We start from the raw sequence: 144,179 nt of genomic DNA on the forward strand, positions 1-144,179 counted from the left end.
AAACTTGCAGAGAAATGGTTGATGGTTCAAGGATGAGGAGGTTTTGATTGGGATGGAGATGCCATTTTCTTCTTATATTGGTTGTATCTTCTTAAAAGAAAATGCAAAAAAATAAATACACAAAAACATAGGCATATACAGGTTATCCCTCCCACTGCTGTCTTAGGGTATGAGTTTCTTTTAGGAAAGAAGATAGTTTTGAGTTTACTAACAAGTAAAATGTAACAGCCCAATCACACAAAGTTATGACATTTATTTAGTGTTACATACATGCATGCCATTCATTTTTCTTACAATAACATTTAGTACTATACATATATAGAGTATGTACCAGTTCTACAAATTAATTTGTAGATAATATTACATTACAGTGTAGCCTGATTTAATGTCCACATTTATTAATATGCTAATTTTTCCTTTTACCGCCTCATTAACTAGGAGCATGAATTTCTTTAATTTGTCCACTTGCTCATCTTTCTCTTGTAAGTCCATAACAGATAAAAATGGGCACATTGTTTTAAAACATTTCAGAAATACAATTAGTTGTTTAGTAGAAGAGGGTCATACTCAATATGCTAATTAGATCTTGATTCATTTAATAAACTGAAGTGGATCTGAAGGTCCGTAGAAGTGTTTAATGTAATTATTTTCTGGTTAATTTTAATCAGCTCCTCCTTATGCATTAACTAATTAAATGAACACATACATCATGATTTAGCCTGCTGAAAGCTACGATTCTTAAGATGGATATTCATTCAATTGAAACAAGAATCCATAATTGGTCATATGAAACTGCACAATGGTAAAGACAAAAAACAATCTGATTTGATCAATTAAAAACATGTGGCAATGAAACAGTATATTTGTACTGGCAACTTCAGCTTTGCAAATGGAATGTGGAATTCTGAAGGAATGTTCATGGAATATTAAGGTAGTATTACATTCTGTGATTCACAAAAACAACATGCAACTGATTAGTCTTATTTAAATTTGTAAAAACAGTTCTCTAATTCCTAATACACTAATCCCGTATTTTCTTTTAAGTGTTGATTATTACCATAGCTGATAAAAAGCTGAATTTTATATTTAATAGTTCATTCAAAACTTGAATGCTCAAGCACATAACATATAAGTTACATTAAATGTCAGAAAAAATGTTGATTGCATTAGTATGCAAAAGTGTGAATACAATATTTGGTGGAAGTATCTTTGGCAGCAATTACACACTCAAATCTTTTTGGGTCCTACCAACTTTGTATACCTGTTTGGCGCACTTTTTACAGTTGCTTGGAGATCATTTTTTGACAGCAGTCATGTCTTTCAGATTCTCAAAAGGATTCATTATCACTAGGCCATGCAACTGCATTCATTTTCTAATTTTTAAGCCACATCTGTGTAGTTTGACCTTGTGCTTTCGATTATTGTCCTGTTGATTTTTAGTTACAGTTCTATGTCTGAAGCTGGTGTTACTTTGAGATTTGCCTTTACTTAGTGGTGTAGACTAAGTAAAGGTCTATGTTAGGCTAGCATCAGAATGCTTAACATTTAGACCAAAAAGTTCAGATTTTCTACCATCTCAGCCTCAGAACTGTAAGGTTTACACTGGCCTTACAGTGGCATCTCTAACATGTTTGTCCCTTGCCTAGCAGCTCAGTTTGGAGAGACCACCTGATCTAGTCAGCATCTGGGTGTTTTTCACTTCTTAATGGTCAACATCGCCTTGATCAAAGAGATATTAATGGTCTTTGAAATGTTTCAACACCCTCCTGCTGGTCAGTGCCTTTATAAAACCTAAAGTTACTTTGTCTTTATAGTTGAATCTTTGCTTGAAATTCATTACCTCACAGATGGTCCTTAAATACATAAAGACCACTATCATCACACACTGCCAGAGGCCACTTTACTTATTGTTTAACTCCTTAAGTCATCACGGTACTACTAAATGTATTTAGGTTTGTCATAGCAAAAGCTTCAAATACATAAGCAATCATGACTTGAATTTCATATTAGTTATCTATTTCCTTCTTTTCATTTTTACTATGAATTTATAGATTAGGTTGTTTAACAAGTATTAATCGCTACTTCAAAATGACCGCAAGCTTTAAAGAAACAAAATGCAAAAATAGTGGGTAACTGCGTCAGCATGTGTAGGCTGCAAAGGAACAAGTAACACCCGAAGAAGGCTCCACAGCCAAAACGTTGTCTTTTCTTTATTAACTTTTCAGCATGGAATAAACCTATTACTTGTTCCAAAATGTGAAAATGCTGCAAGGTTTTTTTTTTGCATATTTTGCACTGTACACTTCCAAGTTTTGATTTATGTGCTTTTGACACTGATTATTTTAAAGTCCAAAAGGTCATAATGTTTGCAGGCTGCATCTTTATTTATTAATATATTTTTCACTAGTTCATTTCACATAGTTTCTGTTGCTTTTTAGCTTGTCATGTGCCGTCATTAATTTGTTAGAAAGTACAGTAAGTGAATAATTAGAATAGATTTAATTAAATAGCAGGAACAAAACAAATGTTTTGGTTGAGCTTAGAAGTGCACTTAAAAATATAAAATAAATAGATTTTTATAGTTATCAAAACATTTTACATATTTTATATTATCAACAAAATGTTTGTCCTTTAAAATTAAGGTCTTAAGTGTATTTCAAGCAATTTATCATTTATTCATCATGCCACAAAACATACACATTCATTGTATTCATTGAGTCTTAAGATAGATGAGGCTGCCTGGTTTATTCCTTGACCTTTGCATTTTGTCCCTTTAATGAGCTGTTTGCTCAAACCCCAAATCTAATTATTAGATTGATTTTTCTCATTAGTGTCATTGAAATGAAATGATTTCCCTCCTGGAGCAACACATTCCTCAGGAGCTCTGTAACTGACCTTGTCTTTCTGGTTCCTAGACAGTTGAATTTGTCCCTAATATACAGAACATCTTTGTCTTATAGGTATCAGTCTTTTGTCAATTACAAGACCTTCATGAATCTACAGTACCACCACACAAAGACTAAGCATAAAATCATAACAAAAATGGGATCTGGGTGATAATAATATAGTGATTTCTGAACATCAGTTCTCAAGAGATACTGATAAATTTGTTAAAATGTTCAGCTGGTTAGTATTTTTTTAATTAGGTCTCTAACCCTAAGCATCTGCTGTTCCACATAATTAGCACCACCCTGCCGAAAAGATTATATGTTTCAGACTAACTGTGCAAGAGGGTTTGACAAATATATAATTGTCTCCTATCTGATTAATTAATCTGTCCATTATATTTTCATTTGAATACAAACAAAAGATCATTAATCATTTTAATTACATTTTCTCTTTATTTCACATGTAATCGCTGGGAATGTCAGTATTTATAGATAATATGAACATGGTATTAAATCTGTGGTTATTCCTGTGAAGAGGCATTCTATTTTACATTTCAATGGAGATTGTCTGAAATAATTATCTTAGATTTACACATATAAGCAAAATTACAATTGAGAGTTTATGGCACCTGCATATGTTGGAAATATGAAAAAGATGGCCAGAAATTTGAATTCTGGGTTTTTCTGTACTTACACAACAGGGATCGAAGTATATATCAAAATGTGCTAATGTGCTTCAATGTTTAATAACATCTGGAATAACATCTTCCTAAAAAATATTATGGGAGAAAAGAATGATTCATAATGACTAGAAATGCACGCTTGCCTTTTGTTTAAAACATTCACATTTAATTCAAAAATGCAATGCCATAAGAAGTGGTCCACTGTAATTAATTGTTCCAATCACCGTGATTGCTTTCTACAATTATGAAACAGCACTTTAAATAAAAACAGTGGACAGGAGTGGACCAAATTTCAACAAAACATTTGCTGTACACTGTCTCTTTTTTATATATGCAGACACAGATGAAAGCAAGTAGCATTTTAAAATAATTATTTTTGTTCAATAGAACAAAATAAAAACTTAACATAAACTCTAATAACTAATGCTTAACACATTTTTAAGATATGACCTGTATAAACAAAGGTATCATTTAGATTTTTTCAATCTGTAATGTTCAAAATAAATTGTACAGAATAATACATTTTTCAACAATATATTGAAGCATATTCTAATAATTTTAAACCACCCTTATTCACCAACTTGATTTATTGCATTTGTACAGGTTAAAATCACTCAAACACCATTTAAAGAAAAGGGCTGTCACACAGTAAAGGGGAGGATAGTTTGACAAAGAGAAAGGTTAATGAAATAACAGCTGGCACAGTATTACAGGGCGACAATATAATCAAAGGATTTGGATGATGTCATACCCCAGCACAGTGAAGTGAGAGCAGGTTTAAGGTCATCCAAACCCAGAGATGGAGTTACTGCCATGAGAATCACTGACAGGGCAGCTGCTATTGTTTATGCCATAGCTGTGGTACCATATTTCTCAGGAAAAAAAAACAGGGAAGAGGTTTCAAAGCAAGGTAAAATGGAGCCTAATTTTTCAGCAATCTGGTTAACTAAGACAGACATTTCTTAAAATCATTGTTGATTTTCAAGGAATAAAAAATGGTAAATTATAGTAATAGGACATGTTGTTTAACCCTGTAAAACACAACGTGTTAAGAAACAATTATATTTCTTTTTTTATTTTAGCACGTACAGTAGGAAGCAAAAACAACGAATGAAAAACTTTCAAGTTATTTATTGCAGTAATAATGTTTTATCATAATAATGTTGTGATATTATATTGCAATCACAAAGGTAGAATTAAATTCAATCAGTAATATGGCCGTTTATACATTTGACTATGTGTTTTAAATGTATGAATTACCAGCTTTGTTCATTATTTATAAACTTACTGTGCGAAATATTAAGCGTACAGTATATTGAATTCTTATCTTTAAGGTGGGTCGTGCAGTGACAAAAGCACCAAACAATCTAAAGAAAGATCATCTAGAACCATTGAGCTAAATCCTGGTATCTTAAAGAGCTGATTAGTTAAGTCTCTATAATGTGCGTGTTGCAGGAGCTCTAAATTAAAGCTGCTCTAAAATGCAGTAAACAGGCTTGTCAATCAAGGTGAAATCTTGAATATATTTAATCTAATTTGCTCCTATTTTGTGATCACTCCACTGCTTTGCAACATAAAGGTTGGTAATTCCATGGTTTATAATTTCAGAGGTGTTTTTTTCACTTGGCAAATATTAAATATATGTGCCTGAAATGGTCTTATGTTTTACTGATATCACAGGACACGTATTGGATTATTGATTCATTGTTATGTAGGAATATGTTACAATTTTGCCTTAAGAGGCACAACGCATTTAATGCCAATCTGAGTGGGAGGGTGCTAGGTTTGACACATCAACTGGTCCACATTTTAAGGATCTCCAGAGCCATGGAAAAATCTGATGAAAACAAAGGGACACTTCTTTTTTTCTGTCTGTCCTCTTGTACAGGTTTGAAAATTACTGCTTGTTCTTTACACTATAGCTCTATGTTTCTATCTGATATGCTTTGTTGAAGCTGTTGGGAAAGCAGGAGTTTACATTTCCCATTGTTTGGCACCAAGTTGTGATAACCATTCTAATCTAACATGACTTGCACTATATTGATAAACCACTAACTTTATATTAAGGATTAATATAAAGGAATAATGCATAGTGCATTTTTATATGATTTATACAAACTATATATTTTAGTTTTTCCAGGTTATCCCACAAGGATTCCATATGTGTACTTCATCTTACTTTTATACAATTAATGTGCATTAAGTTAGAATAGCCACAAAACCTTGATAGAGTAGCAGAGTATACCATTATATATAGTTCAGGTGGGTAGCTGCGTCAGCATGCGTAGGCTGCAAAGGAACAAGTAATAGGTTTATTCCATGCTGAAAAGAGAAGAAAGAAAGCACAACCTGAAGGCTCTTCACACCTGAAGAAGGCTCCATGGCCAAAACGTTGTGTTTTCTTTCTTCTGTTTTCTGCATGGAATAAACCTATTACTTGTTCCTTTGTATTACATATAGTTTACTGTTGTGAACGTAATGTAAATGACACTATCCATGAGCAACAGGAAGAAAATAATGGTCAGAAATTGAAATGTGCTTCTCCTCTCTTCCGTAAGGACATTTCTCTTGGAGGGCTTCCCAGTGCTTTAATCCCTACTTGGACAACTGCCCATATTTTAAAAGTAAATTTGATGAGCAATTGTTTCCTGTTAATTGCACCTTACTAGGAAATATTTTTCAGGTGTCTAGTTACTTAATGATAGAGTATTAACTTTAGTAACAGATCTAAAGTCGAGAATGGAGATCTCGTGATCATTTCCAGCACTGAATATGATACTTCCAGAAGAACTTAATTGAAATTGAAACAAACTTGCTGAATTGCAGAAAAAATATTGGAAGTTTTTTTTTTTATCATCATCTGACATAATCTGTTTAGGACACCAAAGTAATGAAGGCCAGATTAAAAGACTGGCAAAATAGTTACAGCTAAAACAAAAGTTTTAAATGACTATTTTAACATTTACTGCAGGTGTAGTATCAAGATGAACAAGAAACAAAGCTACAGTACAATCTTTTTTTCAGAGGTCTTCACAGACCACCTCTTGACAGGTGATAACTTAGAGAGACAATCTCAACTTCCTTGTGTCTTCATACAGTTTTATGGCTAATTATTTAGACACACTGCCACCATTATACTCCATCCTTATTTCTGGCTTTCCCTAATCCTACTTTTTCCCTCTTGCTGCTGATGCCTCCTGTCAGTTTGTCCCCCCTCCTAAGCCCCCTAGAATACCCTTAATCAGCGTGTAGCCGGCTGCTGTCGCAGCAGGAAAATTGATAGGATCTGCATTGCAGATGAATCACCAGAGCCAGATTAGCCGCTGATGCTGATGATGAGCTGTTCCCCCTGCACTGCTGCTCTCTGCAGTTTCTTTTGTCTGTGCTCTGTCTGTTTGTGGCAGTCAGATGGTTTCAGCTGGTGTCAGCCAGTTCCGCTGCATGAGCAGATGGCTCTTGATGCAAAGGCACCACCTAGAGGTTGTTGTCCACTATCAATGGAGCTATTCTAGTCTGGAGGATGATGAAACAGTGGCAGTATTGCAGTAACTGCAGGCACTGACCTAATGAATAAGCACACCATCATATGAAAGTCAAGTACAAAAACAAATATATGTATTTCCAACATATATCTCCTTAATGCACAATGCATAGAAATGTTTTAGAGCAAAGTCAGTGTCACAAGGAAATTATTTAAAAGTTTTTAGAAATTATCACCATTTTTATCAATAAAACGTCAAAATAAAAATAGACATATGAGAAAGGCTACACATAAGAGGAAGCCATACTGCCCATCTAACCCCCTAGTTTGCTAGAAGCTATGTGATCGGAGGATCATATCCAGCTGTTTCTTGAAAGAAGCCAGGATATTGGCTGTTCAGCAACATGTCCAGGCAGCTGGTTCCATGCTCATACAACCCTTTGTTTAAAAAAGTGTCTCCTGTTCTCAGTTCTAAATCTCTTTCCACGTACTTTCCACTTGGGTCCTCTGGAATTGTTGATTCTGAAGAAGTCCATTGGGTTGACATTGATAATGCCTTTGAAGATTTAGAATACTTGAATCAGATTCCCTCAAAGTCTTTTTTGTTAAAGACTACAAAGGCTTAATTCTTTTAGCCTGTCAGTGTAGGACATTCCTTTATGCCCAGGAATGTATCTGGGTGCACTTCTTTGGATTCCAGAGCAGCAATATATTTTTTGTAACACAGTGACCAAAATTAAACATAATAAAGGTTGTTCTAATGCAATAGACAATTTTATTTGAATTGCAGTCTTGTAACTATCCTAATAAGGTTAATCGGCTGCTGGGAAAATTGGTCTGCTGTGAGTGTGTGAGTATGTTTGGGTCTGCGTGTGCCTTGCAATGGACTGGCATTCCATCCAGGGTGTATCCTGCCTTGCTCCCATTGCTTGCTGTGTAATGCTGTCTCCCACACACCAATGTATTGGAAAAAGCTGTTAGAAAATGGATGAATGTAGTAGTAATAATAATAATAATAATTGTTTACACTTACATAGCGCTTTTCTGGACACTCCACTCAAAGCGCTTTACAGGTAATGGGAACTCCCCTCCACCACCACCAATGTGCAGCATCCACCTGGATGATGCAACGGCAGCCATAGTGCGCCAGAACGCTCACTACACATCAGCTATTAGTGGGGAGGAGAGCAGAGTAATGAAGCCAATTCATAGATGGGAATTATTAGGAGGCCATGATTGGTAAGGGCCAATGGGAAATTTGGCCAGGACGCCAGGGTTACACCCCTACTCTCTTTGAGAAGTGCCCTGGGATTTTTAATGACCACAGAGAGTCAGGACCTCGGTTTCATGTCTCATCTGAAGGACGGCGCCTGTTTACAGTAAAGTGTCCCCGTCACTATACTGGGGCATTAGGACCGACGTGGACCACAGGGTGAGCACCCCCTGCTAGCCCCACTAACACCTCTTCCAGCAGCAACCCTAGTTTTTCCCGGGAGGTCTCCCATCCAGGTGCTGACCAGGCTCACACCTGCTTAGTTTCAGTGGGCTGCCAGTTGTGAGTTGCAGGGTGATATGGCTGCTGGCAAGTAGCAGAACTAGTAGCAGAAATAGTACTAATAAAACTAGAAACTTAAGAGATAGAAGCTAATAACTTAAGGTAATTTTCATATTTCTGTTTATGGTGGTTCCTAAAGACATTTTATAATGTCTACTTATTTTTGCACTTGGGGAGCTCACATTTGCTGTACATGAACAAGCCATAGAACATCCAGTCAGATGTTATATGAATATAGTAATAATGTTTGGTGCCCAACATTGTGTAGAAGATCTAAATGATGTGTCTAAAAGCACATATTACATAAAAATGTCATAAACATCTAATCCTTTCAAAGTAGTAATCTCTACCAGCTCAATGTTTCCCACTTTATATTTGTAGTTTATGTTACCTGCATGCAATACTCATATCTACATTAAATATCAGCTGTCTGTTGTTTTCACCGTCTTGAGTTCCATCTAAATCTGAATTTATTTTGAATTTACTTTCAGCTTCTATAGTTTTTGCTAATTCACTGATTTTGCTATTCTTTTCAAACTTTACTATCTCGCTGTTTTTAGCTAAATCTATAGCCTTGATAGAAACTATGAAGAGTTGCGGTCCAAATTCAAACCCCTGTGGTTTTGAATTTCAAAGAGTTACAAAAAAACATTAATAACTTTACTCAAATTGTACAAAAAGCATTCACCCTTTATCACACATACTGTATTCTGTATCACAAGATATGTGATTCATTTCTTTTAATATATCGCACATAAATTTGAAATGTACATGTAATGAAAGTTAAGGAAGTTTTTTTTTTCTGCTGCCTCATTTACTTAGTTAAGAGTTAAATTTATTAACAGATAAATGTTAAAAAATCTTACTGTGACAAAAAGGGGCTGCTGACTGCAGGTGATTCAATGAAAGGGCCCTTGGTAGATGGTAATAAACCTATCTTTACCAATGATTACTGTCAAAGAACTATAAAAACATGGAATCATTAGAATCAGCATGACAGCCCAATGCATTAATATGTGCGGAATACTTTAGGAATGTGGGCCAGCAGCTATATCACCCTGCAGCTCTCAACTAGCAGTCCACTGAAGTTAAGCAGAGTTGAGCCTGGTCAGTACCTGAATGTGAGACCTCCTGGGAAGCTATTGCTGCTGCTGCAAGTGTTGTTAGTGGAACGAGTGGGGGGCGCCCACCCTGTGGTCTGTGTGGGTCCCACTGCCCCAGTATAGTGGCAGGGACTCTATACTGTAGTGGGCGCTGTATGAGCTGTTAAACCGAGGTCCTGACTCTCAGTGGTCATTAAGGATCCCTGGGCATTTCTCTAAGAGTACGGAGTTAACCCGGTGTCCCGGCCAAATGTCCCCCCTTGGCCTTTACCGTGGCCTCCAAATCGTCCTCATGTACGATTGGCTTGCACTTGCCATGCGATAGACTGGCACCCCATCCAGGGTGTAGCCTGCCTTGTGCTCGGTTCTTGCAGGTTCGGCTCTGGATTCCCACGGCACTGTATGGTATAAAGCAGTTTGCAAATGACATGACATGACTTTAGGAATGTGGGAGAACTTTCAGACACACGCAGAAAGGAAGTTGACTGAGAAAGAGTAAGAGATCAGATTGTGTGGTTTCTCTCTCTCATCATCTCATGAAAAGAACTCCTTTGTCAACACACATCTCATTGCATTTAAATAAATGAATTCAATGCATTAATACAGACAAACCATTCTTTTGATGTTCAGTAGTATTCTTGGTTAACTCACTATACTGTGACATTCGTAGGGTTAATTTAGAAATTTAGCATTTCCAATTTTTCAGTTTTTCGTTTAGAAGGATAGAAGGTATTAAATCTTGGCCCAGTTTGTTTAACTTTCAAGTCACAGAACAATAATATTACTGTTCTGCTCAATGATCAATGATCTCACCAGAATTTCTCTTTTTATTCAGAATCAAAGACAGATCTATGATCAACTTTGCTTAATTTGTAATTTGTGAAATTCAAATATCACTGTATGTAAGACCAAAATGAATTTCTATATGTTTAACAATCCAAAATAGGCGGTTCCAGGACAGACACACCAAGCATAGCGATAAGGTTCAGAACACCAGTGCTAAATTTACAGTGTGGGGGATTAGACAAACAGCCACAGCCAAACAAACACCAAAACAAAACCTACATTCCACTTTGAGCCCCTGACTTCACTATCATAGCCAGGCAGCTAAACTACTTACCAACTTAAAGACATTAATCACAGTCTCCCCTGAGAATCTTCTCAAAACATCCAAATGTTCAAAACTCACAGTGCAATTTCACATAAAACTCACAGAATTCTTCAGGCTTCAGTCTTTCTCCCTCTGGTGAGTAGAGCATGTGGGGTTGGGGGAGATGAGTTGGAGAGGGAGGAGGGTTCTCACATTTGTAAATCGTTAATTACTGTATCTCTTTACCTGTTTCTGTAGTTCAGAGCACCTCACTTGAAAGCACATGGGTACAATAATGTTCTTCTACGAAAACATCACAAAATGATTCCGTTATCAGACCAAGCAACTGGTATTATTATTAAAATTTAGCATGTAGCATAAGAATAAGAGCTGTGGTAGCTCAGATGGCAAGGGCGTCAAGCTCCTAACTGGAAAGTCCTGAGTTCAATCCCCAGTAGGAGCAAGCAATGTAGCTTGCTCTAATTCTTTCCAGGTCCACTCAGCCTGCTTTGTAGATGGGTACTGTGGCCATGGGCCTTTAGGCCTGAAAGGAATCTCCCAAGAATAAAGATGCATAACAAGAACATTGTGGAGTCAATTAACAGCTAATACATGTACTAATTGTATTATTATACTCATTTGCAATTAAAAGAGGCATAAACACTAATAAAAAGGAGAAAACTGAAATGAAAACAAACTAGTTATTCCTGGTATTAATACATTATTTGAAAATTTATGAGGGGACTCAAGTGCCAGAAGAAGTTCATTTGGTTGGCTTTGGTTAAATGTATTAAGATTTCAGTTAAGAATTTGCCCAGGACTCTCAGATCTACATTGCTATCATTTTGAGCTTCTTCTTTTAGTGTTTCACTACATCAGCTTTGAAACCATTATTAATTAGTCTCTACAACAAATGTTATTATTAACAAAATTGAGAGAGATTTTTTATTTTATCTATAAGGATATTTTTAGCAATTCAGTTACTGTTGTGTTTAATATAGTTTTTTCTGTATTTCATAAAATCCATTATAAGAGCTTAAAATGTTCTTTGGATTCTTCCTTACAAGCACAGCTGTTGGTCCTGGCAGTGCGGCCCTCGATGACAGCTTAGTGTTTGAGAAACACAGAAACTCTATATCTGGATACAGTGGGGGTTCTGGCACATTGTAGTTCCCAGGCCAGTAATCCATAGGCTGCATGAGGTTGTGCTATCAGCAGCTGTGGCAGGGAAGCCACTGTCACATCGTATCAGATCAGATCTTTCGGTCAAGTTCAGAGAGCCTGTCTAGCCTGTTACAAAACCATTTTGAAACATAAAGGCTATTGCTTGATCCACTTACTGCCTAACAGTAATGTGGGGGTGTCCAGTCCTGGTCCAGGGGAGCTTGTGTGTGCAGGTTTTCATTCCAAAAGGCTTTTAAGTAACTAAATCATCTTATTAGTGGCTTGACCAGGTGTTCTTGCTTTAAAGAGACCTAGAAAACCTGCAGACACCCTGGCTCTTCAGGACCAGGATTGCACTGCCCTGCTTTAACACTTCTGCTGATGTTATCCTCCGGACTCAGTTATAAACTGATTGCCGATGTGCAGTGAAGCAGAAGCTCACTGGTGCACGTGTCATATTGAATGAGGGGACCCTTCTGAATATATGACATTGAACTTTTCTGATCCATTTATGTTTTATGATCCTGAATATTTGTGATTTACAATGGTAGGAGTGCTTAGAAGACAGGGGTGGTGTATTTTTAAGTCTTCGCAGTACAAATTTTCATGCTCCACAATACACATTCTTTCTACTCTGTATAATAACAATAATAATAATAATACATACGTAAGAGATAAATGCTAATAACCTAAGTTAATTTTTATATTTCTATTTGTAGTGGTTCCTGAATATGGCCTTATGTTACCATCTGCGATAACATTTGTTATCATTTATGGCTGTTGTACCAAATGACATAAAAGGAAAAATCAATTCAAGTATATTATGATTTATTAGGAAATTTGAAGTGAATTCTGTTTGATTGCATAACTGAAGATAGATGGCTTTAAAACGTTTTGCATTCACAGGTTTAAAAAAAGTTTAATTATAAAAGCAAATGGAGTTTTACAGTTTCTATAAAAATGTTAAATATAGCTCAATTCACAATATTGCTTTTAGAAAACAAAAACTTCAATCTTCATTTTTACTACTCAACACGACTTGCTAACAATAAATCCAAATGTGCATTCTTTTATCATTCTGGTCAATTTCGGAAAATAGCACACTTTAAACATCTCACAGGTGAAAATGCAAACTGCTAATAAAACTGTTTTGGGGACAAGCATCCCATAGCTCTTAATGAGCTTTTCTTCAGGGACTGACTGTTATTAATGGTTGTGCTGAAATAGGATCCTTGTGCTTTTGATCCCTGGGTCACGGCTCTTCAGTAGATGTTGCTTCTGGGCAAGATAAAATTGCTCTCCAAAATAACTTTCTACCAGCAAGAACATTGTATAAATATATATCAATGAATATAGCATGACATCAGCATTACAACCTCATAGGTTTAATGACATTTTCTGTATTATATGTGAAATTGGGATTCATTTATATTTGTATGTACTGTATATGATTAATCTGCGTAAGACTGCATTTTTTACAGATTTAATTACAACAGTACACCCTGGCACAATATGCTAAACCTGTTATGACCTATAGTCTTCTCTTAAAAAACTGCAAAAAATTAGATGGAGCATTATGTTAAATTATATTCCTTTTGTCTTTCAATCCATATCATGCTCTTTAATGCTTCCTATCTGAATATACTACAGATAAGACAGTGCATATAAAGAAAGCAGTGTCTGCTTTTATGTCAATTTTGATAGATTTTATATTAGTTTAGTAAAACAAATCAATTGCCAAAGTTCTTTATGTTTGTCAGGAAAAGGAAAATTTATGTTTTCATTGTGATTTAAAGTCTGAAAAATATGGTATTACAGTACAAATAAAACATAACAAAGTAGGCTATTAAAATGTAACAATAATTGTAATGCCTGTTTAATAGTACAATGTACAAATTCTGCAAATAAAGTCTCATTATTACATTTTGGTAACCTATTTGTGATGATTTATTCACTTAAAAACACCATTTTATACAAAACATTATAAAGTATTTCTTTAAAGCTGTGACCTTGTTGCACTTATTCACTGTATTAACATGCAGCTTTCTGTTATACAATTTCTGTAATCTGCATGGGAAAAATGTAAATGAAAAAGTAATGATCCCTCACAGTTGGGCTACACAGTACATTCACATCTCTCACTGTCTAAAATGATGCTTCACGTAAATGATGGCACAGTATCCTTTCAGGCTATAAATTCAGTCAATTTGCACAGAACTGTCATAGTTACTAACATGAAGTTAAGCAATAACACTGTCGTCTGTTGCTGTTCATTCTACTGTAAAAAATATGACTAGAGCACTCAGTCTCATATTAACTGGGTCTTCATTTTTTAACCTCAAGAAATGACATCATCTTTCACATTACACTGTGACCTCAAAGTGCCTAAAGAAAGAGAACCAGCCATTCTAACTCATGCTTTACTCGAGAGAACACCAAATTAAAACCGACAGTGCTTGAACCTATTCAAAATTTACTTCCTAATATTAATTTTGTTCTATCAGTCATGTTGATATTTAATTTGTGTTTCTCCTTAGCATTGTGCTGTTATTTCTCTGTGGTATACAATAAATGTACAGTAAAAATGTGTTTATTGCAATTAGGCTAAGCATGCTCACGTTTTATCAAAAATGCACCAGCTCTGAATGTGGAAAGTATGTTGTTACAGCTTGAGGTTCCAATTAAAAATTATTTGAACATGTGTAGTTAAACCTTTCCCATGTGTTTGGTTTATTGTTTCATCTACTGTATTTATTCAGACTTTGCTGAAATAATGAGGTTGGAAGGTTAGGATTTATCTGTGTTGGTGTCTAATGCAATTGGTGATTGTTTTTTTTTCAGTTTTTCATAATACTGCCTAATTACATTTTTGGCTTTGGATGCTGAATCATACATTGAGTGATTCAGTTTGTTCAACGATCACAGCATTCTGATGTTTTGGAAGCTACTCTTTGTGTAACAGCAACCTCATAATCCTCAGCATGATTGTTACAGAAAATAACTTGACAGCACAGAAGAGAAGAGTCACTTGAAATGTCTGAAGGAAATGATCCACGAGAAAGCTTATTGGGATGAATAATTAATCATTATACACAAGAAAGAGAATGGGAAATTTATTGGTAGTGAACATCTCCTCTCGTTTTCTGCATTATTTCCTGTGAGGCTGATCTGAAAGCCTGACTGCAGCTCTCAAACCCATCGCAAAACCCCAATGGCAAAATAGTCCCAAAAATTGATAGATTAAAAAATAAAACAAACTCCAATGGCAAAATAGTCCCAAAAATTGATAGATTAAAAAATAAAACAATATTTATACTAATTAGGAAAAGGAGTAGCCAAAGTTAATATTTTTTTTACATATTGTTCAATAGTATCTAATGATCTAAATCTTGTATTTCAGATCAGTAGTCATGGCCATGGCGCTAAAGATGATTAAAATCTATTTTAACAATGAAAAACTAAGGCATCTTGTAAACGTTGTTGACATTAATCTTATCAATATCAGCAGGGCTAATAGGTTTTTATTAAATAGCTTTCTTAGAGGTTTGATTCCTAGTGCTATATTATCTGATGGCAGATTCAAAAAGCAAGGTGCACACAAAACCAAGGTTAAAAAGTTTATTTTTGAGGTGTGAAGCATTCAGATGAACGGGGATAGTTAAACCAACAAGCTGGAGCCTCATCATTTATGATGTTACACAAAACTCTGATTTGAATTTAATAAGGAATTAAAACACTATGGGAATGCTGGGGATCTTTAACAAAACATGTATAGAACTAACTTGTAAAACTATACAATTCAAATACAATAGTGGAAGAATATCAAATCACATTTTTCCAAATGTGTTAAACATGTACTGCTAAATTCCACTATTCCTAATGTCTTACAGCCATGGGTTATGATTGAACAAATTTAAGTGAGTGTTGGCAAATCTTCTTTATGGATTTCATATCTTCTGCACATCTTAGTGTTAAATTAAGAAAGATAAATGTACAAACTGAAGCAGGCCTTTGTAAGGTTTCAAACAATGTAAAAACTTCATTTGATGTGTCAGAATATAAAAATTCAGTTATTATTATACATTAGCCACAAAATACAAATGGCAAAATTATAGAATTAATACTTTGATGAAATATTAGCAAATATATTGTGAATTTAAATATTATTTTAAGAATTATTATCTATCAATGCAAAATTAATATTCACACCCTTTATTACATATAAAGTTGTAACTACCAACCATGTAGTAATCTGTGTTTGCCAATAGCATACTACTACATATTCATGTTTGGACAATAAATATTCTTAAAATGGAATAATATTACTTTGGAAGCACTATATAACTGAACATCATTAAGGTACCTTGTTTAATTTTACTGCCTGAGCTAGTATGCAGGATACAGATGGGCCTCACAGCATGACCACCTAAGAGCCTACAGGTCTTATGAAACTGTCTGCACTCCACAGGAATTTAACATTACATCAGAACATAGCCTCCTCCTTGGACTTTTAAAAGAGACCCTTATATGCGACTTGTGGGGATGTGTCCATCTGAAGGCAGTGAAGTGGTGAGTTCTGCATTTCCTTGTACGTCTATTCAGAAACCATAAACTTTTTTAAAAATATTGAAAAAATGGATCCTGTGTGCCTCTGTTCAGTGCCCTATTGATCTTTAAAACGTTTTAGAAATACTATTAGTCACAAAGTCCCTGTTTGAGAGATTGGTGTTTTTGAGATTAAAACTATTAAACAAACATTCCATTTTATAATTCAAATGACAGGTTTATTACAAGTTTCTTCAATTGCACTTAAGTAATTAAAAATAAAAATAAATGAAGGAGTATATTACAATACTTTATTAATTTTTAACACTAATTAATAAAGGTGGGTGTTCCTCTACACAGAAAGATATACTCAAACTTTGTAGATTTTAGATCCTGAGCCATCTACTACTCACAACATTGTTTTTTGCATTCTTTTTTCCTATATACAGTACATTTGAGAAGGCTAGGAGGTGTTAATGAAAATGTACCTAACAGAAGGTCATCAATAATATTGAATCCTTTAGGGGAAGCATTGCCGAACGTAATAATATTGCATGGATTGTAAAACCAGATAAAATGGCAAACCCCACATGATATTTTTTTTTTGGTCCGGTCAAAGAAGGGGTAGAATAACAGATTCCAAGGTAAGGTTACCAACTAACTTGGATTCTAAATAGGAAACCACTAGGTTTCAGGTATATTCATATAATTGATCTAAATTAACTAAGTTAACTAAATTAACCATGATGGAGTTCTAAAGCTGTTTAAACGATAATAAAAAAAATAAAATACACTAGATGACATTGAATGCTGGGCTTTGTGATGACAGTCAGATGCTGCATATTGAACTAGTTTAATCAGGTTGAGTATCTGTTCGTTTAATTTAAAAAAAGGAATGTGACCATAAGAGAGCATGCTCAAAGTCCATTGAAATATTAATGTGCCATTGATTTAAAGTGCGTTTTGTTCCCCTTTAAGTAATGTAGTACACTATAGATGTTTCAGGGTATTTCTAAATCACTACTTTAATCCCTGACCATCAACCAATATACTTTCAATATATTTTACAGAGAGGCTACTGTTTTCTATTTCAGTGTGAACATATGTTTTTGATGAGTAAATATAGATCAGTATTTCAAATAAAAATAATGAGATCCAGAGAAACTGTGGGAGGGAATTCTTACAACCTGATGTAAAAAGGAGCTGAATTAAAAATATCCATTATGCTTGGAGAAACTCCAGCACTTCACATGGGGAAAATGGGACTATTCTATCAAAAACCGACAGAATTCCTTAAGGGATGATATGTGACATTTAATTATCTTAATACTATATAGACGTAAAGAATAGTTTTATAAGAGTTACTTTAAGTAAATGCAAAAAAGTCTATCTGGATTTACAAAAGACAGTATTAACAATTGCAGTCCATTTATAGGTATTATAGAAGACATACTTAACAGTGATGATGTTTTCATGAATTCTACTGAAAAGAAGCATATAGACATAGTTTTACATTTGGAATCGGAAAGCTTTTTCTCATAAATTAATGTATTTATTATCTAGTGGGGATGTTCTGATATTATTCCTATACTCATAAAATACCTCAGTTTCACTAATAAGTATATAACTTACTAATAAGTATAGTTGTATTAGCGTACCAATCAAATATAATAATAATAATTGCTTACACCTATATAGCACTTTTACATATGAGTGTGGAATTTCAATCTAACTAATATAATAATGGAATAAAAAAAACCTTCAAATCCAAATTGCTGTAATTAAAATACGGTGCATAATTATGTTTTTGTTCAGTAAAAAATACACATACAATTCAAAAAGTGTCATTTTCAATGTCATCATTTCATCCATATTATCTATTAATGGACTGAAAATGTCTTTTACATTTTATTCTGAATTATTCATTCCCAAAAGAGTAATCAGGAGTTACATGAAGGGTAACATTAGGCTCCATTTACCTGAACGGGAGCTTTAAGTGATTAAAATAGAAATCAAAAGGTTGGTCACCATATACAGTATATGAATACATTCTGACAGACCTCTTTTGTTACAAAGAAGCAAGTGTTGCTTGAGGTAACACTGGAAAGGCTCAGTCTAGACTCTGTGGAGCCCATTTCAAGACGTTAATCTGTTTCTTCAATAGGAAATCACTAGTTTTCTTTACTATTAACTGGAGACAAACCTGAAACTTCACAAATTTAAAATCAAATCAGCTTCTTACTAGTATGTTACAATAATAAGCACTGTTCTTGATATCATCAATACTTTATATTTCAGGGTTCAGTCCATGTAGGACAGAAGATCTTTTTGATCAAACAAATGGTGTTTCAGGTTTTAATCACTAACTGAAAAGTACTTCTGTAGGAATTGTGCCCTTGGTAACTAGTGTTTACACCACTGGTGCAGCTTATGCTGGTGTAGCCTTGCACACTCATCATACTGTGCTATGGAGTAGGAATCACCTTCTTATAGTATACAATATCCCTTTAGCTTCCAATGTACAGTAAACATTGTGTTTCCTAAAAATAATGTGCTCTATGTGTTGCTTATGCAGCTTATTGGTATGAAATGTACAGAGCTGCTTATTTAGATTTGAAAATATCATGCCAATCAGAAAGAAGTTTCTTGGTTTTTGTGTTGTTTCACATGGATATTATTCTTTGATTACTTTTGTGAAAGTAGTTTTTAGTATTACAACTGTCAAAGAACAGTAATGGAAACTGTAAAGGATCTCATAAATAAGGATGAGAATTCTTTATGTGAAGAAAAGGAAAATTAAAATATGCATGTTTCACCCAGGTGTTTACCAGTGAAGTTACAAACATCTGGCTCCAGCTGAGGAACAACAAAGCCCCATTTTAAATAATATAAGTGTAACCTTATTTTCTAATTAAAAAATTGAAAAATATTGTTTCATAATTTTAAGAATGTGCATTACATCTATAGATACTTATGTTGTTTATCCCCAATATATCCTTTAACAGTGTGAGTGGTACTGGGTAGAAGAAAAAAAGATAGTTCTGTGTATTAGTGTCATGTATTTTTTTGCACTTCCACTCAGCTGAAACAATAAAAACAAATTCTAACAACGCTACCTGCCTCCAAAATCTCCTTGATCACACAGAATTTAATCCATGTAATCCCTGATGTGAGCAGTCTTGAGTGTTGCATTATCATAGCAGAGCCAGAAGTGTTACATGTACTAAAAGCACTAAGGAAAAACAAATCTACAGGCCTTGATGTACTATCAGTCTTTCAACTTAATGAAACAAGAGAAGTTACTCATTGGTTATTGACAAAACTCTTTCAGCAGTCTCTCGAGACAGGGTAATACCTACTGACTGGAAAATGTAGCTAATGTAGTGTCCGTCCATTAAAAGAATGACTAAACCAAACCTAGTAATTATATACCAATAATTCTTGCTTCTATAAGACTTAAGAAAAGTCAACATGAATTTAGAAAAAGCAATTAACTAGAGTCCTTTTTGAGCAAACAGGCAGCAGTGGATAAAATACTAATATATAACATAGCAGATGTAATTTTCAGAAGGATTTTAGTCAAGTTTCTAATAAAAGATAATGTTCAATAATTCTAATGTAAGAGGCGATTGGCATTCAAAGTGATACTTGGAATTTGTTATTGGAAACTGACAATAAAATAAGGGGTGCTACAGGGATCTGTGCTATTCTTGTGTTATATCAATAATCTAGATTCAGGTGCAGGTAACAAACTAGTTACGTTTACAGATTATATCAAAATAGAAAAATTACCAAAAACTGCAAAAGAAATTCAAAGTATCAAATTCAAACTGGGTAAACACACAGCAGATGAAATTTACTGTAACAATAGTGGGGTGTTGCAAGTAGGTACATGTAGCACAAACATAAACTTCATATAAAATGAATATAACATTACACAAAAGTTAAAGACTGCTTATGATAAAGATTCAGCTGTTTATGTAATGTGGTAAACATGCAAATAGAAGTAGCCCAGATACATTCCTCGGCTCAACACCACAGATTAAAAGAACTGAACTCTTTTAATCCTGCACAAAGGAGACTAAATGTGAAGCAGTGAAACATGAACCAGAGGACAACAGTTGAAACCATATGGAAGTGCATGTAAACCCAAGCAATACTTTTGTTATAAAAATTGATTATCAGTCTATTCAAATTTATTCAAAAAGACCTAAAGGAATGTTTTTTTTCTCCTTAACAATGAGCCGTTGACACAGAATTAGTTCTTTAACTGATTTTAAAAAGGTTTAACATCCTTTCCCCAAAATCATTCTTGCAAACTCATGAATTACCGATCTTTACTATTTTTTCACAAATATGGTTCAGAATTATTTCATACTAGTAGTTTCTACTAATTTATTACTTTTCAATTCTTTAAAACTTACTTAAAACAGGTTTTTGATGATCGTTTTTTTGCCATGATGAAGTATGTAATTTTCGAATCACTTGCAAATACAGTATTTATCAGATAAGGATAATAATTGGAAGAATAGGACTGAACCTGTCTGTAGTTTACCCTGGAAGGCATCTATGAACAGAGTAGCTGAAGTGTGCTGTGAAAGCAATGAATGAGAAACTTAATGTGGAAGTATGCCAAGGGGAAAGCAAAGCTGGAACTCAAATATTGCTTTATTTTTACTTCAAGTCATCCATGATTTTATATCCCCCACTCTGTCAAAACATGATGAGTGGCAGTGACTAAAAAGAATGTGTTTGGAGTAAAAACATTCTTTATAGATTCGTATGAGGTTGGGATGTATGAAATAAACCTGAGAGACTGTCACTTTTTTTGCTTTTAGAAAGTGCAATACTCTTTCATAAAAAACAAAATAACAGATTTTCTCAAACAGAATGCATACAATTTTGTTTTTAGGATCTGTAATAAAAATCTCAATCTTTCTGCATTCAGTAATCAATATTTCTATTTTCACATTCTTCAGTTCTTCCCACTTCCAAAGACTAGATTGATTAACACCTTAAATTGTCTGTGTGCCCGTTGATGGACTGGTATCCTGTCCAGGGTACATCCTGCCTTGTACTGCTGGTTTAAGCTCCAGCTCTCCACAGTCCATTTTGGGCCCTATAAGTGGTTATTGCATACAAGTGAATGCATAAAAAACAACAGTCTTCTTCAATAATCAATTTCCTGTGATATGCAGAACCGTAGTTAAGCAAATTACAATTTACTGACTAATCATTGTCAAACATTACATTACTAAAAACTGTCAAACATTACTAAACATTGTCAATACATTACATTATATTTTATAACTACACATCTTTTATTCTTTAATTTAATAGTCATTGGTCAATATATTTTCAGAGCAAGGTTAAAAGAAAATGCTTTAACTTTGCAGTGACCATAAAGATTAAACTAACCACGTTTAGTAAGATCTATATTTCTGAGTGCAGGTAAGGAGGTACTCTGTGTGAAAGATCCCTATATAGGGTAGCATGACTCATGGACCTTTGCAGACCTTTTACTTCAACAGATATAAAAAGTCTTTATTCCCACTATTGTAACAAGAAAAAAAAACAAACAAAAAATATTCAATCTTCCTCAAACCATTTACTGGTTACCCCTTTCGAAAAGAAACTAATATTTATTTATTTACATATCTCTGGTCTCACGATCAGTCATTTATTTTGTGGTGCCTTATACCTATGCCTTATAGCACACAAAATCAGAAAGCCAGCAGAGTCCAACAGCTCTCTGGAAGCTCAGTTTCCTGATTTTAAATGTCATCTGACCAATTGTTTTTCACTAATTGGTCAAGTGACTGAGGGATGTCAGGTCATTACCATTGCCTTCTGGGTAATGTAGTTCCAGATAAGAAGTGCTATCTTGTTTGTAACCACTGCTCTCTTGCATCTGACCTCCTAACTAGTTGTCTTACATCAAAGAAAATAGGCAATAAATTATATCATCCTACTATAAATCTGTAAAGGAATAAGACAAAAATCAAATGGGTGACCCAGCTTTCTAAAATTAATTTACTTTGATACATTTTTATGATATATTCATGAAAATATTTTGTTTCAGGCTGGAGACCATAATGTAGGTTTATGTCAGATAAAACAGCATTTTCATTCCTAAAAATCATCTACAATATAAACTATTGCAATTCATTCGGTATAATAGATTACAAATTGTACAAATGGAAGAAAGATCTAAAAGACAAAACGAAGAAAAACACTAGCTGGTACAGTAGCTTAGTGTTCAATGAGAAACATTAATACTATATAAGTAAGCCTCTTTATGTTTTTATTATGAAAGTATCAATAATTTTGAACCATTTGTGTTCAATTGCTTAACAGGACTGCATATGTGCATGTACATTGTTTTAAATCCATATTTTAATGTGCCCAAATTAAAAGATTAAGTTTACATTAATGTTCCCAGACAATCTGTTTGTCTTACATGCCCATAGAAAGTCTGAATGCTTGTCGGCAGACATGATTGATTTTAAACTACAAGGATTCAGTAGCTAAAGAAAGCAACAGAGTCACAGAGGTAAAGATATTGATCTGCAATGTGAGATGGATCCTTTTCCTCTTAATCAGCAACATTGAATACAGGTTATAGATCAGATGTCTGCCAAATGGAAGTAAACCATAACCCTGACACTGAAGCTCTTAGTCAATATGCTATTAGTCAATCTACTGAGAAGCATTTTGGAACAAAATGGATGAACTACAAAATTAACCATGATTACTTATTTTGTTTCTTTGCTTTTGCTTAATGATTAGAATGTTGGAATTGTAAGCCTTAATGTTAATTTTACAAAAAGCTTGGAGAAGTATCTTAAAGTTAATCCTCCAATTGCCATGATCAGTACACCAAGGTGTATAACAATTCCAATAAGTATATTTGAAAATTACTTATAAAACAAACTATGAAGTATAAGAACATAAAAAAGACTAAAGAAGTGCGATAGTCTTTTGTAGCCTGTCAGCATTACTTTAAACCTAGGAATTTACTGTATGTGGTCACTCTTCTCTGAACTGCTTTCAGAGCAGCTATATCTTTGCAACATGGTGACTAAAATGAATACCATATCCTTAATATTCTAACATCATGTTATCTAAATTTGTATAATTCTTATAATTCATCTTAAAATTTTCTTTCCCTTTCAATTGCTTTCTTACATTGTGCAGAAAAATGTTTTTTTGCAGCTTCTTGAAGTTCATTGTTTCCCATCCTATATTCAAGAAATATATATTATGTCATAAGTACATTAAATTAAAGTTTAATCGTCAATTAGGAAATTAGTCAACAGAATGCATTTCATTTAAACCGTCTTTGCACATTTAGTTGAATGGCACTGACCACACAGACACAAGTCCAAAATGCAATGCTGCATTTTCCTTTGCAAAGTGAAATCAATTAGGCTCTTCCGTGTTTTAGAGTATGAAACATTCTGTTAGTAATCAGGATCCTTTAAAAGACTTGACATTTGGTCCTACAGATGTTAGTTTACTAGACATGTGACTGATCCAAGAATCTTTGACCGGGAAGTCACCTTGAAGAGCAATGCTTTCTCTTATTAACATCCTGATGAAGCTGGTGGAAGTAATAAAAATGACTGTCACTAGTGTGCTTTTCTGTGAATGTGAGCATTCTATAAAGGTCCCAGAGAGGTCAAATGCACTCAACCTTTCCAACCCTCTGTTTTAACTTTAGATGATGACACAATTTAAGAGCTTGCCTATAGATCTCCAAGATTAAGAAATAACTAATCATTCTGTGGTAAAGTACTCAATACAAGAAACATTCAACAGCCTTATGAAAGAACAGTAAAATGTGTTTAAAACTATTAAACCAAACAACGCTCCTCAGAAAATGTTTTATGAAGATTTTGTTTTTCTCTATGGATCTATCTCATCTTTGCTTCTGTTGTATCCCTTTTCAATTTTCTGTGGTTTCTCTTCCCTTCCTTCTAGTTTAACTATTTTTGGATTTCTTTGTGAATTATTGTACCAAATGACTGGTGATGTCAGATATGATCTGTCACATCTGTAGATGGTCTGTGCCACAGAAAATTATCAGTAGACATAATAATTGAAGACTTCTTCTGCACACTACGTCCATCAAGAATCCTTGTGTTGTGTTGAGAGACACAACAACACTTAACAACATTATCAGTTGTTCAAAACAATAATTGGAACGTCAATATAATGTTAGAATCTTGTTTTCTACAACACTTCTGTAGAAAAGGATTCTATCCTTCTTCCCCTTCTCTATCTAGTCACACTGCACACGTTTCGAACTCCTCCACAGCATCTGCACCTCTGCTGCTCAGCCGTGCCACATATCTGGCAACTAATTGTCAGCCTCTGCTGCTCAATAAGGCTGCTTCTTACTCAGATCTTTCACAGAGCCCCAGTGTGCAGCATGGGTTCTGTTCCATGTATATTTATTGTGTTTAGATTTTTTAGACCATTCTGCTGATCTGTGAATTTCTATTTGTCCCACTACAATTTAGTAATGTTAAAAAAACTCAGTAGTATCATCCACAAAGCCCACTTAAGACAAAAGCTTACATTTATTTGTATTATACTTTTAATTTTAATTACATTTTAATTTTTCCTTGTCCTAGTAAAAATCTGTCATATTATGAAACAGGCTTAGTGTGTGTATTTAATGCAAATGTTAATGTTAATAATTATTTGTAATTTTCATTCTACTGCATTCTACTGGAAAATCATGCATGATGAAATTTAAAAAAAAGCATCCATTTATGGCAAAAGTTATTACTTCTTTGGAACCCTGTCCAAAGATAGATCAGGGTTGGAATCTATAAATGACTGGAGGTTATTCAAAGAAATTAGTCTTTGAATGAATGGAGAGGGTGTACTCCAAAACATACTTAATCTTAAGCTTCTGATGTTTTTTTGGAGTAGAAGTCCTGAAATCCCCGTAAATGTACGCTGAGAGACAGTCACACTGAACAGGCTACTGAAATCTTGGCTGGGAGACACGACTCTGTAAAACAGAGTAATTGTCTTTAATTATTTTTGGGAATAGAAAGTATGTAAGAAGGAAAGTACCAGTGTAATATGGTTCTGTGTCTGGGAATTTGTTATCAGGTTGATGTTATGAAGAGCTGATTGTGACTCTCGTGAGTACTGTCATTACAGCATGCAGGGTATCCCTGTGAATAAAAGAAAACAGTACAACAGTCACTGCATAACTGACAAAGTCAATTTTTGTAGATAGCTGTGTAAATTAGTGGGTTTGTGATACACTGAAGATGACAGAAATCGGTATTTAATGGAGAGGCTTATATCCAGACAAGCAATAGTGGTGGAGGCTACATTACAGGAAATTCAAAGATGGATGGAATTTGGTGAAATGATTCAGGAATTGCAGCCGTTGATCGCACTGACAGTCATCATTGTATTGCTTATAGAGGTCAAAGACAGTTAAAAAAAAATATTATGATACTGATGATATGATGATGCCAGATATTATGATGGTCACCATATTAATGCCCTATATCTTAAAACAGGAAAAATGTGAAACTCACTGCTATTAAACTTTTTTTTTGTTACAAAGATCAACAATCCTCAATGAATTCAATTCTTTCTTCACTTCCATTAGTGCAAAACCTATACCATACAATACAGTACTTCATTCTAAGACACTATTGTCTTTCAATATACTCTATTTCTGAGATTCAATCTTTTATATAATACTTTAAAAAGCAAAACTATACATATTAGATACATATTCCATACAGATGTTTTGTTTAAGATTGTAGAATATACCACTTTTAATTTGAATTCTTATTCTGCTGCTTGATTCTGAGCTTCAGTTAATTTTAATAATATATTAAAGCAACATTGTCTATTGTATAAGATAAAACTATGTGGGAATGTTGTATATTATTTTTAGCATAAGAACACTTTGTCACATGATAATAAATTTATGGTGACATGTATCTAAAGACCACTGCACCAAAAATTCTATGATCAATAAAAAATAATGCTTTTTTTATTTGCTCATAAACTGTTGACATACTGTAAGGCAATCAGACATTTTTTGGGGTTATACAATATAAAGACTCTTTAAATATAGCAGCTGGATGAAAAACTACTTGGAGGTCATATGAAGATTCATGTGGCAAAAAAAAACCTTAGTAATTGTACTGAGGAAACATCAATTTCTAAAAATTTCTAAAAAGTGTTTGTTGGACACTCCATTCTCTAGAACACCACAACTGAGATTTACACAGGAAACTGGGACAACAACAGCTTGTTGATGTCTTGGTGCAATAGTCATACAGTACATATCGTCCCTGTTGTTGTCTATGAGGGCACAAATGACATTGGATTTAACACATCACTTCCAGAACTTATACAAGGATCGATAAGAAATCAGTGAAAAATGGATGTCAATAGTGTCAAAACGGTAAATTCCATCCCTTTTCACTCCGCTTTTCCTGGTGAGGGTCGTGGTTGCAGCAAGCCGAGTAGATCAACCCAGACTTCCCTGTCCCCAGCAACAGATTCCAGCATCTCCTGGGGGATCCCCAGGTGCTCCCAAGCCAGCTGAGAGATAGAATCCCCCCCTATGGATCGTTACCTTGTCATGGTGGTGGGGCTTGTGTTTCTCAGGGATGCGCAGAGCTATGTCATATGGAGCCTTGTGCTCCTGGTAGGGTTTCTCTTGGCGAACAGGTCTGAGTTAACAGGTCAGACAAAGAACGGTCCAAAACTGACCCTCATGACAGTACAAACTAAGATCGAATGTAGCCTGCCTGGGACAGGGTTACCAGGACCTGCCCCTGGAGCCAGGCGGGCGCCTGGTGGCCAGGCAGACCACATAACCAGGCCAGGCTCAGCCAAAAAGACAATGTGGGGCCATCTTAAAAAAAAAAGACTAAAAATTTAAATAAAAAAAAGATCAAATTCAGAAATGGTCAAGCACCTCACAGGTAAGGTACTGCATGCAGGTAGTAAAAACAAACTGTAAAAAAAGTCACAAAGCTAAAACAGGCTACAGTAACGTCCATCTTCGAGACATGTTGAGAAGCAATTAAAAATACAATGTAAAATTTAAAATTTAAAATAAGGGATGCAATAATCATACAACACTAATAAGGTGTCATTTTGAATAGGGTGTTCATTTATGACCATCACAATATAGAAATAATATTGCTGCTTTGGAATTTGTTCAGAGAAAAAGCAGATACTTTATGGCACTTATGGGAATGTCCTTCACAGACATTCTTAAGGAAAAGAACCTTTTTAGACTTGACACACAGGACTACGAGGGGACCAGCTGCAAGTATTCAAAATCTTGAAAGGCACTGAAAGTCCACTCAGTGGATTTCCTAAATGAACAGTATAGTTCATTAAGTGTAGTTAAAGCTGACCCCCTGGCTGGATAAAAGCTCTGGATCAATTAACTACTAATAATGGGCTAGATGGGCCAAATGGCCTTTCATTTGTAATCTTCCATGTATTTCTATGTTTCTGATAATCTATCATGGCACACCATGCCTCCTCTGATTTTAAATCATTCTTCCTTCATATGAACACAGGATTCTATATTACGTATCCTCTGCAAATCTGCTTATTAAAAGTATATAGCAACACAGCATAACTGAAAGAAGCTAGAAATGAGGGATGGCCAATATCAACAATTTCAGATGGCCAATATTTCAAGTACTATTATAGTATAAACATATAAGTATAGTATAAACACTATTGGTTACAATAATTCATGTTTCATTTTAATGACACATTATATATAAAAAAAACAAAGTAACGGTAACGAAACAGGGCTTTAGGTTATGTAAAGGTACCAGTTTTATTTTCACTCCACACATCCATATAAGATACAAGGCAAAACCATTAATGAAGTTTTTGTAATCAGCTTTTCCAAACCACACAACAAATAAAACAAGTATTGTCAGTTTCAACAGCATTTTGCTAATATTTTATATAGCTGGGAATTAGCACTTTTTCACATTTTAGCATCTACTAAATATATAAGACAATACTGACACGGAAAGAACATATTTTTTTGCAACGACAATATGCAAAGAATTTCCACTACTGTTGGTATTTTTTGTATAACAACTCATTTTAAAGCAAGCTATTATATTTGCTTTTAAAAGGCTATTCACACCATAGCGTTCATTTCTTGCAGTGCTTATATGACAAAACTGAAACCTATAGAACTACCCTGTCCAATTTGATCACAAATGCAAGGAGAAACACTGTACTGTTGTGGACAAAAATGTGTTGCATTGTTAGACATAAGCAACATTTGCTTTATTCTAAACTTTAGCAGTGTAAGAAATGAGTAATGTAAGCTGGTATAGCTATAATCTGAAGAAAGTAAAAGCAAACAAAACAAAGCATATATTTCATGAAACCATGTCTTTATTAAGTTTTACAGATTAGAAAAACATTAATTTTAACTTTCAAAAATATATTTTACCTCAACCCAAAACAGTGACCATTTTCTTTTGCATTGCCATGCAGGTGGGATTAAACATTACTTCATTAAATCAATGATAAACTGTTACACAAGAATTAATTCAAAATACTACCAAAACTGCGATCAAGGTTAAGACGAAGCGCTAAAGAAACATGTTGGCAAAAGAATGAATAAACAGTGTAGTGTGAATAGCCATGAAGTACTTTCACAAACTCTGAATATTTAATAAATATACACTAAGATTTGAACAAATGTCCAAGTTTCCAAAATATCAAAAAGCAATCAAATGTGTAGTATAAAGGATGATCAAACCTTTTCTCCAGTGGTTAATACTGATGTTGTTAATGTACCGTGTCAAAAAACTCCTTGCATACAAAAGTTAAATCAGCTCACCAAGTAAATATAACTTCCATTTGATCAGCATCTATTAAGAGGAAATGTTGCTACAATACAATAAAAATGCATTAAATTACACAAGTTAACAAATTATGAAAATGTGGGAAATATTACCTTTGAAGTTAAATTTATGATTACAGCTGATAAGCTTATATTGGCAAATACTTCCACAAATGTGCTATTTCCACATGAGTATTTCCATATGAAAAACAGCAAGTGTCCCCTTCACAAATGTCCTTTGATAAAGCAAGACTTGAAATGTACTTTAAATCCTTTGTGAATCTCTAGCTTTTTCACTCTATAAAAAAAATTGAGGCAACACCACACAGAGCAACACATAACACTACCTTTTGCTAAAAACAATAAAACAGTTTCATCACTGAATTACCTGCATTACTACACTGAATTATGAACTTGAATGGAACTGGCTGTTTGGATATTTATATGAGGTACAGTATGATCAGAAACAGCGACATATGGGTATTTGTTTTCAGTATTTTGAAACCGCCATTCCTGAATCTTTGCATTTAATGGAAAAGTCAGGAGGACAGAATTCAGCTTGTTTCATTCTTGCCTGGCTGAACTCCATCTTGGCAGGATTTACTTCTACATATTTAGGTAAATTGACCCCAGACAGTTCTCTGAGGCCAAAAGAGCCCTTCCTGTGGTTCTGCAGCCAAACGGACTTGGACATACTGTATCCGCTGATCTACTGAACACAATGCTAACAATTAACCCTTAGGACCACACCCTGCAGAACTTCCAGCCAGTTTTAGTATGTGCCTTGTTTCCACATACAAAATTCAAATACAAATACAGTTTAGCATAAAAATAAAACACAGAAGATACTAAAATGTGTTCATTTTTATTTTTTAATATTTCTTATGTTTTAAAAGTCCCATTTTATGTTTCTCAATTTTAAATTAAAGCTACATCTTTTTTTAAATCAATGGACATAGCAGTTAGATACCAATCAACAACAAAGCCCCCTTCACATACAGAACTTGTTTTGAAAATGTGGTAATTTCAAAGGCAAATTGGGCCTTTCCTTTCCTGTAAACACCCATTTAAACACCAAAACACACCAAAAATATGTCTATGCATAAAACAATACATTTGCTACCTGGTATAAGCTTCCCTGAATAAAAGAGAAAATCTTTTTGCTATTCTTTTCTGTAAAATTGTCAATTATGGGAACTGGAACTCAAATAAAAAAATAAAAAGCAGTCGCATGCCAAGCAGTTTTGCATGTTTCAGTTTATAAGGCTGTAAGGTATAATTAATTTGTGCTTCAACAAACAATAGTATTGGCAATCGGTTTTAGAATAAAGGCATATTTTCTATAAGTATCATTAACTAGGATGGAATAGCTATGTAAATACACACAAGTATTAACATCAAGTCTTTTAAATTATGTAAACATATACATCTTCTGAGGTCAGAGCATAGATCCTCTTCATATAAAAATTGTTACTGAAGCATTGCTCGGATGGCTTTTGGAGTCGTCTCATCATTCAGGTGTTTTGTGGTGAACCTGCAAATAAGAAAAAATCTTCCTTTAGCAAATACACAATACATAAATATCTTGCATTAAGAAAGAAAACCATATATACACCAATTCATTGTTCTCATTTACTCTGGTAATAACTTGCATCAGAATACTGTTAACAGTTTCTTAGAATTTATGAAAAACTAACATTCTAAAAAAATAAAAGAGAAATGTGAACATAATTGCATACTTTCAAATAAAAGTGATCACCTTTCATATACTGTATACTAGAAATGCTGCTAATATTTTAATCGTGTACGAGATCTTATCAACAATAATAAAAGTTTCAATAAAGAAATGTCCACATTTAGAAAGCCTGTTTATTATAGAACTACATAAACACACAACATGTAAAAGGTAATTATAATGCTGCCTTATGCAAAGCGTTTTTGAATATTATGGTCATATGAAAGGATTGCAGTGCTGCAAAGCAAGTGTGCTGATCTTGTACACTATCTGTAGTAGTAATGTTTTGGAATTAGTCAAGCTATGAGGTGGGTAACCACCTTCCGTCATCACTGCCCACTTTGGAAAGATGACTTGTGGCACAAAACCAGCAAACCTCTGTATTAATTAATCTTGACATACTGGAAATTCATTGATGCCCTTCAAATCATTAATTTCAAAGACAGACATGGTATTACCAGGATAACATTCTGCCATATCAATTCATAAACTAGTCAACAGCAGTCAAATAAAGCTGGTCCAATGGAAGTCAAATGGAAGCTCTTTAACTAATATGTATGAATTTAAAACAAAAAGGCGTTTGTCACATGTGTGACTATTTAATTGTCTGTTTTCATCATCAAGTCTAAGACATGATGCTTTTCAATAAGCCTAAGACATGGACCTCTGACATGCAAAATATAAAGCACAGCATGGGATGGTAAAACAGTTATCCTGGACAAAGCATTTCCACTACATTTTTTAACACAAAATCTGAATAGGAAATTAATATGGTTCTTAATTTTTTCATCACCGGATACTTCATAAACATACTACAAATGAGAAAAGAATATTACAACATACTTGAGTGCATTCAAAAGACCCTCCACATTGTCTGCTGGTTGATCTTTCAGAACTTTTATGCAGCCCTTCATCTGAAAAAAAATGTTCAATACAAAGAAACCAGGATAGCATGATTTTGGAAAAGCCTTGGCTTTTTTAGCTATTTATAAATAATGAAAATGGTATAATGCTTAAAACCCTAAAGCTATGAAAAAATATTATTCCTTTATGATGGAGCAAATGCAGAGGTACAATACATTAAAGGCCTGTAGCACAGGGCTTTGCTCAGGGTATTGAGACCTGAAAATGGTTGATCACAAACTGGAAAGCAGGTGCAGCTATTGTATACACTAACACAGTGGTTCTCAAACTTTTTGGACGAAGTACCACTCCTAATCCAACCAAAGCATCCAAGTACCACCTACAAGTCATCATCTCATAGGAACCCCAGTAATTCTCAATGACCAACATGAGCGCGTGTGCACACACACTCACACATACATATAATAAATATTATAATAATAAACTTTGTTTGATATAAAAAAATGTGGCTTCTCAAAGTGTTTTACAGAAAAAAACAACAAATAAAAATAAAAAAGCACCATTTCAGTGAGGGGGTGAGCCTGTTTAGTCGAGCAAAGCAGATGTGAATTAATTTTTCGAGCCTTGATACAATTCACAACAGAGTCTAATAGATTTTAAATCATCAGGCATTTTCTTGATGGCAAAGGTCTCGCGGTGGATGTTGCAATGCATCCATTAATTTCTGGAGCAACCTCTCTAATTCGTGCAACTACACCGCTGTGTCGGCTTGTCATTGCTCTAGCACCGTCTGTACAAACTCCAACACATTTTATCCAGTCGATGCCATTCTCTTTGATAAATTCATTCAGAAGCTGAAATACGTGCTCTCCTGTAGTTCCTGTGGGTAGCGGCTTACAGAACAGAAAGTCCTCACGGGACGTACCCTCAAACTCGTATCTAACGTAAACGAGCAAATTGGCCAAATCGACTACAGACTCATCTAATTGCAGTGAAAAACATCTGCTCATCTTAACGCGCTGTCAGCGTACTTTTGATATAATCCTTCATTTCAATAATTCTATGAATGACTGTGTCTTTCAGGGGGGGCAGCAGGTCGAGCTGTTCAGCAGCTTTTTCTCCACACATAATAGTGTGGGGCTTACCTGCTTTAGCAATCCGCAAGCTTGCATTTTTCCACGTTTCCGTTTTTATTTCAGTGTTTATTTTAAGTTATTTCATGCACATGGGAGAGAAACACAGAGACGCTCGGTGTATTTTTCTCAAATTAACTTAGAACAGTTCTTAAATATTTTTCTGTTATTTTTCACGCTTTCCTGTGCTCACAAGATTACCAGCGTTCGTATCACGCATTTCTATGCATTCCTGTTTACAACGCTGGCATTGTTCAAAAATCACGCACATTCTCTTACCTCCCTATTTGCTGGAGATACAGTAGCTTTTTTTAAATACAATTGGTCACTTGCGTCCGTAGCACGCATTCCTATAGAGTGGTATAGAATTACAGAGTATCTCTTGTGTCCACTGAAGTATTAGCGTGCACTGTATCGTAGTACGTAGGCTGCGTATTCGACACGTATAAAAATACAAAATATGAAAACCCGTCCCGATTTTTCAGCGCACACAACACAGTTCGAGGGTCTTTTGGTGTACCACCTGGCGGCACGCCACGTACCACTGCAGGTACGCGTACCACAGTTTGAGAACCACTGCACTAACACAATAGGAAAATACTAAAATCTAAAATATTGTTGTTTTATGTTCATAGTTTGGAATAATAATGACAAAAGTCACTACCAGCATCCACCAAAGCTCCATTTGAAGCTTCAGTCTCACTTTTTGCACATTGTACATTATCTTGTGCTTTTTCGCTGAAAACTGTGAGTAACCTATACTGCAATAACGTAAGGCAAAAATCCAAGCAATTCTTTTCTTTATCATGCATTTTCTGTTTACTGAAGTTCAGTGTAGGTAATGAAATATACAACACTCATAAATCCGTTAGAAAATGGTTCTCAATCTCTCCCAAAGTTTAATTTACTTTACCGTACATTTTTAGTACATGGTGTATTATTAAGTGTTAAATTTTTCTAATTATAGGATTTTAAAATATTTTTCATTCACCATTTTTAATTTCTCTACCTCTATAAAGGGAATTCATGGACTGCTAGCAGCTGCTAAATTCTCTCTTTCTTGCTCCCTACCCCCCTCCCTGATTAGCACACACACCTGTTAATCATTAAAAGTCAATAAACCCTGGTACTCTTACAATTCTGCTCTCTAGTCCCTCCTGTCTCATTTACCGACAGAGGTAGGCAACATTAGGGAGGATTGCTCTAATATCTATTATATGAATGGTAATTCTCTGTGCTCAGCTCATGGCTAAGACAGGGTCTCTTATGACTAACTTTAAAACTCAGATTACAAAAAGACCTGCAGTACAGAACCCTTATGCAAGTCAGGGAGTGGGTCTATAATTAAACGACAGAGTCTATGTTTGGAAGGGCAAAATCTTATTATTGTTTAAATTTAGTGGGTGACCAATGGAACAGTTCTCAACACTAATATAATACTTTAGCATAGCATTGATAAAGATAAATAAAAAAAGTTCTTACATCAATTTTTGATGTCTTTGTAAAGGCACCAGCTGGATGAACATGATCATACAAAATGATGACGCCAACCATGACTCGCATACAAAACAGCAAGGTATCTTCACTGTTGAATCTACTTGTGTAATCCCTAAGAAAAAAAGACAATATTTTGTAAAAAATTTAAAAAAGCTTTTGCATACATATTTTGACCAAACAATCACCTCAGAAGAGCTCTTTTTAATGTTATATTAAACAATTCTATCAGGCTGCACTGGTTGAGACCAATAATACAGCACAGAATATTTAAGATGTGATGGGGATTGCTAATATTTCATCAGATTTGGGTAATAAAACAATTTGCAGAGATAAGATTGTAAGAACACATTAAAAAGAATTGTTACTCCCCATTCCTTATTTAAATATGAAGGAATTATATGCAATGAATCCGTCAAGAAGAGTTACTAGCTACAACATCATTCTGCAAGACAGCTACATTTTAATGGAGCTTTTCATCAAGAGAAGATCATAAAGTGTTTCACAATTCAACTCTGTCTTTTTCAGGATCATATTACAGTTCACAGAAAAGAAGCCTTAGCAGCCCTAAGTTTGAGGACAGCTGCATTGCTTGTTCATTACACATTTCATGTAGAAGCCCCACACCTGATATGACCAGGAGACATAAGTGATATTATATAACCAAACCATTGCATAATTACTCAAGAAGAGACACGGTTAGTGATCACTGATTAACTGATGTTTAATATCTAGATTCCAAAATTACTCACGGTGTTTCCAGCATAACTTTACATACACTGGCCATAGTACTTAAGCAGTCCGTTGTGTTCTCAAGAGGTAATGTCTTGTTCTACACACAAATAAAAAAAAACAGAAAAATAAAAAAATTATACTTAACTTTTATTTACAATTTTATTTATATTTTATATTTATTGCCAATTATAAATTTATGCCTTTACCTCAGACACAAAGTTTGTTGTGGCAGTACTAAGAGTTTTTAACATTGGAGTGGCTTCTGCATAAAAGAGTGACATTCTGTTGGCCATTTCATTGTTGACTTCATTTTCAATGTCTAACTGCACAAAACAGAAAAAAATACTTTAGCATAGAAAGACCAAGGTTAGAGCATCTGGAAAGACTAGAAATGGCTAATACAACACAGATCTATCAAAAGGATCTAAAAGCAAAACCAATTAGTTACAAACAAATCAGTCTCTGTTAAATAAGACATAGAAGCAATAAGTAGAACTAAAATATCAATTTGATAAATATTGCACAATGAAGAATATTAATGTATTTGGAAACAAACAATACATATAAAATGGTAAACACTGAATCTGTAGAAACTCATAGACTTAGGCATTAATGCGAACACCATTTTCATCTTCCATAAAATGCAGGAAATAATGTAACAATTTTAGAATATATTGCCACCAACAATTTAAATTACTTATGTTAATACTGCAGAGCTACAAAAACCCCCTACAGAATACTATATAAAATTCCTATTTACAAGACAAAACACATTGCTGCTCTGGAAATTGCTGATAGAAGATTGACCAGGTATGTTCTCAAACTCATCCTACTTGGATAGGCTAAAAGGTCTAAATCATTTTATTTGGAAACAGAGGTGGCGGATTTAAGCATTCAAAATAAGGGCATTAAATAAGTCAAGCATATGGATTTCTTCAGTATGAAGACTGAAACACAAACCGGAGACTGAATTGTAAATGCAGACTGCTGTCAAGACTAGTAAATACTCCATTGATTTTTCTTTAGTGTGACATCTTAAAAGAAACAGTTCAATAAAAAAAAATAATTCAGAAGACAATAAAATGTGAAAATATTAAGTTTAGGTTGTGTTATACTGAAACTTACGTTCATGTTATTTATCCTGTTTCTGCTTATTGTCCGTCTGTAATAACTGAAGTCATTCTGAATAGCTGGATTTCTCATCTATAAATAAGAGGAAGTAAAATTGTGATTTAAAAAGTTAGGAAGACTAATTATTCCTTAGACCCTTAGATTCCTTAACTGAATAAACTAACATTTATATCTTTTTTCAAATTCAAGAGGAACATTTTTATATAATGTTATATTCAAACAATTTAATAGAATATAATTTTTTTCTCCTGTAAATACATTTTTAAATTATTCTGATAGTGTTCAATGTACTCTTAAGTTAAATATGTTTTATCTTCATGTTCTAGTTACATGAATTTGTATTTATATAATGGAACTTACTGTCCCAAAAAGAACACTTCATAAGAGAAATTCTTATAGCCGTTTTCAATTTATTCTTTATAACACTTATCTTAAGACTGCAGTCACACCTATTACTTTCACTGATATAAGAAGAGATTTATTTTCCTTGAAAACAGGAAATGTCATCCATGAAATGTCATCCATGGAAACAAAATGACAAAATAACTACCATATTATTAGCAACAATTCTGTCTTATGTGATGGTATATAGTACGTAGGTGATGTAATAATAACAAAACACTAGAGAAAGGTTTCACTCCAATGTTTCTATACTTAAACCTAACAAACTATTATTTTTTTAAGCACAGGACCTTCAGCTCATCAAAACGAAGTGTAAAGTGAAGAATCTCAGCAAACTGCTTTGCCAGAGCTTGCTCTTTCTCCAGATGTTGTGTTGGGGTGTAGGGTGGGAATGTCAGTGACTCCAAGAGGCTCTGTAATGCTTTCTCTACAGGAAAGAAGAAAATTAATTCACATTCATGCTCTTTAAACGGGATACTGATAACAAAGAGCCAATGACACAAACATAATAAGGTACTTGAAACCCTGAGAACTGACTTCACCTTCAGACACAGACATTATGTACAAGATCTATAGTAACAGACCCACATTGCATGTTCACATTCATTACTTTGGAATATTGCAGATTCCACATCATGTTAGTTCAGGCATATGAGAAGGGAAAAAATCTGAAAAGCAACAGCAACAATAACAGCAACAGGAACTCTGCTGAACAAACTATAAAATTTGTAAAAAAAAAACAATAAAATAACTCCCCATTTCATACCAAAATGCACTTATTTTCTTGATCAAAATTACACTGGCCATCTTTGCAGAAAACATTTAAGCAAATTAAGCATGTTCATTAAATATTATAAGCAAAAAAATCCATTTAAATATTTTCTCTATTATCAATATTTAATATATTTAATGGCATCAAACAAAGTTTACCTAGTCTCAAAGAAAATTCATAGAACCTCTTGAGGCGTATGACTAATGGACAGACAGAATTCCATGCTCTCTCCTGAAGATGGATATCGTTTGGATTTTGTATTGCCTGCAGAACAAAGCAAACATTATATCCTTTCCAGATATGACTCTAAACTTCACATCACTTTAAGAGCAACTGCTAATTTATTCAAATAACATTTGGTATAGGCACAGAAACAACAATTTTAAAAGTTTAAACAATTATTCTCAAAAGACTAATTCTAATACTAAAGGTATTTCTTGGTTTAATTTTGCTTTTTTTGTTTCAGATCTGGTTTATTCCACACAAATTTCAAAGAATGTAGGAAAGAGTTGAATCTTTAGAAAACAAAATGTCGAGACAAAAAGATATTTTCTTCCCCACAACTATGATGCAGGAATTGCTGAACAATGTTCCCAGTCAGAAGGATTATATTTTCAGAGGCTTTCCATAACAAAATGCACTTCTATTTCAATTTCTTAATTTTCAGGACTATTTCTGGTGTTATCCTGTGATCATGGCACAGGAAACTGTTTAATTACTTAAAGTAATTAACTACTTAAGGATTGTGCAGTGTGGTACCCCCAGGGATATCTGATTTTTCTTTCACAAAATATCTTTTTTTTGTATCTTTTGTAATCTTTTTTTAAAGATTTTGTCATTTGTAATTCAAACACTGAGAAATAATTAGTTTTACTGTAAGTAATATGTACTTATTTCTTGTTAAGGATATTTTAGATGAGGAAAACAATACAAACTAGAAAAACTTACATGAAGTGACATTCAACAAGAATCCTGAATACCTTTTCAATAGTGTATACACATAAAATGCAACTGTCTAGTAGGATACAATACATACTGAACTTCATTGTGTGCCAGAAATTAGGCATTAATTTGAAACTGATTAAAAATATATATTTTTGAAAATGTCACATTTAATTGCTTATTAAATAGAGATTACTCCAGTTTTAAGTTCTACTCTAACAGATAAGGAATAAAATGAAATCTCTCCGATACTGTATTTATGACCTTGTGAAAACAGTGAATTGAAACCTCTATCACTATCTTTAACCCAAATTAATAATTTGAAAATATAATGAGAATGAAAATATATACAAATTACAGTTTCTCTGCACCACCTTGCACATCACGTTTAATATACTGGCAGGTAAACAGAGGTAGGCTCTTTTACCAATAAACCATCGGCAGGTTTTTCTACCATCTCTGTATATCATACAGATATTAGTATCTCCAAAATTCAAGAGCTAACTGCCCTGGCAAGGAGACTTTGCTTACAGCTTGGGGATTTGCCTGACTTAATGCATACATTATTGAGGTGTAATGATTCAGAATCCATTACAACAAAGTCAAGAGCAGGACAGCTGTTATAAAAAATAATTGATGTTAAATGAAAAGGGGAAAAGCTTACATTTTCTAACTGATAAATGTTGCTTGCCAGACAGGATGTGACAGTTTACACTATAAGCAGACGGGTAAACTAAAAACCTGTGCTAAATATACCATTTGGTCCAGTGTGATACTTTGACACCCAGCAAATCTGTTTTATAGTGTTTTGTAATGGAATACCAGTTCACTGCAGGACACACAAGCATGTGTGCACACACTAAGACTATTTCTAGAAATTTAATTAAAGCAGCATGCCTGCTGACGTTGGGATATGACCAGAGCACCTAGAGAAAACCAACTAGGAGAATACAGCAGACTCCACACTGAAGGCTCAGTCCAGAATGAAACCCCAAGAGCCAAGAAGTGGAAGGGAGCAGTATGCCACCACACCACCCCTAGGTAATATGAGACAGTGAATGAAAACCAGTTCATTGTAAATGACTGCAGATGAAAAACAATGTAAATGTGATATTGTTCATGGGATGTTCAGAATCAATTAAAGAGCTGTCAACATGGCTTTAAAATCTCAGAGATATTATGACACTGTTTTTTTGTGTTTTACATCGCATTTAGTGTTTACTTTTGTTTGACTTTCGATTAATTTCCTCCTGTGTCCCAATGGACAGATGTCTCTCCTGCATATCTCACAGTACTGTATGTTATTAATATAATGACTAAATAAGAGAAGCTTTCTTACCTGTGATTTCTCGATAGTTACACATGCCTGTCCTCCAATATTCAATGCCAAGATGCCTCAGGCAAACATGTTATTATAGATGTTTAATAAAACTGCAAAATGTACATAACTATAATCGTAGTGAACTTTTGCAAGTAGTAAAAGTCTGAATTGCAATGGGTAGCAGAACAAATGATGAAAAAAAGCCTAAATACTAACTGACACGTTGTCTTACAATATAGAGTGGGTTATTACATGATTATGAAAATACATAATTCTAAAAGAACTTGTAATATTAAAGGGAATTTTTTTATTTTGCCAGACAAGGAAAGACTAAATACACCTCTAATTTCACCAGACAGACATTAAAATATACTTAACCAACCTTTAGGCTAATACCAGCTTTAAAAGATTTCAGGCCTGTGATAACCTAACCTAGGATGAAGGGAGACCCTATGACTTTTTTTAAAGAAAATGTAACCAACTGTACCACTAATGCAAAGCAAGATTTTTGCTTTCCACAGATTACATCACTTTTTGGCAGATGTAAGAGCAAAGGGATACATTATTTCTTGGTCTGGGGTGCCCAGGAGCCTTTTGAAACAGTCCACAAAAGAAAAGGATGAAAGATGTTTTGTAAGAATAGTAGCAGCAGATGACATACTTCTCTTATCTCTTGCCCAGCTCCCTTGTATGCCTGGAGGCCAGACAGAATGCTCTCAGAGTCCTGCAGCACTGCATTGACTTGGTTCCACACTTCCTTTTCACAGTCTGTGGGCTGTGCATCTAAGAGGCAAAAAATACCAGTACTTAACAAGAACATGTATATCCCTAAATTATGCAATTTGAAAATATTACACAATTCATTAAAAGATGATTAAAAGAATGTGATATCATAACTTTTTTTTGTAGTATATTTCATTTTCCTGCTCCTGATTTCACTACCCAACACACTGCCCTAGATGCTTGAATTCTTAGGACAGATTCTATTAAAGGACAAATAGCATCATTTTCAAACTATTAAAGGAATTATATTTCTTTTTCATTCACTGTATTCTTCAATTCAACCTATTAATTTTGGTGCTGATGCAATGAAAACTGCCTCTGACCCACTCCGATCCAAAGGCAAGCCTGTCTTAGTAGCTCATTAAATCAAACCCACAGGCTAATCTGAAACCGTTAATTTATGATGTCACATGACTTCAATCAATAAAATGGTTTCTTTGTGAAGAGGGTTAGTAATCTTGCATTTCTATGTGACAAGACACTTGTGGGTTGTTGCCTTGTGTTGACCTTCAGCTGAGTCTAATAATTTGACTTTTTTCTTTGCAGTTTCAGGTTTTTCCAGTGTTAGCCCATTATAAGGCTGAGCAATCATGGCTACACTACATTCATTCAGCCACGGAATTACATCCCAGTTTTACGAATGGTATACAATATTTTATTAAAATAAACTTGAGTCATCAGAGTAGCTTACTCAGTAAAAGTATTTTAGGATACAGGTTGAGCCCATTTACCCATACTGCCACTTGGAACCAACTCTGACTGATTCTCCAACTAAAGATACACAATCAGTTGAGAGCAGCCATGGATGGGATTGAGTTGGCTAGTGTCTCTTAACCTTACAGCACAACAGCAACCCTTGCAACTTCAAAAGATCTTGTGAGCTTTTAGTGTTTTCAGGGAAAGTCACATCCCCTGTGTAATCAATGTATACATTCCTGTCAGGCAAACGTTGGTGTGTACAAAAAAAAGTAATGGCATGATCTCCCTAGCACTAATTCAACTGTCAGTGAGCTTAGCTAGTTATTCAAAAACTGGAAAGATGGGAAAAAAAACAATGATCAAAAGAAAAACTTTAGAGCCAATGGGAAGGTCATTTATAAAATGTGTATAGATTTGTCACTGGAAAAATTCTTGATATAGGTCATTTCAACTTCGACTTTTCAAGACAGTCTGAGTACTTATCTTTTTCCTCCTCTTTTCACTATAATTAAGAATGGAGATGCAGAAAACATATTAAAGGGAAGTTAGTTAAAACCAAATTTAGGACAGTAATCTCCTGGAAATTGAAATAGTTTGGAGCTTACTCAGTAAACTGAAAAACACAGTACTGAGAAAGGATAGGTGAAAAACTTCTTGCTCTCATGTAAATAAATCTAGAAAACACTGTTGAATCACTGTAAATCACCATTCAAGTTGACTTTAATTTCAACTGAATTGTTATGCATTATATAAAGTTTATGTATTGCACGAACAGGAGCTGTTGCTTTTGTTTATTCTCTTTATAATTGCTTTTAAATACAATGAGTATTTGTACAACCAACAGAATATCAAGACTGGCTTATGAAACTGGATAACACTACAACTGTAATTTGTTCTATCATACATTGATTTAAATCATTAAGTTTGAGGTACCTTGGGCCATGTAAGTTATTAATTGTATTGACAGCATACGTGATACATGCTAAGCAAAGCAGCAATTAAAACATTTTATACATCACATAGAAATGGCATCACTGTACAAAATCCATGCACCATTAAGCATTCCAATATGTACATCTACAGTACATGGGTCACACACAATAGAACTGAGAGTTGTATTGAATTTAACCCAAATTAAACATGTAACATGCATATTATCCTAAATACATCCTAGTGTTATTTGTTATTAAAACCGCAGTTTTAATTTCCATGCATGCTCAGAACACAAACTGATGATGATTCAAACCAGTGATGCATGCTTCCGGAAAACTAACTTTGTAGGATAATTGTCCTCTTAGGAGGGAAAAAAACAACCCCTACAAACTCAGATTTCAATTAAATCCTTAAATGTTGATGATCTTGCATGTAAAGTGTATAGTGGAACAAGTGTATAGTGGAACAAGTGCAACCAGTACAGGTAGTGGACAAAATAAAATGACAATATCTGGGTAAATGAAGGAAACCAAGTATATTGAAAGCAAGAGCTTCCATAGAAGAATGGCTAACCAAAGTTAACCTAATAACATCTCAGCATGTGCAGAATCATGTATAAAAATGCTGGACAGGGCTAGTTGCCTACAATTACAGCTAGGCATGGCTGCAAGCGGAGCCCTCTGACTTTTAAAGAATGGTGATTATTAGGGAGCATTTGGAAGGACATTCAATGACCAAGACATAAGCAGGTTGAGCTGTTTCATAAGTAACAGTGTCTAAGGTGATGTCAGCATGGCACAACATCATTGGCACAGGACAACAGTGGGCAAAAGCACATTCTCCAAGATTGTGATTAAGCGGAAGGCAAAACATGTGACCAATTATAGATCAATTGATTTCAAATGTAAATCTGGAGCCTGAAAAGCTAGTTTCATCAAATAATATGCTGCTAAGAACTCCACAGACAGTTTGCAGTGCACAAACTATTAATCGCACCTCGCAATGCATGTTTGCAAGTCATGGGGTAGACATAGCACAGGCAATAGACTACCAACCAATGGAAAAATGTGATGCAGTCAGATGAATCATCCTCCACCATGTTCTCAACAAATGTGTGGGAACAAAGAATTTTACAGCCCCATGTGCTTGGTTCCAACAGTGGTTTTGTAATGTTGTGGGCCACATTTTCCTGGCATGGTTTGGGTGCACTATTTTTTTTTTTTAGAGTAAGGTTGTTGCTAATCACTGAGTAATTGTACTGGGTGATCATCTTCATCCCATTTGTTTTCTCTAGCAGAGTGGGGTGTCTTCCAGGATGTCCCCGTCCAGATGGGTGGTTGCCCAATGTTTTGAATAAGCATGAGATAAGTCAACAGATCCATTCAAGCATTTATGGGATATTCTGGTACAAACACTCTGGAATTTTTATTTCCCCACTTCCATCAACCAGTCAGTTTCTTCAGAATGGAGCCACATCCCTACTGCAGAATTCCAGACATTGGTAGATTCTTTCACTGCACATACAGGCTGTACTGGCTGCATTTAGTGGCCCAATGTCCTATTAAAACAGTTTATAATGGTGTTTCCATGGATTTTGTCCACTACCTGTACCTCATTCAAGGCAACAGCAGTATTAGTGGTGGGGATTTGAACCCATGTCATCAGTCATGAGTCTAATAACTCACAAACTACACTTTCTCTGAAAAGGTGTAGAAAGAAACTAAAATAAAATTGTGATGCCAAGTTCCAGGAAGTTCTTAGCTAATTTAAGACACTTTATATTATTGATCTACACTTCAGAGCACAATTAAATGTCATTCATAACATTATACAGATACATGAACAAGACGATTATAATGCAAGGGTGTCAGGTTTTATTTTAGTTGTCTTCACTGTTGTAGGAATTTCATTTAGTTTCATGTGAGGAAAGTCATTTATAAATACACGCTTCATAAAATACATAAGATCCACAAGAATCATAGTAATTTTGAATGTGAAAAATGGCAACTAAATTAAGCCTTCACTTCATTGTATTAGGCACTTTTTATGAAAAACGATAAAATGTGGACCATGTAGATCTCTTTGGAAACACATTTGCATTACAATTCAATTAAATTTACACTGTTCTAGAGACAACAGGTATAAAACCGATCATCGAGTTTTAGTATGAAGTAGTACAGTTTGTATAGTTGAGAACATAAGACATTCCAGTATGTTAACATACATGCAAATACAGTATATAAAAAGAGGTATACAAACAGCAAAACAAAGCCACATCTTTTGTAATATTTATTAGGTTGATTTTGTTTTAATTCCAATAACCATTTAGTAGCCACCTAAATTCCAAAATAGTATTATACTTATTACCATTAATACATTTAATCAGTAGTAGCAGTACCACCACTATCTGTAAAGGTGTTGGGAAACAATTCCACTTAACAGCTACCATGAAGTTTAAATAAAACATAAGATTACAAAGCAGACTCACTAAACACTTTATTAAACTATGAAGTTGAAGTCCCCTTAAAAAGTAATCTTCTTTCTTCAGAGAACAGTGACCTAACAGGTCATTTAAATAATATGCAATATGTAGTATGTTGCAGAAAATTCTTTTTCCCACTCATATCAATAAAAACAGTCAGAGAATCAATACAGTGTTTATCCAGGTTTACTCTTAATGCCTCTAGTTCTTTTTTTATCTTCTTTCTAGTTACGATAAGAGTTAGGTAAAAGGTTCTTATGGGTGACTTTTCAGTGTTATCTGTCAGTTCAAACAATCTGTTGAAGTCTGTTAAATAATTCTTATCATGATTACTGACCCAACCAAAAATTATATTTCAATGCACTTAACATGTTGAAACTTCACCAAATAAACTCAATACCGATCTGTAACTCGCAGAAATTTTAAATAATTCTATGTAACAATTTCTAATTAAAAAAAATCTTATTCAAGTTATCTTATAATACTAAGACATTTGTAAATCTTTGTCTTCATTTTGCACGTGTTACTTTTTCTCCTATTACATGTGCACTTTCATCTCACTTACAATCTGCCTTAGATTCAGCATGTCATTTAGGTTTATATAAAATTATTTCAACATTAAAACCAACTGATATTTCCTTATTCAATGTCATTCTCTGTTCTGCAATAAATGAATCCCATCTTCCTATAAGACAAATTCTGTATGAAATTAAATTTTGGCATTATGTTAGGGTACTAATTCAAAGAGCTACAAGGCAACTTCAAACCCTATTTTGTTCATTTGGAAGACAGCTATAGGATACCAAAAACTGTCAGCACAGAAATAAAAATGGACTCCAGGAGTACTGAAAGCCACAATGTTAAATACTTATTAGATACTAAAGTCACTGGCGACTGATCTATCTTTTGGTCAGAGCTTCAGCAGCAGATAGATCGTCATGCATAACATGCACTGGGCATTTCTTGGACATCCCAGGCCAGTAACTTGATAGCATCATTATAGAATCTTCAGCAATAAGAGAGTTCTGGATACAGAACACCTCATGTGTTCTCCGAGTCACTCTAGTGAGATACTGACCAATCTGTGAATTATGAGTGCTATTACCAGTTTTGATCAATAAAAATTAACTCTTATGCTTCTGCTGCAGTCACTCAGGAGAGATGAGCTACTGCTGATGAAAAATTACTAAAAAATAATAATTTGGGTGTATGCTAACACAATGAACTACACTAACTTGTTAGAGGAACTAAATTAATCACTATCAAAATCATATTATGTTAATAAAGATGGTACCAAGATAGCGATCTCATATTTTAATGAATAAAGATTTTGGTTTCCCCCCTGCTCAAGATCATATGAACGTGGCTTTCTGAATTATGTTTACTAGACTTTGTAAAGCTGTTTGCAACCCAGTGTAACAAAGACACATGCAAGTAGTTAATAGTTAAAATACAACGATCCAAGCCAGGCAAAAGCTCTGCTCACTTTCAAAGTCAAGGAAAAAGTTTGGCCCCTGATCAAGTTCTGTACAAGTGAGAACTTTTAAGAGATTCCCCATTTGGTTTCTGAAAGAGAAAAGCAAGAAGATAGGTGTACAGTATTGTGGACAGTAAATCAAACCTTTTCCTGGGTCAGCACCGCTCTTTGAGGAGGAAGAGATGATGGCTCAATCCTAAATTGCCTTTGCTTGAATCACAGATCTAAACCATGTGATTGAAAGGAATCAAGTAATGCTTTTTACCCTCCAGTAATCTTCCTTCAAACTTACTTTCAAAGTCCAGGAAAAAATGTGGATAGTTTTCTATTTCCCTTGTTAGGACTTTAAGAAGATTACCCATTCCAGCAAACCTAATTGAAATATAACAAAAAAAAAACAAATTAAATGGAAAAAAAATCAGTCTTGGTGATACTTACAATGGCTGAGTATAAGGGTATAGGCAGCACTGCACAACAGATCACAGTTTTTTTTTTAATATACACTGCAGAAAATCATTCTCTAATTTCAGGATATTCAGATTCAACAAGATTAATGTTAACACTTTCCATATTTTTCTGAAAAAAGTGTCAATGAAGAACTGCCTCTTATTATATTTCAGTTGTGGAGTACTGTTTCAATACCCGGTTAAATAAAACATCTACACAAACATAACTATTAAAAAAATGGTACATTTATATATGATATCGAGAACAATTACATTCTTTAAGACTATGATATGTAGCTTTCATTCTTATATCACAGTTGTTTAATGGATTAAAAAGGGTAGCAATATGAAATTGTCTAAACATACTGTATTCATCTTTTTTAGAACGATTATAAATTCACTCTCACCAAGAGCTAAATAGAACAGGTTTTATTTAAAGCACAAATATGGAGCCTCTATGCATTGGCAATATATCATTAGAATCAAATGCATATTTCCTCAACTTTTGTAAACTGAGAATTTAAATAATCTCTGAACTGTTATTCCTTCTGCTTCCACTAGTCTCTACTATTGTGATCTCACAACCCCTCCCTCCCTCCTTTGGGTACCAGTCCATCACAGGGAAGACACCCCTATACAGCTGGTTGAAGAGTTATGTTATGGTTTCAACCCCCCAACTGCAGACAATCATGAGTACAAAGGCTTAACGACTACCAGCTCCATGATTCCAAGGGAAATTCAACCTATCTAGCTCCTATATTATTCCCATGTGCTAATTCAAAGCATCTGCTTATATCTCTTTTCAATCAGGTATCACCAAATGCTTTCAAACATGAAAGAATGTAAGGATTTTTAACAATATCATTTTAATTTCTTGATTCTTCGCTGACATTAAGAGTGATCATGACAACGCAATAAGTGAGATAAATTGTATTGCAATGGAATCTTTAATGAAAATCTTAAAATCGCTTCAAATCACTAAAATAAAGAGGCTTAAATTCCAAAAATAAGCAAAGGGGATTTAGACACACAAGTACTTTGAGTATAGGGTCTTCTATATTTACTGTTCAATAGGAAGACAACTCTTCAAATAAAATCCAATGATGATCCCCATTACCTGTAAAGCGCTTTGAGTGGAGTGTCCAGAAAAGCGCTATATAAGTGTAAGCAATTATTATTATTATTATAATGATGTATCATTCAGGTTTCAGAACCTACCTCTGAGTACAATGTTCAAAGACCCTTTCTAATTAGTATTTAAAATCAGGTGGAAGTGTGTAATTCACACACTAAGAAAATACATAAAAGCTTTAGAAAATGAATAGTCTAGTTATTTATAAGTACATTTCCATGAAACTGAAATCAGTATGTAAACAAGTGTATTCCTTTAATTACCCATTTGCTAATGCAAAGTACATTATTAAACCCTAATTAACATAGTACAGCCTTCTTTGTAGTAAAGATGCACTCATGAAGTGTCCATATGTTATGAATGCATACAGTTCCCATTACAAGCTTTCCAGTGAGGTCATGTGGAAATGCATCTTTTTAATCTTCCCTTCTGACGCTAACAGAACCCACTGAACCTTAGACTTCAGGAGGAATTTTTTAAAGAATTTTCACTCTATGAAAACTATTCCTCAACAACAGCCAGAAACCATAAATTCAATTAAGCATCTTGATTCAATAAAAAAAGACCTCCCAAAATAAAGCATGGGAATTTTAAAACACCAGCTTGAACTACTAAACAGATCGCAGTCACGTTGTGTTCATAAATGCACTAATTTGCAAATAGAAATACACGGTGTAAATGTCCCAGCATAATTTCTCCAAACACTAATATGCACTAGTATACACTTCACTTAGAAAAGAAATGATTCCAAGTAAAGTGAACTGCTCTTTGTGTGTGTGTGTGAGACTATTTCGATCCTCACGAAAGAAAGAGGAAACTTAATAATTTTAACCTTGGGGTCTAAGGCAGCTGTTAGTATTGTGCTGGTGCATTTTTTAAATTTACAGCAAATGTCTTGGATATGTTCATTGATATTTTTGACAATGGCCAATTAATTCCTTTTTTATACTTTGAATAAATGTATTTTTGAAAATTCAGATATCTCACAACATTAGTAACCCTGAATTTACATCAAAGGCTACATCATAGTGCTGAAAACTGCAAACTGCTCTTGAAAACAGGATAGTACAGATGCAGCCATTCAAAATGCGTGCGTTATTTTGCGGCATACCCCGGTGGGCGTGTCGCGGCATCACGCAGTGTCACGCAGTGTGACGTGGTTAATCGCGCGTCATTTGACGCTCTGCCGGAAACTATCCAGCGTCACCTTGTAAAACCGCCAGGGGGAGCTTAACCTCTCATGTACAGCATTTGAGCCTTTAATTTTGAACAGTGTATTACAGCATGTTAATCTTCAGTCATTAAAATGTTGGGTATATTTTATGAAAGCAAGATTGCTCAGTTGGACAAAAGTACACAACCTACCTTTATCAGAAATATTTATGCATCAAAGCCTTTACCGAAGATATTACTAATAGTATTAATAATGGATGACTTTGGACAAGCTGTATACTCAAAGTATAATTTCTTTAGCACATTTGTACAAGCACTTGGAATCTGTCCAAGCCATACTTTGTCAGGCATTTTGTTTTACTTCAACGGGCATAAAAACTTCCTTGCTTTTAACAGGGCGTTTCATAATTTCTAACTACGAAAATGATTTAAAATGCGACACCTATCATTCAACTAGAGCTTAAAATATCACAAGGAAAAATACACACCGGTATTCCATTTCTCCCTAAACATTGTAAGCTTCGAAGTCTTTAACTAACGTGATACCGGAGTCAACAAGCATACTTTTAGAATTTGATTAAAAGGGAATATAATATGGAATCGCGTATCTCAAGAATTTAATAACGGTATGATTATATCCGTGTACTGCGGCAGGGCTGTGTAGGGCTGTTTCGCCTGCCTGCTCATGCGAGCTGACTGTAGCCGACTGGTCTAGGTGCGTGCCTGCCAACGGGCAGGTTGTGTGCTCGAATCCAGCTGGTGCTGAACCTTCCAGTTTTATTTATTTATTTTTTAATCGCGTAACATATTACCGTATGCAAACTGTACTGTATACAGTATGTATATGTATATTTAATGTCTTAACTGTGCCCGTTTAATTGAATTTTAAAAAATTATTTAACACGAACATTAAGCTGTTTACATCTTCCGCCTGAGAACAGTCACCCGTTGCTACCCAACGCAGAATGGTGATTGGCTGACACCATCTGACACCCCTCTGATTGGAGAAAAATGACGTGCTAGTTTGCTATACATACTGTAACAGGAAGAGGATTTCTTTCTGTTCAAAACGTGTATTTTAAAAGTTTAAGAAGTAAAAACCTTACAGCGTACACAGATTTCTAAACTGATCAGGATCGTTATCTTTGTCTTATGCATAATAATATTCACCGCTCTGTGCAGCAAATTAATAATAAACTTTATTTTATATAGCGTTTTAAACGAATAAGTAATTAGATTGCTCATAAACCTAATCACTTGCTTTTTCTTTTTATTTAGGCTCAGATTTCAACTATAGATCGTATTATTAATAACCATAATAACAACCAACCAACAAAAACAACCATATAAACATAATACCAACCAAAAACATAGATAACAACCACAATACAAAATCAAATATATCAAACCATTTTACTCTCGCAAAGTCCTCCAATTATCATAATCCCGCCCCTTATGCAAAACCAAACCTTCCTCCCATCCCAGTTTATCCTGTTTATCATAAACAAAATCCACCTCAATTTTCAACATAAAGCATTACACAAAATCAATACCTCAACACTCCATACTCAACAACGATAATTCACAAACAGCCAGAACATGTAACTACACATTCCCAAACAGACCTAATTTCCATAGCCCCGCCCCTTATGCAAAACCAACATCCCTCCCCTGTTCTCTCTCTCCCCTGGCGGTTGTAATTGTTTTTATTTTCAAATAAATTTTAGCAAAGTCATGCATTTTAAAAATCTTAAGATTTTTATATTTATGTCTTTATTTAGTGGTTTCATTAGTGACAAAGGCTAAACTTTCTTGGAAAAATGTCTTTTATGTAAACCATGTTTGCTATTTATTCATTCAGGGCTAAAATATGTTCATTGTATTCTAATGAAAGAAGGGTTCCTTTCGCCGTAGTCGGGAGCCTAGCCTTTAACTAGTAAGTACTGTACTTACTGGGTTTTTGAGGGGGGGGGGAGAAAAATCGTTTTCCCAGCCTAACAGTATTGTTTTTAACCTGTAAATTTGCTGGACAGAGAGGTGAACATTATTACACAGAAGACAAAGATAGCGATTTACGTTGCATTGTGTATCGTGCTGCTTTAATACAGTTTTAAATAATTGGAAGTCTAAACAGTATCAGCTTTATTTATGGGTTTTAAATAAAGGTGATTTAAACGCGATTTAAATCAATATAAATGTTTATATTGTAACGCATAGGTGACTATTCATTGTTATTAAAATGACTTAAATTCGATCATGTTGTGATATTTAGAAATATACATTTGTTTGGTGCGAGTGAAGTTTTATTTAATCTCTGAGCCATACTGATTCTTCTGGAAGCCAGTTTCCGCCAGGGAGTAAAAAAAAACACACTATGGTATTCTCTCCAATGCAGTGCAGTTAAAAACATACCTCTGATGCTGCTCCTAAATGAATATCGTTTATGACCATCAGAAGCTTTATGCTCCTTTTCTTTTTTCCAGTGGATTGAACAGGGAGAGGCATTTCATGATGTACTTTTCACTGATGAAACAACAGTGGCTCTGGAACAGTTTTCAACCATGTCGTTTTATAAAAAGGGGAGATATGTACACGTTACTGAAGCTAAACGTTTAGCCTTTGTCACTAATGTAAACACTAAATAAAGACGTATAGAAATCCCTACGTTACAGACTGTATATGGCTGGTATTGGTAGTTTAAAGAAAAAATACACACCAGTATTCCACTTTCTCCCTAAACATTTTAAGCATCAGAGTCTTACATGTGGTTATTTATTGCATAATTTAATTTTGAAAGCCACTGAGACATCAGGTACTACTGTTGTATGGTACAAGTGTGGTACTTTTAGGGGTACCACGGTACAGAACACTAGTTATTTAAATATGATTGATAGATAAATAGGCCCACTTTATTCATCCTGAAGAAGATAGAAGACATCCTGATGTCTTAACACAGATACTACAGTGCTTAAGTACTACTCACGTATATGTTTCTAGGTTTATATTATGCATTTCATACGGTTATGCATTTCATACCAGCTTAGAGGGCTAAAGACAGCTTGTGTTTAAATTGAGTGTAAGGCAATTTATGCTTCTAAAGTCATGGTCAGCATTTTTGTACTGTGCTGTAAACTTGTTCTGTGCCAAGTCACATTATTTTATAGCGTTTTTATAGCGTTATCAAATCCGGTGGCGCGGTGTTAGTTTCCTGACTCCCATGTCACATGGTCTGTGATTGAAACCTGTAATACCGGTTTAATTCGTCACAGCCAGCACTCCGGTTGTAAAGTAGAAGCAGGCGAGATTTCCAGCGAAAAACACCTCCCCCTTCTTCAGGTGTGAGGGTCTTCTGCTCAGAATGAAACGCTAAAATGTAATGTAGGCTCTGAATGGGTTCAATTGTGATTTGGGCTTGATTAAGGTCGCTGCCTTTCATCTAAAACCCTACTTGAATCCTTCTAAACTAAAAATCAGTGTTAGTGAGTTCTAAATAAAGAGGTATCCAGGTAACAGTGAAACGGGCGGACAGTCTGGGGAGATCGCCCGTTTTCCATGTAAATAGTTCCCTGGTTCCGCACCCCTTGGTGTTTCTCTCGCTCTCTCTCGGGTCACCTGATCATTAGCTCGAAAGATTTGAGTGCTTTGTGTATATTCTAATGGTAGTGGGGGCAGGGTGTGTGGGAACAGGTTTGGTTGAAATTGCATTGGAGATCTATGTTCTTCACACCTGAAACATTTTCTCTGAAAGCATTTTCTTCGCTGTTTAACCGATCTTGTTACAGCATGTTACAGTTTACTATTATTAACCATATTAATTTTAAGTGCTTAATGTAAAATCTTGTAAAAATATATTTTCATTGTTCAAATATACATTAAGTCTGACTATCATATAATAAGTTAAATACAAAACTAAAGAAAAAATAGGGTTAAATATAATTCAAAATATTTTGCTAACAATGTTAACTGTTTATGAATAATAAAATGTATTAGCTAAGGAGTAGGATGGCACAGTTGTTAGTATGTTTTTTGTTTTGTTTCTTTTTCATAAATACAACAGTAGTACCTGATGTCTCAGTGGCTTTCAAAATTAAATTATGCATGCAAACCTGTGAACTAGAAAGATAACTAAGATATCCATCCATTTATAATGGTGGCAAAGTGGTTAGCATTGCTATCTTGCAGCACTGGGGTCCTAGGTTCAATTCCTGCCATCCTGTGTGTGTGGGGTTTACATGTTCTCTCTGGGTTACATGGTTTTTCTCCATATGTGTGATATGACTCCCTCTCGCACTCCAAAACATACTGGTAAGTTAATTAGTTTATGGGAAACCTGGCCCTGGTCTGTGTGTGTTTGTGTCTGTCTGTCCTGTGATGGACTGGCGCTATGTCCAGGGTGTATTCTGCCTTGTGTCCGTTGCTTACTGGGATAGGCTCCAAATCCTCTGTACTGGATAAAGAGATTAGAAATGGAAGTAAAGGCACTGTGTGGATGGAACTATACACAGTGTTAGAAACCCACTATGAAATGGCAGCATCTCACTGAGAATAAAATATTTTATACTGCTGGCTTAAGGAAACAGCCTTTCCACCTCTCTTGCACATCAGTATCCATACCTAGTTATTTAAACAAATTGCCTCTAATTATAAACATCTTAATATGCTGGCTCTGTGGATCCGCATCAGCTATGTTTGCCCATTCCTTCAATTCATGTGCATCCAACACACAGTTCAATGCCAGCAACTACACATAATCTAAAATACAATCCTTATTTCAGTATCTATGTAAACATATAGTCTGTTAACTTCATCATCTTCATCAAAAGTATGCCTAACCCCATTAGGAAGTGTTCTTGTTATAAGTGTATTCCTCAGCTTTCCCCAAACTATCTTCTTCTTGCCAACATCTCTAGTCTTTTATCTTGCAATAACTCAGCCAACACTTAAATCTCCAAAAGCTGCTTGTGTTAATTTCTTTAAATCACAAATATCATGTGTAAATACTGGCCATGTAATACTCTGCATTGTGGAATAATAGTTTATTTTAAAGGGAACTAGAGAAACTAAGAACTAGAGAAATCAAGAAAGGCTTTTTTTCTAGAATTAATAAATGCACATCCTGTTCACTGGGGAAATTAAATCCACACTGAGCAATCTTCAATATGTTCACAATATGACAGCAAGAATCCTATCAGGGATGCATTACACCTGTTTTCAAGTCCTTGCACTGGTTACCTATCAGATTTCGAGTCAACTTCAAAATCCTTATCCTCCTTATGTACTGTCCTACAACTGGTATTATTGATCTCCGAATTATTGTACTTGACATGACTTCATTCAGCCTTTCCTGAACGTCTATGACAGGCAGAGAGAGTGCTGTTTCTGGTGCGATCTTTTACAGCTGACATTTCACTGTTTTAAACGAACAAGAAATTAGATTGCTCATAAATCACTTATTCTATATAAACACAGCGTAATTGCCCTCCGAAAATCTTCTTTTTCTTGTTCGTTTTAGAGACCTTGATCGAAACTGATTTTAGATGTCAAAAAGGATTTATTTTCTCTGTATTTCCTACATTGCTTTGTCGAGATTTTAACTTTATATCTAGGCTCAGATTTCAACTATAAATCGTACAGTAATTAATAGCAGTAAATACTGATGTTTATACATAAAAAAGTCATGCCTTGGAGTATAGACCCCCAAAGGAATGCCATAGACTCAAACTGCAAAATAAACACATACAGAAAGAAAGTATTTGTATTGTAATTGCAAATCCTGGTACTGTATGAGTGATTGGTATGACTTTCCTCATTACAAATCTCTTATTAGAATTTAAATTTCTCTGTAACTCCAGGTCAGAACAGAGAAAATGTAACTGCCTTAAGGAGTTTACGATTATGAAAAATAGAAGGATAAGCATGATACGTATGTCTTCTGTCATTTTCTAAGTCATGTTACTGAGCACCAAATCTTATTGAGAATATGAATCCATTTAAGGTTTATACCATTAAAGTAACGGTTTATTCCATGCTGAAAATGTTTGTACCAGACTTTTTTGAGGCCTGTTTAATTGTGTCTGAAGTCTGATGTTGTAAATTTTATTGTTAAAAAGATCCATGAAAATGTCACTACTAAAGTTAGCTGGTACTGTTGGTACTGTAAGTGGCAAGTAGAGCTCATATTTTAGATTTTGTGTAGTTGCTAGCGTTGAACTGTGTGTTGGATGCACATGAATGAAGCGACGGACACAAGGCAGAATACACCCTGGACATAGCGCCAGTCCATCACAGGACAGACACAAACACACACACACCAGGGCCAGTTTAAATCTAACCTCAGAACCTTTCTTTTCAGAAGACTTAGTGTCTGTATCTGCTTCATTTTCTAATTTTGGTAGCACCTCTACCTGCTTGTCTTTCTTATATGCATTTACTTTGTAATCTGTGGTCCTTTTATCTGTTTTTACATCTACTGTATTGCTTTGAGATGCCACCTTTAATGGTGATATATCAAATAAAGTTTTTTATTATTGTTATAGGGAAACATGATCAGATTGTCCCTGGTTCAGAAAAAAAAGATCTAAAGTATACTAGTTTGTCACTCTTCTAATTCCCTTTGCTAAATGACTTTTCATACTAATCTGATCAATCTAACTGCCAGTTTTCTGTGCTTTCTCTATCCTGCTAGATTTGCAATTATTCTGAAAATTTTCATCTTGAAATAACTCATTTCTAAATACCTTTTTCACTGTTAACATCTTGCAGCAACTCTGCGACAAAATATACACTCTGACAGTTCATCCTGCTACCAACATTAAATAAAACAAATCTTAAGATTTCTATATTTATGTCTTTATTTAGTGGTTTCATTAGTGAAAAAGGCTAAACTTTCTTGGAAAAATGTCTTTTATGTGTTGCGGAAAAAACTGACTTGCTTTAACAAAATATGTTTACAAATCCTTTCACCTGGCATTTTCGTAGTTAGAAATTATGGAACGCTCTATTAAAAGCAAGGGAGTTTTTATGTCCGTTGCAGTTCTTTTGCAACATGAATATAATTATATCGTTATTAATTTCTTGAGATACGCGATTCCATATTATATTCCCTTTTAATCAAATTCTAAAAGTATGCTTGTTGACTCCGGTATCGCGGTAGTTAAAGACTTCGATGCTTAAAATGTTTAGGGAGAAATGGAATACTGGTGTGTATGTTTTCTTTAAAGTACCGATACCAGCCATATACTGTATGTTTAAGTTCCAAAATTAATATCGTTTATGGACTTCACACGCGTTGCAGTATGCTCCTATTCTTTTTATGCTCAGGCACAAAGTAAAAGGGGATGCTTCATATTGCTTGACTAATTTTAAAAAAAAAAAAGTTAGAAATGCAGACGCTCCCTCGGTGCGCTGCTCTGGTGCGCCGGCTCTTACACAGTGCCTGTCTGCCGTAAGCGTTACAATATACATACCCAACACTGCTTGTACCCATCTGTCATGCAAATAAAACACCTTGAATTGAATTGAATTGAGGGGAGAGGGGGGGAATACTAAAGCCAATACTGGCTCAATACCCTCGATGGGCTTTGACGTGCTAATGCGTTGGTTTAAGAGTCCGGGTGTGGCAGGCTTCCAATGTCAACTCGACTCGATTGGAAGACAATGAACGTATTTTGTGATATTTAGAAATATAAATTTGTTTGGTGCGAGTGAGGTTTTATTTAATCTCTGACCAAGGGAAACGTTTCATTTTTTTCAAAGAAATGTTTGTTAAAAAATAAAGTCATAGTTCTATGGGATTCAATCACAGACCATGTGACATGGGAGTCACGAAACTACTGTAACACACAGCGCCACCAGATTTAATAACGCAATAAAAACGCTATAAAATAATGTGACTAGGCACAGAAAAAGTTTACAGCACAGTACGATAATAAATGCTGACCATGACTTTAGAAGCATAAATTACCTTACACTCAATTTAAACACAAGCTGTCTTTCTGTATGAACCTCTAAGCTGGTTCATACAGAAAATGTAGAAATGCATTAGCCTGATTATGATTAAAAAACACATAATTAAACACGCGTTTGCGATTTAAATCAGAACACGATTTAAATCAATATAAATGTTTATATTGTAACGCATACTGTCCAGCCTCCATTTCTCTATAAAAATTTACTCTGTTGCACACACACACACAATAGAAGGAGGAACCGCTGTCAGAAGGGAAGATATGTTCAAAATATCGCAAATATCGATCATGTTGCGATATTTTGAAATATAAAAGTCAATTGATTGTCCATAATATCGCTATTCTATTTTTTCGAAGAAATGTTTGTTAAAAGAAAAGTCCGGTACCAGCTGGATTTGAACACACAACCTACCAGTTGCTAGGCACGCACCTAGACCAGTCGGCTAGAAGACAGCTCGCATGAACAGGCAGGCGAAACAGCCCTACACAGCCCTGTCGCAGCACACGAATACCATTATTAAATTCCTTAGATACGCGATTCCATATTATATTCCCTTTTAATCAAATTCTAAAAGTATGCTTGTTGACTCCGGTATCACGTTAGTTAAAGACTTCAAAGCTTAAAATGTTTAGGGAGAAATGGAATACTGGTGTGTATTTTTTTCTTTAAAGTACCAAGACCAGCTATATACTGTATGTTTATGTTCCAAAATTAATATCGTTTATGGCCTTCACACGCGTTACAGTATGCTCCTATTCTTTTTATGCTCAGCTACTAAGATTTCCCTTCATTGGTAAATTCAATATCTACAACGGGCACAGCAAAGACGTTTTTACTGTAAGTCTTTCTACGACAGACCAACGGACCACGAGTGCCCCTGTCGGTCAACCAATCGCTTACTGCGGTGCCACGCGTCATCTTGCGTCATACTGAGCGACGTCACCTGCGGTACGTGTCTGTGACGCACACTTTGAATGGCTGCATCTGTAAGTAAACAGTGGCAATGTAGCAATAGTTGCAGCAGGTTTTAAAATACATTGCATCATAGAATTAAGGTTTAAATCAATGCACAGTGGTAACTGTTTTCTACATTTAATTTTACATCTGTACGATTGTCATTGTCAACTTATTTTGCCCATTTGCTAAATTCTAGTTTATTTCTGTTCTTTGTACAGAGCTGCCAGTGTCTCCTCATGCTTCGTTACTGCATGTGCTTAGTATTCAGAATTTCAGTGCAAAATTAAAGAGCCCGTTCTAATATTTAGGAACCAGCATGACGCATAAAAACCTCAAATCTGGCAAACTGATGTAGACCTCTTCAATAGCTTAATTTTAAACACATGGTAACTGCCTCCTTTCTAGTCTTTCATTAGAAAACAAATTTGAACTGCGTCACTGAACTAAGACATTGGGTACCAGTAGCACTAAGAGTTTAATTTGAACCACACCAGCTCTTTCCACATGGCACATGTAGCATTTACATGGTGATTAATCATACAAGGAGCACGCTGTGTTAAACATCGGCAATCAATTTCATTATGCAAGAAGCGTCTTGCCACAGTAGACATATTGTGTAAAGAACACAGGTTATTGTTTGGCGAGAATACTGAGGCCAAATACCTACATGAAAGTGGACATTGTGCAGCTGTTTTGACAACCTTGCAATGTAACTCAGTGGATTTCCTGTGCTGCAGACATTTTACCCCTTTTGACATGGGCCTATTACAGCATACAACTACAAAGAATAGAAAGTTCAGGTTTAAAATAAAATGTGAGACTGCCCTCTGCAGTATCCTTTCTTGCACAGCGAGAACTAGCAGGAACAGCATGAAGACCAACAATGTATACCTTCAGTTACAGCCTATGCAGAGAAAAAAATAAAACAATAAACAATGCTGAACACATTTGTGTTCATGTCTATTTGTGCAGACATGGGCCATCATATGTCAATGGGGGGATGACTAAAAAGACATTTAAAACACAGGTAGCACATAGTTGTGAGCAACTAATGTTTGAAATATTTTCATGCTACACATCCTAAATTCGGATGTTTAACAAAATAAGGTGCTAAATGAACTGAACTTCAGTAAATATTGCAGTTAACAACCATGACATTTGTTTTCTTTCACATGCCTAACCTCCTTTTCATTTGATAATCTCCCAAGTTATTTTATTGCCATAGTGAAACCTACTGATTAAAAGAATTATGCTGGTAACCAAGGATTATAACATAACCTTACAGCCTATGCAATGATAAGATAATAATCACTCTTAACTTGTCAACACCAGCAAAAGCTCATAACTGAAGATGCAACAGTTGATCACTGGTGTGCTTATCATTTACTGCTGCACGCTATCAACAACAAAATCATTCTCATAGTGCCAAACTTGGCGTTTCATATATATGTGAATTTTTATGAGAATATCTACAATCTTGCATCATAGTTGTAATAAGTGCCAGAAGCTAATTTGAAAATTTGATATTTCTAGCTACCCATCTACAGTTGTCACATAATAGGCTGTGAGCAGCCTCTTGTGGCCACTGGAAATATTTAACAACAATGAGCAGTGCTGTACATTTATTGTTCAAAGCTAACAAGCAGTGCTTTTACTGCAATTATGTAACAGACAGGTACAAAAGCCTCAGTGTATAACTCTGGCACAGTCACAAATCCATCCTGCTGTAACATTCTTTCAAAAAAGTGGTAAACAGGGAATATGTAGTCAAGTTCAAGAACATGGGAAATCATAGAAATGTCTATGTTAGCATTTTCATTACAACCATTAGCCTTACATTCGGTAAGAATTTATTACCTGCTTTTACATAGCTTCACATCCTGATGAAAAAGTAAACAAACAAGTACACATCTTGCTCTTTGTAATTAAAGAGATACAGCAAGCAGTTTGTATCAACACCAACTAATTCAGTGATTTCAAGGGAACCACTCTGATTTTTTGGATTTCTTCCACTGACCACCCGCCATGCATTTTCACCACAGCTTTCTGAATATAGGTTATGTGCATAAGTACAAAGTTTGTATATTTATTCCAAGATAATAACAAATTTTCTATTTTTTTCATTTTGAAAATGAAGGCTACTATATTTTTCCTTTTGACTTTTTGTTTCATTTATACACTTATTTTTCAGTTAATCAGGCTTCCTAATCAGAAGTGGCAAGTAACTGACCTATCAATTCTAATGCACTTCCACAAGAGCACATTATTTTGGTAATCAGAATGGCTATTCCATCAGTATATTGATGAAGGTGTGGGATTACAAAATATAAAGCTAAACTCTATACCCATGCAATGAAATTAAATGCTATAGGACAATATGTATGTCATGAGAAAAGTGAAATGAATTAGTTGTGTATATTGCATATTGAAAATTCAAGAGAACAGTGTCACAGTTTATTATTCGGTCTAAGTACGGTGATTTTGTTCTCTACATGATAGTAACTGTTTTATGGAACACTAAAGAACGAAAGAATTGGCCCTCTTTCAGATTTTCTGAATTTTTGCACATTTGCACCAATTAATCTTATCAGAGCTTCATGCGGGTCTTAGTGATATACAGTGCCGTGAAAATGTATGTGCCCCCGTCCCAATTTCCTCTATTATTGGAGATCTGTGACACGGGATGTTTAGACAAAATTTAGTATTAGATAAAGGGAACCTGAGTGAACAAATAACACAGCATTCCACATATCATATTTTTAGTGGAGAAAATATGCAATTTTATTTTTATGTAGTGCTTTTAATCATAAAGGATCTCAAATACAAACAGGAGAGAGCACACCACCAATAAAATGAAAGACCCACTTGAGTGACATGCAGCAGCTGTGTTTCACAGCTTTATTAAGTGGAGATGTGAGGAAATGTCATAGCAGACTACACTGTGTAAGACTATAGAGTAGAATTTAGCCAGAGCAGCAAGGTTAAATGACCAAGTAGTCGCAGGAAGGCACAGCCTACACCTCAGTGCCCCCTTTTACCATATTGGGGAAGTGGCTTGGAAATTCTTCAGTTCCACCTATTGGGTCATCCAATACCACAAACCTTTTATTAGAAGTTTCCCCTCCCAGTACTGATCAGGCTCAGTTATGACGGTGTGGTAAAAAAACTACACCACTAAGAATTTATGGTCTAATATATTTATACATTTTTTACCTTTATCTAGTCCTCACCTCATCTGACAGATGACATACAATAATTCTATTTTGTTATTATCTGAAATATAAATAAGCCAGCATTCCATATCTCTGTATGAAAAAGCTTCACCCAGTTAAGATGGTGTGTAGAATCAGGTGTACAAAAACATGGAAATGATTAGTTACAAGAAGTGATTCTGCCTATACTGTTTATATATAACCATAAACTTTGCTAATTATAACACATCAGGACCAGATCAAAATAAATCTGTGACAGTCTTAGAGAAAGAATTATCAGTCTGGGATGGGTTACAAAGCCACTTCCAAACAACAGGAAGTCCATCATTCCACAGTAAGAAAGAATTTACAAATGGAGAAAAATCAAGAGCAGTGCCAGTCCATCCAGGAGTGACTATCCTACCTTATACTCTACAAAATGTGAGCATATGCTCCTAGAAATCCCAAAGAAAGTTACATCCAAGAATCTACACGCTTCTCTGGCGACTGTCAGAATTCAGGAGTCCAATATCGGGAATATATTGAACAAGAACGGCTTTCATGGAAGGACAGCCTGGAGGAAACCCCTGCTCTCCAAGAAGAACATGGTTGCATGTCTTACGTTTGTAAAACAGCACTTGAATGAAAAACAAGATTTCTGGAACAATGTGATCAAATGAGCCAAAAGTGGAGTTGTTTGGTCATAATGCAAAATGTCAGGTTTGGTAAAAAACAAACACCGTCTTTAACCAGAGGAACCTCAAACCAACCATCCAACATGGTGGGTAGATGGTAATCAGATAGAGATTGCTGTGGTGGGACCTAACTAGAGCTGTACATACAAGAAAGCCCTCAACCATCACACAGCTGAAGCACTTCTGTAAGGAAGACTGGGCCAGAATTCCTCCCAGGTGAGGTGAGCTGGTAAAATGGGCTGACAAGTTTCTGAATCAAAGTGCACTTTTTCACGCTAACATTTGAATGCTGACCAATTTTAATGAAATAATGAATAAGTAGATTTTTTGTGTTGTCAAATGAGATTAGTTTAATCTACTTATAAGGACAAGATGAAGGTCAAAACTTCTAAATATGTTAAACCAAAACCATGTTAAAAAAAATCCATCACCATTACTATTGTTGGCCTACAGGCAGTGCTAAAGAGGATATTTAAGGTGTTTAGGATGGGGAAAAAAAGCTCCTTGCTACCTTTTTCCTAGAGTGTACTAGCTGACAAGATTCCGAGTGATCTCTACTTGATTTAATACTCAGGATATCTATAAGCCTCCCTCGTCTTTAAATGGAATTAATTAATTTATTTCTACCAATCAGATAATCTTTTCTTTAGGAGGTCAGTTTGAAAATAACCTTAGGACCCTAGGTTATCACCAGCCATACTGAAGTTCATTAGTTCGTTTTTGTGTATGTATCAAAGGTGGATAGAATTTTTTATATTACATGGTAAGGACAATAGGTTTATATTTTTTGTCATGGTTTTGCTGTTCTCAGTATATTTGTACTGTACAAATGGCACATTATCATTGGAGCATCTTTGAACAGCAGCACTAGATCAATGGTCTTATAAAAAAAGATAATGCCACTGGGTTTAAAAAAACACCATTGTGAAGCTCAGGTTGTCATGTTTCATATGATATAAAGTTTGTGGTGGTGTGTTTTGATTTTGCTGCTAAAAAGTGATTAAATTTATATATTTTGTTGTATGAATATTAACAGTATTATTGCAAGCAGTGCTATCTCATTAATTTGTTTAATTAGAAAATACTTTCAAACTTAACAGTTGGATCAAGAGGATACTGGTGCAATACTTAAAGAGATGATTAAAACATATGCCGGAGTGCAACATAAAATGCACTGCAGATTTCCAAGGCTGCGACGGATCCGTCTATGGTTATGTATAAATATTTATGCTGGAACAGCTTAATTGAAATAGGAGTTACTCACACGCCACCTAGAAAAGAACATGTTAAGACACACTGAAATGACCAATTTAAACACCAGTATGAAGTTGTCACTTACAGTTTGCCATGCAATTTGTGATTTTTCTACCGCAACATTTTTGCTTCAACCCAAAAGCAGTGTCCTGAATCAGGCAGAGGTGCAAATCTTAGTACTGTGATGAATGAGTTTCATGTGCATTTCATTTAACTGATTTTAAATGACTTATTCAGCTTGAACATCTTAAAAATTATGCAGTACATTATCCAAATAAAGATTAAAATAAAAATAGCATATACATCCACATTCAATATTCTTAAAACTTGTAAGGTCTGATGAGAATATAAAATAAACCTCTGAGGTTCATATGTCTGTATGGTTTATCTTTACATTTTTAAAAACTTTGGCCCTGTAAAACTGCTTGTTGAACCACATTTTAACAATTCTAAGCTACTTCCCTACTAACTGAACCAAACACTGCCTACCAGACTCTGTGAATGTTATCACAGGTTCATTCCAAAGGCAGAAAATACATTTTTAAAACTGAACACAAGCTTTACATATATTATGGTCAGATCGTTTTTTGTCTATTATATTTAAAACATTCAACATACAAAATTTGAAATATTAGACAAATAAGATTCTTCATAGTTGAACCTTACAAGAGCATGTACAGACCGTGAAAAGGCAGTGTCAAAAATGGAGAAAAAAAAAATACAGTCCTTGGCATCAAAACCAGGCATCTTAGGCAGACAGTCCTCTCTTTTTTTAAGTAACACACAGAGTATTCAGATAATCAACTGAAAACCCTGCTGGCTTCCAAAAGCCAAGCTGTTTACTCTTTTTTTGCTTGGCTTTTATAGCATTAGGCTTTGGCGTCTTTCATGCTGAGCTATAGCGATCTGATTTTGTTAGTTTTAATTAAAGACGACATGCACGCAGAATGGCCACAAGGTACAGGCAGCCTTTGAATTGTTAATGCAACGATGTGAAGGCTACACAGCGTTTCATTGTTCTGACTGGAGTGATGATGCCGAGATATCTAAACAAGTCAGTTGTCAGGTTTTGGCTACAGATCATATTTTATTCTGCTGTACTGAATAATAAAAAAACTAACAAATGTTATACACAATACTACATTTGTGATTTCGTTTATTTATTAAATCTGGAATCGGATGTTTTTATTGTAACTCCACCCAATTTGAAATTGCCGATTTTTTTTTTAAAGCTTGGCTTCTCGATGGCAGATCCTCTACTCAAGGGGAAGATGTGCAACTATACCTCTCCAGCACGCCCACCAATTCATAATTTGACACACTGCAATCCCCATAGCACCTGACAACACAGGTAGCGCTGACTGGAGGAGTGGCAAATTTCTCTCCAATGTCACTGGCCAGCAGGTTTCAAAAATGGCAGTTTCGCTGAACAGTGAAAAGATGAGATGAGTAATTCTAACCCTTACTACATAGTGCTTAACCAGTTGTGCATCATTGCTTGAGGGTCACAACTGGCTTGTAATATGACCCATGTCCAAACTAGCTACATTTGGCCACTAAGATGTCCTCCTTGCTGCCTAATATTTTGAACTCATCATACAAGAAAGATAATTAATATAGCTATACATACAGTATTTCTTAAAGCACAGTTGTAACACCTTTTTAAGCATTTTTGGTAATTCCACAAAAGAAAAAAAAATGAAAATGTTCATATTAGGAAACTACTACCATGTAATGACAATAGTTTCAAAGCACCGTGTAATAGATAAAACATGTAGCAAAATCTTGGGAGTGACAAAGCTATACTTAACAGCACCAAGGTAACTGGAGAATAATTCACGTCAAATCAAAAGGGGAAGTACACACTCAACATCTCGTACCACAAGTCAAATTGAGCTCCTTTAGCAAATTAGCTGAATACCAAGGGACAGAATACTAAAAAATGGAGAGTGCATTTCAAACTGAATATAAGCTTTAAAAACACAATTACATAATTTATGTGGCAGTGCCATTTCTCACAGGAACTGCTTACTCAACTGAGGTGGCAGGTATAGTAAAGGTCAATGACAGCTGTGGAAGTAAACAGGATGTAATAGTTTGAACAAAACAGGAAAATGAATCATAGAAAGGAAGTCTCATATATACTTCCTTCAGCACAAAGCCTTGACACCTCCCTCCAATTTATTGTACCGTTGCAAATACTTAGTCTCTCTAGTTGTATTACTAGGAGTTGTAAGACTAAGATCAAGCTGGTTCTTTTATCCAAGTTTATAATTAATGACTTCTGGTACAAATACAAACCAATTTATGAATTGCTGGTTTTTAATGTTTTTTTCTCCCTTACAGATTTTCTTTGTTTTTGCCTGAAATTTTTCCCAACGAATTTTCTAACCTATATTTCAATCCTTGAGCATCAACAGGTCCACATAGCCTCTTCTAAAACTGGCATATTAAATGCTCATCCTACTGTTCTTTTTTAATCGCATTTAAATACTACAACTTACAAGAATATGCATGTAGATTTAGCAGGTGTAGTACATGGCTACTGGCTCTTAACCAACAGAGACCACGTGGCTAAAGTTAAAATGATCATGAGGAACATGTATATAACGGGTCAACAACAATTTGGCGTGAATAAATTAAAAATCAGAAAGTGAGCCATTGAAGAAGTCATTAGTCATTTTTAAAATACACTTCAAACATATTTAAATATTTCATTATGTGCTGCCAAAGAGTACTTCAGGAAGTGCAGTTAAACTGTATATGCTTGAGTAAGTACTCCTGTAAAACAAACAATGCTCACAGCACAGTTGTGATTGTAAGATTTGATCAGTTCTTAAATTTATGCGCAAATTAACACACTGCAGTAAACATTCCTTTCTCTGGTGGCTTACTGGAGGAATTGTTGTGACAATTATCCCACCACTCATTATGTTTTTTGTCAAATATCTCAGGATGATCACTACCTCCAGGAAGACATCAGTGCATTCATTTATTTCTCTGTCAAAGCGTAAACTGCATGCTAGCATTCCAGTCTTTGTTTTCCTTCACATTCTTATTACAGAGGACTTCCTTTCAACAGTACTAATCTCATCCTTTTGTTTTGTGTATTTTTGTGATTTTAAATGTCCATCTATTTTTATCTAATCAATGTGGTCCAACTGATAAATGATAAGTTTTGTAAAATAAGTTCTACCCTTCATACTGTATATGTACAATAAACTAAGTGGACAAAAGCACTCATTTACTCAAGCATTTTCATAGTTTGCATGGACAATTTGCACCATTAAGCACCACTATATTTGAATTGATATGCTGAGTAATTATATACTGCAATTTACACCAAAATAAGCAAACTATTTTTTTAAGAATAAAGACAGAAATATTATAAATTCCAATAAAATACCAGATTTAAATTGCATGCACAATGGAGTTGTTTTCACTTAACAAATTGCTAGTAGTGTGTGTAAACATAAAAATAATTTTTACAGTTATATAAAACAAAAAATCATTACTGTGCAACCTACAATCACCAACTCTCCACAAGAGGGAGCCATTGTATTGAAAACACAAAATCCGGTTTGTGTAATAGCAAAATAAAGCCTCCTTTATCAACGTTAATTAGAATTTCATTAGAAGTAACACTGAACACAAACAACAGTATTTGAGCTCCTCAGACTGAAATGAGCCCCCCCAGTTTCTGCTTTATGAAATATAAGAACATGGAGCCTCTGATCACAAAAGCAGGTGTTACACAGCCAGCCACATTAGGCAAATCATCAGCTAATATAAATTACAATTAACAGTTTTACAATGCTTGAGCTTTTATAGATTATGTTGTTCTATTGTGAAAGAAAAAATGTCACTTTAAAAAGTATGTGCAAAATTTCAAAACAATGAGCAGAAACAATCACAATAACGCATAAAAGGACCTTATCAATTTTGCATACTTAAATGCCAATTAGTCTATGCACAGTGTCTTGCTTAAGTATTCACCATCTTCCAGTAATGTCTCATTATCGCAATGCTTGAGCAGGTTTGCAAAGAATGAGTGAAAGATATACAATCCCAGTGTGCACAGTTTGTAGAGAGGTATGCAAAAAGATTCATAATTGTAGCCAAAAGGACTTCCACTAGGTATCAATTTGGGGATGAAAATACATTAAACTATCATGTTTTCTGACTTTCTTTGCCAACCTCTACTGCTCATAAAAGTGTTCATTTTTTTTTAATTCAAGTTTGGATTAAAAATATTTACTTACAAAATATACATATTTGTAATCAACAAAATGGTAAAATGGGACATCATTAGAAGGAGATGAATACTTTTGAAAGGTACTGTATGCACATATACATAATAAGAAACCCATTAGCACAAACTGAGTTATGGAGGACTCACTGCTATGTAGCTTAACTATTTCATCTAGAAGAGGATGTGAAAACAATAGCATTTTATTTTGTGTGGTTACCAGTGTTAGATGGATACTGCAGATGCATTACAGTTTCCTGTCTCTAGTGTACCGGTTAACATACACAAGGCATGAGCTGAAGCGCAAAAGGTAAAATTTTAAATGCTTTTACATTTCCTGTATAGCTTAACTGTGAATTGAATGAATCACAAAAAATGATTGCACTGGTGTACAAGAAAACAGCTCATTTCACTATGTCTTGAAAGCAATCCCATTAATAAACTGCATTTTTACTATTCTTAATAGAAAAATAGCTTGATACAACAAATCTTTGACACTTGAGTTATGTATGGTCTTTCTCCATTTTCAAAATGGTACTGCTAAGGTTGTTTTCACTGCTAACCTTGGCTTAATATGGAAAGCTATAAGCAATTTTGATCCTGCCATCATTAGAGAGTAAAGGTCAGATGTTGCTATTTATCAATCACTAATCTTACAGAAATGTCTCTCTGCTAGAGTATCAGTTATAAGTGTTTCAGTTTTATGAAGATATGCAAATAACGGATGATAATTGCACTTCCTAACATAGTGAGCCCTGCCTTTTTAAATATTCAGAAAATACGTAGTGGAGAGAATTTGCCAGGTCTGCAGCTCATAATAAAACCTTCACCAGACTCTGTGAATAATTTGTCCTTCACAGTACACTCTGTACAGTCTCATGTTCAGTATACAGAATTGCAAGAATGTGTGAAGAATTCAGACAGTTCCATTTTTAGTGCGGGTAAGCATGTGGTAGAGTGAAAGTGACAAAAGACTGCTTCTTTGTTCAACCTTTTTGTTTAATGCCCTATTTCTTCCTATTTGTGGCAGATGCGTGTGCTTCTTGCTCACACTGTGGTAAATAAAATACAGTAGGGTGTTGACATTCATGAAGGTTCAGTGCAGAGAACTGTTGTGAATAGCCAAATCTGCATATAACCAAGTCCACCTCTATAGCGTTACATAAAGTACTACAGGATATAGTAGGTAGGTTAAACAACATACGTAGCCCTCCCTTATTTGATAACTAAAGGTCTAATGCAGTGGCTTTAAGTTATTTAAAAAAAAACATTTATCAACTAAAAGAAACAACATTAATCACTAAGTTATAGTAATCTGTTAAAATAACATAAATCCCTCCATCTTTCTGCCTCTGTGATTAGTATGCCCCACTGTAATGAAATGGGCAATAAAACTGTCTGTGAGACTGCAAATCTTGTCATTCTCCACTCTGCCAAGAACTGCAAGCGTTTGTTATAACACAAAAACAAGACCACGCTGAGATGCGGATGCTGGATAGTAGGTACTTGGGCAGGGGGCAGAGAAAGCTTCACTAAATAACTAGATTCATCTCAAGATCCTAGTCTGCAGCACCACTAATTTGAAAGGTTAACCTTCTGATTGGTTTCATCCAAGCCCCTGTTGGCCAGACCGAATCAGGTAGAAGTGTATTTGCAAATGTTAAAATGCATAGATGTTGAGACTCTGCTGGATCATTAAGAGATTGTGCTTGCCTCGCAAATTATTGAAGAAATAAAAAATTGCTCAAGACTTAGGATAAGAATGCTTGTCTGACACTGTAACTGAATGTGCATGGCCATAACCAGGAATAACAATCCCATAAACATGACTATTTTTGCTGTTTTCATCTCATTCTATACATGAAATACGTAGACATGCAATTTCAGCCAGACCCAACCGTGCTGAAAATGTTAAGTGGGAAGCAACATTGTAAAGGTCTGTGCTGACCAAAACAACTGATATTCAGCTAGCTGTAATACCCGTACAAAATCTCAACCATGCTGTTGAGATACGCATGACGAAAAGTGGCAAATCAAGATTTATCACTGTGCCACATTTCTGGGTTTTAATAAGTCTAATCTGCTTAGGTACATGCACATTCAATGTATATATACACAATATATGAAAATATTACTTCAAAGAATAAAGTCACTTGTAAAATTATGTGAAAGCAACAGGTCAAAATTGCAATAACTTAATGTTGAGTATGTCTTAAAGAATGTTGCGTCTTCATCGTGCAAACATACATACAGGTAGGTGCAGTCAGCTCAATGTTTTCCCCACTCACACTCTAACCAAGCCAGGTGAGAATCTTTTTTTTTCAAAAAGAGAAAAATCACAGGTCATCAACTGCTGGTGATATTCTGTGAATTCTGTCCCATTATAGATGTCCTAGATGATTTCAAAAGATGCATTGTCTTGTAACAAGACCCTGTAACCACTATAAAAGGTGGCTTTATACTGTACCACCAATTATACCACGAGAACATTAGAGATCCCCAGTCGCCAGGCCACTGTCTTACAAGACGGCTAAACTGCATAGTGACAACATCACACTCAAGAGTGTTCCATTTATTCACAAGGTACATTGAGGGGCAGTCTCTTTCACAATACTAGAGGACATCATCTTATCATACTATCCATCATACTTTTTTGCCATGGCATTTAACAGGCACACATGGCATTTGACACCATTCATCGTTATTCATGTCGAATGAAAAACATTAACCTACTGAGTGCACCTTAAATAATGTATCAAAATGTGACTTGTTTTTTTAATTCATCAGACCAGTTTTGGGGTTAGAGAAATAAATCAACCTGACAGGAGAAAATTAACAATTTACAAAACTATACAAGAGATATCCAATTACACATATACACAACCTGTGCATTCCAGAGTCCTACTTCCAATAAGCCTAGAAGCCCAGAATTCTACGCCTATAATCCAAATACACAATTACAAAACCTTAATAAAAAGAAAGCCTTCATTCTAACAAAAATAGATATTATTCAATTAACTCCCTACTACATAGATACCCAAACGTGAGAGGGAATTAATTATCTATACATAACCATTTTAATATGTAATAAAAATTCATATTGCTCCCATTTTTTTCTGAATTTTTTTGATAAGCATTGACATTTTTCTGGAATCGTAGTATCTTTTTTTGTGAATTTACTATATAGTAAAGTACTATCATTTTCAAAATTTTACCTTTTTCCACTTACTGGAGAAGGACTTGTGTTAAGGTCTTGGTTAGTTTTATAACATGGGCTTGTCGTTTCTTTCTGTAAAAGAAAAAAAATATTAGCTTAGATATATACAACATGTCCATTTTCTATGGGTATGATGCACGTCTTGTGGCCACATTTATAAAACAGCAGGAATAAGAGTTTAATCATCTTTATTCATTCCCAGGTAAAAGCATTAGCCTACTGAAGTTGAATGAACCTTAAATGTATTAAAATGTGAGTATTTACTTACCAGCACATTTCTGTGGTTAGAGAAAAAAAATCAGTTTATAATCAACTGTATATGCTGGATATTTTATAGCACATAGAATTACTTAGGGCAATTTCTGTGTAATGTTGCTTAATGTACTCTTTTGCTTGTATCTTTCAAATTTGAAATGTACAAGAGCTGATTTGAACACTACAAAATCATTGAAGAAAGAAAATATTAACTCAGATGGTTCAATCAGTGTGCCACTGGATAATGTTAAAAAGCAGAAGACCAAAATGACTAAGAATTAGGTTAACCCAATACAGGGTAAAAAAAAAAACAACTAACAGTGTAAGTGGTACCTATACTTCACAATAATTCAGCAATATCTAGAATAATTTTGAGCAAATTAATGTATTTTAACCCTTTGTATATAAATACATTACATTTAAGTGCACACTTTGCATCTTTCTGTTCTTTTACTGAATTAAAAATGTGACTAAGTATTGCTCATTTTTTAAAGTATCCATACAAAAATTGTTTATACAGTATGAGTAACTAAAGGCAGCTCTATCTCCCAAATCTGGAATACAACATACAATTACAAATTACATGTACCAAAGTACTGAATGTAAGCATCTGAAAGTAGGATTCCTGATCAGAAACCTTTTGTGTGGTAAGCTTTGCCGGTAATAACATTAAATATCAAAATATTGAGACTATGAAGCTACCAGATGGGAAATTTGTTACGTAAGCGATGAGTTGAAGGCTTAATTGGAAAATAAATTCTCCTTACCAATTAGATACATTTATTTATACCCATGACTCCCATGAATCTCTAAGATTATGAAGGTCATTTCTTGCTTACTAACATTTCTCCATTTTTTTCTTTTTTTATTAAATTGATTACATAAAAAGTGCCAAAGGAAGAGAACAGTTTACTTTCCGTGTTCTAAATGAAAAAGATTTTTCTTAATGATAAAACTATCACTTACAGTATGTTTATTTACGCCTGTTTAAATATAAAAATCTAACACAAAGTCGTTAAGTTTCCTCCATTGTTACTAGTACAAATTCATAAATAATATGAACAAGCAAGTCAGTGTGGAGGGTAGTCTTTTTTAAGCCATACGTTATCAGTTTATATACAGTACATGCAGATGGCTGGGTGATAATGTTACAAAATACAGGAATCTAAAATGTTGATCACATACAAGAACAAATGTTGTACTTACAAGCTAGTAATCTTGCTTTAATCATTTGATATTACTTAAGGAATAGTACACAGCTCTTTCTAGTTTGCTTTGCAATTATGTATGCTGCACCTCTCTCCCAAACTAAATGAAACAGAAATAAATGACATTCTGAAATGAATAACACTGCCATTTTATAATGGGAAGTGTATTGAGCAAATTACCCTGACAACACGATTTAAGTTCAAATTGGTAAAGAATTATGGCACATTAGCAATACTATGCACTTCCTCAAATTTAATCTTTTGATCGGAAAGCTCAAAGGAATAAAAGTTATATGAAGTCTGATGGCCCAGGCTGCTTGAATTTAGCTAGAACTTCCCCACATTTAAAGGAAAAACAAGTTGTTGCTAGAAGCAGCTCTCATAACTAAGCAGGTGATGCTTGTCTGACTGGACTGTTATGACTGGGGGGCCACTGAATCATTTACAGACTAATTCATAAAGGCGTAGTACACACTGGTAAGAACTAAATTTGGTGTAAATGTCCATCAGGTTTTTCAGGAAATGCAACATTTCTAAGATTGATATTTGGAAAAATGTAACCAAAGAACAAAGTTATGGTCCTAGAGGGTGATGGGGACATTATACAAACAGCTGTAATCCAATGGGACAAATCGCATGGGTATTAGAAATAATTATAGAATCCTTAATTATTTAAAGATGAAGATCATTGTGCTGAAACAACTGTACTGTTAACGCTTCCATTCCAGTATAAAACTAATGATGGAATCTCTTCATTGGACAGGAAAACAGCAAGTGTCCTTCTTTATCAATCTTCAAGAAGGATTAACCTCAGCCTTGCCCAGGAGTTAAAAACAGGCTTAACATTACCTGGATTCAGACTGCCCAGCAATAGCCAGACTTCTACACAATTCTGTTTCACAATGACAACTGTCAGTTTTATGACCCATTCCTTTAACTGTTGTGAAACCCATGCTCTTAAGTTCAGTGAAAGGTTAGGGGAGAAAGAAGTTCAATGAACCATAAAACTGAAGCAATCCCATGATAATATGAGAGAGGAAGGAAGTAGATATAGCAAAATTTCACTTTCAGATGCAAATAAACAGTAATCTACCTTTCACCAAAAACGAAAGCCATACCAATTGCTTGGCACCATATTGTTTAAACAAATACTGCTCATTACTTGGCCTTTTTAACCACAAATCCACTGTTCCACAGTGAGGTACACCTGAAAGACTACAAAGGACACTAAGCTTTACCTAAGGCCTAAATTTAACCATTAGATAAATAACTACTAGCATAGAGATGGTATTCAGTTTTCTGCACTTACAAATACTCTCCTTCTAATACTACCAAACATTAAGCCATGAAAGTACTGAGTCAAGATCTCTGAAAAAAGCAACATAAATGTGATGAAAGCATTGTGATTGGGGCAAGACATCATTAGGCAGTAACCTTAAAATGCGAATCTGAAGAAGCAAACATTGCCCAGGAATTCATTCAGAAAATAACTTCAAAATAGTTAAATGCTGAAGTATTGCCAACACCTGTATACTGTATTATCATGATGACTGCAACTGTCAGTTTAATCCTAAGTTATGGAAAGTGTGCAGTAGGGTTGTAAAGAAAGGTACATTTTTCAGTATACATAAACAATAGTTAAAATATGCAAAATTACCTTTACAGGTTCCAAGATGCATTTCTAGCTATAAATTACATTACTGTGTCTTGCAAGTGATCCTCAATACAGTGGATTTAGTTTAGATTCTGGTTGAAATTTAAAAATGTCCAAATATGCACAGGTTACAAAGATTTGATGGTTCTTTTGATAATGATCAAACTGTACAAGCTGGTTCTTCAACTTTCCAATTATGCAACCACTTTCAAGAAATTATCCTTTATAAAAATTCTAAATGTTAAAATCCTGAAATTCTAAATAATTAAATTTTTAATGTTAGAAAATATCAGAAGTATGAACTGCAGACAAATCCCCCTTAAACATGAAAAGATTCTATGTAGAATAGCACTGATTTTACATGATATTGGACTATGGGAGAGAGGTCTTGTGAAGTTGGCCAATAGAAATTTCTCGACAGTATTAATATTGGCGGAAATATTAATCATATCGCAATACAACCCAAGTTATCAGAGAGGCCAGGCCAATCTTTAAAATAGGATCGTGCATTGATATTATCTCCAGTATACTTCAGGATTTGCTTATCTGGGCACCACTTCTTAACGTAGCATGGGAATGACCAGAAACATTGCCAATGCAACCAAAGCGAAAAGTGGGAAAATTATCCAGTAAACCCCTAGATTTAATTATAATTGAGTTTGTCTAGGAAAAAAAATGTAGTCTGAACAACTCCAGAACAGATGAGAAGTCACAGTGGATAAGCCAATGCCCTCAAAGGGATATTTAATCAAACACTGATGTTTAAACCCAAAAATATACTTTAGGTGAATGTATCTCAATTCATACAGTTAAATGAAATAATTCTGTTGAACATGTTTTTCATGTTGAACATATGGTCAAATATGCACAAGGAAGTATTCCAAAAATAAGTATTACATTTCACTTTTTCCTATTATCCTCATGATCACACATACAAATTCCTAGAATATACAGTAAAAATAAGTTTGGACTTTTGGAAGGCACTGTTTAGTTTTCCTCAGTTCTACTAGTAGTGTTTTCTAGACATCAAAACACTTTATAAGGTGATTTTTTTTTTAACAAAGCTAAAATGATGAAAAGAATAAAAGCAAATACATTTCTAACCTTCATAACATAGGCACCAAATGCTGGTAGTCTTTCCTTAAATCTTCATAACAATATTGCGTCACGTCTAACAACGAATACAGAGGTCTATATTTAATTGCATTGCCCACCCTTAGTTTCAAGAGCTACCCTGAACAGTCTGTGAGAATACTGTTGATTCCTCAGACTCCTAACATACAGCAGCCGTTTTTGAGATGTATACAACTGCAGCTTCTTTAGTACATAACTGTCACTACCTCATGCAGCTAATGATGCACATTTAGTGCATTCAACTTGCATAATATTAAATAGCCTACAGGCCTAATAGCCTATAGGCTCTTCTGAACACTTTATCCAATGCAGGGATTGTGGAGGAGTCAGAGCCTATCCTGGAAAGCAACGGGTGCAAGTCAGAATACACCCCAGATGGATGCCAGCAAAGTGCGCACACACACAGACACAAGTGGGGTAATCTTATCAGAATGTCTTACCAGAACTTAACAGATGTCTTGCTTCTATTACCAGAACTGAGGGAGAAAACCCGAACACCTCAAGGAAACCCACACAAACGCAGGGAGAACATATAAACTCCCCAAATACTATGGAATATATGAAAAAGAATATTAAATGTTTTCCTCTTTTGTGCAAACCATCATAAACTGGAAGAAATCATAGACCTTCAGCTGTAAAAAGTTCAGCAACACACAGCATACTTTAAAAACAACATACAGTATATGTATTTTAATCATCAGAATGGACAATGTTTTGCTCTATTCTTACTTTCTGTATATTACTGCACTATGAATGAAGGAAATTGCCTACATGTTTTTTTTTATTCTAGTACAAATTAAAAAGCTTTAAAAGTCATCTTATATAGTAGCAGATGAGATCTTTGCTACATAAAAATTCAAAATTATCAATGATTATGGAAATGACATTATGATTTAGCAAATGAACCACAGATTTCTTTCACTAGGTGTTATGACTTAGGGAAACTACAATTATCTAATAATGGAGACCAAGGGCAAAAAAGTGGCAATCCATTTCCAGATAAACAAAGTGATATTACAGCAGTATATTCCAAAGGCTAAATACATCAGTTGTTGGCAGAATGCTTTGCAATACCTCATGTAATTATTTCAATAATTTTCAAACATGCACAGCACAACAACATAACCCCCTAAATTGAAACAAGCTCAGCCCTGTAATAGTAAGCTTTACCTTGCATAACATACTTTGTTACACTGCACACAAACAACTGCTTTTACCTGTAAGGATTACAAGGTGGTAAATATAGAAAACTTTATTGTGCATTAAATAATAATTGCTATTATGTTATTTAGAATAATGTTAACATTCTGTAATGTTGCATGAGTTTGTGGCGAGTGCAATTCTTTATGACGTGTGAAAATTATGCAGCCAGTCCCCATTACAAATCACCCTGCTACACGTCATTTTGCACTTACGTTGTTGATGAATTGAGGAACTCGACATAAAATTTCCCCCGCTGTTGCATCATTTTTCAAGTTACCAAAAACCAGCAATTTAGGTGGTACATGGATTATTTTATTCCAGAAACGAAAAGGATTGTTCATACTGTACATTTAAAGTTAGTGCTCTTCACTATGTCTGGAAAACAAAATCTACCTTGAAGCAAATTACTTGTTGAATTGTGGTCTTGTCAAAACCAACAAAGTTTTGAGTTGGTGACACTATTTCGATGTGTCTGTTATGGGTTATAGGTATATTTAATGTATATACGTGCATCTGAGCTGTATTTTGGGACATACAGTATCTCAAGCGAATTATTCCTTATGGTTATTCATTTCCCAAAGCTACTTTGCTATGTTGCTTTAGGAATGCACCTGTATTTATAAAAGGACCCTCTGTACTGTATTTGGCTAGCTACAAGTGAAACACACACTAACTAATTAATGGAATAGTCTCTAACCCGACTCTATTCCATTAATTCTTGTGGGGAAAAAAAAATCCTTCTTTAAGGTGCATGTGCATGTTTGCTCACTTTATGGTCACATATTTACACTGTTCTTATGGGTAAAGGTTTCCCTGCAAAGGTTATGCTATATGCCATGACTTTCTGGACCCTAGCTACATCAAACAGTATATAAGGGACCTTCTAATGCATGACATCCTCATTCATCTAGCTAAGTACTTGCATTAAAAACAAAAGGGTAAAACGTATGGACGTAGATTGTAAAGTAGGAAACCTGAACACGGCAGTGTTGTCAATTTTAAATGAAGCGAGACCACTAGCTCCGCGAAGATTGCACTGAACTAAACTAATGAATATTGTGATAATGTTAAGTAAAAGTCAAACAACTTATATCAAGCACTACAATGAGTGAATCGATGTTCTGTGCAAAATATGTCGTAAAGGCTTATAAATAAGTGATCCAAGACCATGCAGTTAGTGTCTATTGCACATGCCACCTGTGAGCAAAATATAGCATCTCCTATTTGGTCAGCTAACAGGAACAGAGCAAACCCCAGAGGAACAATTTAATGCATTAACCCTAAGCTGAATGGGAAATAAATGGAAAAAGAAGTGACCAGAGAAAATTCCACTCAGAAGGTGACTCAGTCCAGAACCAAACCTAGGTCCTAAGAGCTCTGAAACAAAAGCACCAAATGTATCATAAAAATATCAATGACCAAAATATCAACTTAAATGTATACTGTACGAAATAATAAACTATTTTATACAGCACCTTTAAAAGCAGAATCTAAAAGCGCTTTACAGTAGCTGTAAAAACCGTTATAAGAACAGCAAATGACAGAATAAGCATATAAGAAACAAATGGAAAAGGGTACACCAGAAGATACACAGTCATTAGAAAATGGAACAGACAAGCTTCAGAAAAAGGTTTTTGATTTACACAAAATAACGTGGATTAAAAAACATCTGAATATCTGAAAAGGGCTTTTCAAATAATAAACAAACGATTTATTTTTTGGGAGGTAGGGAATAGAGTACAAATACTAGACTAGGGACAGACGTGGTTTGTTCTTTGATCATGGCTTAAATGTTATATCAAATGCTTTTTGCAATTCCCTATGCTTACATACATAACACATTATATATAAGGAGCACATTGGGAGGCATCAAAATAGAACAAATGAGTTTAGCATCAAATTGTACTAAAGCAGAACTATACATATATATTGAGGTATTATGCATAATTAATGGAGTACACATTATGCTGGGACACGAACGACACCACTGTTTAAACCCATTATCCACCAAGAGCATCCATTTTGATCAATGAATGTATTCTATAGCTTTTGTGTCCTCCAATTGCTTCTAGTAATGCTGGCACTCAAATGTGGCATAGTCATTACAAGTGCATTTAATTCCCTTTGGGTATTGTGGATACAAATGACAATCTCGGAGGAGCTGAACTGGGGCCGGCAGGTAAATAAAAAGCCTAGTCCAGTACACACATTGCGTCAAGTCAGCAAAGTCTGACAAATGCGTGCAACATGAACTTTATTCAAAAATATGCTGGCATACTTTTGGGTGAATTACAGTACTTTGTGTTGAACAAAACATCAGTTTTTTCTTTGCCAATTAAAGGTGTTTTTGTGTTCAGGCAATTTATGTTTTTTCTATGCCTGTGGAAGGTAGGAAATTGGTAAGTCAGTTTTGTAAATATATAGCTGTAAATGTGGTGCCATAAACATAACAATAAATTGTAAAAGCCTGCCACTTGGTTAGTACTCCATTGCAAAAATGTGCTGGAGAAATAAACATACTGTGTAATGCTCAGTATTCCCTGACTATAGTGTACAATTTTTGGAGAACTACAGGAGCCTGGACCACTGTTTCCAGTACTTAAGGAAATGTCCTACACTGACAGGCTGAAGGAACTGAACTTTTTCAGTCTTCACCACAGAAGACTATGAAAACAACCTGAAACTAGAATTCAGAATTCTCAAAGGCATTAAACTCGAACAAGCACCAAGCAGATGTCTTCATAATGAACAATGAAACACAAAACAGAGCACACAAGTGGAAACTACTCTGAAGCTAATTTAAAACCACGAACAGGAGAAACTACTTACAGTATATTGTTGAAACTGATACCTTAGTTTTTTTTTTTAGAAATGGCTGATTAGACCCTTTGATCAATTATTTACTAACAAGCAGACTAGTTGGGCTAAATTTATATATGAGCAATTTCAGATTTCACTATTAGATTAAATAAAATAAATTTAGAATTATACTAATACGCCACCAGTAATGTTCTATATGTTGAAATTGCAGGAAATGGACCAAAGCATTGGGCATTTTAAAACTCCAAACTGAGTGCAGAAGCAAATAAAAGACAAAACAAGCAATTAGATCATTTAAGGGTATACGTTAGCTATAAAGTAGTTCAGGTAGGTAGCTGCGTCAGCATGCGGAGTCTACAAAGGAACAAGTAATAGGTTTATTACATGCTGAAAAGAGCAGACAGAAAACGCAACATTCCGGCTGTGAAGCCTTCTTCAGGTGTGAGAAAGACAGGGCAGACAGCTAAGATTAAACACAGAAGAACAAAAGAGGGGAGAGGAATTAGCTATGGTGATTTAGAGCCTAGCTAGAATGAAAACCAGCAAATGTTGTCACGTACCAAAACCAGGGTTGAGAACCATTGATCAACAAAACTAAATAATTTAACTAACTATATTACATCTGATCACATACATGTAATTGTAAAGCTAGATTTTATCAATTATATAAAAATTCACTGACTCAGAATAAGGATAGCACAGAAGTGCATTTGTTCACCGGAGACCCTAGTTTAGGTCACTAGCTGAATGTGACTGGTAGGGAAGGGATTAGCCAGAGCCTTCACAGTGAATCCACAAGGTTGTAAAAACACCATGAGAGATGTCCTACTCCTCTTACTTATGCTAACTCTTAAAGTAGTGTCTTCAGTATTTAAGAACATAAATGGCTAGTCGGGGGTCCGGTCACTATGCCTCTCCAAGTGCAGTACAGATGTTGCCAAAATGTAAAGAAACAAATTCTGAGGGTGTACATAAAACACTAGCTGTTATCTATTGCAGTGTCCACAAGACTATCAATACCCAGTGACAGTACTGATGAGACTCGAGAGCCTTCATTAAGCTGCTCTTTCACTTTACTCATTTTCTTTAATGTGTTTTATTCATAGAATCACCAATTCCTTATCACTCAAACATGACTACCTACACAGGAGACAGACTGCAGATACTCTCCAAAATATGCATAGAGGCATAGTTTGGCCAAAGACAGCCAAGATTCTGTCCATCACTGTCTGAAGTTCACAGTCCAGACTAACCTCTCAATTGTCACCACCAGTTATCAAACAACTTGAGAGAACCATTTCAGAACTGTATTCATTTTTATTAGTAAAAACACAAAGGAAATATGTAATCCATTAATTGTATGAACAACATTTCGATGATAAGATTGTTACAATGAGTATATACATGTAAATAAAGCTTAATTAACTGATTCATGTAATATTTAAATATCGGCAACAAAACCAGTCCGAAAATAGTACATTTATTCAGTAATTAATAGTTGCAGAGTTACAGTATTGACTCCAACATCACGTTCATAGTACATTAACAAAATAATCACATTGGTCCTGTAAAAGTTAAGAAAAAATGTATTAAGCGATTTAGTGATGTGCATAACAGTATTACAAAACCCACGTCTGGAAGAAATACTTTCTTTTGAAAGGATGGGAGCACTATGTAATAACAGCCTGACTCATGCTTTACATTCTTTCATTCTTCAAGGTAATAATTTCCCAAAGCATTTCTCTGTGACTCAAATGCTATCATTAAACACTGATGTAAAACATGCAAGGAGTGGTAAATGTAAAGTCACCAGTTTCTTTCAAAACACATTATACATTTTCTTATGAAGACAAAGTGCCCACTGCAAACACAGAAATAGCTTACTCAACATGAAATTAGAAGTAAAAAAAAACATGACTGCTGAGTTTTTTTGTACCAAATGAAGCAACACAACTGGACACACTCTCTAGCAGTTTGAAAGGTTTATTTTTTTTCTATACTGTATATGTACTGAAAGATATTTTAAAACTCCTAAGTTTTAAGAAGTAGGCAATGTGTCCCACTACACTTTTATTTTGGTTTATTGATCACAAGCTTTCTCCCATTATTTAGTTTGCTTGCAAATGTACAGTATACTGGAATCCTAAAATAAAGATCTGCTACATCTGAGCTTAACTACAGAACATACATCAGTGGACATCAAACTTCACTCCAACTATAGCAGTGTTATGTATAATCCATGTCTTACAACATTAAGAAACTGAATGCAGAAGGCATGTGTTGCATAACCAACATTTAACAATGCTTCCCCCCCCCCACCACAAGTTCTCTCTCATTTCAACACTTTCAAATTTCCTGACAAACTTATAAAATTCTTCCCATTGCATCAAACATTTAAGATACTAAATGGTTTAAATTGCTGCCTAAGAAGTGTTAAACTACTGAACATCCATAATCGTTATTTTGTCCAGTATTTGACTCACAAATTCAGCAACATTGAGGGTTATGGTTCATCTCCTTCTATGTACCGTTTTTAAGACTGCAAGAACGCAGCTCACTCCACTAGAAATCCTTTACAAATAAGAAAACAAAGATCCAAATAAAATATGCTATTACAATGGTGGACCTAACATTATCCACCAGATAAATTTCCATTAAATAATACTCTAAACTAAGAAATTTTACTTTAATTATAACATAATGCATGAAGTACAGTACAGTAGGATAGTTGTAAAACTAGAGAGCTATATCACTCTAAAAAATTTCACTTGATAACATCTGACCATTGTATTATAAATTTTAAATATAATTTAAAATTATATCGGTCACATCTTAATTTGAAAAGCTAAAATATAAACACAAGCTCAAACTGCCACTTAAACTTAACTTATGGTACTTAAGAACTTTCATTCTGTGTAGAAACTTTAGTCAACTGATTTTCTATTCCTGAGATTATTCATCTTGTGCGTCTCACTAAATGGTCAACAATGTTATGTTCCTGTACTATAGTACAAAATGGTAGAGAGCATAGAGGGGAAAAAATTTTTCCACCACAACAAAATAAACGAAACCTACGACATGGTATTATTTTTGGAATAATCACGTGGGCATTTTGTTTGTTTTAAAAGAAATGTCTAGAGTCAGACTATCAAAGATGAGAGGACAACTGGTCATATGTACAGAGCTACTGTCGTCTCCAAGGTCAGCAGCACACAAGAGAACACCACTAAGCACTTTAAAGAAGCAACATCAGTAAGGCACAACAAATCTTAAAGATTAAAGTTAAAGGAGTTGTGTTTGTTGTTAGCAGATGCATTTTATTTAATGCAATCATCTTCTATGACATTTTAACGTTTCTTCAATACGTTGCATGTCTGTATAAGACTATTAAAATTAATATTTTCCCTCCAAAAGAATTAGTTTTAAAACACCTTAGTCTAACATGTCTTGGATGCATAGGTATGACCTATATAGTCAGTTGAGTGGTGATTCAAAGTTTCAAAATGCAAAAAGATCATCTTAGCTTGAGGTAAATGTATATCAGTTTATAAATAAATACTGCAAACCTGATCACTGCTGTAAATGCCTTAGCCATAATAACTATGCTTAATTAGCTCTATATGGTTCAACAAAATATGTCCACTCACTTTTTGGTCAGCAAGGTTTTGTTTAGCTGCTCTGCACATTACTCTCAAAATAACAGTCACCTGACATAAGACAGAAAAACGATGTCTTGAACTACAGCAGTATTGCCTGCCTAAAATAAAGGTTTTAGAAAGAGATACTCTGTAAAGCATTATTCACATGAAGCAGGTTTTAGGCTCATTAGTAGCAAACAGCAATTGGAAAACTTAAAAAGTCAAACTGTTTTTAAAGTACCTCTGAATGTTAATTTAGAGACTAAATGACTTGAGAGCTACATGTATGCTGGTGGTAATTAAAACAAGGAGCTGTAAGTGTGCTTATGTACATGAAATGGTAATTTAACAATTATGAAAATACCCAAACTAATCAGCTTAAACAGTTTTGGAAAACATTTCTGGGTGAATGTAACAATTTCAGTAACACAGGGTCCCGGGTTCAATTCCAGGCTGCATCTGTATAGGATTCTCATCGTGTTCAAGCAGGTTGTCAGCAGATGCTGTATCCCATCCAGGGTTCTGTTCTGTGTCCATGAACTTTGCCAGGAATAAGTGGCTGTCTGATAATGGATGGAGACAAGGATATTCTCTCATTTGCAGAAGTCGGGGACAAGCGCCAGTGCTCAAATTAAAGGATAAACAAACTGTAATATTTGATTTAGCTAATGATATAAAAATGTAATTGTTCTAATCAAATGTGCTATAATAACAGTAATCGGAAAAACCTTTAATATTGTGGCATCCCTCATTCAGCACAATTATGTCAAAGCGTTTGGTTTCAATTGCAAAAGAAAAATCCAAATAAAATTAACAGTATACTTTACAAATATATCACTTTGATAAAATCCAAGTACCAGCAGTGGCCAATGTAATTCCAAGTTGCAATTTTGTCTGTTTTCAAAAGCTTAGTCACTATGCAACGTCAACCTACAGCAAAATAACACCAGAAAACATCATTATTGGATTTGGCAAAAACTGGAGACAAATCACAGAACATAAAAAATAACTCACAGTAGTGGTTATATTCAAGAGAAAACATGAAAAAAAAACAATAAACTGGGAAAAGACAGCTGTCTCCACCTCAGACTTAAGTTAATGTAACCAGGAGTTCAGTTCAGCACAAAGGCGGCCGTCTTGAGTTTTTCCCTTATATGGGAAGGAAGGCCCCGACCACCACCACAATGGCTGCTTGCTTCCTTTGCCATATCGCTCAGTTCAGTCATCATTGTGCTTCTTTGGCTCCTTACTCTTCCCTCAAAATGCAAACAACTTCCACATGGGACAGTCTGCTCATTTTAAAATAAAGGAATTTGTGGAAATTCTGATTTAGTGGATCAGATTGCAGGGCTTGTTTATTTCTCTCCCTCTTTTCCCCTGGACTAAGAAGTAAACTACAATCGCATTGTGTGTTGGCACAAGCCAAAAGTACATTCATCACGTCACAAAAATGTCCTAGCATGCACATCACTGGGGGTATCTACTGTACATCCTATACATGCTGCATCTTACAGTATGTCCCCAGATAGGCACAGAGTTCCTCCCACGTACTTAACACGGCTTGAATGGCACTTCTGTTCAGTAATCCGTGCTTCACAAAGACACTGCGGTATAAAAGAACTGTGTCATAGTTAATAGCGGGAGTGGAAGTAATCTCTGCTTGGCGATTCATATCAAGATTATTCTGCTGTGTATTACTTCTTATTAGACGAATAATAATTTAGCTTTAATGTCAAACCTTTCATATTTTACATTTCCTAGCATTTGTTATGTTTCTTAGGAGTGCACTTTACCATTAATTATTTTTTATTTCCCCTTAGCATACGCAGTATCACTTCTGCATTCCTGTATAAGCACCTTGAACCGAGTAGATACTACAGAAATATAAATGACTGTTGTCTTCTTTTGAAAAATCCAGGTTGGGACTAACTTGACTGCAGCCAGTGTTTACATATATCGTGTATAACAAGTTTAAATACAAGCCAATGCCATTTCAGTTCAAATGAAAAGAAGTCGATTCAGTTCCTTTTTCACAGGCAATGAAAAGTAGTTAAAACAGCTGCAAGAGTTCAGAGAAAAAGCTATAGCAAAATAATCATCTTGGTTGCTACTGTACAAGTCCACAGACAAGATAACTCACTGACAAGAAAACCACAAAAAAGAGACTTGAAGACTCATAGGAATTAAGAAAACCTATAAGTCCATTAAATGTAAATATAAGTAAATGAGACTATACTGATCTTTTTTACAGCAGGTCCATAGTGTTCAAATAACTCCTTTATACACATACACAAATCAAGCATTTATAGCCCTTAGAAGATTCATTAGCAGCATTTTACAAAATTATATACTGCATAATTTTGAAAGGATTCTGAAATCCATAACATTCTTATGGATTATGATTATATTACCCCATTTCAGAAATTACTAAATAATTAGTAATTTCGTACTTCCATACAATTTATTTTAAAAATATGATTCTTGGGTCTGCTTGTTCACTGCTCTATTACACTTTAAGGTTAAGCATCACAACGGTTACCAAGACACCGTAAGGCATTTAAAAAGGTTTACATTGAACAATGAACAATAACCCTACACCTAAGCATTTTTCCTGCTTTCCAGCTGTATATACAACATGATGAGGGCAGAATGTTGAGGTTTTAAATTAACTAATATTTTCAGTTCAATAATGTCAGTTCTATATCTTTCATTCATTTATTTTATGAGATTCCTAGTACTTTCTTGATTTGGAAATGTTGACAAGTACTGTTAAAATCAGAATCGTCCAGAATCTCTTAAAGGGGAACTGCAATGCTATTTTCATATTTCCAAGTTACAAAGAATCAGCATTGATGAGTGCATTTCAAACCACAATAAAAGTGTACACATTAACTTGTAAAACCTCCAATTTACATTAAAAAATCTGGTATGTGGTATAAATCTGGTATACCAGATATCTGGTATCTGGTATAGGCGATGTGTACGGCCCTATGATATTGTAAACAAGCAGGCTCGTGAATACACCTCTTTTAATCCAACGGAAATATTGCTTTTGATTTCGAGAAGTTTTCCCAACAAATACTACTTACTTGTTAACTCTGCAGATCACGTCGGAACAATTCTACGGGTCTGCTGCAGAAGCTGCATTATTCATTACAGAGCACAGTGAGAAGGAAGGGCCGCCTTGCGTCGCAATCACGGGAACTCGAAAGTAAGTTGCAACTTAAGGGACTTTTACAAACCTTGCCATTTTGTGCTTAATTCAAAATTTCTATTTTTTTTCCTATAACGTCAATGAATTTATTTTGTTACCAAGATTTAATAACCAGTCTGAGAAACTGGGACTGCAGTTCCCCTTTAATAGCAACTTTGTTGTGTTCAGCAGCAAAGCATTGTGACAATGGAAGACAAAACAGAAACACTGTATATAAGATTATCTTTTGTGATGTACAGGAATCAACCTCATTACAAGTGGTTCCTTAATCTTTTTATAGAGCCTTTAAGATTTCAAAAAAACAAGGCATTACGCTGAAGACTGGGACAGAGTAACAAGACCAAATTAACTTCAGCGACTTTAGATTTTTTTTAATGAAAAAACTTTAAATACAGTACACAAAAACAAGAAACATACTGTATAGCATTATATACAGTAACAAAAGTGCAAATAGGTGCAAAACCATATGTGAAATGTTTCCAGGAGGGTAAAAATAGAGCAGCAGTAACAAAAAATCTTCACAAAATTGGATGAGTGGAAGAGAACAGAGACTTTCACAGAAACAACCCCCTGGCTCTGTATATTCAAGGTGATCTGAGTGAATTAGTGCTTGGTACTTAAGACTTACAGATTTAAAATCTAAAGATTTAGCATTAGATTATTTTTTAAATTTCCTACTTAAGGACATACAGAGATGGACACAAAGGAGCCAGATTGTAAACTGGGTAAACTTAAATCACATCCCAGACTGCTTGTGTTTTACCCATGTGCTTTTTTCCTCATAAGTAATCCCATATCAATATTTTAGCATCCTAAAAGTTATAAAAACTGTAACAGAATTACAAGTTTTTAAGTATGCGATTACTGTTGTCAAGATCTTATCTGATAAAGTAACAAATCTTTCCTTATTATTACAAGTTACTTGTAATCAGTTCCTTCAATACTGCATTTAGTGTCTTACAAATGACAACAGTGGACATTATCTTATTATAGTCTATTGACTGGAGGAAACCCATTGAAGCACAGGGATAAAATACAAACACCATGCAGAAAGCACCCCAGGAATAAAATCCAGGGGCCCAGACATTCAAGACGGCAATATTTCCCTCTTTTTAACGTAATAGGTGAACATTTCAGTGTTTGAAAACAGCAGGTTCCATGTGCACAGATCAAAAAGGTCCAAGTCCAATGAATGAAGCATTTGACACCACTGCTGTTGAAATTTAATTCTCAAGGGAATTTACTTTAAAACCTCATTTAAAATGTCTCAAAATCTCATAAATGCTCAATACAGCAGCACATGAGGACAATAAATACCTAAATAGGAATCATTCAAATCACAAAATGGCAAGAACATAGGAACACACTGTTGATTCTGGCAATCCTTCACAGCATATTACTTTCTTTGGTCAGCACATAATTCTTAATTTGTACAATGACAAACAGATGCATTGAGCGATTGCACTGGGACAAAACTTAACCAAAAAGGTCAACACCTACACTTTCGATTGTAAACGGTTCTCAAAAACGGTGTTATATTTGGCCTGTTGCAGCTTACAATTAATGAAGTGTGCAAAAGCAGCATAATTACTGGTAAATGCATGAAAACGCACATTATGACTAAAACATGAAGACGCAGAACTTAAATTTTAAAAACAGGATTGTAATCACCCTCAAGTGTCAAAAAGTGAGAAAACTCTTCAAATGAGAGAAACTAAACAGGCCTCCATGTAATATTAAATCTCCCAAAATTCATGAAATTTGTGTACTATTGTTCTTTAGTACACATTTTGTTAGTCAAATACATATAAAATGCCCATTACTGATCTTTTCATAATCTTTACAATACTTTACTATAAATTTTCCTTTTTCCTTTATTTAAATTACATCTAGTAAGTGCTTAGGGAAAACATTTTCACATATTACACTTCCTTCCACAGGAGTTTAAACTGATTCTTAATTCTGTATTAGAAAAAAAAAGCTGCACTCTGATCACAACAGGAAGCGCTTTGTGGGAGTAAGAAAGCACTGAAGTGCCTAAACCAGTATTCTTGAATACTGCAGCTACAGTGTTAACCCAACCAGCAACAAAACAAAGCCAGAGAAACCACACTTACAAATGAAGCACTATCAGCTTTGAACTGAAAGTAAAAATGTGACAAAAGGCAAGTAACATTGTTGAGGTGAAGGATTCTTAAAGATTTTTTCTATTGAAATACAAGACATACAACTTAATTTTGAAACTTTAGTCAATTATTATTTGCATTAAACTACTCATATTTTATACAATTTTCACAGCTTACTGAAACACTCATTCATCCTAGTGAGTAGCAGTAAAGATTATGGGATTGTTAATCAGTCTTTCCAACAGTAAATTTTGAAACTCTATAGAGCTCCATGAAGCAAATAAAACAGCATGTTTGAATACAGGTTAAGAATTCTCAAATTACTAAGAATGTCCCACTTTTGTGCTTAAACATTTATAAAAGCTACACAGAAGCAAATATAGGTTTACCTGCTGCCATAAGTCAGAGATCTTAAACACATGAATTATTGATATAAGAAAACAGATTTCAAAACTGAAAACAGATTGTCTAAAAATAATCACACGCTGCTGGCAGACCAAGAACATGCTTAACTCTGAAACAAGAAATAACTAAAAACTGTCCTTGTCTGAACTAATGAAGGTGTAATTAATGTTGTTAATAGCAGATTAAAACAGCAGTGCAATGATCCCGGTCATGGACAACATCTGTTTTCAGGGCTTTTGTTTTGTGAATCAGCAGTACATTTTAGAACGTGGATCTCCAGAACAAAGACAAGTATTTCATGACAAAAAAATGATTGACTCCTGACATTGTAAAGTATCAGATAAGCTTCTCTGGTAGGAAAGACATACATTTCAGTCTCCTTACACACATTCACCACTTCACACAGATATGGATGTTCTCAAAGTGATACTGGATGCTCCATCGGCCATTTCTATAACCACCACTTGGACCTCATTGTAATCACCAAATGCCAACCATGTTAAGATCAGAAAACAATCACAAACATAATGTCCGATTATCAGGAAAAGAAAGATGTATAACTACTTCAATGGCCAGTAACAAGGCTAGTAGGTGTGAGGCTTTAACAAAAGATGTTTAAAACTATTGTGTGCAAACTCCTTTGCCCAAGTTTGAAGTTTGTCATGTTGAACCCTACAATCTGTACAAGCCTTCTCAGCTTGCCTCTATTACAAGTTGTTAAACATGCGTCTTGTCAGAGGGATGCTCTCTTCCTGTTTTTTACTTCACAGTGGCTGAAAGACACAGAAGAAAAAACTTACAAATCTCTTGATGCATCACTTTTCCCTGACTACTTTTCCTTGAGTGGAGTCTTCCAAAGTTCACTAATCTCAATGAGATTTGTCAAAGTAAAAAGTTAGTGATGACTTCAATTCAGAGAGAAAGGACCAACTTCTGTAATACATGAGAAGAAACTATGTTGCAATAGCAACACTCAATCAGCTGGATCCTACAGAGACATCTAGACTGCTGCCAGACAACTGGCTTGGTGATTTAACCGTTTACTTAAAACCATGTCAAACTCAAGTTTGCCAAGACAGCTTCCTCATGAGTGATCATCTCTAAATCTAGAAGAATGGAAACCATTTTTGTATTACCTAGCTCTCAGTCATATGGAATACCTCCATTGGCATAAAATAAAGCTCATGGTCCCTTCCTCCCTCTCTGCTACTATAACTGCTTCTAGACAACAACAAATGGTGGATTGGGAGAATACAGATTTACTCCACCTCGTTGATGACCATTAGAAGCATCTTCTGCTAACGAACCTGCTAGGACTCTTTGAGAAATGTATGTGTATGCAACTTGCGAAAGTGTCTTGTACCTCAATTTTCAAGGATTTTGGAGGCAACTGGGCTTTGCCCTTGACAATCTTGTTTGCCTTCACTCATATGCCTCCTGTGAATATATTTTCAGAAGTAAAATTATAAAAAAAAGAACAAAGACACGAGACAGATTAACCATAGATACAATAAGTGGCCTGCTGCACATCTCCTAGTGAGTGAACCTCTCGTGGATGTCAGTTTCAAGTCTCTTAAAACCTTGCTGCACTACTTTACATCCTCAGACTTGCAGTGACAAAGAAATCCAACATCTGCATGACTGGCAGACAATTACACAGACAATTATAATTCATTACACTGTCAAAGACATTAAAATAGGCTAAATAGCACCAGGGTTTCCCACAGTTGTATACAGGCAGGCGGGCTGCCTGGTCAAACAAATGCTTGAATCCATCTTGAAATACTGTTTCAAAGTAAAACACCCCAAGATCATCTTCCAGCCAGCATCCATGATGGTATGCAATCGCTTAGCTCTCAAGTTTCACACCTTGGTCCAAAAATGCAGCTACATTAAATTAAGTCCAGGAATTTTTTTAAAAAGAGGGCAACTGACATCAAATATTACAGTTTATATACTATAAGATTTTTGGCAGTTCAGCAAAATTCACATAACCTCAGAAACATGCACTTTTAAATCACCAGACATTTCTATTATGTTTGAAAAGGATCACCTTATTTTCATAACCAACTACAGTTCAATTTACCTAGCACACTGAGATATCAATAGTTTTTATTCTATAGAAGCACAAGAAGTTCACATGGCACTTTAAATTATTTCAAATTACTTTCCTTTGACCATGGCAAAGTTGAAAAAGAATAACTCTAGAGATTCAAACATTAAACTTGTTTTTATTCTGTATAAATATTTTCAAATTATTGTGAAGAGACTAGGGCACACCATTAAATGTGCATTTCTTGTAAATAAAGGTTGGCAGCAGTTAGAACACTTTTAGCAAGCTACCATTACTTATAATGACTACTTATAGCGATTTCACTCAAAATTAACCTTTCACAAAATTTCGTTATAAGAAGCAATTATATCAAATACTAATACAAAAACTTTACTGCTACAGTTTGTGGGAATTTTAGCATTATTGTTGCTGAAAATTATAGGAGTTATTAACAGAAAACAAAATATGGATCACTTGTCTGAAAATCTCTTAGAGCTGTAAAAGTCCTTTGTAATGTTTCCTAGATTATGAATGTACAGCCAAAATACATCACTTTTACATCATTTTTCTGATTGGACTAACTAGTTATTTTTCCATCTCCCATCTTGTATATAAGCTTGCAATGGTGTATATTCATATTCTGATGTGCAGTATATGAAGGAACGCTGTAGCCTCACAAGAAGAACTGCTCAGCTAGATAGCACGGATGTAGTTTAAAAAAACAGTTAAGATTGTATTAGCTTCTCATTACAGTCTTCAAGGTGAGACCCTGCTATTCACACTCTTACTAACTTTCACCCAGTCAGCTCTGTGTCTGTCTTTGAAGGTGAGAGTTCTGAAGTGTTTAAAAAGAACAAAAATCAGCAAATTATCACAGATATAAATGCTACATGATAGGAGCCCTCCAAAATGAAAACTTAGGTGACACTTTTACAGCTCTATCATTCTATACAGACACTAAATAAAAGAAGCTATCTGTTGAAAGAATACAATTTTCAACTACCAGTGGCGTGCCATGACTTAACAAGGGCATGCAAGACATTACCAAAGTGTACAATAATGCTACCTGACAAGCACTATGCCATTACAAAACCCAAATACTGTGCAACTAATTATACAACAAAAAAATGTTGTCACAAAATCTGTATCAAAAGTTGTACCAAGACTGCTAGCTCATTCTCTGATGTAGCTTATCACAAAAATAACTCCATGCTTACTGGGAAAAAATATGTTTCATTGTGTTGTTTACAGCAATTGTCTGCTGCACCTTTTGTGATTAAAGCGTGGTTTCCAGACGTTTAGGTAAATCTGTAGTTAAATTACAAAAGGGTGCATATACATTTTTTTAAATTAATATTTTACTCAGATGCTCAAACTGAAGAATACTTTGGCAGCAATCACAGCTACAAATCTTTTTGGGTACGTCTCTACCAACTTGCACTCCTGCCTGGTGCAACTGGGTGTAAAAAAAAAAAACATCTTGGCAAAAAATTGCCCTTCCATGTTTCTTCTGGATGTCTTATAGACAGCTGTTTTCAAGTACTTCCACACATTCGCAATAGGATTCAAGTCTCTGACTGGGCCACTTAAGGGAATTCACTTTCATATTTTTAAACAATTCCAATGTAGCTTTGGCCTTATGTTTTTCCACCACTGAAAGGTGAATTTCCCCCCTAGTTTTAAGTCTTTGTCAGACTAGAACAGGTTTTCCTCTAGGTGTTGCCTGTATCTGTTTCTACCACCATGCTTGACAGCTGTGGTGGCAGTAACTAGGAAATATGGCGTACTGGGCTTGCACCAAAAGTAACACTTGGGATTTAGACCAAACGTCATAATTTTATCTTGTCTGACCACAGCATTTTTTACTACATTTATGCAGGACCTCGCAGAGGCTTTGTCGCAAATTCCACACAGGATACGAGATTGAGATTTCATACAGACCTCTTTACAGAGTGACCAGAATTTTGTTGACTGATGCACATTTTCTCCAATCTCAGCTATTGAAATATGCTATTTCAAAATTGAGAGTGCCCTCGCTGTGGCATCCCTCAACAGTTTCCTCCTTGGCCAGCTGTTCTATTTTGAGGGACTGGTCTAGGCTGTGTTTGGGTGGTATAAAGCACTTTCCATTTCTTGATGGTCAAGTGAGGATTTTCAATGACTTTATGCCTGACTTGCTTTGAAAGATTCAATCACGAAGTCCAAGAAACTTTGCTTGAAATTCACTACCTGACTGAGGGACCTTGCAGAGATTGCAATTTACATGATTCCAGAAGGCTATTACTGCTCATAGAGGCCACCCAACTAATTGTGTGGCTTGTTGAGGTGCACTGAATTTAATTTATGTTCACCACAGCAAAGCATTATCATGACTTATTCATTATTCTTTCATATCATGCCTTCACTTTTTTCTTTTTGTTTTTTTTTTACTTTGAATGTGTGGAGGAGTTTGTGTACAGTATCTCACAAAAATTATTCGCTACTTCAAAATGCCATGACTGCACGATTTAAAGCAACAAAATGAGATCACTGGACAAGGGTCTGAATAATTTTGCAAGGCACTATACAAAAAGGCTGGGGAGGAAAATACACCAGGGACTTTTAACCATCTGCTCTACCTTTTTTTTACATGACTTTTGTAGAATGACAACTCGGCAATTTCTGGAAAACATCAGGGCTTACTGGTGCATTAGATGGTTCAAGAAGCACGGGTTCACTACTTGCCCAGTACCTATCGCACACCTATTCAGCACTGCAGAGCCAACTTTACATTTTCTAGGCTATAAGATGTTTCTTCTTCATCACATGCCTTGGCAGACAGGGACTTGGTAGTCATGATGGTATTTCTTAAAATTATATCAAACTGTAGACATTGTTATTAATGTCATTTATATTCAAATGCAACTTCCCAAAATGTTTAAAGATGCTACCATTAGACTTTCCTTTCCAACTCTGAATTCCAAAACTCTGCAAAACAGCAAAACTACACAACTGGCACCTACACTTAGTTGATTTACCAGATGGCAGCTAACATGTTGGCATTTTTATACATCTTTCATAAACATATGTTACTCTGGGTTGCCAATATACGCAAGAGATACTTTCTTCATTAATCTCGGTTTTAAAGGCAAGTCAACACTCAAAGGTGCAAACATACCTGGAGAACAAAAAACAATATTGCCCCCACCTCTACTGTACATCCTTCATTACAACTATATCAAATATCACAACTATTTCCTGGAGTGTACAGTTTAATGTGCTTTTTAGACTTTTACTCAAATTCAATACAAGTTTGCAAATATGAATACTATAATGTGTAACACTATATCACTTATAATGTACATGTTACAGCTGTAAGTCAATGTACTGCAAGACACTGCTCTCAGGCGCAGTCTGCATCTTTCAAAAGCATCACCCCACCTCTCCCTTGACAAATTGGGAGAAATCTGTTACATTTTTTGTAATCACTAAACTAAACAAAAAAAAAATCCCCAGGGTAATAGCAGTACTGTTAAAAGCAAGGTATCCCATGACAGTCTATTCTCATGATAATTCGTCAGAAGGATTGCACACCTGAGCACAAATCAAATTCTCAAACCTCATCTCAGTTACACAATGCTAATTCTGAAAGGCTAAACCATTTTTAGTTTGGGTAGCAAGGTCTATAATGTCCACCACACTGCTGCTACAGAACAGGCTACACAAAATATTTCCTAAAGCCCCCTTACAAGTAATTATGCCTAAACTCACCATATTGAGCCATACTGTCATTTTATTGACATTTTATGGGTACAATTGTTCCTTGTACTTAAGATACTTAGAATTTTGTATGTATAGTAAGACACCCTGGAAATGTCATCAGCTAACCCAATAAAAATAATCCTCTAAATTCTAAAACACTTTCAGAGTAGACTGCTCAATTAATCTAGGGTATATCCTGTTATCCAATACAGGTGTATAAAATTGTACAAGAGGCCTCAAAGGATTAACAAAAGACTCTACACGCTTATACTCTGCCAGCTGGATGACCAGCACAGCCCCTTGGACAGCACACAATGCATTTACAGGCTGCCAACAGCTTCACAGTCACTACAGCTTTTTGCTCTCTTTCTGCCTTTTCACACAGTCTATAAAGACATTTACATCTCTGCAGGATTTCAAGCGTCAAGGAATTCCAGACAAAAGCAAAACAGCATATTACAGCTGTAAATGACTGCAACCATTATTTAAACACTATAGCCTAGTGACAAGACAAAGAACAGTACATGATGGAGGACGTTCAAATCCTAATAGGTAACCTATTGTTATTAGTTACGTTTAACATATTGTGCATATTTAAGTATTTGTTTTCAGATCGTTCTAAAGGTTGAAGATTTTAAAAGAGGCACCTTCCTGCCAAGTGTCAGTGAGTGGGCCACTGTTTTGGAAGCACTTCAATTGAATTGCAACAATCTTATTGTACTATATTTGCACAAAATACGAAATGGAACTTACTGAAAGCCAGAAAATTATGAAAATCCCGAATATGCTGCAAAGGTCTATGTCTAAATCAAAGTGAGATAATGACCATTCTTATTTTTGCGGACTTGCTGGAACTATATACGTGAAGCTTTGGTGTCAGAATGGAGGTTTATGGCTCAGTGCATAATTTTCTACTTCCGATGTATACAATTACAGACCAGAGTGAATGTGCATTATCTGGATATTTTTATTTACCACTAATTATATTTACCAAGCAGTATTAGCCACTGATAACCTGTCTCTTCATGAAGCTGCCAAGTCTCTGCATTTGCTTTAAAAAAAAAGTAAAAGAAAAAATGTGAAACTCAAATTAAGATGTAACGAAATATGAGTAATGCATTCATACACTTATATCACACAGCATTACTACACAAGTTTTGTACCTAAGCCACATGAGTTACTTTAGATTATCATATTGCTTCCACGATGACAGACATAAAGGGAGGAACTCCTATGAATTGCAAGATATTTGCACTTAGTTTGATTTAGATTTGTAAAACAGTAGCAAATAATTCTACTTAATATATCGATAAACAGACTACAATAAAAAAAATGACTGCAGGTACGAAATCTACAACTATTTATTATGTTATATATTAATTAATGAAAATTAACTGAGCATCACATCAAGAAGTATAAAGCAAGAACATTGCTTCTTCAAAAAATTCAAGTTCTTTAAAAATAAAAACAGGTTGTGCAAATTAAAATTAAAAAGAATGGACAAACCACTGGCAGGAGAGTTATTATTTGATACAGAAGAGTGCTGGAAAAATGAAAATACAAGGTGGTAAACGGTCAGCTTAAAGTACCTATGAAAAACACTTGAGTGATTAAGTTAAAGCATTTTCATCTTCTACACCAGTGGTTCTGAAACTGTGGTACGCGTACCTGCAGTGGTACATGGCGTGCCGCCAGGTGGTACGCCAAATGACCCTGGAACTGTGTTGTGTGCGCTGAAAAATCGGGACGGGTTTTCATATTTTGTATTTTTATACGTGTCGAATACGCAGCCTACGTACTACGATACAGTGCGCGCTAATACTTCAGTGGACACAAGAGATACTCTGTAATTCTATACCACTCTATAGGAATGCGTGCTACCGACGCAAGTGACCAATTGTATTTAAAAAAACCTACTGTATCTCCAGCAAATAGGGAGGTAGGAGAATGTGCGTGATTTTGGAACAATGCCAACGTTGTAAACACAGGAATGCATAGAAATGCGTGCTACGAACGCTGGTAATCTTGTGAGCACAGGAAAGCGTGAAAAATAACAGAAAAATATTTAAGAACTGTTCTAAGTTAATTTGAGAAAAATACACCAAGCGTCTCTGTGTTTCTCTCCCATGCGCATGAAATAAAAACTTAAAATAAACACTGAAATAAAAACGGAAACGTGGAAAAATGCAAGCTTGCGGATTGCTAAAGCAGGTAAGCCCCACACTATTATGTGTGGAGAAAAAGCTGCTGAACAGCTCGACCTGCTGCCCCCCCTGAAAGACACAGTCATTCATAGAATTATTGAAATGAAGGATTATATCAAAAGTACGCCGACAGAGCGCGTTAAGATGAGCAGATGTTTTTCACTGCAATTAGATGAGTCTGTAGTTGATTTGGCCAATTTGCTCGTTTACGTTAGATACGAGTTTGAGGGTACGTCACATGAGGACTTTCTGTTCTGTAAGCCGCTACCAACGGGAACTACAGGAGAGCACGTATTTCAGCTTCTGAATGAATTTAATCGAAGAAAATGGCATCGACTGGATAAAATGTGTCGGAGTTTGTACAGACGGTGCTAGAGCAATGACAAGCCAACACAGTGGTGTAGTTGCATGAATTAGAGGTTGCTCCAGAAATTAATGGATGCATTGCAACATCCACCACGAGACCTTTGCCGTCAAGAAAATGCCTGACGATTTAAAATCTGTTAGACTGTTGTGAATTGTATCAAGGCTCGAAAAATTAATTCACATCTGCTTTGCTCGACTAAACAGGCTCACCCCTCTCACTGAAATGGTGCTTTTTTATTTTTATTTGTTGTTGTTGTTGTTGTTTTCTGTAAAACACTTTGAGAAGCCACATTTTTTTATATCAAACAAAGTTTATTATTATAATATTTATTATATGTATGTGTGAGTGTGTGTGCACACGCACTCATGTTGGTCATTGAGAATCTCTGGGGTTCCTATGAGATGATGACTTGTAGGTGGTACTTGGATGCTTTGGTTGGATTAGGGGTGGTACTTGGTCCAAAAAGTTTGAGAACCACTGTTCTAGACAATATGGATAAGCAACTATGAAGGTAATGCATGTAAGAGCATTGAATTAAGTTAAATATGTAGAATTTACAGGGATGTTATGATAAAAGTGCACAAATCACAAGCAACACCTCATTTAGAATACTATGTGCATTTCTGGTTACTCAATTATAAAAAAAGTTATTACCACTTTGGAAGCAGTTGATACTGGGAAGAGTAACCACATACATTCCTGGTCTTAAAGGCTATATCATGACCGATAATAAGAATGATCTTTTCAGTCTCGAACAGAGGAGACTATGAGGGCACAAAACTCAAGTTTTACTTCAAAGTAAACCTTCGAAGACATTGGTAGAGACAGCCCAATGGATTTAATAAGAATCTACAATGAAAAACAAAGCAGAAAACAAATGGAAACTACAGAGATGTACTTTTAAAACAGAACAGTAGGCACCTTTCTATACAAAGGGGTCTAAAACATGCAACAAAGCCATGCCGACACCCTCACTCCTTTTAAAAAAGAACTGGATTATATGTATCGCAGGTATTAGCTAACTGATCCATTGACACAATCAACCAAACTAGATTAGCCAAATGGCTTCCTCTCATTTTTACCTCACATGTACAATCTAATAGAAGTGTGCAGGAGAGCTACAATAAAAAATATATATTCTGACTGAAAAAATAAAGTGTTTAAAAGCTACAAAAAAACAATTTCCAGAATACTTCATTGCACAAGCAATCCACAAGTCCTGTATATCAAAACCACATAGCAGAGAACGTATCCTTACACAGACTGTCGTCTCACTTACGCCTACAACAGTAGTCTTGGCGTTGGATCTTCCTGATAACATTTAGGCTCACAGGGATGTTCCGATCACTTTCCCAGGAATGGTACAGTAATTCTTTGGCAGCTGAAATCAGGAGAGAAGCAGCTGCTCCCCTTTTGGCAGCAACCACACCGAACTGAAATCTTTACCAAACAGACTCGCAGGATGAAGAGCATCGACATCAAGAAAGTTCTCTTCAGCTGCCTTGATATTTCTTCTACACATTGCATATTATCGAATTAGCAAAGAAAGCCATTTATATATCAAAAAGGAAAACTTATAACACTTCACTTGCGTTTCTCAACTATCATTTTGAAGCTAGGGAACTTTTAAAGAAAAACAGCTCTTAAGAAGGACCCCACATTAAACCTTAGGCCAAAATCAAGTTTAGTTTCCAATTACCAACACGTATTAATTTTAAAACAGAAACTGTAAATTTAGTTTTATATTGAAATAAAAGAACTGGGGATTAACAGACACAATGCAATGTTATTACACTGTAAGGAGTCATTATATTTTACAAACAAGAACTGCGGACTTGTACTACAAGTTTCCTTTTGTTTCACTGAGGATGTCTGGGAAGACAGAAAATAGCCAAGAGCTTAGTGTAACCTAAAACAATTCTGTAGATTTATTCTGTACTGTAATGAGTCAGGTAATGTAGTTTATGAATTTGTGACAGGGCTGAAATCTGAAAACAAAAACATTAGACGAGTGTATTCAATATTTCTTTAAAAAACGAATCGTTATTTAAATACACTATCCTTTTATTGTATCCACTGCTTATAATGTTAGTTACACCAACTAACACTGAAGTCCTATCACACAAAAACGAAAATAAGCAATCATTTATCAGCAGAAATGTAGCTAAGAGAAAACAGGAAACGGAAAGTAATTCACTTGCTAGGTTTGCATGAGTAAGGATGTTGTACAGCGCAGTTGATAAGCTGGACAATTCTTTGCTTCAACCAGCACAATCACAATGCAAAACGCAAACAATTAAAAATTCAACAGATCAGACAATACCACACTGCATGGCAGGTTCCAGTAGTTTCAGCGATTAGTGTTTTACTGTTGAACTGTAGGCCAAGGCGAGGTTAAATACCCAACAATACAGAGAAAACATAAAGGCACTGCGGTTTACTAGTTACCCTGTCAAGTTTATACGGATTGCGCCCATTTTTCGAGAACAAAATACCTTTTGTGTAAGTAACGTTAAATGAAGGCGCCAACTCAGTAGTCACAATTCGTTAAGAAATAACACTGAAAATAAACAATCGGCACATAGTAATCCCGATTCATTGTTGGCAATGGACAAGCATCCCACTTCCTGCAGCATCCATGTGAAAGAGCTTGTCACTGTACCGCCACACGCGCACAGCATTTAGTAAGCAGTTGTTTACGTCCGAGACCTGAACACAAGATGTTTTAAAGAGACGGGCCTTACCGAAGCCTACTTGAAATACGGAATGCTTCTTTGAGAGACTAGGCAAATTCCAAAAGTTTGAAAAACTCCTCTTCTCAGAACTAAAGAGTTTCTCCTTTTTCCCTCCTCCCTCCTTCTTCGTCCTCTTTTTCAGTTCAGTGATACAACTGCAACTAAACCTTTCTCCGCACCCCTCCCTGGTAGCGAAGCAGCACCGCCACAGGCAGCCGCACACAGCAGCTAGAAGCTCACTCGCTACCACGCCCTGGTGTCACAGCAATTGGGCAGAGCAGACGGCAGTCAGGCCTGGCCTGCCAATAACAATCAAAACCAATTTCCAAAACAGATTGCCGGTTTGTCCAATCCTTAAACTGAATTCGAGTTGGAGGTGGGATGTGCACGTGTCCGATGTATTTTTAAGACAATTTTTCGGATTTTTTACATACAATACATTTCAAGCGAAGAGGGTGTCGAGAGTTGGGGTTTTTGTCTCCAGACTGGAAAAGACAAGAATTAAGCCCAAGATGTATAGTTTAAAACAGTTTTAAGAACATTAGTAGGAATCACACCAATTGGAGAAATAAAAAAATGAATTGTGAAAGCATCTTCTATTACTTTGTATAAATAAATACGTTTATATACATACATTTCAGATACCTTACTTTGTATCTGAAAAGTTAAAGATCTTAAAATAGTTTCTATTCAAACTAAAAAATATACAAAATATACTTTTTATATTTTAGATTTAGTATTTTTAGGACACTTGAGGCCGTTTTCATACTTTGGTTAGTTAGTGTACATGCAGTTGCGATTTTAAGTGTTATTATTTTACTTTATTGATGTGACACACAGACTGGTGTACAGAGTACAATTCTAAAGGGAAATGTAGGGGTAGTTTTGGCGAGAAACAGACTTTTAAGTCCCTGACAGCAGCTTGTTTACAGCTCATAGTGATTGCATGGCCTGGTTGCATGCCAAACGTGAAAAGCAATATGACCACTTTAAAAAGAGAGCAGTGTGAACTAAGTTGTTAGACTACTAGGCTAGAAATCTGTGAAGCAGGTTTTGCAGCATTTGTGAGAGGTAATTGTATAGAGAAACCAAAATCATTCTACTTCCTCTCATTACATGTACTGTAGACAGGTTTGTGCATTGTTCCGTATACAGTATAATTTATACCACCAATAGTCATTTATGACTGATAGTAAAAGACGCTGCCATATTTCACTTGGACAATCATTTGAAATGAAGTGAATAGCATAATCCAGGCTTTTTACGACGTACTGTAGTAATAGACTGTAAATGTTTTGCTTGGTTTCTTGGTACCCCTGGTCAGACTCTGGGGACCCCAATTGAAACCCTTTGGCATGATTTATCAATTGTTCTGAAAATCTATTATCCCTCCAGTATGGCATTGTAATAGATTGACTTTTTTACCATTACCCTGAAAACATCAAAATGTTATCATCAAAATGTTGTCAATTACAGGTGCACATTCAACCCTAATATTGTCACAATCACATTATTATATTGTCTGTGATCTTAATTTTTTAGTTTTTATTCAGGATTTAAGCCAGTTTAATAAAATAGCTGTGTTATATTTAAACATTTGATATTTAAACAGTTTTCATCCAAAATCCTTTTTTCCAGAAAAGTGCTGCATGAGGTGGAACTATACTAATCCATTTTATAATAATAAATTCTTACACTTATATAGCGCTTTTCTGGACACTCCACTCAAAGCGCTTTACAGGTAATGGGGATTCCCTCCACCACCACCAATGTGCAGCATCCACCTGGATGATGCAACAGCAGCCATAGTGCGCCAGAACGCTCACCACACATCAGCTATCAGCAGGGAGGAGAACAGAGTAATGAAGCCAGTTCATAGATAGGGATTATTAGGAGGCCATGATTGGTAAGAGCCAATGGGAAATTTGGCCAGGACACCAGGGTTACACCCCTACTCTCTTCGAGAAGTGCCCTGGGATTTTTAATGACCACAGAGAGTCAGGACCTCTGTTTCATGTCTCATCTGAAGGACGGCACCTGTTTACAGTAAAGTGTCCCCGTCACTATACTGGGGCATTAGGACTGACATGGACCACAGGGTGAGCACCCCCTGCTAGCCCCACTAACACCTCTTCCAGCAGAAACCTTAGTTTTTCCCAGGATGTCTCCCATCCAGGTACTGACCAGGCTCACACCTGCTTAGCTTCAGTAGGTTGCCAGTTGTGAGTTGCAGAGTGATATGGCTGCTGGCCATACATTTTCTGTAGTGTATATCTTGTTAAGGCATTAGGAAAAAAAATCTCAAAATTGGTATGATAATACTTGAACACTGTGCTCAAGGTACTGCACAGCACTGATTATCTCTCTCAAATGCTGTACCTGTACAGCTGTGTAAAAAGCTCTACTCCATTGGCATTATCAGCCTAATGTTTCTGTGTTAATTGCAATCATTTCTGTCAGTTGCCTCACCTCCTTTTAGGCTGTCAGGTTGCAACTCTCCCCATCCTTTTAGCTTTTCAAAGTTTTCTCTTCGCTGGTTCCTTGGATATGGAAAGATTTGACATGGAATTGACATCAATTAAAAGTTGTTTATAGTAAGAAAGTGAACAGGTTCAGACTTAAGCTATAAGAATATATTTTTTACTTTAAACAGTCTACCTTCCCTTTCATTTTCTTTGGTATGTTTCTACTGTGCCTCTTCTCTTTGCTTAGTAACCTTTATTTTCTGTGTTTTGAGATTTGGTTCTTATGTGAGAAATTGGCTTCCCTTACATTTTTTCCTCAAAGAATATCAACAATATTTTAAATTAATACATTTAGCCCTTTATTTATATAGTTAACCTAGACATATCATTTGAATTCTCTGTCATGTATTTGGGTAATTTCACTTTTGATTACTGGAATGTAAAGGATAGATAAATACTAGGAATTCTTTTAGCTGTTAGTATCATGAGAAAATCGTTTACTAAAGAACCCCCAACATCTGAACAAGGGATCAATGTTGTGAAGGAGATTTACCCGTTCAAGTACAATACAGTAGGTTGTAGTTGTAATTGTATTTTGTTGTTATTTTACCTTAGTAACCCCAATAGCTACAGATAGCTTTTAAAACCTACTGTACTGTACAGTACTTGAACTGAGACAAGAGAAACATGTGAACATTTGGGTAGTTGAGGTTAAATAAAGGTAAAATAACAACAAAATACAATTACAAATAAATATTTATAAGTATAAGTATTTCAGTACATTCAGAAAGTTTCCCCCTTTTTATAATAAAACATATTTACATATCTAAATTATCTTTCAGAATATGAGCATTATATTTATTTTAGTAAGAGTTCATTAATTGATGTATTTCAGTTCTCTGTTATTATTGCCTCAAATTTCATGACATTCTGTATGTGTTACTAGTTTCCTGTGACAGTTACACTTTTTAATATTGAATAGAGCTGAAAAGAAATCAATAAAGAATTATTGAATTTAATAACATTTACTGTATATATCACACCTTTTCTTTTTGTGCTCTTGGATGAGGAGTTAATAAAATATTCCAATTTTATCTTATCTTAAGTAATTACATGACTTAAGGAAGTTGCATGGATTATATGCATCTTCCGATCAATTCGTTTTTTTTGTTGTTGTCCAACCAGTTATGCATGTCTTGTGTCATGATTGGTTACAGCTATCTATGTGAATATTTCACTTCAAGTTGACTGATTCTTCCACCACTCTTACATTACTAAACCTTATGATTGTTTTCAATTCAAATACAATAAATTCAAGCAAGGCACAACAAAAGCAAATAACAATTTAATGTCACACAAGGCTCTGGAGGCCATTGAAACAGAATAAATATTTTTTCACCAATGTAATACTTATATTGCTATTTCACTTCCACTTTCTTACACTGGAGCTTTTAGAAGATTTTCTAGTTTCTTCTGTTTTTTTTGCAACACCCTTTTACTTCCTCTTTCAGCTCTTTTAAGTTTAAGAAGTCTTTTCAGATGCGGTTCTTACTAAAATAGATGTCTATTGTGGGAAACAAATATTTGTTGAACACATATTTTTTAATGTTTTAAGGGCTTGTCATTAGAACTGAATTCACAATTAGCTTTTATTTATGCACACATTTTAACAAGTCAGGAACGACTGTTCATTCGGTGTGTTTTCACTATTTTACAAAAATATTACGTAAATACTAGTGTGTTTTACTGGTCTCATGGTAACCTTAGTTTCTAAAAAAAATTAAGTTCTTCCTCATTCATAAAATAAAAGTAATGGCCCATGAGCATGTTTTTTTTTTAATTTAAAAGGTTCGGACACTTTATTATATCATACTTTTGTATAGTGAGATATTCATGTATTGTATCTTAAGAATACGTCTACAAGAACAGCCTGTAAATGAGAGGTAGCCATTTGACCAATCTTGCTCACTTGGTAGTTAAGAAGCTCGGTGAATCTAAAATGTCATCTAGTTATTCTTGAAGCTGCCCAGAGCCTCAAGCACCTGGTTTGGAGAAGTGTTTCCTTTTCTCTTTCCTAAATGAATTCACCTTAGGTTTCCAATTATGATCCCACATCATTGTTTCACTACTGAGAGTGAAACAGTCCCCCGGATTGAACCTTTCTATACAGTACCCTTTAGGATTTTGTATACCTACATCAGCTCTTCTCTCAATCTTTTCTGTTCTAGATAGCAAAGGTCAATATGTACATATACAATAGTCTCCTGAGACTATTAATTGTTTGTGTTGCTCTTCTATGAATTCTTTCTAAGGCTACAATGTATTTTGTGGTATGATGACTAAAACTGAATACAGTATTTTATAGCTGAGATCTTAACCATAACTTCCCTGAATTTTCAAATTTCTTCCTGTATACCTAGGCATTCTGTTACATTTTTATTTCTTCCACACATTGTCTTGATGAGGACGTACGTAGATATATCTACGTAAACACCCAAATTCCTTTTGAATGTAACGTCTTGCAAGATAAAAGCACCCATGAATGTTCATTCTACAAGTGTGGATCACTTTGGACTTAATGTTGAATTTCATACTATTACACTCTTCTGGATCAGCTTGGCAGGGTGGGAAATCAATGCACTAATCTTGAATAATGAGCTAGCTATAATAATCAGAAAGTGGACACAGGTCTTGCTAACAAAATCCAATCTCAAAGACGCCCAGCCGGCACCAAGGGCTCAATAGTGTAATGTAGATGGTCCCAACAAAGTCAGCTTGGAAGAAATAAAATTTGGTCTTGAATTCAAACCAGCTATTACTATTCATATTTTTAAACTATCCACCAATGTAAATTTGTTCCCGATACTGCAAGTTATTGTTTTAAATAATTATTTACTTTTTGTTGTTTCAGATATTGAAAATACATTAAATCTGGACATTGTGCACAAAGGTGTCATTCATAATAGTTCTTAATAAATCGTCCTTGAGTTAGCTTTGTTGCAGGTGGAGAGTATAAGAAATCAAGCTTAATTTAAGGATGGATTATTAAAATAATTTAATCCTAAATTACATCTTTCAGGTCAATTACAAAGAAAATAAATGACCCATCACCATTTCCATCATGACTGAACACAAACAAGAACCCCTGGGAATTATTACTGCACTATTTTGGATTTATTTATAGGTCTGCAAGACTGCCACCGTGTGGTCACACTTTGCAATGCCTACTGTATTTACTGCGACGTGCTGAATAGATTGTTTCTATTTTATCATCAATTACTATATATCATCTTGCTCTATATGGTATCGCTTGAGAAAGATATATTCCAATAAATTTTGTTTAATGCAAAATTAATATTAACACAATGTCAGCAATTTCATATTTTGTGAGGCATGTGTGTTCTCCTTCATTTCTTCAAGACTTCCATTACTTCAGTGCTTTCTTCAAACTTTCAGATAAACTGTTCAATTGATGTTAACTGAAACTAAATATGGCTGGCAAATATTAATTTTGACCTATGTGAACATGTTGCTATTACAGTGTATCACAGAATAACACCAGAAGGGTAATGCCTATAACTAAATATTTTGTTGGTTAAGTGTCAAAACCTCAATGTGAGCTGGGATTCCCAAATCGCTCGGCTATTAACGACCTCTATCTGGAGCACAACTGGGACCATTTTGGCCTGTGTAACTGCTTGTGTCTAGGAGTTCCTAGGTGACAGGCCACATTTCCAGCACTGGGCTCTTTGCTGACCAGCACATCCTGGACTTGCCTCATTGCAATAAATGTTGTGGCTTGTGTGAGTATACAATGATGTTGGAGCTGCAGATTTAGCTCTGCCACTGGCACTGAGCTTGGAGTTCAAAAAGAACCTGCTAATCTGTCAGTGTTCATTATGGGAACTCTTGCAAATTGTCTTCATTACTCCTTTCTAGTACAAGGGTAGTAAGAGTTTTGTCGTGGTAAACTGAATGGTAATTCCAATTCTGAGTCATCAGATCAGAACAGAAGCTGAGTCATGTTAAACACAGCCATGTTTACACTTATGACTACAGGAATTTCGCTGCATACAGAAAAGAGGCATTTGAGAAAAAAAATGAAACATAGGTAAAACAAGAGTGCTGTTAGAAAGCTTTGTAAGTTTTAAGCGCACATCCTTTCAAAGCTCATTTACTCATGCTACATTTTTGATTAATGAAAATACATTCTGTAGTTAAATTACACACAAAACAGGAATAAAGTGGCTAACATTTTCAAAACCTATTGGATGAAACTTAATAATATATACTGTATTGTATTCTATAATTGTAGAATTGTCTAATTACTGTATGATATCCTGGTTTGTGTCACAGAGTCAGCTATTCCTGTTTATCAACGTCCCATTTCTGCAGTATTCCCAAAAAGTTGACACAGAGGAATCTTAACCAGTGTCAAGATTAGCAAGAGAAAGATTATTTTATGCTCTTTCAGAACATTTATTTTAAGTATAATAATAGCCTTGCCGCTACACTGTCTTGTGTCCATTGTCTGCCAGGTTGGGTTCCAGCTCAGACTTGTAATGAGCTTAACAGTTACTGAAAATGGGACGATGGATGGAAAGTTAGTGACTGCCGCTCTCTCCAGCACTGATCCCACTTTATGGAGTGTGCCTGCCAGGCTACACTGTCTCACAGCAACCCTCCAAGGATAAAAGCAATTGGATGGTTTCAAAATGCAAAATGGGATGGTTTCATGTAACTGATGATGTTATCATCATGGTAGCTAATGATACTGTATATTATCATCAGCTTTTTACAACATACTTAAATGTTCAGTCAAAAGAATTTGAAGTCTATTCTTAAGAAACATTATTAGTAGTGTATGTTATAAGATGTGATCACAACTTCTGAAATAATATCTAGCATGTAAAAATGTTATGAGGAAAAGATGTTAAATAACAAAAGAGGGAAAGAGGAAATAAAAAGACCCCATTACAATATCCAAGGAGAATCCAGCATACTACCACTATAATCTAGAATACCAACAATAGTAATAATTGTGATACTACCAATGAGAGGAGTTCTCTTTGCTATTCATCCATCCATTTTTTAGCTGCTTTATCCAATGCAAGGTCACGGGTGGTGCTGGAGCACATCCCTGCAAGCAATAGGCACAAGGCATACTCCCTGGATGGGACACAGTCTTTTTCAGGGCACACAAAGACACAGATACACTCACACCAGGGTCAGTTTTCCCAGAAGACAATTAACCTACCACTATGTATTTGGATTATGGGAGGAAATCCACTTAAACACAAGGGAGAACATACAAACCCAGGGTCCCAGCACTGCAAGGCAGCAATGCTAACCACTGTGGCACTGTGCTGCCCTGCGCTATACCTGTGGATTAAATTAATATAATGATTGTTTGTATATTAAAGTATTTTATCCCAGCACTTCATATACTGTATAAGATGGAATCTATTTAATTCACCTTTGAAATAGATCATCCACCTGGGTCATACATGGTAGACATTTCTAGCAACCCCACTACACAGAAAGTCAGGTGGAGAACTGAAATGTAAATGTTGATTTAAGGGGGGGGATCAATTAGATACATAGTAGATGCTCCAAGTCTAGAATTAGTCAAAACACCAAGGTTAACACACTTTTAGGAAGACAGCTATTGGGATCTATGTTAAATTTCTCATCTGAAGGACTACACCACCTTCAGAACAGTGTCCCTTGTCCTTGATAGTAGGAAATTGGTTTGGAAATCTGGTCCAGAAGAGAAGGGTGCCAACTACTGGTCCACCAGCACCACTTACAATAGCATTTTTATTTTCCTTAGAAGGATTACAACACGATATTGACTAGGTATCTCAGTCTTGCTTGGCTTCTGAGAACTGAAGGGATCAGGCTACTGAGTATCATGCTAATGGGACTAGCATAAAAATATGAAGAAATAAATTGTCCCACCCTCAAATAAAGACTTCACATTAATCCACCAAATACCTTTATGTATAGCAACTGTACTATTATAATTATCCGTCTCAACTCTTTATTATAATAAGTGAGGCTGATGTTCACAACTGATAAACTGTCATTAGAGGAACTGATTTTTGTCCGCAGTATGGCTTCCACTTAATTTAATATGTCTTTGAAAATGAGAGTAGACAGTATTACACATGTGTCTGAATAAATCAGTCTGACAAAAGCAAGGCTAAATGCTTTAGAATTTACCCAATACAAAATGATTGATTAAAACAAATTAACTTTAAAGTCAATAACACATCGGGTCAGTTTTAAATCGTAGCCTTAGGTGTGTAATTTAAATAACAAAAATGGCAGTTTTCTAGCGGCCTTGGAGCAAGAATGTTTGTGAATAATTTAAATACACAACAGGGTTTTCAAATGTATAGGAATAGGGAGAAGATGTAAACCCAGCAGAGGGAGCCCAATCCCTTTAAAGAAAGGTCTGGATCTGAAATGGGCATCTTGTCCTTGTTCTTTATTTTAACTTTTAAACATTTGAGCTAAGAGTGATGATTCTCTAAATATTGTTATTGTGTAACTATAGATTCTATCATAAGCATCTTGAACAGACAATATATAAAACAGACAATATATAAAATATAAAAGGGACAACAGGAAGAACGGACATCATCTTCATCATCTCTCATCCTCACTACCTCAAGATGATTGAACTATGAGATACTTTATCTTCTTTGAATCAGAACTGAAACCAGTTTCTGGTGAGGTAATCTGAACACTGGTAAGGTTATTGGACTACAAACTTTATTATTAAGGTGACTGAAAATTCAAATTTACTTTAGTGTGAAATCCAAAGGCTGAAAACATCTCTCCTGTTTTAGTGATATTGTGTTAAATGTTAAGAATGTTAAAAATAAGGAAATCAGTTGCCATTTATTTGTCAGCATTTGATCAGAGAGGAAGATGTAGTCCTAGTTAGTATCCATTTTTATTTAATATAATGCAGGTTTCTTCTTGGCCTGTTAATGTATTTGTGTACTTCAGTATGTTTAGGTTATAGATATTAGAATTCTGTGATTTTTTTGTCTATACTCTGATATTCACAGACTTGTAAGTATATGTTTATACTGTATTAGTGAAACTGTGAGTTGTATAATGGTGATATTTATTATAATAAACACGTTTCCTCTCCTAAATATGCAGCCTGGTTAACACTCTATTATAAAAACTGTATCAGTGAACAAAGGAACACACATGCTGTATAACTCAGTAATCTCTGACTTTAGGGGGTGAAAGTATTCTTAGCATCTATAATTTGCTTGCATAGCAAATTGGTGTCAGGACTTGATTCTTATTCTATTTTTACATTTAACCACCTACCTCATTACAATTGGTGGTAGTGGGTATTTCCTGCTCTTTTTCATTCTAATGCATGTTTAAAAATAATACTTTTTATTCCTTTCAAAGTAAACCCTTAATTTTACTCTTCATATACTGTAAATATTATATTTATAGGCCATTGGGATCAGTCCAAAAAACGTAACCTACAGAAGTTTTAACAAAATAAATTATTTTCACTGAACATCAACAAGTTAGCTATTTTATTAATTAACACATATGCCTTTCAAATGAGGGGGAGAAAGAAGAAAAACAAGACATATTGCACGTCTAATAGTGAAAAAGTGCTTGTTTGGATCTTGCACAAACCTGGGTTTTCCTGTTTAAGAGCAAACAAGGGAACAAGCATGATCAAATTGGGTAAGAAACCGTCTGTGTCAATTTTGCCATTGCTATTCCATACTGTCACTACCACAATAAGAAACCATTAAAATAAAATGTAATTTTCATTAGAAATGCCACTATCCTAAGTGAATACTTTGTTTGTGCTTGTAGCTTAGAAATATCGTTGTGCCTCCATGGCAACAATTATAGTACCCTAGTTCAAGGTGCTAGTGAGTCTGTTATTCTATAAAAGACAGAGAATAGCAAAAGGCAGAGATAAAAGCAAAAAAAGTGATTCCACATTGTTTGTGAGGAACGGTAAAAAGTGGGAAGTAGCATTATACATCAAAAAGAGTACTCATGTTCATCTAGAAGAATCAGAAAATTCTGAATCTAATGTATGTGCATAACATAAATTAAAAAAAAAAACATTCCAAAGGTGTACAGTATTATGAGTAACTATAGACCAGGTTCTCTCAACGGGGTGTTCCCGAACCCCTAGGGGTTCGTGATGGTACTGCGGGGGGTTAGTGAGATTGTGATGGAAACGTCAATGTCAAATTAAATAGTCCTATTAATAAATAACAATGTAATAATAAGGATCAGAAAAACAACAGTAGCAATATTAATATTTTACCAAGTGAAAAGAAGCATGTTAAGAGGGTTGCTGTAGCATTTCTCTACATTTATTGAAAAGTTTGATTTACTGTAGCTAAAATCTCAAGGGGGTACTTGAGGCAAATAATTTAGGTTGAAGAATGTTCAGCTGACAAAAAATGTTGGGAACCCCTGCTATAGACTATCAAACATGTTGATTACACTTTACACTGTATAATGAATTACACAGAATTATCAATAATTTAAGTGCAAAAGACAAGTTGTCTTTGTGGGAGATTTCAGCTTTCCTACTTCTTATTTTTTTTAATTCCTATATATACTGTTGTAAAGTAGAAGAAAAAAAGGAAAGTCTACTCAGCGTTCAAGAACAAAGACACTTGTTCTCTGATTTCTCCATCATATATACAGTACAAACAAATTGCAGGGAAAAAGTAAACAAAAATACTGTACTCTGAATAAGTGAACAACTAAAAATTGTGGCCAATGGTTGAAAATGGTTCCAGGCATATTGATAGCAATATAATCTCCCTAGCAACCAGATTGATTTGGTTTGCAGACTGGAATCATTGACAGTGAATACTGATGAAGACGAATGGCTGGAGCCTCAGATCTCTTGCATTTCAATAATGCAGAGGTTCAGTGTAAATACGACAATCTGAAAATGTGATACACAGGAACTGGCACTCACTTATTTTCTACTATTTTTCTAAAAAGGTTATATGTTATATATTTTCAGAGCAAGGCTCAAACAAGGCTAGCACATGTAGTGGCAGGGACCAGCAGCTGATACTTTTCCTGCAACTTTGAAAGATCCATACTAAAACTTCATTTTTATTAAACATCTCAGTGCAGTATTTCTAAGAGTGGGGGTTCTAATCTTACTGGCCTGGCTAAATATTAATATAAAGAATCTGTCTTATGTAACAACATAGCTTTTTCACATTTCTCCTATTCCTGCAATGTATCTGCTGATCCGTAAGTCATTTTAAAATAGCTTCATGTGCCATACCTCAGTATTGCTACATTTTAATCAGTGGGTGAAGTGTGTTCTCTTTTATTTAAACCCATTGAGATTCGCTAATACTGTACCGTATGTGTATTATTACATTTGTTACGCCTTATGTTTTGTATATATACACTATACATACTAAATACCAATTCAGAGTCCTAATTATATGCTCCTCACTATATGAACTTTTATTTTATTTTATACAGTTTGATACAATTTAAAGCAGTTTGATAAGTTAATTATTTCTAATTTTATAATTATTTTGTGTCTGAAGTAGCCTCAGTAGCCTTCATAAATTCTATATATATATTGAGTGTTAACATCATTGAAAAGATTTTAACATTTATTAGAACAGTGCTGCACGCAATAAAGAAGATCACATCAAATTTGAGAAATCCCAACTTCTTCACGTTGTCTTGAGTACAAAATTAGATACACCTACAGACTTCAATTTTCACCAGATTTCACCATGTATAAGGAAAGGGGGGCACATTTATGTTTATTTTTTGCATATCTGTAGTTAACAACTGTTATATTTTATTACCTTTTATATATATAAATTTTTATTAAGTTTCCAGGATAGCCAATGAATTCAAATAATAAAATATTTAATGCAAACTGGCTCGCAAGCCACTGTCAATAGTCAGTAGTCTATAGATTCAATAGTTATAATTTGATGGTTTACAGTTTGCTAATAAAAATACTTTGCTTTTGTTACTGATACTGAAACATTTGATTCTGTAATATTCTTCATTAGCTTCCCTAATGCTCACTGGTCTACAGGGATTTTCGATCTTCTTATATCATCTATGGAGCACAGAGGATATACTATCTTCTTTGTTTCCCATGTCGTCCATACCATGTAATTTTAGTCATGTATAACATTACATTTTCTTCAATTAGATACAGTAGCAATACACTAAAATGGTCTCTTTTCAACTACTCCAAAGGTAAAAGATGTACATCTATTATGAATAGAAATTATAGCATGCATATACTGTATGTATATATGTATACATATATTTTATAAGACTGGAAAAGACAATATTATAGAATTTTTTTACATTATTCACACTGCTTATTTTTTTTCTCTTTTTCCACTTTCATACACACTACAAAGGTCCAAAACACAAAACACAGTTAACACACTACAACCACCTTTTTTTACATCACAATTAATAACATGTACAGTACAGTACTCAGCCCTGCCAAGGTGAGATATGCCATCCATTTTCTACTTGCTTTATCTAATAAAGGGTACCGGGGCAACTGGATCTCAGTAAGCAATGGGCTCACACAGACAGAAACACATTGTCACATCAGAGCCACTTTTCCCAGAAACTAATTAACCTACCAGCATATCTTTGGACTGTGGGACCACCTGGAGAAAACCATTGTGAATACGGGGAGAACATTTAAACTCCCTAAATATAACACCCCGTGGTGCCAGGGCCCCAGTGCTGCAAGGCAGCAATGTTATCCACTCTACCACTGTGTTGCCCCTTCTTGTGATTCTGTATTTTATTTTAAAAAAAGTTTATTTTAATTTCCAGATTACAATTTGAAAATAGGTTAGCTCTCAAGTCAATAATGAAGAGTAATGGAATCTCTTTTAATAACAGGGAAACCTCAAACTCAAAACTTGGAGGGCACTGCTTCTTTTAAGCAAATATACCGAAATCAAAAGCACTGAACTTTGTAACCTAAAGTGGTTCATCCTATTCAACATGAGAACACGCATTTACTATGGATTTATTTCATGGAAAGAGAACAGGCCAGCAGACACTCACAATACACAGACAGACAATGAGAGTGCATATACTGTAGAAATAAATACTGAATAAATAAGAGTATGCATAATTCACAGATAGCAGTGAATAACAGCCCACAAAAACTCACCAACAACCTTGAAGCCTTGTGAGATGTGAGTGACTATGTACTGTACATAAGGCTGTTTCATTCTAGGGTGTTGAGTCAGCCAACACTCTCAGCACTCTTTTATTACTGGAACTTAGTAGTGCTTAATCCTTTTAATACATCATTCAAAATTCATTTTCCTTTTGTGCTGTGACAAAAATCACTGTCTGGTACTGTTTAGCAGTGTTTTACTTCACTCTGACGGCTGCCTGTGCCAAAATACTGTACAGTATGTGAGGAATGTGTAACACATATTAACCTTTTTAATAAACATTATGTGCAAGAAGTGCAGGCAATCAAGTAGGTAAGTGACCAACCATGATTTATTACATTGCATTACTTTGTTGTTGGCAAAACAAAACACAAGTTCCTGGCAGAATTTTTTTGCTACAGTAATTTGTAAACCTCAGTTGCACTGCTTGTGATAACTGGTGACTCTGACTTCCAAGATTAACTTTCAGATGTCTGAAAGAGAAAAACTGGATGACCAGAACAATGACAATAGGGAGGATATAAAAGAGGCTTGAAGTGTGTGCTTAAAGTATAGCTGATTACAATGTATGGCTTTGCTCAGCTGTGTTGCAGCATTACACTCTATACCAGTCTCCATACTAATTTATTTAGTTAGTAAGATTTAGGTAGTTTTCAAGCTTGTTGCAGTTTTGTTGGAGAAGAAAGGAGCAACTGTTCATATACTGATTCTACCATCTGCGAAAAAACCTGATTCTACCATCATTGCAAACATTGCTGTGTTGTAATTTAGTTATGAAGCAGTTAAACCTATTTAATAATGCTTTATTGATCTCGACTCAAAACTTTGATAGTTGAATCCAGTCAATTTACATTATGTAATACAGTAGTTCCTTATGAGCCAAAGCAGAATAAAACACTGACAAGTGTAGAATGTTACTCAACTACAGAGATTGAAATCCTACCTTAAGTGTTTCTGTCATCTGTATGTGAAACAGACAACAAGGCAGTCATAGTATTCAAAACCGAACATAATCAATATGATTGCCTCTGTCGTCTGGTGAACCCTTAAATTCAGAAATAATGCACATGATCATGCAATGCTTCCAACATGCCCAGTGAACAGGGCCACACATTGACTTGAGGCCACATTTTCACCAAAAAAAGTCAAATTTGTACTGTGGGTTTAACAGAAGAGAGGGGTATCTGTATAATTTTATTCTTACTTAATCAAGGTTTACTTAAAACAAGCTTAGAACTGATATTGACCAGCATGGTAAATATCTCTGTAATCAAGCAGAAGAACAATTTATGTAAGTTTCAGATTACAATTAAATTATTTTAGTTTTCTTTCTGCTTGTGATACAGAGCTACTCATACATTATAAAGGATGTGCAGCTTTCACAAAAAAACCTGCATCCAGTAATACTTTGTTACTGCTTATCAAAGCAAACATTGCTGTTTTGTAATTTAGTCATGAAGCAGTTAAAAACTCTATCTAAAATGGTGGAACCAAAAGGTGTACAAGTGGGATGAGGGCTGGAACGTCAAGGTTACATTTATTTTGTTTGCAGCCCACTGCTCATGACCAAGAGAATACTGACGCATATCCTGACGCAAGCAGGGTAAACATTCATGCATGAAAAAAACTGTTTGGTGCCTGTAACTTTCTCTGGGTGGCATTGTTCAGCCATGCTGCTGAATTGTGCATTTCTGGCAGCAAACGCTTTTGACAAAGTCATGTCACACAGCAGGATGGCAACTTTAAGCAATGTTCCCATGCGAACTCTGCAGCTTTGATCCAAGAAGCAGCAAGCTTCCTGACACATGCTTTCAAAACATCACAACTGAGATAGTCATAATAACTATGCATATTGGTCAGAGACAGCATTCTTTTTAATTGTCCCACAGATATAAAGGCTTTGAGAACTCAATGTCACTCTTAACTGTGGGATCAATAGCTATTGATGCATACATAACACCAGAGCAGGCTGTTTTCACCTTGAAGCAGAGTTTGAATTGCACTATTTAAATATAGAAAAAGTAGAATTCTTTATCTTATTTCCACAAACGTGCTTTAATAGATGTATGCAGTAAATGTCAATATATTGTGAAATTAAAGAACATGCACATGTATATTATGTATGTAATATATATTTAATTACTTTGAAAAGGAATACAAGAAAAAAATAACTTACAGTTATTGAAGCATATTGATGACTGCTTGCCAAACACTTTTGAGGTATTCAAAATTGTATTTTAAGTGTATGATTTTGAATGCCACTGCAAAAGACAAAGTTTCACAAAATCTAAATGTCTGCATCTCTGAAAAGTAATCCAAACCCTGTATCACATCATCTATAACAGGAGGCATGATAAAACATCCTGAGATTGTGAAATAGAAAAAAAATCTCATTACAAAACCTCAAAGTATTTTTCTTGGCTTATAGTTTCTCCTCAAGAGTGTCCCATGGTTAACCTTCTGCAGTATTTAACAAGAACAATTTCCTGGTGAGTATTCAATTATTTACAATCTGCTATTACCTTAAACAGTACTCCAATAGTGAATGAATTGGAAACAGTATTCGCAGAGTGACATATTTGAATGCAATATACTACAATTACTTTTTGAACAAAGAAAAATATTTTTTTTTTCCTCACAGTACTAGTTGTATGAAAGACCTACATGTTTGGAATGAAACATGTAAACATTTAATAACCAAAAATATGAGAGATGAAAAGACAAAACAGGGAAACAGTAATTTAGAATGGAAATCAATCTGTATTACAGAGTAATCAAAACTTCATTATTTTGGTTTAACAAATGCAATTTAGGGCATTCGATCTTTCTATCTTTGTCTAAATCCAATGGAAAAGGAAGGTTGCTGTGTGGAACTTAGCATCATTATGCAAGAAATCATCCATGAAACTGTAAATACAGTTAGAAAAAAGGACATGCAGATGCAGTACATTTTTTGTGCCAGTAGTAGCACAAAGCGAAATGGAAAAAATAGATCATTTTTCAATTGGTGGGCTAACACGCTTTAATGTCAGATATGCCAGACAAATAATACTTAAAGTATAAGACTGTAACTTTTGGGGTGTTTCTATACATGTTTTGATTTTGCTTTTTCAGTCCTTTTTAGAATGTTGATTGATGTGATTTTCTGCCTAAGAATTCTTAATTAAAGGAAAATGGTAGGTGTCCTGGTTCACATAGGAAAACCATGTGAAGACCAAGAAACAAGACATACTGTATAAACTGACTTCCAATGTTTTGCAATTCTAACCGAGCTTACTCATGCAGATTTTAAGTCTTGTTTCACAGTAGTCTCTGATCAAGAGCACTTCAGAAAATGAGTCTTTGATTGGTGAATTAAGGATGTACAAACACCAGCTGTGTTACACATCACCCATTGGTCTCACTTGTATAATGATTCAAGAATTTATCATTGATAAGGTGGTTAACCTTTGACTGGTCTCTACAAAAATATGTAGAGAAAACAGTTTTTAAAAAGTAGAGGCACTATTCCTTGATTTTAACATTTCTTGATTGAAGCATAAGTAACTGTTCAATATTGTTGCTAATAATTTCTGATCAGTTTTGTTCCAGGTATATCCATATGTTTGTGAGTGCTACGGCCTGTACTCTCCCAAAGTATTTTATTATTAAAAGGAGGATGCAAGAACATGAAATTGGAATGTCTCAGTACAAAAGTTAGTTATTGTCACGTCGCGTTAATCAGGACCCTATGCAGACGATTGAATCCAGAAGGCAGTGAAACAAACAGGGGGGAGAGAGGACTAGGAATGGGGCTGGTAGACGAACAGAGGGGCATGGCGATGGTGCACTGGTGCTCGGGGGTGTGTGGTCCAGGTGAAAGTCCAAGGGGTGTCCGAAGGGTAATCCAGAGTGAGCAAAAGTCCAGAGTCGGGTGATCCATCCATGACAGACATGTCAAAAGTTAAAAGCCGGAGCGGGATCCGGTGAAGTGTCGGGGAAATAAAAAGGGGTAACAGGGCCAGGCGCTCCCAGCCCTGGACCCACACGGTCAGAACGCTGTTGCGAAGCCTATGCCGTCGGGCCACTCCTGGACCGGCAGGTAGGCGGGCATCAGGGCATCAGGGCGTCCGTTTTCCAGAGCTGAGCCCAGACTGGTAGGAGCATCTGGCTTTTAAAGGGAAGGGCTGGATACGAGTCAGGTGCAGGAAAATCAAGCAAAAGGGGGATGTGCCAGAGCGTCCTTAAGAGGAGGAACTTACGGCCGTGACAGTTATTTCAAAGAAAGGGTCAAACGTTCATAACTCTTACCCTTTTTATACAGTACTATGCATAATATAAATCCAAAAAAATGTTAAAATGTGTATTAAATTATATGACATAAAGCATTACAATTTTGACTTCATTTAGAGGTCTTATTAGAGCAGTTATTGTATATCTATTATAGTTTTGGTTAGCCTGTGTGAAACATTTACATATGAGAGGTTAAACTTAAAAGTAATAAAACAATTTTATTTTTTCACTTTCACAGACAGGCATGTTTCCTAGTTATATGTAAATATTTAAATTTACATTTTTATACACCTGCTGCTGCACTACACAGCAGATCAGGTGGAGAAGTGAGAACTTGCTTCATCACTTGAATAAAGGAGAATCTTGAGGAAGGTTATACAAACCTTGAATGGAATCAAGTCAGGCACGTTAAAGCTTTCAATGCAAATGGCAAGGATAAACACCATTTTTGACCTTTACAATCCACTTGTGTGTAATATTTTTTGGAATGTGTTATAAATGTTATATGTTGTTATGTGTTATACATGTGCAATAGAGTGATGTGCAGTGATGTTTTTTTTTCTGGGGTTTGTACATTATATTTTAATGTACAGAAGTGCTGTGTGTCCACAAAACAATTCCCTCAGGGGACAATAAAAAATCTTATCTCATCTCATCTCAGTCAGCACCTCTACTCTTTTGATAAATGCCATTGATCATTAATAACCAGATCTTTAATGACCTTTAATGACCGAATAATCGGCATCAGAGTGCAATGATCTCGCTTGGTGTTGTTAATGCTATTTTCAGCTTCCACAACACCATAGTTGCTGGTCAGTCACTCAGCCAGTCACGCAATCTGTCCATTCTTGTGGCAATGTGGTCAGGTAGGTTGTTAATACCACCAGTGCATAACTAAAACTGCACTTACTTTATTATCGGCTGGGCATTTATTTCCACTACCAAAATTACAGTACTCAGTCTTAGTCTTTGCTGACCGTTTGTGTCTCTGGTACTTGTGAGTTTTCTCATTGTTTTTTCTCAGTGTTTGTAGAATGGATTTTGGATTATTTACAGTGCTTTACATAATCTGTGCCTTGACATGGTGAAACAATTGAATTCCTCAACGAATTCCATTGTATAATTCATAGCTGTCAAAACATAATTCAAAATCTGCAGGCTTCTTCTGACTTTTTCATTATTTAAAGTAAATGAAAAAAAAAAAAGATTCCTTGGAGGGATGCTGAAGTTTTTGCATTATTCTCAGTTTTGTAAGACATGTGCATTGTTAAAGACTGAAGTTAATGTCACATACTGTAGCTATTGAAAATTGTTGATTTCCAATTTGCATGAGAGCTATGTTCATACATGCATGACTAAGTGAAGCTACTCTGTTTGCAATTTTCTAAATTAGAACTGGTATTAGTATAAGTATGATTGAACCTTTAGCCTTTAACTTCAAAAGATATGAAACGGCTTACTTCTGAGCATACATTTCTCAGATATAAAAAGACCTCAGGTGGATTATTAGTATTGAATAACAATTTAAGATAAATGAATGATTGATACAGCTGTAGTTCAATAAATTCCTATTTTGCAAATCTATGACTACTGGCACAATTTAATTATATCTATCAATATGCCCTTTCAGTTATAATTAGTCTAAGAGCACAGGAAGGTCAGACAAGGTGTCAGCCTCATCTGAACCATATTCTCCACATGGCTCTGGTATAATGAGCTGCTGTTGCCAGTCACCTGACTATTTAAAGCAAGTAGCAAGAAGCAGTAGCATTCTGGGTCAGCCAGTTGAAGTGATTGTTGTAGTTTGGAGGGCAGAAGGCAGAGTATCTCTGTGTTCTATTCACTGGAGGGAGAAGAACTGACTGTGGACTTAAGGAATCTGTGAGTTTTGGAAGTTTTGAAAAGTGTCAGGGGAGACAGAGTGTTTGGTGTTTATTTGTTTTGAAACTGTTAAGTTAAAATGCCTGATTATGATAGCTAGGAACTTCAGTAAGAGGTTTAATCAGGAGCTCAAAAAAGAGCTCAGGTTTTTATTTTGGTATTTTCCCCCACACAAATAAAGTTGCTGTACTGTATGTTGTCCTGGACCTCTTTTAAAGATCATTGTGATATGTCCAGTGGGTTATCACACTAGACTGAGGTCATGAAAACTTACTAGAAAGTTATGATGAAGGAATCTCACTTATAAAATCAATATAACATTCAACAATGCTGTGCAAGAAAGTATTCCCTTTGTAATTAATATTCTGTTACAGTAAAATACATTCTAGAAAGTGTTTGTACTACTATGCCAGTATATAGGGATTAAATCGAAGAAAAGCAATTAGACATAAGTTACTTCTACATCAATGCATAAAATTTTCCATTCTTATTCTAAGTTCCAACAAATAAATCAAAGTTGTCAACTAATCAAATATGATTGCTGCAAATGGATGAGTATATTATTTTATTTTATTTGGGTTTATGTTGCTGATCTTCAGTTACCTTTTCTCTGTTCTGCTGTTAACTTAGTATATACTGTATAGTTTCTTAAATTCTGTTGTACCCACTGTATACAGTATACTGTATATTAAATACTGTATACTGTATGTTTATATAGCACTGTATTACAGGGGCTGGAGAGAATAACTTACAAAAAGTTACTCATTTTATCCAAATTTGATAACATATTTAAAGGCAAAAAAAGCTTTTGATAGGTTTTATTTGTTGGTCCATTACTCTCATTTAGTGTCAATTATGAAGATGTCCTAGTTTTTTCGAATGGTGAAGTTACTAAGGATTTCCCCTAAACATACTTTAGAAATACTCCTTCTGCATGCCACCTTTAGAGAGCAAGAGACCTACTGTATCGCTATCTTTGTAGTGTCAACAAAAATGGTTAATTCATTGCATTTATATACAATGCTTGTATATAAAGGATGTAAAGCATCCTAGAGCACTATACATGTAAGAAGGAACCCTTATTTCTCTGATGAGAATGAAGCTTGTTCCAATCAAAAGCTCAGGGTTTGTTGGCATTTATTTTTTTATTTGCCCAGATTCATCCTTTGTTGTGTTCTGTTTGTGTAAAGCAGAATTTCTGTTAGTACAGTACGTTAATGATATTCACTTTTATCTGGATAAGGATTAACATACCTTAAGAAGTATTGGGTTGGACATTGAAGTGCATATTAGGTATTGTATTTACATACATAATTTTATGCAATGAAATATTAAATAGGGTAATAAAATATTCAATGTTTTTTTTAATTCAGTGATGAAAAGTGAATAAATTTCTGTTTAAACTTTTTACATATTATTTTCATAGAGAACTTGTACAGTACATTTCCAATTGACAAAAATCTCTGCTTCTTGTGTTTTCTGTGCTGCGGGACAAGGCAGTGTACTTGATATTTTGAAATGATAAAGGGCATTGTGGGCTTAGTGGATAAAGGATAATCAATTAATCTTGATTTTTTACTTGATATAGAGCATTGTGAGCCTAAAGGGTAAAGCATTATCAATCTGCATTATCACATTTTACTATTGCGCCTTCATGTATTACTCAGGATACACAATAGTATCAGGATTTAAAGGAATTTTCTACACTGACAAGTTGAAAGAACTAAACCTTTTTGGTCAATTGCAACAGACTTGCTGATTTAGTATGGAGCTGTGCACTAACCGATTATATACCTTTTTTGAATGTATATTTACTTTTTGTGATCAACTTTTTATCAATTTAACAATGAACAAAATGAACTTCCAGACAAAAAAATAGTCCCTTAACCCCTCTACCACTGAGAACATACCCTTTCCAGTCTTCCCCAAAACCCAGGTCATTCCAAGGGAGAGTCTCATACCAAGTTGTTTACAACTCTAATGTCAGAGTGCATTGTTACTCATCAGCCAATCAGGAACTGGTAGGGGAGGCTAACCCCACGTGGGTCTCGGATGCCCACGAAACTTTCAGCCAATGAACGACCGTAATTCCTCCAGGTAAAACGGGCAGCATAGGGCTCCTCTGTGTGCCTCCTGGACATTTCTCAGACTTGGCTCCTCCTGGAAATTCTCCGACTCGGCTCGGACTACCACATGACGGCCAGTGTGTCCGAGTGCCAGGACTTTCCTTTGTTCTAAGTCGAGAACGGAGGTCGCCAGCGCATAACCAAAGGATCCACCCAAGGTTAGCCCAGCAGCAAGCCTTGTGAACCCACCGTGAGTGCTCACCTGATCAACAAGTGAACTAAGGTCGGAACTGTGGACAGCTGAATCTCAGGATTCAGGACTAGAGCTACATCAGGAACGAACCGGTCTTCTTCCTGTCTAAAGAGTGTGACCTGCTTGGACCTGCAGTCACTTTTCTCATGTGCATAAACTGCTGGTAAACCAGAACTAACTAGCCGGTCTTCAGAGAGCATCAGCAGCACATCGCAGCAGGAATCTCTCCCACTTCTCTCCAGCTGCAATAGCACTGCCTGGCACTGAGCCAGAGAGCAGAGATTGGACACTGCAACAGCATGCCACTTCTTCTGTGTATCCGCGGGAGATCTGAATCCACAGAGATTGGATGAGTATTCAACATTCTGCATTATAGCTCAAGAATTCAATTGTTACCTCAACCTGAGTTGATATCAATTTAATTCCTATGAGTGATGTACTTGCTTTTGAGTATCTAATGTAGAAGTTGTAACCAAGTTCATTTACGAAATGGTCTAAATGAATGATATACTGAATGTACAGTATGTCCCTCTTGGTTTGTAACTCTTTGTGATTGAATATATATATATACCTTTTGTTCTGCTAACCCTCATGATAAGATCTGTTATGTTTATATGCACATTTTATGTATTAATAAATGTATGGTCGTGTATTAGTATCTGTGTGTGCATTGCTGAGTATCCCACTAGGTCGGTCTTCTAATAGCCATCAAAGAATCATTTTGTGACTTACTGCTACAATTAATAATTGTCCCAGTAAATGCACAAAACCCCTACATTTATTGGTGTCTCCTGAGAGGATGCCTACATATCCTTAGCTATAAGCTGCCTGGCAAAACGCCTTCCTTGTTCACTGTCCTTTATAATCTCCACAGATCTGACCCTCACCAAATCCCAAAATTCCAGAGGCTGCCAATCACTCCTTGTGGCCTTTCCCAACTTAAACTTCCTCAAAGCTTTGTGCAATTTTGTCATAAGTCTTTTTCAAGACCCTTATCAACATTAATCCTTGGCAACTATTGAGATGCAGTTTCCAAATGATTAACAGTATTATTAGATGTAGTTGCAGTGGTAAAGTGATGGGATTGTGCAGGAAAGTGTAGACATGCAAAATATCAGTGTAATGGTTAAAAGGAAGTTCTAAACTGAAATTCAAGAATAATGACAGCCAAGCTTTTTGCTCACATTGCTCTAAACTATAATCATTCCTGACAATTTCTCTAAGCTATATATAAACATACACAGTATATTATGAAGAGAATCTGGACACAACAGGTAACACCTTGCTAGTGTCCACTTTTCCAGCTTCAAAGGAAAGGGATGTTTGCCGAGATGTAATAGTCCCTGATTCAGATCAAGCCAATCATAAAATTCACATTTGTTTACCTTATTTAATTTCTGAGTAAATAATTAAATGTCAGTCGACAGGAATAGGACATAAAACAAATGGAAAGAGAGGAAAGAAAAGAAAGGGAGACAATTAGAAAGGAAAGCATAAAGGAAGAAAAGCCAAGGAGATGGGAGGCAAGAGTTCTTTGTTCAAGATCACCTGGAAAGACCAGATTGGAGCTAAATATTGGAACCTTGTTAATAGAGCTTGCTATTCCGTGTTTTTTAGGGAACTCTGTATAAAGAATTCCTTGGTTAAAAATGGCCTCTCCTTGTTTGTGAGTCTAATTTTAGTGAGATAGGTTCCCATTGATTTTATGTCATTTGAGTCTGCAGTGACAAATTTAACTGAAGATCATGTTCTGTATGGTTTAGAAGGTAGCTTTCTCTTATTTGGGGCATTGTACAATAGTTTGAATACTTGGTAACGGTCTAGGGTTTTCTGGGTGGTTAGGACGTCAGGCCCCTGGTTTATACATAGTGTAACTGGTGTGTTGTATGTCTGTTGTGTATTGTTTAGTGTGTGCATTGTAACTGTTAATAAATATGTCTAACCCACTGAGCCTGAATTATTACTCTTTTCACCTATGTAGGTTGTGCTAGAGAACAAATGGCTCACGTGCCTCCAATAAAACCAGCCACTGGAGTGGTTTATTTTCTTGCCAAATTTATTTACAAGTTGAGGGTGAAGAAACATTAAAATGACAATGTTCGGATGTTGGTGAAAGAAGAGCTGTTTATTCGTGTGCACACGGGAGAGAAGCTTGCAAAAGCTAGTCTCCCTGAAAGATGTTGCTTAGCGCTTTTTAAACACCATAACAGACAAACTTCCTACCTTTAACATAGATTACCTAATCCCTAAAATGAACCATCAGTTTTTTTAGTCTAGCTTGGGTAGCGGAAAACAACTCCTTATTAAGATTTTCGTTATTGCTTACTTTTGCAAAACACGACACTAACCTATAGATGCCCCCTGGTACGTTGCCAGGGTTATAAGCAGTTTGGAAGCTAAAAGATAAGCAGTTTGTTAGCTTTTAAAAAAATTATAACATTCCTTCAAGGGTTATAATTTTATTAAGTGATTTATCTACTTTATCATTTCCTGATATTTCACTTGTTTTGTAACCCTCTATTTGTACAATATGCAAAACCCTCTCTTTGCATTTTTCCCCATGCATCCCATTTTCCCCCCATCTCCTTCTTTGCAACTACCTTCTTGGCTATTTTCTTACAGATATTTCCCTAAGTATCTCACCAGGGTCTCCAGACACACACAGAGTTGATCTGACAGACAGGAAGAAACTATTAGTTTCTGCCAATCTTTGCAATTTGCACAAGGATAAAATGAACAGCATCTGTTATTGAATCGGTGTGTATTTAAAGAAAGAAGGGTTTGTTATCTTATGGAATCGCTTCAGCACTGATGTAATTAATACTATTTGATTTTTACAGCACAGGGAAAAATCTTGCAGTGTAGCTCAATCACTGTCCCCAAACTGCAAAATAAGAATTGATGCATTTAATAAATTATTAATTTGTAATATAGTAATTAGGAATTCCTTCTGTCAGTATTCAATAAGGTTGCATCGATGCATTTTGTTTGTTTCCCACAAATTGAACGAGCCTGGAAACGGAACAGAAGTCAACTTGTAGATTTCAGTTCTACTGATTATTCATGCGAGTTCCCTTTTAAATGAACAGGTGAACTGAACAGTTATTACCTGGACATTTGACATTCTGCGGATCTTTGAAGCAACTTTTTAAAACTTAATTTTTGTTAACAAATCATCTAGGTTTAAGATGGTTGATAGCAAACAAACACTTACTTTGACATTATATCTGTACAAGGACAAGAAATTGCTGAAAAATTAAGTTTGTGTTTTGTGCTATAAACTTTCTGTGCTTTGCATTTTCAGTCAGTATTTTCAGTTGAGGCAATACTGACTGTCAACATATGTTATGTTACTTGAAATGGTTTCTAGTAAGCTTAAGCACATGTTATGACCAAATACCCAGATTACTATTATCTTCTGCTCAGTATATAATTCTTACAAGGAGATTCTTTTAGGAGATGTGTGAGAAGTATTGAAAACAATGCAATGCAAAAGAAGTAAAAGGCAGGAAATATCATTCTGAATTTATAGTTACTGTAGTTACTGCCTGTTTAACACATCTGACACAAATGGTTGCAAATCCCTTTTTAAAACCAAACTGTACTTCAGTTTGCATGGTGCACATTTTTATATTAGATTATCCATTATGTGTTTGGGAAATATTTACATAATTTACATATCCATCTTTGAATCTGAGTATATACTGGAGTACTGAAATTCTGGTTTGAGTATCACATTAGGAGATGTTGTAATATACCTGTAGAAGATGCTAGAACTCACGTCACCTTTTTCACTACTTGTTACTTCCAGAGTATTAGAAGATCATAAGTCTGATCATGGGTGCATTTAAAACAAAAAAAAAATGCGACTTGAGTTCATGCATTCTAAAAGGTGTCATACTTTTAAATAAATTATAAATGTAACATAGGAAGCACCTATGATCCAGGTTCCAATCCTTTGTATTTTTTATGTCCACATCCATTCTTCACTAAGCATTATCATGCCTGTGGGATAATATCCATAAATCTATATTTTCAGGGAGAAGCAGAGCTGTATTTTCATTTTTTCATTGGAAAACAGTCAAAATATTTCTGAAATGAAATTTAAACATTAAAATGAATATTTTAGTATCCACATTGGGGTGAGGATAGGAGGTACAGTGAATGTTTTTCTATTTCATTAAAATATCACTTCATGGTTTCTAATAGCAATTGACATAAAACCTATTCCTATGGTGAGATCTAAAAGGCTGCTATCTGAGTCTTGACACATGCTGTTAGATATACACTATGATTCTCTCAAAATACTGTATGAATAATTATGACTCAAAGATTTACATAAAAAGTTATTGGAATGATATGAGTAATTATTCATATCTAATTAATATTGTAGCGTTTTCAGGTTTTTTTCAGAATAAAGGGCCAGTGGAGACGCGATTACCAAACCAAGTGCTAGCTTTATTCATTAACCACACAAAACCCAACACAGGATATACACGCACATGAGGAGACTGACGGAACACGTACACATCGTTAGGGTGGTAATTACCTAACAACACACTATACTTTTACAAGACTACACAGGGCACTCGAACTACTAGGACATTATTTACACAGGTAGGGTCAGCCGCTGGTCATCGTGCTGACCCTTAGACTCTCCCCGGCTACCACTCCCAGCATGCCCAGCGGTACTACGAGCGCCTAGGAGCGCTTCCTCTTCACCACCAGGCGAGGGCGTTACAATATACACAATGCTCTTATGACTGTATATATCAATTGGATATGAATATCCTATAAGTCATTTTAGAAAAAATAATGTTACTTTCAACATTTTAGCATTTATTGTTAACGTGAATGTTAAGCTAATTTTTCATGAGCTATTGCACTAATGAAACATGGCAAGAAGGTACACTCAACTTAACTCCAGAAATCAAGTGCCGCTGCTATAATACTTAATTATATCTTGCAGATATAGTCATTGTGGCCTGTTTGATTATTTCTTATTTTGGTCTTTAACAACAGACCATTTGTAAGTTGATTCCAACTGTATTTCTATATGTTCAAGCAATACACAACTCTAATGCTGAGCAGCCAGAAGAGGTTCTGACATGAGCTCTCAGTACATTAGTTACCCAATGAATTGTTTACATAGCTGGCACAGTCTAGTATTTTGTGTCATTCACTGCAGCTGATTTTTTTTTTTTTAATCTAGCCTTAAAGGACAGAAGCTACTGGAATTAGAAAGAATTAGAAAGGTGAAATTTCAGATTTCTCTGTGTGCCTCTTTATTTGCATTGGATTGCTTTTGTTCATATACTGGTAGTGTCACAAGGAAAATGTCCACTGTACATGAAAAAATGTCCCGATAATTAGAATATACATTTCTGTGCATTACTACCAAAGCTACTATGAGATGATGTTTCTAAAGCATTTTAAAGCTAGTATAATGAAAATACTTCATTCATGCTCATAGCTGTGCCTCAATAACATGTAGACCTTCCTGTTTAATCACAGACTACTGTACATTTAAACAAGCTTGTAGTAGTGTCAAGTGACCTCATTTTACAGCTATTTGGACCTAGCAAGGTGGGTACTGTGGTTTTTCAGAGATAGTAATGCACATCTGAAAAAATCAGAACATCGTGGAAATATCTTTTAAATTCAAGAGTAGCAAGCATTACAAAATTTTGGGCTGGAAAAAAAGTCAAATACTGTAATCTGTTTAATGCAGCATGTAAAATGTAGCATACATTGTCAGCTGAGTTGGGATGCTCAAACCAAGCAACATTTCAGAAGAAGTATTGATTGGAAAAAATATTGTTTTAATTTATTAGCCTTAAGGGTTCCATCATTGATCGAGTACAGTATATAATAATCTGTACCATCAGAATCGCCAGATGTCCTGTGAACTGTCACGACTGTAGTCCCTCCCCCCTTAAGGACACTCCAGCCCTTTCACTTTGGACTTGATTTTGTGCACCTGTCTCCTGTTCCCAGTCCACCTTAAAAGCCAGGCGCTGACATTAATCCTGGCTCTGCATCTGATCTCCGTATCGTGCGAGTCTGGGACCTGGAAGCACCTGGTCCCGTTAAGGTTTTAATCTCTGTTCCCGTTCCCGTTCCCATTCCGCTGGTTCCGACCCGGTTCTAGTTTTTATCTTGTCTGTTTTTGGATGGACCTCCCGGTTTTGGACTTTTGCTTTCGTTTTGGATTCCCCTTTGGATTTCTACTGGATTGTTTGCCCCGGACTCACCCCCCTGAACACCAGCGCACCAAGGACATGCCCCCCTGTGTACAGTACATCCCCGATTCCTGCATGACTTTTCTCACCAGTGTTTCCTCACTATTCCAGATCGTGTTGTCTGCATAGGGTCCGAAAAGAACTGTTCATTACATGAACACAGTAATGAATCAAAGTACCAAGATGGCTCTAGTCTTTCCTGCAACACATATAGTACATTTAGCATTTTGTTCCACATGTAAGAAGGTTAACAAATATAAAGAGGGAATTTGACTAATATACAGTAGCTTGTTTGGTTTTAAGTAGCAAATTTAGCAGATAATCTCAGGCAGCCATTTCTTAAAAGTAGTCATGGTACTGATTTAAAAAACATGGTGGGGTAGCTCGCTCCAGATTCTTACCCCTAATATTGGTTCCATTTTATTTATTTTACTGTGCTTTCAGAGCCCTTAAGTCTTTCTAGAACTGTAATACTTTCCATAGCCTTAAGATCTTTTACATTATTAAGATTACATTATTGCTGTCTGTTGTAGGACTTTGTTCATAGCATCCTACATTATGTATCTGAGCATTGTGCTTTATTTGTTTACTGTTCATTGGTTCTCTCCTCTCATCTTTGTGTGTACTGGAAAGAGGAACAAAAAAGCAAGTCTTCAGAAATAACATTTTCATTCAAACTGTTGAGCTAGCTATTTTTGAATGATGTTTCAAAATGGTTTCAATGTCAAATTATTTTACAACTAATAATATAAAATTTCATTTATATACAGTAGCATCTTTCAAAGTGTGTTGATATAGAACAGGGAGAACCCACTTCGTCAACCACTCAAATGCAGTAACCATTTGGCTAATGCATAACAGCCATTTTGTGTCAACAGCGCCACACAGAAGGCCAGATAAAGAAGTAAGAGATTACTGCCCAAATAAATCAAAAAGGAACTCATTTAGGAGTGCCAGATTGTGTGAACTTGGAGTACCATTGACCCAGGAGACCAGATTTTACTTTATTCTTTAATGCACAAATGTTTTTTGTCATCAGTTTATAAGGATCATATCCAAAGGACAGCATCTCCTACAACATGGTCTTTCTCCTTGTCATGGTCTGATATTGTTCTGGAGCATGAGTTCTGCTTGTTGGTTCACCACCATGACTTAAATCTGGAAAGATCTTTCATCCCAATAATGAGCTCCTGCCTTGTTTCATTCCCAAGCTAAACTAAATCAAGCCCTGTAATTGGGTTTATGTTTTGTTTTGTCTCCGATGGTACTGTATACTGCATTTACTGAGAATAAGAGGCACTACAAAGATGACAACAGCAATACTAGACATTACATTTCATCAATGGAACAATACAACACTGCTGACAATACATTTGTGTTGCTTTTAAATAACCTAAAATAAGCAAATACAGTGCAAATGCCAGTGTTGTTGAACAGTCTGGGTAGTTTCTTAATAGAATTCAATTATCAGGGATGTAAAGTAATAATACTGGGTGGGTGAACAGGGATGCAGACTGAACCACACAGTGGGCTTTCTGATAACATAAGCAAACAAGTGAATGAATGAAACATCTGCTTGCTGGTAATGTTATGGTATTGCTATTTTTATTTCCTTGTATGTTTTGTATTAATGCAGTGAAGTTAAAAATCCACACTGTCTGAATTAAATGTCTGAAACACATCTGTGAAAGCAGGGGATTATTTTCTTATGCTGACAACAAATGAATACATAGACTGATCTTTGTAAGGGCAACCTTTTATGATAAATAGAACAGACAACATAATTGGTCTCTTGAAAGCAAAATTAATTCACCTAAGTGTGTGCTGCTGATAATAGTATTTAGATAATTTATCGTACTATTTATCAGAATCAAGACACTGCAGAAAAAAGTGTCATGAAACATTTGCAGTCCCAACAATGAAAAATCCTGACAAAGGCACACAGGAAAGGTTTTTTGCTTTATTGTCAGTCAATGTGTGATCCCTTTAGCAAGAGCCTATGGTTTTGTAATAACCTGTTCATCACTTCTGACTGCAGCAAGGCAGGAAAAACCCTCATCTCATTTCAGTGCTACCTTGTTGGTATTCAGCACCATACTACCTCACTCCGCAGTGCACCTTTATGAATACTGGTGCATGTCAAAGACAACCTATACAACTGCAGTGAGTATTGGATTGTGCACATGTGAAATAATTCAGAACAAATTGGTTAATATGTAATGCATCTATACATTCTACTGTATGTTTTTTTTTATCCAAGGCTGATGTATTTTTAGTACATAGTGTTTTCTTTTAAATTAGTTTTTATATTAACCTGAATAATATCTCCATTAACATTTCTTAGAGACTTTCATACAAAATTTAATAGCTACATTTCATACAAGATTTAAGCTACAAGTCTTCATTTGTAATTCCACCTTTAACCCTGACCATAGCCAAATAGTCAAAAATCCTAAAATAACACTTTAGAGAGCAGTTTGATAAATGGTATGAAAAACTTATCTTTTTTTAACAATAGTCATAAATGGTCATTGAGACAGGCCCCACCCTGTCTGATCACATTAAAACTTGTGGTGACTTGAAGAGTGCACTGCAGAAGTCCTTATTTTTCAGAATAGCAGTAAAAACACACTCTATTTGCTATTCTAAACCGAGCCAACAAATAGAGTTGTGGGAACAGTTTCCATGAACATCTCCACAGATCAATTGCCTGCCTCCATATACCCTTTCTCAGCTGTCAACTGGAGGCTACAAGTGCCTGCCTTTCCCTACAGAGACCTGATGTATTTTCCTAATTGTCTCCTGGAGGCAGTGGCAGGTCATGCTGAGCGATAGCCTTGCTCCAGGACAGAGATTGCAGGGTGCCCAGGTGACAATTGCCTGCCTTGTCAGAGGTTAAAGGAGTTTTTGCCCGCATATCACTCTCTCCCTGGCACTGTCAAGATGCAGTACAAGCAACTCCCTTCCTTGCTGTAGGGTGGTGGTGGTGACAGTGGCCCAGTGGTACCCTCTTCCACCTCTGGTGGAGCGTACACAGAGAGAGGTATCATTGTCATCCTGGTAACATCCTTCCCCTCGGACAGAGGCAGCGGGGAGAACAGTAATGATGAACAGGGAGATCATTGCCCCAGTGACATCCTTCCCCTCTGATGGAGGCTGCATGGATAACAGTATTGTCACTCTGGCGACATCCTCCTCTGCTGGCATCTCCAAGGGCTGATGACTGGGCATCACTTCCCTAGAAGTAACGACCAAGGTGGCAACAGTAGACTACAGTAGTTGCATCCTCCTTTTCTTTTTTTTGTTATCTGCCTGGAGCTTTTTCTCCCTTTCCTCCACTGCAGGTTGCTGCTATTCTTCCATCTCAGGGAGCCCCTGGGGCACAGGCAGTACTTCCCCCACCTCCAATTCTGCCTGACCAAAGCAAGCTCCCTATACAGCTTTTGAGATTCCACGTGGGCTCTTTTCAGCTTTGTGGGTTCTGGGACTCAGTCATCTGAAATCTCAGCACACTGAAAGTTGTTTCTGCTCATCACTTCTCTGAAACTCTTCTGGTATTCATTCAGTAACAGCAAAAAGCCTTCCATACTGCTCAATCTCTGATGGTAAGGTATTCAGAGACTTTTCTAAATCCTTGAGCAGTACCATCAGAGTGTAGTGTTGGTGAACTGGCTGACAAGATCCTGTGCTTTCTTCTGGAACTCCTGTGGCCACTTATTCTGCACTCTATCAATGGGAGACGCATCCGAAGAGCCTCCCTCAATTACTTCTTCCACTATCTCAGCTAATCTTCTGCAAAAGCCTACAGTTCAGAGAGGATAAACTCAAGCTAGGCCTTTTCTATCTCTTTTTGTGAGGCTGCAGCCACTGCTGTGAGACTGTTCTGGCTCATTGCCCACCTTTTTCAATTGATTTCGAAGTGCATTTTCTCTCAATCTGACTGGAGTCAGCTGCAATGTCTCAGTGGCAGCTACTGTGGACTCTGAATGAACTCAAGGAACTCACTTTTGTCCTTCTGTTCACAGGTCAGTTCACAGGCACAGCTTTCCTAGCTTAGCACCTAGTCTGGCTCTCCATCTGTTTAGCATTCCTGGGGAAGACGACTCAAAGATTTGTATTTTCTGACTGCAGAAAGTCCGGCAGAGCATCGTGCTGGCCTTCCAGTTGCATCTGCAAGTGCCATGAACTAGCAACCACCTGCCTGAATCTCAGTTCTTTAATCCTAGCAGCTGCAGCATGTGGGGGCTTGAGGAATTGTGAACCCCCTGGGCATGCAAGCTCCATGGCTTTTTGAGATGGGTCTCTGGAACTGACTTTGTCTACTTTCAGTTCCCTTCCCCCTTAGGAGCTCTGACAAATTCAAGCTAATCTCATCTGAGGTCAGGGAACACTGGGTTTGAGTTGTGCTCAATATTCACTGCAAGTTACCAATGTTGTTTTATATCTTATGTAAACTCTAAGAAGGAATTATGCTGGCTACATTTAGATGAATTTTAGTATTACAGTACGTTAACATCAATTACATTTTTTTACCATGCAAAAAACTAATCATTTTCAAATGTTACTTAACCTACAGATTTTAAAAAGATTAAGATATTCACATAGACAAATATTCATACAGTGTACATGAAATATTAGATAGACAATTCTTTCTAACATTATTGTATGACACGTAGCAATTTTATCTAAACGTTCATGGCACAGCATTACATTAAAAGTGTTTGAAAAACCACTTAACCATAAAAATAGCCCCCTAAGATGAAAATCTAACAAGGACAAATATAGAGCCTTTGTACAAAATCACCTTTATTATATAAATACACTTGTTCCTAAATTATTGTTATTGTGTGTAAAGTTTGAATGTTAGTTTGTATATAGAAATTCTCCATACACAATACAGTTTTACTTAAGGGTTACAAATTTGGATGTGCATTGAGTGAACAGAGAATGAACAGCCTGTTCTAAGCACCAGGGTAGACTTTCATCTACTTCTAGGAACACTAATCGAACCTGATTACACTTGAAGCAATAAATCCTTATCACTGCAATTTCCCTGCCAAGCATGCTGGGCGTCCCTGCAGACATCTCTGTCTCGGGTCATCTCTTCCCATTTTGTTTTAGCTCACACAGCCAGTCCTTCCTATTTGGCTCATAATATCTTCCCCTGCCTCTTGTTCTAGCAGGTGACACCTGGAACTCAGGAAAATCAAAAGATATTAACCATGTACACCTCTGTGTCGTCTTGAACAGGATCACATTGAAACTGAATTTCATTAGTATTTTGTTGTTGTATTGTGGAATGGGCTCAGTTTCTTCTGTTATGCTTGTTAGAGACTACGTATTATATGTTAAACATACAGTAGTGTACATAATTTCCTCCTATATATATATAAGTCTGCAGCCAGAAATGTTGACATATTTCTAAGAAGACAAGTTCACATTTTGACACCATAGCAACCAGAAGGTAATGGATCTTCTTTTTTCTTTATTAACCTTGAGCTTGTTGTAGCCCTTAAAAGGTTCAGAATATTCTTTTTCCACTGCCATACAGGACCTTTACATATATTTATATTTGATTTTAATTATAAAATATATAATCCGCACTTTAATCTCTAAACCACATGCTGTAATTCAGCACTGATATTCGAATACTCCTTCCAAAGCATTTTTTTTTACATTTACTGTTGGTCTTTTCAGTGTTGTAAAGTACGGTACAGTTAAGAAAGAAGGAGTAAGCCTGAATTTCTGGAAGTTAACTACAAAAGTAATCAAACTACAATATATTATTTTCTAACAAAGGAAGAGGCATAACAGGATTTGCCAAGTCTGTAATATGAAAATTGCAGAATGGCTTCCTTAATTTAATGATTTCCGTTTAATTTAATAAACAATGTTCTAATTAATTTGATTAAATTGTATATTTCCTCAGGTATTTTCAGTACCAAATATTCACCCCTTCCAATGATATCCTATTTTGTTGAATTAGAAATGATGCATTTAATTCTTATAGCTAATTTTATAAAAAATGTTAACATTCAAGCTGAATATTTCAATGGGTAAATTAAATTTAATTACATTTAACAATGTTAATTATACAGTTAAATGGGGATAGAAACAGGCAATATTATATAATGTTTTTTAAATGTTCAGAGGGCTTTTGTTAAAGTACCACATAAACAATTAAATCTCAAAATTACAGGTGTTAGGAAATGTGAACATTTGGACTGAAAATTGGATATTAAATAGAAAATAATGGATATAGGTGAGGTGTTAATACTCAGATTGGCGTTCTGTTTTAGTGGAGTACCACAGGGTTCTGTACTGGGACCACTGCTCTAAATTTATGTTAGTGATCTAGTTAATTGTTAAATTCACAGCTGATATTAAATTAGGAGGATTAGCAAACACTGTAGAAGCAGCAAATGAACAAAACAATTTGGATAAAATTCTAAACTAAGCAAATACCATACTGTTTTTAAAATTGGTACAGGCAAATAGCATTGCTGGAATTGCTGCTAAAGGTGCTTCTGCTAAGTCACAACTTAGTGAACATGTGTGCAAACAATATATTTTAGCTTTCGAGTTTTCTTTTCAGGATTTGCTGACATGTAACTTCTTTTACCCATGAAAGTAGTGTGAATATTCTAGTTTTGATTATAAACATTCAAAGAAAAAATAATGTAATGTATATAAATCATAGGAAGGTAATGAATACTAGTTGAAAAAGCTATTTTTTGTACGATTCACACAATTATAATATACTCCATGCATTTCCTTGGAAACTAGTGCTGCGAGATGTAGAATTTCACAATCTGCAGTAAATGTTTATGATGAATTATTGCATGATGTGTAGGTATTAGAGATCACATAATGTACATATTTGTAAATGGTTTATTTTTCCTCCAGTGTTATTTACAGAAAAATCTTTTGTAATTCAATTTGGAAAATGTATTGTGGAACCAGTTCTCACGTACTGTACATGACACAAAACCAGATGAGATGACTTTTTATTTTACAGTATGAAAAAATAGACTTTTCTAAAAAAAATAATTTTCTTAATCCATAACAATACAATAAGACCTGGATTTATTTTTTGCAAGCGAACAGCTTGTAGTAGACATTATAATAGAAACTAATTAGATTAAAAGTATATAGATCATCCAGTATTGATGGAAAAAGTACAAAATCTTATAACAGTAAAATTGTAAGCACAGAATCCTATCAATGTAGATAGTCTGAAGCATTGAAAGCAACAACAACATGATGATGAGAAGGAAAAACCAAATGGCTAGGAGATAAACAGAGATGCTGAAAGGTTATGTAGGAGTATAAGAAAGGTTGTAAACAAGAGGGAGCCATTCAGTTCATCTAGCTTGTTTTGTTTGCGCTAACCTGTTTTTTTTAAAGAAGCCAGGTTATTTGCTTCAAATAAATGACTGAGTAGTGTGTTCCAGGCTCAACTCTTTTTCTAAATAGCACATCCTGTTCTCATTTTTAAATGTTGTTTTCTGTAGTTTCTATTTGTGTTTCGCTGTTGATTCTGCTGGGTTGATGTTGTTAGGATTTTCAATGCTTGAATCGGGTGGCCATATGTTTTTTGTTCTGAACTAAAACAATTTAGCTCTTTTACTCTGTCAGAGTGAGACTCTCCTTTGAGATTGTTTGAGATTGGTCACTCTTCACTGGGCTGATTGTAAAGCAGCAAATATCTTTTTTTTGGAACATGGTAACCAACATTGCAGACAACACTCTAAATGAGGACTTCTAGTGCATTTTGTTATTTTAACATAAAATCTACTGATGTTATTATCTCAAATGTGACTACTTTTACTAACTATACCACAAGCTGGATCACTGATATACACAAGGAACACAAGTAGTATAAATACACATTCTTGTGGTGTACCACTAATAATGTTCACCCCTTATCTGTACTTTTTGCTTTCCATACTCTAACCAGGTCCAAATTTGAATTCATGTTTTTCCTGCAATTTGCAAGTTGAATAAAGGAGAATAAATCCATTATGAGAAACTATTAAATGTCTTCTGAAGACTGTATCATATACTCTGTATGTATTTATGCTGTTTGTTCAAAGAGCTGTAATACGCTACCCACAGTAAGTAAAGCCTACCTTTTCTAAATCATGATGACAAACACATAATACTATTGCCATACAGACGATCATCTCTACTTTATTTGTTATTATAATTTCCACAACCTTACGAGTAACAGGAGTCTTTTAAATTTATGATTACTTAATTTTTTTTTAATGGAAAATGATAATTTTAGTAATTAGATTACTAAAAGCTACAATACTTATTTTCCAGTCAAAGAGTATTATCACTATCTTCAAATACTGTTGGAAGAGCTTTGTTAATGGCCTATTAATAATGTCTTGCTTCCTTAAATACAATAGATAGAGTACAAGTCCCTTGAGATTTGCTTTCGTAAGTGCTTCTAGAGGCATATTGTCTGTTGCTTCCTTGGTAAACACCTGAGTGAAATATCTCCTTAATACATGAACCATTTCCCTGTCCTCATCTAAAAGATTACATTATTATAACAGAAGATTCCTATCGGTAACTAGGCAGTGAGTTTAATGAGTCTTCTAGCGATCTTATGATAAGAAGTGAAAGTGATGTCACTCACCAAAGAATGTTAAATTCTCTTGTGCTATGTGTGTACAGATGCAGCCATTCAAAATGCGCGGGCGATACCACATTATTTTGCGGTACGCTGTACGCAGTCTACCGCAAGCTACCGGTAAATACCGCGAGTTACTGTAAATTCTCCTATAATACGACAAGCAAAATAATAGTATCCAGAATTAATAAAGCTCAACCTCTCATGTTTGAGCTGTGGCCATCAAAGTCTTTAACGAAGATATTACTAATAGTATTAATAATGAATGACCTTGGACAAGCTGTAAGTGTAAACTCAAAGTATTGCCCTGGTCAACATTCTTTTTTTCATTGACCGTCTTTGTAAAAGTAACACCACAGCATTTCGCAATCACGCATTTGTTTCCAATCATGCAAAGTACAGTAATTTTTGAGAATCGATTCACCATGCCTTTCACATGCTCATAAAAGAGATTGATTTAGGAACATAAACATATTACCGTATGAAAACTGTACTGTATACAGTATGTATATGTATATTAATGTCTTAACTGTGCCCGTTTAAGTATTGAATATTCATATCTAATTTTACCACTGAAGGGAAATCTTAGTAGCTGAGCATAAAAAGAATAGGAGCATACTGCAACGCGTGTGAAGGCCATAAACAATATTAATTTTGGAACATAAACATACAGTATATGGCTGGTCTCGGTACTTTAAAGAAAACATACACGAAACATGGTTTCATTATGACCAGAATCTGTCTTGAGATATTTTTAACTTGATTTACAGTATTTGAGAGGTATGTCTTAACACCAATACTACAGTGCGTAAATACTGCTCACGTATATGTTTCTAGGTTTATATTATGCATTTCATACGGTCAAATTACTTTTGAGCAACTAATAAGAAGCGCGAAACGGTATGCGTTTTAGTTTCTTTTTGTGCTGGGACCCGTGGATTGATTAGAGATATCAAGTACATACAAGTCATTTTTTAAATGTTGTAGTTCGTCTTGTAAAAATGTTACGAGTACATCATCTATCAACAATTACACAGGTTCTGTTTCCATATTGCGGATTTTGGTTACGTAATATTATTTTCTAGATTTCACGTTGTGAATATATGATTTGGGCAAACAGAGTACATTATGTACATTATGTACAAAGAAGTACATTATGGGTTGTTGTTTTTTTTTTTTGCAGTTTTATCTAGAACAAGCGATGCTTAAACCTTTGTCTGATTCTTGTGAAACTATCCACACGACAGTTACAGTACCTAGGAGTTGACTTCAGTGATGTCACTGATGGGATGTTTCTAAAAATCCATCCTCTGTAAAACGTCTTCTCTAGTTGTCGTGCATATGTATTCGCTAATGAAGCTGTGTGTTCTGAGCCTGGATCTCTACATTTCTGTATGAACCAGCTTAGAGGGCTAAAGACAGCTTGTGTTTAAATTGAGTGTAAGGCAATTTATGCTTCTAAAGTCATGGTCAGCATTTATTATTGTACTGTGCTGTAAACTTGTTCTGTGCCTAGTCACATTATTTTATAGCGTTTTTATAGCGTTATCAAATCCGGTGGCGCTGTGTGTTAGTTTCCTGACTCCCATGTCACATGGTCTGTGATTGAATCCCATGGAACTATGACTTTATTTTTTAACAAACATTTCTTTGAAAAAATGAAACGTTTCCCTTGGTCAGAGATTAAATAAAACCTCACTCGCACCAAACAAATTTATATTTCTAAATATCACAACATGATCGAATTTAAGTCTTTTTAATAACAATGAATAGTCACCTATGCATTACAAAATAAACATTTATATTGATTTGAATTGCGTTTTGAACCAGCTACCAGTTAACACTGTACTTCCTACTTTGAAAATACCTGTGAAACCGGTTTAATTCGTCACAGCCAGCACTCCGGCAGAGAGGGGGTTGTACTCGTAAAGTAGAAGCAGGCAAGATTTCCAGCGAAAGACACCTCCCCCCCCCTCATACTATTCAAATTGTATTACAGCATTGTAATTACACATTGTAATTGTATTACACATTGTACACATGCTTAAAAGAGAAGAGAGAAAACGCAAGCCTTCTTCAGGTGTGAGGGTCTTCTGCTCAGAATGAAACGCTAAAATGTAATGTAGGCTCTGAATGGGTTCAATTATGATTTGGGCTTGATTAAGGTCGCTGCCTTTCATCTAAAACCCTACTTGAATCCACTAAACTAAAAATCAGTGTTAGTGAGTTCTAAATAAAGAGGTATCCAGGTAACAGTGAAACGGGCGGACAGTCTGGGGAGATCGCCCGTTTTCCATGTAAATAGTTCCCTGGTTCCGCACCCCTTGGTGTTTCTCTCGCTCTCTCTCGGGTCACCTGATCATTAGCTCGAAAGATTTCAGTGCTTTGTGTATATTCTAATGGTAGTGGGGGCAGGGTGTGTGGGAACAGGTTTGGTTGAAATTGCATTGGAGATCTATGTTCTTCACACCTGAAACATTTTCTCTGAAAACATTTTCTTCGCAGTTCAGTAAACTTTTTACTTTTAAGTCCCTTAATTATCATTAAGCACAGCTTTCTCACCACTTAGACTACTTTTTGATACCATCCTTAGTCAAACCAGAAACGTGTTGTTCTGTCTAATGACATTACAAGTGGAAAGATTACAGATTTTAATCGTCTTTAATTTTGTTACGTTATACATTTTAGAAACGTTTCATCCATACAAACACCACAAAACTATTTTCGATTGTATTTCTGAATAGTATGTTACACTTAGTTCACTGTTTTAAATACATCTAATTAAGAAAGTTAGGTGTTAGCATAAACTATTAGCAATCAATAATATTAAATTTAGCACTGTAATAAGCTGTTGCACTTTCCCCCGCATCTAGTAAAAATATATTTTCATTGTTCAAATATACATTAAGTCTGACTATCATATAATAAGTTAAATACAAAACTAAAGAAAAAATAGGGTTAAATATAATTCAAAACATTTTGCTAACAATGTTAACTGTTTATGAATAATAAAATGTATTAACTAAGGAGTAGGATGGCACAGTTGTTAGTATGTTTTTTGTTTTGTTTCGTTTTCATAAATACAACAGTAGTACCTGATGTCTCAGTGGCTTTCAAAATTAAATTATGCATGCAAACCTGTGAACTAGAAAGATAACTAAGATATCCATCCATTTATAATGGTGGCGAAGTGGTTAGCATTGCTATCTTGCAGCACTGGGGTCCTAGGTTCAATTCCTGCCATCCTGTGTGTGTGGGGTTTACATGTTCTCTCTGGGTTACATGGTTTTTCTCCATATGTGTGATATGACTCCCTCTCGCACTCCAAAACATACTAGTAAGTTAATTGGTTTATGGGAAAACTGGCCCTGGTGTGTGTGTGTTTGTGTCTGTCTGTCCTGTGATGGACTGGCACTATGTCCAGGGTGTATTCTGCCTTGTGTCCTTTGCTTACTGGGATAGGCTCCAAATCCTCTGTACTGGATAAAGAGATTAGAAATGGATGGAAGTAAAGGCACTGTGTGGATGGAACTATACATAGTGTTAGAAACCCACTATGAAATGGCAGCATCTCACTGAGAATAAAATATTTTATAGTGCTGGCTTAAGGAAACAGCCTTTCCACCTCTCTTGCACATCAGTATCCATACCTAGTTATTTAAACAAATTGCCTCTGTAGTGTTTCATAGCCGTTCAGGGACGCCAAATAAATAATCATAGTGGCTCTCTGAAGGCACCAGTTCTGTAGGGTTTGGGCATTTACTGAGACAATTATCAATTGTAGCAGTAAATCACAAAGTTGATTCTTTTGATGGCTTTAGAATCCAACCATGCGACATAACTCAAACAACGCACACACACAGGTACTAATACACGAGGATACATTTATTAATACATAGAATATGCATGTAAACCTAACAGATCTTATCGAGAGGGTTATCAGAATACAAAAGGTATATATTCAATCAGTTACAAAGAGTTACACATATCAAGAGGACATACGTTCAGTATATCATTCATTTAGACCGTTTCATAAATGAACTTGGTTATAACTTCTACATTAGATACTTGAAACAAGTACATAACTCTTAGGAATTAAATTGATATCAACTGGTTTGGATAACAATTGAATTCTCGAGCTGTAATGCATTGAAGTTGAATACTCATCCAATCTCTGGGGATTCAGATCTCCTGCGGGCACAAAGAAACAGTTGCAGGCTGTTGCTGTCCAATCCGCGCTCTCTGGCTCGGTGCCAGGTTGTGCTGTGCGGCTTGCGACGGTGCGCTGCTGATGCTCACTGACCGGCTAGTTAGTGTTGGCTTTAACTAGCAAAGTTTGTGCACAGGAGAAAAGATGACTGTGGGTCCCAGCAAATCAGGAAGAGGACCGGTTCGTTCCTGATGAAGCGCTAGTTCTGAATAGTGATTCAGCTGTCCACAGTTCCGACCTGTTCACGAGGCTTGCTGCTGGTGCTAACCTCGGGTGGATCCTCTGGTTATTCTCTGGCAACCTCCACTCTAGACTCTTAGAACAAAGGAAAGTTCTGGCACTCAGACACACTGGCCGTTCCGTGGTTGTCCGGGCTGAGTCTCGGGATGGTCAGGAGGCGCGCTGCGAGAATGTCCTGCCCTTGGGAGCCTTCTGCTCCTGGGCCGTCCTGCCCTGGAATTCTCCTTTGAATTCCCTTTAGAACAGTCCACAGAATCCTCTCCAGAATCTTACTGAATCTCCCGAATCTGAATCTCGTTGAATCTTTCAGGCTTGTGTTGCCTGTTTTTACCTGGAGGAACTTCAGCTTGTTGATTGGCTGAAAGTTCCATGGGCATCAGAGTCCCACGTGGGTTACTCAGCCCTACCAGTCCCTGATTGGTTGATCAAGGTGAGATATGAGTCACTTAGTCCTGACACTTAGGAATGCAGTCCAGATGTCCAACTGGCACTCCCTAGACAGATAGGCGCCAATGGATGACCATTGATCATGATAGCCAGACTTAGCTAAGTGCATCCCCCTTTGGGAGCTGTCCTAGGAAACCTTAAATCACCCTGCACTAATGGTCTCTCTGTGGCTGCACCACAGAGATGAACAGAGAAATGGGGCCTCATTTGGGAAGCTCAGAAACACTTAATTCTGCCTTATTATTAAGCCTCGCCGCTACATATCCCCCCTTTTTGAAGGTCATGAGGTCCTGAGGCGTTGTTGCCTTCAAAACAAAACAGAGTTAAGTGATGTCCCTTGCCATTAGAACATTAATCTTAAATGTCCACATTACTCCTCGAGAATTCATACCAGAACCAGCATTGGATACAAACAGGATGAATAACATCTGGAGTATGTATAAACACGGTAGGAGACATTATCTAAGTCTAGGAATTACACATCAGGAAGTTCACTGTCAATATCTGATACCTCTGTGGTAGATATTTGGGGAGAAGTCACTTCCTTTCTTTTGACATGCTACCTTTGACTCATTCATGCTACCCGGAGTACATCTTGATGTGAGAGTACAGCATTCAGAGTACATCCAGTCATGATCCAGCTACCCGGCAGTAGTGTTACAATAACAACAGTTCCTGTTCCCAGCCCCCCGATAAACCACAACACCTGTGTTGGGTATCTGCTAGGGTGGTTTGGAGGTTTGTTCCATTAAAGCAAACTAACTACCTGTACCTCTTCAGGGCTTACTGTTTCTTGGATTTCTATCCAATTCAATAGTGTGGCACCTGAAGGCATCCACGACCTCAAGTTTGGTCTTATATTGTCTGGTTCCAGACCGTACAGTGTTAAGTTCAAGCTGTACTATGGCCTCCTCGGGAACTTACAGGAACTGTTTGATTAGGTAGCTGCATTGCGGTAGCTGTATCATGCCTGTCACAAGTCATAGTGTCAGTTAAATGTGGTGTGTTGACCAGCCATTTACGTCCCACCTGCTCTTCATGGGGTTCATTAACCTCCCTCTGCCCATTAGTAGCTTTACACCCTTCATTGGTGAATCGTTTAGACACAGCCAATGGATAGCTTTGGTAGCCATACCCATCTCAAGATTTGGAACCGAATTCAATCTTGGATTGCCTTCTGGGTGAGCTATGAGCAATGGGGTTAATGTCACACACTCCTCTACTGAGAAGAGTGGAATCAAGTGGGTTGGGATTTGTGCCGTGATTAGACTGGCTACAGTGGCACTAAACTCCCTTAACAGGTCTTGTGTCAACATTCTGGCCTGTTGCACACAAGCATAAACCCACTGTATAACACCAACAATCATGTCCACTGTTTGGGGAATAAGGTTTAACCCTGTTGCATAGGAAGTTGCCTGTAGGGTTTTCCCTAAGCTTTCCAACTTTTGCTGCTGTCGATACAGTCTGTCACTACCCTCTGGCATCTCTGACACCTGCCTTCTTGGGGCAGTCAGGGTGAGAGTGCCAGTAACAAACAAACCTACCAAAAAGAGCAAATGCACAACAGTGGTGGCAGCAATCAGTCCTCCCAAAAGTCTTTTAGGGTGGCTGATCCCAGTCATCTCCTTCTGAGTGACTGTCGCCTTTCTAAGCTGGCACAGCTTGTACATGGTGTCTTTCTCAGTATGCCATGTGGCATCCTGGGCACCAACATCCTGGAAATCTGGGGAGATCTGACGCAGCTGCTGATGCTGCTCCTCCAATTCCAGGGCATCTGCTTTTTCGATTTGTTCATGCCTGTGCTCTAGGAACCCTGCAGGGGGCAGTGCAGCGGTGGAGCATGCCTGACCCTCGGCTGAGTGGTCATCTGGAGCACCTGAGTGATCTAGGATTGTTACCCCATTCTCACTGTTCCGGTCCACCGTGCACACTTCCTGATTGAGGAATCCCTCTATCGGCATGTTTACAATCGTTCGCTGGGCGTGGGTGTAGGACACCTGCTCGCTCCCCCCTTCCCTCGCTAGGGGTTCAGGGAGCTGCCCCAGCACTGGGATAGCTAGTTCACTGTCTTCGAACTCGCTATCACCCACCAGGCCCATGTCAGTGCAGGCGGGGATTCTGATACCCCTCTTTGCGATGTCCTGCACTGGCAGGCGGGTGGCTTGACCATCCAGCTCCAGTCTGGGTGAACCACTGTTGGTCAGACTCAGACTGACAGACTGAGCTGGTGGCTGTAAGAAAACCGGCTCGGCTTTCATTCCCTGTCCCTTCTGGGGGACTGGGTGTGTTGGAAACCCTGCCGTTGAGGCAGGAACAATCAGGTCAGTCTCACTCACTACCTGGTAGTTGTGAGAAATAATGTTACCTGACTGCAGGTTCCCTGGGTCACAGCAGAGGGAATCGGCATCTGGGATCAGGTGTGTCCACAGCGCAGTAGTCTCAGCGTCCAGCTGGACCTCCTGTCTAACCTGTGAATGTTGCACCAGGGGCACCTGGCGGTGGCCCCGTGACAGCTGCTCAAGCAGATCCTCACTAATAGAGGACCTCTCAGGGCTAAGGGTGAGGGCTACATCACCAACCTGCTCTCCTGCCATCTGGATCCCTTCCACCACTGCAGGGTGGTGGTCCTGACCCCTCTTGGGTGCCAGGGTGCACAGGGAAAGCTCCTTTTCATCGCCAGGTGGGGAGATCTGCTCCTCTTTAGGGATGTAAAAGGGGTGTGCTTTACCTGGTGGATCAGGCGGCTGCTTGGAGCACCGCTCCTGTGGCATGGAGGCTGTTGTGACCTTGGCCAGGGCACGACTTCCCTGTATATCTGGGAAACAAGATAATATTTTTATTTCTTGTCCAGAGGGAACAGAAGGAATCTCCGCATAGGCTTCTGT

The 144,179-nt window shown here is 35.6% G+C and overlaps 1 protein-coding gene across 4 annotated transcripts; it reads right to left on the minus strand.

The window, feature by feature from the left end:
* Nucleotides 1-28,926: 28,926 nt before the first annotated feature.
* fam49a (family with sequence similarity 49 member A) lies at nucleotides 28,927-99,580 on the minus strand. Of its 4 annotated transcripts, none has more exons than XM_088934465.1 (12): nucleotides 99,350-99,580; nucleotides 70,596-70,655; nucleotides 46,594-46,673; nucleotides 40,589-40,710; nucleotides 37,823-37,928; nucleotides 37,183-37,319; nucleotides 36,485-36,562; nucleotides 35,566-35,682; nucleotides 35,377-35,456; nucleotides 34,613-34,739; nucleotides 31,977-32,047; nucleotides 28,927-30,932 (listed from the first exon to the last, which is right to left on the minus strand). In XM_088934465.1, the coding sequence occupies exons 3-12, from the start codon at nucleotides 46,661-46,663 to the stop codon at nucleotides 30,869-30,871; spliced, it is 972 nt and encodes a 323-aa protein (XP_088790591.1). In that variant the 5' UTR covers nucleotides 46,664-46,673; nucleotides 70,596-70,655; nucleotides 99,350-99,580; the 3' UTR covers nucleotides 28,927-30,868. The 4 variants fall into 4 exon arrangements, with proteins under 4 accessions (XP_088790591.1, XP_088790590.1, XP_088790588.1 ...); XM_088934464.1 differs by having other exon boundaries at nucleotides 70,582-70,655; nucleotides 99,350-99,547; XM_088934462.1 differs by lacking the exon at nucleotides 46,594-46,673 and adding an exon at nucleotides 46,311-46,390 and having other exon boundaries at nucleotides 70,582-70,655; nucleotides 99,350-99,505.
* Nucleotides 99,581-144,179: the final 44,599 nt, after the last annotated feature.

The sequence above is a fragment of the Atractosteus spatula genome, chromosome 2 (assembly GCF_055471065.1).
Source record: "Atractosteus spatula isolate fAtrSpa1 chromosome 2, fAtrSpa1.hap1, whole genome shotgun sequence".
Taxonomy (NCBI): Eukaryota; Metazoa; Chordata; class Actinopteri; order Semionotiformes; family Lepisosteidae; genus Atractosteus; species Atractosteus spatula.

Coding starts and splice junctions, on each gene's coding strand:
- fam49a (XM_088934462.1), bottom strand. CDS start 46,383: ATGGGGAATCTCTTAAAAGTTCTCACTTGTACAGAACTTGATCAGGGG. Junction 40,711..46,310: donor CTTTTTCCTTGACTTTGAAA/GTGAGCAGAGCT, acceptor TTTGCCTCTTAG/ATGCACAGCCCACAGACTGT. Junction 32,048..34,612: donor CAAAGACATCAAAAATTGAT/GTAAGAACTTTT, acceptor ATTTTTTTTCAG/ATGAAGGGCTGCATAAAAGT.